General features: G+C 32.3%; 15 protein-coding genes and 1 long non-coding RNA gene across 33 annotated transcripts; 7 read left to right on the top strand and 9 right to left on the bottom strand.

The window, feature by feature from the left end:
- Positions 1–24,643: 24,643 nt before the first annotated feature.
- LOC112719702 (uncharacterized) lies at positions 24,644–30,273 on the top strand. Of its 2 annotated transcripts, XM_025770365.3 has the most exons (21): positions 24,644–25,041; positions 25,208–25,287; positions 25,523–25,609; positions 26,183–26,233; positions 26,323–26,440; positions 26,553–26,609; positions 26,842–26,906; positions 27,023–27,106; positions 27,447–27,497; positions 27,601–27,663; positions 27,756–27,802; positions 27,926–27,995; positions 28,079–28,141; positions 28,274–28,363; positions 28,464–28,502; positions 28,594–28,821; positions 28,908–28,993; positions 29,154–29,202; positions 29,287–29,367; positions 29,458–29,551; positions 29,701–30,273. In XM_025770365.3, exons 1-21 carry the CDS (start codon positions 24,924–24,926, stop codon positions 29,874–29,876), a joined length of 1,797 nt encoding a protein of 598 aa, XP_025626150.1. In that variant the 5' UTR covers positions 24,644–24,923; the 3' UTR covers positions 29,877–30,273. The 2 variants fall into 2 exon arrangements, 1 of the variants encoding a protein (XP_025626150.1); XR_011868010.1 differs by lacking the exon at positions 29,154–29,202 and having other exon boundaries at positions 24,670–25,041; positions 28,908–29,022; positions 29,260–29,367.
- A 1,547-nt stretch (positions 30,274–31,820) lies between these two features.
- Positions 31,821–41,895, bottom strand: LOC112719701 (phototropin-2). 2 transcript variants are annotated; one of them, XM_025770363.3, is made up of 23 exons: positions 41,678–41,895; positions 40,632–41,330; positions 40,228–40,410; positions 39,892–39,983; positions 39,525–39,810; positions 39,103–39,316; positions 38,646–38,716; positions 38,074–38,180; positions 37,829–37,878; positions 37,628–37,732; positions 37,229–37,288; positions 37,025–37,114; positions 36,663–36,739; positions 36,109–36,193; positions 35,801–35,881; positions 35,281–35,384; positions 34,817–34,866; positions 34,327–34,433; positions 34,023–34,145; positions 33,787–33,838; positions 33,446–33,558; positions 33,048–33,188; positions 31,821–32,382 (listed from the first exon to the last, which is right to left on the bottom strand). In XM_025770363.3, exons 2-23 carry the CDS (start codon positions 41,282–41,284, stop codon positions 32,263–32,265), a joined length of 2,964 nt encoding a protein of 987 aa, XP_025626148.1. In that variant the 5' UTR covers positions 41,285–41,330; positions 41,678–41,895; the 3' UTR covers positions 31,821–32,262. The 2 variants fall into 2 exon arrangements, with proteins under 2 accessions (XP_025626148.1, XP_025626149.1); XM_025770364.3 differs by having other exon boundaries at positions 41,498–41,719.
- Positions 41,896–46,252: 4,357 nt separating this feature from the next.
- On the top strand, positions 46,253–48,686 carry LOC112719700 (uncharacterized). Of its 4 annotated transcripts, none has more exons than XR_003161877.3 (4): positions 46,253–46,713; positions 46,782–46,882; positions 47,471–47,715; positions 48,082–48,686. It is a non-coding gene; the product is annotated as an uncharacterized lncRNA (long non-coding RNA). The 4 variants fall into 4 exon arrangements; XR_011868007.1 differs by having other exon boundaries at positions 46,256–46,672; XR_011868008.1 differs by having other exon boundaries at positions 46,256–46,713; positions 46,974–47,715.
- Positions 48,687–50,715: 2,029 nt separating this feature from the next.
- LOC112719699 (uncharacterized) lies at positions 50,716–52,161 on the top strand. Its single transcript, XM_025770361.3, has 4 exons — positions 50,716–51,028; positions 51,215–51,335; positions 51,427–51,499; positions 51,590–52,161. Exons 2-4 carry the CDS (start codon positions 51,313–51,315, stop codon positions 51,917–51,919), a joined length of 426 nt encoding a protein of 141 aa, XP_025626146.1. The 5' UTR covers positions 50,716–51,028; positions 51,215–51,312; the 3' UTR covers positions 51,920–52,161.
- A 989-nt stretch (positions 52,162–53,150) lies between these two features.
- LOC112719698 (protein FAR1-RELATED SEQUENCE 5-like) lies at positions 53,151–58,327 on the bottom strand. Of its 2 annotated transcripts, none has more exons than XM_025770359.3 (4): positions 57,916–58,327; positions 53,684–55,969; positions 53,515–53,590; positions 53,151–53,426 (listed from the first exon to the last, which is right to left on the bottom strand). In XM_025770359.3, the coding sequence occupies exons 1-4, from the start codon at positions 57,931–57,933 to the stop codon at positions 53,392–53,394; spliced, it is 2,415 nt and encodes an 804-aa protein (XP_025626144.1). In that variant the 5' UTR covers positions 57,934–58,327; the 3' UTR covers positions 53,151–53,391. The 2 variants fall into 2 exon arrangements, with proteins under 2 accessions (XP_025626144.1, XP_025626145.1); XM_025770360.2 differs by having other exon boundaries at positions 53,518–53,590; positions 57,916–58,262.
- A 363-nt stretch (positions 58,328–58,690) lies between these two features.
- LOC112719696 (uncharacterized) lies at positions 58,691–63,330 on the top strand. Its single transcript, XM_025770358.3, has 10 exons — positions 58,691–59,186; positions 59,564–59,633; positions 59,966–60,090; positions 60,402–60,510; positions 60,602–60,665; positions 60,754–60,809; positions 61,212–61,319; positions 62,142–62,291; positions 62,609–62,779; positions 62,863–63,330. The coding sequence occupies exons 1-10, from the start codon at positions 58,939–58,941 to the stop codon at positions 63,094–63,096; spliced, it is 1,335 nt and encodes a 444-aa protein (XP_025626143.1). The 5' UTR covers positions 58,691–58,938; the 3' UTR covers positions 63,097–63,330.
- Positions 63,331–63,866: 536 nt separating this feature from the next.
- On the bottom strand, positions 63,867–72,931 carry LOC112719695 (protein RRC1). 3 transcript variants are annotated; one of them, XM_072207859.1, is made up of 20 exons: positions 72,698–72,903; positions 72,406–72,515; positions 71,730–71,828; positions 71,496–71,631; positions 71,276–71,321; positions 68,931–69,110; positions 68,789–68,849; positions 68,544–68,696; positions 68,115–68,231; positions 67,864–68,029; positions 67,510–67,622; positions 67,194–67,268; positions 66,881–67,102; positions 66,674–66,732; positions 66,413–66,497; positions 66,179–66,316; positions 65,835–66,059; positions 64,948–65,747; positions 64,627–64,793; positions 63,867–64,405 (listed from the first exon to the last, which is right to left on the bottom strand). In XM_072207859.1, coding segments are annotated over exons 6-20 (2,673 nt in total). In that variant the 5' UTR covers positions 68,933–69,110; positions 71,276–71,321; positions 71,496–71,631; positions 71,730–71,828; positions 72,406–72,515; positions 72,698–72,903; the 3' UTR covers positions 63,867–64,115. The 3 variants fall into 3 exon arrangements, with proteins under 3 accessions (XP_072063960.1, XP_029145885.1, XP_072063961.1); XM_029290052.2 differs by lacking the exon at positions 68,931–69,110 and having other exon boundaries at positions 72,698–72,931; XM_072207860.1 differs by lacking the exons at positions 68,931–69,110; positions 71,276–71,321 and having other exon boundaries at positions 72,698–72,923.
- A 7,047-nt stretch (positions 72,932–79,978) lies between these two features.
- LOC112719694 (probable calcium-binding protein CML21) lies at positions 79,979–83,654 on the bottom strand. Its single transcript, XM_025770354.3, has 5 exons — positions 83,320–83,654; positions 82,527–82,774; positions 81,955–82,157; positions 81,414–81,582; positions 79,979–80,948 (listed from the first exon to the last, which is right to left on the bottom strand). Exons 2-5 carry the CDS (start codon positions 82,717–82,719, stop codon positions 80,845–80,847), a joined length of 669 nt encoding a protein of 222 aa, XP_025626139.1. The 5' UTR covers positions 82,720–82,774; positions 83,320–83,654; the 3' UTR covers positions 79,979–80,844.
- A 3,139-nt stretch (positions 83,655–86,793) lies between these two features.
- On the bottom strand, positions 86,794–90,002 carry LOC112719693 (probable calcium-binding protein CML21). 6 transcript variants are annotated; one of them, XM_025770348.3, is made up of 6 exons: positions 89,659–90,002; positions 89,308–89,420; positions 88,415–88,666; positions 88,065–88,267; positions 87,434–87,602; positions 86,794–87,200 (listed from the first exon to the last, which is right to left on the bottom strand). In XM_025770348.3, exons 3-6 carry the CDS (start codon positions 88,608–88,610, stop codon positions 87,097–87,099), a joined length of 672 nt encoding a protein of 223 aa, XP_025626133.1. In that variant the 5' UTR covers positions 88,611–88,666; positions 89,308–89,420; positions 89,659–90,002; the 3' UTR covers positions 86,794–87,096. The 6 variants fall into 6 exon arrangements, with proteins under 6 accessions (XP_025626133.1, XP_025626137.1, XP_025626135.1 ...); XM_025770352.3 differs by having other exon boundaries at positions 89,308–89,438; positions 89,659–89,987; XM_025770350.3 differs by having other exon boundaries at positions 88,415–88,669; positions 89,659–89,931.
- A 5,395-nt stretch (positions 90,003–95,397) lies between these two features.
- LOC112719692 (putative kinase-like protein TMKL1) lies at positions 95,398–98,835 on the top strand. Of its 2 annotated transcripts, XM_072206256.1 has the most exons (3): positions 95,398–96,372; positions 96,986–97,599; positions 97,812–98,835. In XM_072206256.1, exons 1-2 carry the CDS (start codon positions 95,865–95,867, stop codon positions 97,579–97,581), a joined length of 1,104 nt encoding a protein of 367 aa, XP_072062357.1. In that variant the 5' UTR covers positions 95,398–95,864; the 3' UTR covers positions 97,582–97,599; positions 97,812–98,835. The 2 variants fall into 2 exon arrangements, with proteins under 2 accessions (XP_072062357.1, XP_025626131.1); XM_025770346.3 differs by having other exon boundaries at positions 95,722–96,372; positions 96,986–97,897.
- A 2,067-nt stretch (positions 98,836–100,902) lies between these two features.
- On the bottom strand, positions 100,903–103,847 carry LOC112719691 (protein DYAD). Its single transcript, XM_025770344.3, has 6 exons — positions 103,722–103,847; positions 102,968–103,599; positions 102,391–102,783; positions 102,170–102,281; positions 101,785–101,868; positions 100,903–101,601 (listed from the first exon to the last, which is right to left on the bottom strand). The coding sequence occupies exons 1-6, from the start codon at positions 103,845–103,847 to the stop codon at positions 101,233–101,235; spliced, it is 1,716 nt and encodes a 571-aa protein (XP_025626129.1). The 3' UTR covers positions 100,903–101,232.
- A 1,006-nt stretch (positions 103,848–104,853) lies between these two features.
- LOC112719689 (peptidyl-prolyl cis-trans isomerase CYP71) lies at positions 104,854–109,382 on the top strand. The gene is made up of 13 exons (XM_025770338.3): positions 104,854–105,269; positions 105,371–105,456; positions 105,591–105,679; positions 105,750–105,989; positions 106,069–106,190; positions 106,421–106,496; positions 106,620–106,727; positions 106,808–106,984; positions 107,184–107,401; positions 107,630–107,762; positions 108,035–108,258; positions 108,412–108,565; positions 108,864–109,382. The coding sequence occupies exons 1-13, from the start codon at positions 105,127–105,129 to the stop codon at positions 108,945–108,947; spliced, it is 1,854 nt and encodes a 617-aa protein (XP_025626123.1). The 5' UTR covers positions 104,854–105,126; the 3' UTR covers positions 108,948–109,382.
- Positions 109,383–109,979: 597 nt separating this feature from the next.
- LOC112719690 (large ribosomal subunit protein P2B) lies at positions 109,980–111,781 on the bottom strand. Of its 2 annotated transcripts, none has more exons than XM_025770342.3 (4): positions 111,435–111,781; positions 111,220–111,309; positions 110,294–110,520; positions 109,980–110,206 (listed from the first exon to the last, which is right to left on the bottom strand). In XM_025770342.3, the coding sequence occupies exons 2-4, from the start codon at positions 111,305–111,307 to the stop codon at positions 110,180–110,182; spliced, it is 342 nt and encodes a 113-aa protein (XP_025626127.1). In that variant the 5' UTR covers positions 111,308–111,309; positions 111,435–111,781; the 3' UTR covers positions 109,980–110,179. The 2 variants fall into 2 exon arrangements, with proteins under 2 accessions (XP_025626127.1, XP_025626128.1); XM_025770343.3 differs by having other exon boundaries at positions 111,402–111,577.
- A 2,176-nt stretch (positions 111,782–113,957) lies between these two features.
- On the top strand, positions 113,958–119,430 carry LOC112719688 (TSL-kinase interacting protein 1). Of its 2 annotated transcripts, none has more exons than XM_025770336.3 (14): positions 113,958–114,617; positions 114,947–115,144; positions 115,266–115,351; positions 115,434–115,481; positions 115,631–115,740; positions 116,000–116,084; positions 116,173–116,452; positions 116,572–116,709; positions 116,808–116,956; positions 117,064–117,302; positions 117,448–117,805; positions 118,069–118,473; positions 118,555–118,683; positions 118,922–119,430. In XM_025770336.3, the coding sequence occupies exons 2-14, from the start codon at positions 115,015–115,017 to the stop codon at positions 119,147–119,149; spliced, it is 2,385 nt and encodes a 794-aa protein (XP_025626121.1). In that variant the 5' UTR covers positions 113,958–114,617; positions 114,947–115,014; the 3' UTR covers positions 119,150–119,430. The 2 variants fall into 2 exon arrangements, with proteins under 2 accessions (XP_025626121.1, XP_025626122.1); XM_025770337.3 differs by having other exon boundaries at positions 114,404–114,617; positions 114,915–115,144.
- Positions 119,431–121,702: 2,272 nt separating this feature from the next.
- LOC112719686 (DNA-(apurinic or apyrimidinic site) endonuclease 2) lies at positions 121,703–127,243 on the bottom strand. 2 transcript variants are annotated; one of them, XM_025770335.2, is made up of 9 exons: positions 125,591–127,243; positions 124,810–125,028; positions 124,617–124,702; positions 124,099–124,214; positions 123,923–124,003; positions 123,637–123,837; positions 123,178–123,338; positions 122,456–123,099; positions 121,703–122,335 (listed from the first exon to the last, which is right to left on the bottom strand). In XM_025770335.2, the coding sequence occupies exons 1-9, from the start codon at positions 125,808–125,810 to the stop codon at positions 122,252–122,254; spliced, it is 1,812 nt and encodes a 603-aa protein (XP_025626120.1). In that variant the 5' UTR covers positions 125,811–127,243; the 3' UTR covers positions 121,703–122,251. The 2 variants fall into 2 exon arrangements, with proteins under 2 accessions (XP_025626120.1, XP_072062356.1); XM_072206255.1 differs by having other exon boundaries at positions 123,637–123,677; positions 123,979–124,003.
- A 581-nt stretch (positions 127,244–127,824) lies between these two features.
- LOC112719685 (calcium-dependent protein kinase 28) lies at positions 127,825–132,692 on the bottom strand. Its single transcript, XM_025770334.2, has 12 exons — positions 132,022–132,692; positions 131,207–131,337; positions 131,005–131,046; positions 130,743–130,854; positions 130,579–130,657; positions 130,218–130,387; positions 129,887–130,013; positions 129,643–129,758; positions 129,427–129,534; positions 129,263–129,325; positions 128,930–129,103; positions 127,825–128,414 (listed from the first exon to the last, which is right to left on the bottom strand). Exons 1-12 carry the CDS (start codon positions 132,307–132,309, stop codon positions 128,247–128,249), a joined length of 1,578 nt encoding a protein of 525 aa, XP_025626119.1. The 5' UTR covers positions 132,310–132,692; the 3' UTR covers positions 127,825–128,246.
- Between the last annotated feature and the right edge of the window lie 7,156 nt (positions 132,693–139,848).

Below are 139,848 nucleotides of genomic sequence, written 5' to 3'. Positions count from 1 at the left end.
GACAATTACTACTAAGAGGGACTTAATTGAAAAAAAAAATTGGTACAATGACCCGATTAAAAAAAAAAAAAGTATAAAGACCTAATTAAAAATTTCACGAAATTATAGAAACCAACGGCGTAATTAAACCTAAAAGAATCAGTTATTTTTCTTTTTATTGCAAATGAACGATCTAAACCTAAAGGTTAGGGAAGATCTTGGTTCGTGTGACAAGATTTCGTTATTAGATTATTGTTATCATAGCTAGATTTGTCTAGAAATTCAATCTTTGACGTGACTATGAACATATATATATATATATATCTTGATATTAAGAATTAAAGTTTGTTATGGGCTATACAACTTAATTAATTAATTAGGATATTGTTAATTACTTCATTTTTGATTAAGACAATTGTCTTCTTTTATAGAGTTGCAAGTTATAATAAATGACCAAAACCATGAACAAATGGAAGAGACAAAAGACATACAATTAGTTAATAATAAGGTAAGTGTTGGTTAAAAAGTTTGGATAAATTTATAGAAAGGTACGTAATTCATAAATTTTAGTGTGATATGCTGAGGTGTGTATGTATATATACTGATGTACACTTGTATTGCACTACAAAAACGTATATTTGGATGTTCATAAATAAAATAGTTTTTCTAAAATTATGTTAAATTATTTAATTTTTCCTTATAACATATATATATGTATATATATAATATAATATTAAATATATTTTTTTATTCACGATAATTGATAGTATGCAGCTATATTTTATTAAAGGTTTAATTACTCTGTTGGTCCCTATAGTTTTGTAAAATTTTCAATTAGGTTCCTATACTTTTTTTTCTTTTAATTGAGTCCTTGCATCAAAATTTTTTTAATTGGTTCCTTACACTTTTTTTTCCTTTTATTTAGGTCCCTGTACCAATTCTTTTTTTTTAGTTGGATCCCTATAAAATTAAGCCAATTACTACTAAGAGGGATTTAATTGAAAAAAAAAAATTTGGTGCAAGAACCTAATTAAAAAAAAGGTATAGGGATCTAATTGAAAATTTCACGAAACTATAGGGACCAATAGAGTAATTAAACCTTTATTAAACTCAAGAAAAAATGATAGATAAATCACTAATTTTTAATTCAAAAACACATAAATTTCTAACTAATTAAAAATATAAAAATATTTATAATTTTTTAAAATATAAGACATTTAAGTTTTTCTATCTAAGATATATAAAGACAAATTGATTTCTCATAAAGATTTAGATGTTAGATGTCTCACATTTTAAAAAATAATTTTTTTTTTGTATTTTTAATTAGTTTAAAATGCATTTACACGGTTAATTAGGTTGTTTGGATATATGAGACAAAGTTTTTTTTTTTTTTTTTAAATGGTTTACGAACTGGATTAAAATAATATTTTATTAGTATCTTTTATAAAATCTTTTATTATTATTATTATTATTTTTAATTGTAAGTGTAATGGACGCGGATAATAATATTTGTTATTTTTTTTTTAAAATAAAAATGATTTAATGTTAAATAACGTTGTAGGCAGTTGGTTGGTCGTTAGGTGGTTTGCTTTCGGTTGAAGGATTCTTTCTTTGTTTTCGTCGGTTGCTTGACTGACTTATTCATATCTATCTTTGGTCCCTTTCCTCTCTCTCAGCTTTGACCAATAATTATATATTATCTCCTTCTTTTTTCTTTTAATTATATCCTATTTTCAAGAACTTTCTGAAAAGAAGCCAAATGAATCACACCCCTTTTTGTGAATACCATTTGCTTCAACATGGAATATCCTTTTCTTCCACACCACACTTTGAACAAATGCTGTGGGGAGACAAATCTAGTCATCCCCACTTCTATTCATGCTTCTTATATTATTATTACGATGAAAATTCAAGTACAGTCAAATTTTATGTGAAATTGATATTTAAAAATAATTAAATAATTTAATTAAATATTTATTTAATAATTTTTAATTATTAATTTTATATGAAATTGACTGTATTTAAATTTTCACTTATTATTATTATTATTATTATTATTATTAGGGTAAAGTATATTTTTATTCTTAAAATTTGGTAAAAATTTTAAAAATACCCATAAGTTTTATTTTGTTTTAATTTTGTCTTAAAAGTTTTCGATTTGTATCAAATATATCCTCGACGACTAAATTTTTAAAAAATTTAAGATTAGTCTAATAATAATTCATGAAAATAATGCTTGATTTGTTTGTGTTGAGGGGTTGTTCTTATGAAATTGTTGTTGAATCGGTTTTAAATTTTTTGAAAAATTAGCTGTTAGGGGTATATTTGATGCAAATCGAAAACTTTTGGGACAAAATTGAAACAAAATAAAATTTAGGAGTATTTTTGAAACTTTTATCAAATTTTAGGAACAAAAAATATACTTTACTCTTATTATTATTATTTGATGTGTATTGTTATTGTGAAAATTCTATAGATATGAAATTGTTTGAATAAATTTATTATTTTAAAAGTATTACAAAAGGCAAAAATTAAACGTAAAAATTTACATACAGTTATCTTTATGTGAAATTAATATTTGATAATTGTTAGATGATTTGACAAATTTAATTAAATTATTATCTAGCAATTTTTAATTATTAGTTTTACTTTTACATAAAAACAACTGTACGTGAGTTTTCGCAAAAATTAAATTATTATTAGATCAACTATATTATATATTATATAAATTGAAAAAATCAACAATCAATTAGTCACCGTATAAAAAAATATTAAATATTTATGAAAAAGTTTGATTATTATGAAATGATAGGTTTGATTATTGTTCTATATGACGGATTTCATTAAGAAAAAATGTGTAAAACATATATAAATATATATAAATATGGTAATTGATCGATTTATTGATAGATATTTTTTTTGTTCTTGGAGATTTTTGTTATTCGGTAACATATATATATATATATATATATATATAGGTTACATTTGTGTCCTTTGGTTTGTTTAAAGCATTTAAATTAACTTGTTTAGTTTGCTTAATTTAATTGGGTTGATTAGTAATATATTATTATATTACTACTATATACATTTACGATTTTTCACACAAAAACGAAATAATGATAATAAAAAAACATTAGTAACGGTGACATTTGCTGCATTCGAGTTTTAGTTAAAAGAATGTTGAAATAATAAAATATTAAAATGATATAATATTTGAAAGTATATGTGAGATTTGAAAGCTAAAGGTCACAAACCACATTGAAAAGTAGTCAACTTAAGGGGGAAAAAAAAAAAGAATACATGATTTTAATATTTATTTTATCTAAATTAATTATATCAAATATTTATTAGATTTTGTCTATTTGACGTTTTAAGTGAAGAGTAGCTAGCAATGGAAATAAAAGTCTCTTTCAACATATTTTTTAATTAGTAGCAAAAAATAAATTAAATGAATAATTAGATATTAGAAAAATAACTTCTTCCTCTTCATTCATTTATTTATTTATTGTCAAATAAGCTTAATAATATTTATTGGATATACAAATATTAATGGTGTATTTGGTTTGTATTTGTATTTTTTATTTTTATTTTCAATATTTTTTTGAAAAAAAATGAAAATAGATAACATGATTATATTTTTTTTTACTGTTTCTCTTTTTCTCAAGATTTTAAAAATCGAACCAGTGGTCGAACTAGTACAATTAGTGGTTCAAAAGTTTAAATTTCAATTGAAATTCAATAATTGAATCGAATATAATAAAATAATATATTTATGTATAAAATATATAATTTTTTAAAAAATTAATCTTTTAGTATTTTATTATTTTAAATCGGTTAATCGCTAAAAAATTAACTGATTACTTAGTCGATTTTTTTAGTTTTTGACTGATTTATTATTGATCAGTTTTTATCTTAAACCAAACTGATGATCCAATAATTAATTCTCAATCAAATTCTTAAATTAGTGTTTTTTTCACTATAAAATTTAAAAATATTAAAAATAAAAATACAAATTAATTAAATACATTCTAGCTCGTTCCGTTCAAATCAAATGGAGTGGAAAACATTTAAAAAACACAAATGAATTATTCAAAAAATAAAGATTTAATTATTCTACTGGTTCCTATAATTTCGCAAAATTTTTAATTGGGTCCCTATACTTTTTTTTTCTTTTAGTTGAGTCCTTCCACCAAAATATTTTTTTAATTGGGTTCCTATACTTTTTTTTCTTTTATTTAGATCCCTGTATCAATTCTTTTTTTTTAGTTGGGTCTCTATAAAATTAAGCCAATTACTGTTAAGAGGGACTTAATTGAAAAAAAAATTGGTGCATGGACCAATTAAAAAGAAAAAAAGTATAAGAACTTAATTGAAAATTTCATAAAACTATAGAGAGCAACAGAATAATTAAACCAAAAATAAAATAAAAAATGGTGGTTTGTCATATGTAGAGATGGAGCATATGAATATGTTGTGATGATGCATGTTGAAGTTGGGGAAGTGAGGGACCGCATGTGTATCAATGTTCATAAAATAAATAGAAAGTGGGGTCCCTTTCTTATTCACAAGTTGTTGGGTGGTTAATTTGGCTCAAAAGAGGTTGTTGGGTAGTTAGATCTCATAAAACAAACAAACAACAGATCACAACATCATCATATATAATGGATTATTATTATTTCTTCTGAAATCTTGAGGATGTGAGATAAGCTATATAGGAATCCATATTAGAGTATCTACTTAAAAAAAAAAAATTTAAGAAATTAAAAAGTTGTCCTATATATATTTCATAAAATAAAAATATTACGTATAACATAAAAAATATCCACAAAATTAATTATCATGTACTTATCTAATATATATTTTATATGTATAATTAATTTGGTGACTAATTTTTAATATAAATGTAATATAATTACTATAAAAAATTAACATATGCAATTACAATTTATATTTATTAGATAAGTCAAATTAGCAAACCTACTTTTGGTATCCAATTTCAGTTAAACTTTTTGTGGAATTTATTTATGATTTTTGTTCACAATCCCTCATTTCATTTTTTTTTCTATTAATGTCACTCTCGATATCACAACAACTTCATTTTTTGTTATCATCGCTAATTTTAAATCATAAATTTTAAATTCTAAATTTAAAGTTTTAATATTGTTCTGAGGTATTATCTAAAATCAGAGTAAATTTAGACTCAGACGTATAGTTCAAGTGTCTTTAGGTGAGCTTCGACTTGTTCATAGGGATGACAGAAAATTTCAACATCCTTACTTGAACGGTGGTGAAAGTACTTGCAAGAGATTTCGATATTTAAGTTAATAAGAGTTTAAACAAGTTTTAAGTAAGATTGGATTAGAAAAAAATAGTTGAATATTGGGTATTTAACTATTTATAAAATACCATCAATGTAGGATTAAGGTCTTTATAGAGTAGTAATATACAATTTAATTTTTTTTGAGATGGACATTCACTTACAAAGAGTGAGAGTTAATCCGTATTCAGGTTGGTTATCACTTGAGGATGATAATTACAGTAGTAAGAGAACGTCTGACTTACTTCTCAAATCAGTTCAATTACACTATTATAGTTTCAGAGACATGTATCTAAGCTGATCCGACCTATGCGGATAAGACCGTCTGGGTTGGATTTGATCCTATTAGGTCAATTTTGTGTAATTCACTTTTAAATGTAATTTATCTGTTGGTCGATCCATATAAATAAGAACATATGAGTTGAATTTGATCTTATTGGATCGATTTTGTGGACCCACTTTTAAATATAACTTGTCTGATAATTTAGATATAAATATATATTAAATTTTAAACCTTTCAAAAAGTGAGGGTTAAAAAATAATGATAACACAGACAAAAATTTGACTAGTGCCGATTAACATATAAATTAGTTTCCAATATATTTATTTATTTATTTTTTTCTGTTGGAACAAATTAAATCGAAAATTAAGAAGGGTGTTGTAACTGCTTGTTCGGCTGTGCTATGCCAAACTAAGAAAAGCTATCATTACGTAGGCTTAGTTTGGTAAAATTTTTAAAAAAGGTGCTTGTATTTTTTAAAAGTCATGTTTATATTCGTATAAAAAAATAGATTGCCTAAATTATACTAATCGATTGTAAGACCTATTTATAAATAAAAGATTGCAACATGAATTGATATAATAGTTTAGATGCTATATTTTGTTGGTTATTCTCTCATTAATTAGAAAATAATAATAATAAAAAGTATACATGAATGTAACAAGGTGATAAACTACTTTTTAATATAATAGTGTTATACATGAATGTAATATTTCTTATTATACCCCATAAAAAATAATTAATAAAAACTTGTGACGGTTTTATTTTATTTGCTACAACAAAAACTTAGTATGTACAATTATATCATCAATATATTAAATATAATTTTTATTCATATATAATAAAAAAATTGAAGAAAGAATTAAATTAATTAAAGTGATTTTTTATTATACCAAAAAGTTTCATAGCCAAGAAAAATATTATCTACACTCTAAAGCTTATTTATACAATATACTAAATAAATACGATTTATAATAGTTTATATTTTAACTAATTTGAGTTAGATAAATAATTAGTTCACTTATATATTTAAATAAGTGTCAATAGTGTTTTATATACATTAAATAAATCTGAACTTGAATTGTAGAACTTTAATTATAAAATATGTCCATAATCAAATATATCATAGTCAAAATTATTATAAGTCTTAATTTATCTTCTTATTTTAAATAAAAAAATCATTTTTTTTTAATTTTTTTGATGTTTTCAAAAACTAATTTATATATTTGATTTTTTATTCATTTAAATATTAAAAAAGAAATTAGGACTCATAAATTTTTTGGGTAGCGGTTGTATGGTTCGCATGTAGAATCATATATACTCTTTTGAAACTTGGTTGAAATTTGAAAATGAATTTTGCATGTGAGATAAATAAATACACATGAAGTAAAGTTTAGAGGATTTAATTACATTTCTCCCTTTTAATATTATAGTATTCTCGTATTTATATGGTATGGTATATTCATATTTCTACATCTATCTACACATACAATTATTTAAAAAAAAAAAATCTATCTACACATACATTCCTACTGTAAATATGCTTTTAAGCAAAGGAAAAATCATATATTGAAAGTTTGATAATTATATTTTAAGAATCATCATTATTGTCGGGAAAAAAAAGTATTAGCATTATTGATGATGACCCTCCCCTGGAAAATTTAAATAACTATTTGTTTCTTTCTAATTTCACTGTCTTGATTTACAAAAGAATTCTTTTTTTTATGAAGAAAATATTTAATTTTCACAAAACTCTATTAATAACAAATGACCAACAAAATAAATTCTACTCGATGTTATTTGTGTTTTTATATGAAATCTTAAATTTTATATATATATAAGGTACTAAAAACTGTTAAAAAAAGGAAGGTAGAAGAAAAGAGAGAGGGGGGAATTTTAGTGAGTGATTATAGTTTCACATTCAACAACTTAAAGATCTTTACGTGCAAAATATTTATATATAGCTTTTAGACTTGATGAGCTGGATGGTTAATTACAACAAATACAGCAAGTCTCTAACAATAACTTTTTACATTCTTCTAATTTTTAACTGTCTTTTAGCTTTTAGATGCTTTGTTGAGTTGACATCTTATACAATTCTTTCATACTTCTCTAACTGTACTTACATCAACCCTGCTGCTTCATAGGTTTGTTGCCTTGGTCTCTTTCAGTTACCCTAAGTTTGGCTTTGAGCTGCAAAAATTGCGGTGCTGAGAGTGGCTTAGTCAGTGTGTCAGCAGTTTGACCTTGAGCTGGGATATGTTGAATGGTGATCTTCTTTTGGGTGACATAATCTCTAACAAAATGGAGGTTCAACTCAAAGTGCTTGCTCTTATTGTGTAGGACAGGGTTAGCAGCTAGTAGTACTGCACTCTGGCTGTCATAATAAAGATTTGGTATGGCTGTACATACAACATGCATTTCAGCAAGAAGATTTTGGATCCATATAATTTATGTGAGCCCTGCAGCAAGGCCTCTATACTCTGCCTCTGTAGAGCTCTTGGAGACCGTTGTTTGCTTTCGACTGGACCAAGAGACAAGATTTGGTCCTAGGTACACACAAAATTCACTTGTTGATTTTCGTTATCCACATCATTTTTCCAGTTTGAGTCGCATAACCCGTAAAGTCTGCAATCTTTCGATTTCTGGAATCGAAGACCATGGTGAACTGTTCCAGCAAGATAGCCTAAAATTCGCTTTACTGTCTTCCAATGACTTTTAAGAGGACAATGCATGAACTGAGAGACCTTATTGATGGCATAAGAGATCTCAGGGCGTGTGATTGTAGCATACTGGAGCCCACCAACAAGGGATTGATATAGGGCTGGCTTGGAAAAGGGTTTTCCTCCATGGGCTGAGAGCTTCAGACCAGAGGTCATGGGAGTGGGCATAGATTTTGCATTGGACATTTCAGCTTTGTGGAGGAGGTCTATGATATATTTGGTTTGTGAGAGATGAATTTCTGCATCATGGTGTCTCACCATTTCAATGCCTAAAAAGTAGCTCATCTCACCGAGATCTTTAAAAGAGAAAGTGGAATGTAACTGCCTGACCAGGTCCTGAATTTCAGAGTCAGAGGAGCCAGTGACTAAGATATCGTCAACATAGACAAGAATGAATGTTGCTGAGGTGGCGGTGAATTTAGTGAAGAGGGTAGTGTCTGATTTGGTGTTCTGACAGCCAAATAGGAGCGTGCTTTAGTTTTGTGAACTAGGCTCTTGGAGCCTGCTTTAGGCCATAGAGGGAGCGCTGGAGTTGACAGACATGTTGAGGGTAAGCAGATGAGATGAATCCTTCAGGCTGAGTCATAAAGACCTCTTCCTCTAGGTCACCATTAAGAAATGCATTATTGAAGTCATACTGACGAACCCGCCAGCCTTTGGCAAGTGCAATACTCAATACTATCTGAACAGTGGCCGGTTTAGCCACGGGACTAAAGACCTGGTCAAAATTGACGCCCTCCTTTTCATGAAACCCCTTCGCAACAAGCCTCGCCTTGTACTTCTGTACCGTGCCGTCAGGATACTTCTTAATGCGAAACACCCACTTGCAGCCGATGACAGGGGCGGTGGGTGTGGGCCTATCGGTGAGACACCATGTATTGTTACTTATTAGGGCTTCAAATTCTTCCTCCATTGCCTCGCACCAATGGGAACTGCGTAACGCCTCATCAACCGAGCTAGGGATTTGAAGCAATGGGTGAGAGGCATCAACCATCACCGTTGCAGGGGCTAGGGCTCGCGCGAGCTTGCCGGAGACACCAGCCGCCACCGCCACAGGGGCTCGAGTACTAGAACCACCGCCACCTCCGACTGGGTCAGCGGCTGCAACCAACGCCGTCACTGCAGAGGTGCAACCGCACCACCCAGAACTGCCATCCATCGCCGCCACGGGAGCAGGAGGGGCCGAATCAACATCACCTAGCATCCCAGGAGCTGGTTCGCACAGAGGGGCACTCGCACGGACCTGGGTACCCTCACGGACCACCAATGTATATGTGCGGGGCTTGAAAATTTCCGATTTGCTACGAGTCTGCATTGAGTGGCTATTCGCAGGGGGAACTCCGGCAGGCAGTGGGTGCGGCACCTGCAAATCTCTCAAAGCAACACTTGTAGGGGCATTAGAGTTGGGAGAACTTTCAACCACATTATTAGAAGAATTAGGATAACAAACAGATGCAGGAAGTTGAGATACAGGCAGGGACGGACCCAGGTAGTGAAATAGGGGGCATTTGCCCCCACTCTTATTATTTTTTTTAAATATATACATATATAATATGCCCCCATTTTAAATTTTAAATGACCCCATTACAAATAAATTTAGCCTAATTATTTAAAGTCTCAACTCTCAAATTCACTTTATCTTTCTATCATTTTGACTATTAGTTAACTTAATCAAATTTAGTTTTCTCTCATTCTCAAATCTCAGCCGTCATCACTCTTTTATTCTCTTAAATCCTCTTCTTAGTTTTAACCTTCTTTTTCTATTCCTTTTCTAGTGGTCATCTTTTCTTCATCAAAAGGTAAATTTTAAGTTTTCTATTTTTTTAATATAACTCTTTATGACTCTATGTATCTTTCAATTTCATTGTTTCTCTTTTTGATATTTTCAATTACAAATTATAATTCAAGCAATTATAGTTTAGGTATTAATATAATTTTTTATTCTCTTTATAAATTTATATATTTTATTTTATTCTTAATTTAGTGATCCTTATTATTTATTTGTTTATCTTTTGTTCTATTTTATTATATGTAATTATGTTGCATATAAATTTCTAAAGTCAATTGATCAATTTACTAATTTAGAATATATATTTTTTATTTATAAAAATAATAATGGAAAAATATTTTTTATTTGAATAATTAATATACATTTTTATTTTTTTTAATTTAAATTAATATATCTTTTGATAGTAATGTATATTATTTTTGCCCCATAACATAAATTTTCTGGATTCGTCACTGGACACAGGTATGCAATTGCTATTAGTATTGGAAATTCTATATGATGCATGCATGGAATTGAGGGCTGGTATGATGAATGCAGAAAACGGTGGGTATGGAAACTGGGCAGGAAAGGGCAGGGGAGGGGTGAGAGGATTGAGGGGGGGAATGTTGTGGCTGATGAGAGGGTGCTAACGGCTGAGGGAGGGGAGGTATAGAACCGGAAGCTAGATGGTCAGGGGAGGGGCTAGAGGGTTGAGGGAGGGGATGTTGTGGCTGATGAGAGGGTGCTAGAGGCTGAGGGAGGGGAGGTGCAAGGCAGGGACGGGTAGGCAGAATAGGAAGTGAGTGTCGGAGGGGACGTGAGTCGGCGGGAACCGGTGGTGCAGGAGGAGAGTCAGATAAGGTCGGGAAGAGATGGGGAATGAAAAGTCAAACTCATTGAAGATTACATCTTTGGAGACGAACTCCTTTCTTGACGGGGATAAGCATCTATACCCTTTCTGGTTGTTTGTGTACCCAATGAAGATACACTGGTGAGACTTGTGATCAAATTTGTGAGGGTTGTGGTGCTTGAGCAGGGGGTAGCATGTACAGCCAAATGGTTTGATAAATGAGTAGTCAGGTTTTCGTCCAATGAGGAGTTCTAATAGATACTTGTGGGAGGGCGTAGGGCTGGATAATTTGTTGATGAGGTAAGTGACAGAGAGACGCATCCCCCCAGAAAGATAAGGGTAAGGATGCTTAGGCAAGTAGAGTGAGAGTGGTTTTAGTGATGTGGCGATGTTTTCTTTCAACAGTCCTGTTTTGTTGATGGGAGTAGGGGCATGTTAACCTGTGGTGGATTCCATTAGAGGCAAGATAAGTTTTGAACGCAATTGAGAGATATTCCTTTGCATTATCTGTTTGGAGGGATTTAATCTTTAGACCTGTTCTATTTTAAATGGGCGCTTTAAATTTCACAAACGCGTCAAAGGCTTGGCCCTTTGTTTTTAATAGATAGGTGTAGGTATACCTAGTGCTTGCATCAATGAAACATACATAATATCGATTTCCTAGTCTACTGTAAACAGGGGCTGGTCCCCAGATGTCTGAGAATAAAAGTTTTAGAGGTTCGTAGGTTGTGTGGGGCTCAGGGTAGGGTAATTGAGGTAATTTACTGATGTAGCATGCATGACACAAAGTAGGAACAGAATTCTCTTTGTTTATTGAATCATGAGGGATATTACATTCTTTCACAAGAAGACTTACTATTTTATCACTTGGGTGACCAAGCTTTCGATGCCATAACTGTATAGCTTGGTTGCTATTTTTACAAGTAATGTTTGCATATACATTTCCTATAGAGCTGTGATTGTCACTTTTGTTCACATTTGTGATTGTTGTAGAATCAGGACTCATGCGATTAGCATCAGGGTCGGTAATCACAATGGCATGAAGAAAGGGTTCTGAGGTTGAAGAGGTGTGTAAGTTTGTTTTTCTGGTTTTAATAGATGCTTGGGTTGTGTTGTGTGTTGTGTAGGTGTTCACATTTACTGGTGTATAAGGGGACTGTGGGATGTTGTGTGTTGTGCTGGGACTTGTATTTATTGAAATTTCTTTAAATCTGTAGAGGCCATCCTTAAGAAGTCCTTGTAGTAGAATCTATCTGGTTATCTGACATTTCACATTGCGTAGATAAGGCCAAAACTCAAAGAAAACGCAGTTGTCCATGACAAACTTAGCTACACTTATTAAATTTTTTGAAATGCTGGGAACATGAAGCAGGTTCTGCAGTTTAAAAGGTCTATTTGATAGAGATGCATGCATTATAGAATTTTTAATATGTGTAATTTTCATACCTTGACCATTACCTCCATACACCTATTGCGATCCATCATAATCTGATCTTGTGTTGAGGTTGCTCTGATCGAAGGTAATGTGATGCGATGCACCAGAGTTCGTGTACCAGCCGGCATAAGGTAATGCAGAAGGCAAGGCAAGGTAGGCCTGGGGACTTTGAGCAATAGACTGGTGAGGACCAAATTGTGATGTGTGGTGTTGCTCCTGGCTGCCATTGTGGAATGCCATGGAAGGAGGAGGTGCCGCATTTAGAGGTTGTAGTTGTGGATTAGTAAAGCTCTGGTCAAAGCGGTGGTAGCATTGTAGAGCAATGAGCCCTACCTTTCCATACACTTGGCATTGGGGCCGGTTTCCTTGCCACTATGAGGATCTGCCGCCTCCACCTCTGAATCCTCTGGTACATTCACCTCTAAAGCCTCCTCTGAAGTTGTAGAAACTATTGTTGTTAGGTGCATCATTCTTTTGCGTTAGATTTGCTTGAACATATTCGAGCTCTACTTTCCTAAACCTTTCAATTAATTCTTCTTGTGTTTGCAGCGAAAATTCGAATTCGTTCTCAGACAATTGATCTATTCTTGCATTAGTCACTGTAATGAAGGTACTGTACTCTTCACCTAGTCCTCCAAGCGCTGCCTCAATGTAGTCCTCAGTTGATAATGGTGCTCCAAGCGCGTTTAGAAAATCAGCAACTTGATTGATTTTTGCCATGTATTTTGACACTGATGAGCCTAACTTCTTGAAGGTCTTCAGTTGTGCCTTCAGTTGCTTGATTTTTTATTTCACGCGTGCAGCAAAATATTCTTCAAGAGCGTTCCAGATCTGGTAAGCAAATTCATATTCAACCACACGATTGACAAAGGTTGCTTCCATGGACGACATGAGCCACGACACCAGGCATTGATCTTGCGCTTCCCAGTCAATGTATGATTGCGTTTCTGTTATGTTAGATTCAGTTTTGGAATTGAATTTTGAAGGAATTTTTCATGGATCTAAATGATTTTACAGCTTGTTCATCTTGATGCATGCTAGGGCTTGCTTCCTCCATACTTTGAAGTTGTGCTCATTGAACTTGATTGAAGAGAACGGAGCAAAAGTGCTTTGGCTAAAAAAACTCGTTGGAGTTCTTGAAGCGGCACTTTCATGGCTTTTGATGGGATTGGATTCAGGTTCCATGGATCATGCAGCTCAGATACCATGTAAGGTACCAGAAACTGTTGGAAAAAGGGAGGTAGAAGAAGAGAGAGAGAACGAAAAATTTTAGCGAGTGATTATAGTTTCACATTCAACAACAACTTAGAGATCTTTATGTACAGAGTATTTATACATAGCTTCTAGACTTGATGAGCTGGATGGTTAGTTACAACAAGTGCAACAAGTCTCTAACAATAAGTTTCTATACTCTTCTAAACTCTAACTGCTTTTTAACTTCTAGATGCTTTGCTGAGTCAACATCTTATACAATTCTTTCATACTTCTCTAACTGTACTTACAATACCATGACCCAAAAGAATAAATCTGTGATTCAGAAGTAATAGATCTACTAATTATGAGCTATTTAAACTAAGATGATTGGTCCAAAAATATTACATAGTACTTATAGGAACTTAGATTAGATCATTCGATCTACTTGAGGCACGGATACCACAACCGGTGTTAGACCCGACTTGGAAAGTAAGTTATTTCTCTTCACCACTATCTTTGTTAGAATTTGGATCCTCTAAATTTTGAATTTTCACTTTAGAGGATAAGGTGTGATCTCTCATTCTTAAATGGCTTTTTTCTTATATTTTTTCTTGATCCCACCTATGAAATAAAGGGTGAGAAATCACACTTTACCTTCTAAAGTGAAATTTAAAATTTAGAGGATCCAAATCTCTTTGTTATTATCCATATAATGATATTTACATAACGTGAAATAACTTCTTATGTATTAAGAGAATAAACTACTCACTATTTATACAGAAAAAATCGGAAATAATACTCAAGTCATCACTCTTTTTTATAAATAATTTATCAAATTTAAATATTATTCGTTTTCGATTCTCATGAACCTGTTTAAACTATTGCTAATTTAAATATTCGAATCTCTTGCTAATCCCACCATCATTTGAAGCTGACGTGGAGGCACATTCAAGATCCTAAACGCTACTTTCGATCTCTTTCTTTCAAGCCTAAATTATTTTACAAATCCGTTTAGGTACAATAAATAATAAACTGAATTTTTAAAAATTTCATGAATTAAATTCATAATATAAATAGACTATTGCAGAATCAGTCTAAGATTTGATTATTTCATATATAATAATTGTGTATGCTCCTTATATGAAGTTGGTCTATTGGAAATGAAAAATTTTGGTTATCAGAGGGCATTATTAACTTTTTTTTTTCGTTAAATTAGTCAAATTCTAATTACTATCAAATAATAACCTTTGTGCTGATAGTGAAATAAACACAAATTCATTACAAAAATGAAAAATCAGTTAGTTGATGTTGATGCAATATGCGACATTAACATTAAATGAATTAGGAAAAGTATATAGAACCAAGAGGTGATCAGCCAAAAAATAAACAACTTAACTAATTTATAATTATATTTAATTAATTTTATTTATTTTTAATTTATAATATTTGATATTAATTACTTCTCACCCTAAATTAAAATTCTGAATAATACGTTAGAGAAATAGGGGCGGAGATCACGGAACTCTACTTCCAACAATCCCAATTCTTAGTATATAAAAAAATTTATAAAATATATAAAAGAACATCCATTTAGTATGAAAAAGAAACATTCTGATACTTAGTAGAAGAAACATTCTAATGTCTAGTATAAGCACCATCTACGTAAAAATTTTAGATTCACTCAGAGATATTTGACTGATTTTTGGCTGGTACCTCTTAATTCCCTAGCATTGTTGAATGAATTAACATATAAGTGGGTAGTGTATTATAATTAATCTTAATATTTTTTCACTTTTAGAATATAATTAAAAAATATTGTGTACATTACTGATATACGCTAGATGATGTATCTTGTACGATACAGCATGAAATTTAATAATGGTCTCTTCAATATAAAGAAAATCCTCAAATTAAAGTAGTTCTTCTCTAATTTTGTACTTTTAACTTTAGCCTTTTCGGTGTTTCCAAAAAAACCATATGACTTAAAATACTACTTAGAAGGATATATATAAGGAGAATGAAAGAAGTAATCATTGTAATATATATTTATTTAATTAATTACAATTTATCTCTTTTAAAATATTGAGTAAAACCATATAATTGTTGAGGGTCCTATAATTATGAATAAATATCTTTTTCATCTCTTGATTATTTGTTTACAAAATAAAATGTATCTTCACAATTCAAAAATTAACTTATTTCTAATTATCTAAATAATTATTCTAAGTAATTTTTGTTATTGGATTTAGTGACCTCTATTACTAGATTAAGTAGTTCTTGACAAATCAATAATTTAGCATTTAGACCAATTACTTAAATTATTGAAAATTAATTATAAATTTTTAAATTCTATAAAAATATTTTATCTTTTAAGTAAATAGTCAAAAATAAAAAAGAGTATTTACTCTTACTATTAGTACCGGTCAAATATATATATATATATAAAATATGAAAAAAGACATGTTTGGGAAAATATTTGGATAAAATGTGTGTATAACACATATTATTAGGGGTGTTTGCCGTGCGGTTTGATTCGGTTTTAACAGAAAAAGTCATCCGATCCGAACGCTTAATTTATGTGCGGTGCGGTTTGGATTGGATGAATTTTTTTTGGAAATTCGATCCGATCCAATCCGATTACAAACGGTTTGGATCGGTTTGGATTTCGGTTTTTTAAATAAAAAAATTAAATACATATAACAAGTCTCAACATCAAATTTTAAATAATCAACAATGACATAACAAGTCTTAACAATATCTTAAAAAGCTAACGATAACATAACAATAGAAATAAAATTATAGGTTAGTTAAAATAAATAAATAAATAATATTTTGAACATAAAATATTTATTAAATAATAATAATACATAAATAATAAAAAAATGTATAAAAATTGAACATGTTATAAGTATAATTGTAAATATAATAATAAAAGAATAATATTATAGCACATTGTGCGGTTTGAATTGGATTGGATCGATTATGAAAAATAAATTCGAAATCCAATCCAATCTGCGATTTGCAAAAAATAGAATCCAATAAAATCTGAATTAGTATGATTTTAATCGATTTTCAATTTGAATCAAATTACATAAGCAGTTTAATTTGGATCGGTTTGAATTTGAACACCCTACATATTATTGGGTGGGTGGAACATTGAGATTGCAATGAGCCCCAAAAATTTGACAAATTAGCAGAATGGCCCCACCAACATTGGAGTCCTTTTTTCCTGCCGCCCTCCACACCAACCAAGTTTTAGAAATTCTTATAAATGAGTGTTTTAAAACAAATTAAATATCTAGATAAATAAAAAATAAAATATGAGTAAACATGAATACTTTTAGACAATTGAGTTCATCATAATTTATTGATTAAGTTCTTCACATCTCTCATTTAAATTTATAATTATGTTTTTGATTCATCATTTTTTTTTCTTCATTACCTTTGATGATAAACATATATATATTTATATTTAGAACATGTATTAAATAAATTTAAATAACCTAAGCTACAAAAATTTATATGGCAGGTATGTCTTGTGGTCCTAAAAATTTCGTTTTCTCTTTCCTAATTTCCTACATGGAGCTGACACGATGATATGTTTGAGTTTCAAGGGCAAGATTTCATTTTCTATAATAATAAAATATTTAGATGAATTTGTCATCTATTATCAGTTCATTGGTCAGAGTTTTCTCTCAAATTTAACGAATGTTTATAGAAATATTTATCGATTGTCTAATATGGAATTAATTTTCTTATGAAATATGTTTCCAGTCTTTATCACTTTGTATCGTATTTGATATATATTTTTTTCAATCACAATTAATATATATTTGTGTTTTATATGGAATAATATACAAAAATATATAAAGTACTTTTTTAGAATTTTTTAAATAAAAAAATGCATAGTATTTCTTATTATAATTTTTTTTAAAGTTAATTAAATTTAAAATTTAGCTATTTTAATATTGAAAATAATGAAAACAATGAGTAATAATTATACTTGTTTTTAAGATATAACAATTATTTATTAACTATTAATCACTAATGTTATTTAAAAAAAATCTTCAAAACATAGATTTCTAATATAACTATTTTAAATAACATTAGTGATTAAATTTATAGATATTTTTTCATAATTCATGAGTAAAATTTTTAAACATTCGCAATTTTGTATTAAATTTGATTTGAACAAGTACAATTTAATATGAAATAAAATTTATCCTTAAATTACTTTTTTTAATATCATAGCAAAAAAAAATATAGGTTAAATTACGCAGTTGGTCCCTACACTTTCAGTGAAATTGCAAATTAGTCCCTACACTTTAAAAGTTTATAATTGGGTCCCTAGAGAGAATTAAAATTTGTAATTTAGTCCCCGCCGTTCAAAAAGTGTTTGATTTACAGAATATTCTCAGAATATTCTGTATTATGAACATGTGAGCTGCACATGTTTGCAATAGGGACCAATTTGCAATTTTAGTCAAAGTATGGGGATCAACCGTGTAATTTAACTATTTGAAAATGACAAAAAATTTCCTAGACTATCTAAATCCATCCTACGCCTCCCCAGCTCTCTCACTCTCACTTTCTCACTTTTCAAAATGGCACCCCAACCCCGACGCTCTCTGTCTCTCATGCAAGATTTAATTCATGGCAAACTATATGTGACTAAACCCTAATTCCTTAGACCTTTTTAGTCTCCTCTAAAATTCATTAACCGCCAATTTCTTGGTCACTTAATTCCAATTAGAGGGTGAAGTTCAATTCTAGTTATATGCCACAAAAACCCTAATTATCCAAATATAAGATGATTATATATCACGTAAAATATATATTTTCTAAAACTAAATAATATATTTTTCTATTTTTAAATAAAATAAAATTTAAATCAGAATTAATAGGAGATTGCGTGCTTGCTTCTTGGAGAGTTGGGGACCACTTGATTCCTTAATAGTCCACGCCTAACTTGAGAAATCTCAAGTTAGGCTCAGCCTTGGCAGAATTGATGGAGAAGAAGTATGGACTATTATACATCGTTGGAAAGCTTAGGAAGTTAGCTTTTCAACGCCACTAGAATCACGTCAATTGGACCTCTGTAACTCGAGTTATTCAGGTTTGAGTGCAGAGAGGTCAGGGTTGACACCATCATTCGCCTTCTTCTCTTTTTCTGTGGAAACTCCATCAAATCCATCCGAATACTACCTAAAATAAACATAATTGCACACGACTTAAAGTAGCATCCATAGTGGCTAAAAGATAATTAATTCTTGGTTAAACTCTACAAATTAAATGCAAATTCACTAGGAAAAGGTAGGAAAGATGCTCACGCATCATTCGCCTCCGTCATCGCGCCGGATTCACTAATAAATTGAGTTGCTATTTTTGTGTTGATTTGTTACTATTTTTTTCTTAGACATTAAATTGTTCGCTTTGAGCATGCTTGGGATTGGAATTGTTCTATTTCATTTATCGTCGGTGTTCAGTATTGGGATTGGAAGAGAAGAAAAAGTTGTCGGATGAAAGAGGCGAGATGGAGGAAGGAGGCGAGACCCGACTCGGGAGCACAAATGTGGTGGATCCGGCGTAGCGACGGTGAACCAAGGTGAGAGATAGAGAGCGGTGGGGTTCGGTGTCGTTTTAGAAAGTGAGAAAGTGAGAAAGTGAGAGTGAGAGAGTTGGGGAGGGACAGGGTAGGTTCAGATAGCCTAGGGAGTTTTTGGTCACTTCAAATGATTAAATTATACAGTTGATCCCCATACTTTTACTAAAATTGCAAATTGGTCCCTGTTGTCAAACATGTGCAGCTCACATGTTCAAAATACAGAATATTCTGAGAATATTCTGTTAAATAAAACACTTTTTGAACGGCGGGGACTAAATTGTAAATTTTAATTCTCTTTAGAGACCCAATTATAAACTTTTAAAGTATAAGGACTAATTTGCAATTTCACTGAAAATATAGGGACCAACTGTGTAATTTAACCAAAAATATATATTATAATTTTTTTTTATTAAAATTTACCTTAAACTATTTTATATTCTAATATTATATTTATTTTTAAAATTAAAATAATATGACCGATATTATTACCTAATGAAATTTATCAAAATAATATTTTGTTTATTTTGAGTTAAAGTAGTTGTATTTGTACCTAAAAATTATTTTATATTTGTTTGTTAGTTTAAACTCTTATTAAAACTACTAAAAATAAGATGAATGCACAATTCAATGCACAATATATTATCACAACTATAACAAATTTATTGGTTCAAAATAATTTATAATATTTTTTCTATTTCAAGATAGATAATAAAAATTTTACTAAGATAAAATATGATACAATTTATACTTATCATTTGTGTATATATTAGCACCATTGTATATAAATTGCTCATGATCCCTAAAACAAATAGGTAAGTCAAAAAGATAAAGAAGAGGAGGCACAACAACATTCATCGATGTTATTTTATCACTTAATTTCTCAATTAAAAATAAAATTAAGCACATAAAAAATATAATTTAAATATTGAAAATTCTCAACATGTAAAGAGTTATGATAAATTATCTTGTATGGATAAAAATGATAAAATTTATAATAAAAAATAAAAAAATTTAAATAAATAAAAACAAAATAAAAGAAATAGAAGAGATAGAGTGTAACAACGAATGATAATGATTTATTATTTACAAAAAAAAATATAGAATAGAAATAATGAATTATAGGAGGAAAAAAAATTACCGAATAAAAAAATATTTGATAAAAAAATGATAATCTTTTTTAGTATAAATAATTTTTTATATTGAATATAATAAGTTATGAAATATAGAAATAAGTAAAATAAAAAAGAACGAATGAAATTATATTTTTTTAATAAATTAAAGAAATATTTACGACTATATATTAATGGTGGGCATATAACGATTATACAATAAATTGTAAGAAAACATTAATAAAAATATTAGATTTGATATTAAAATAAAAAAATATAAACGATGAATAAAAATCTGAAAATATATAAAAAATATTTGAGATTAAAGACCACTCAAATATTAACGTGATAATCAATTGAATAAAATAATATATATTTAAATTAATTAAATTAAATAATTGATATAATAAATTGGTTATAATTATTTGTCTCAATGAAATAAATTAAATAAATAAAAAATATTTTATAAGTATGTCATGTAAAAATTATTATAGCAATTTTAATAATCATCAATCAAAATACATAAGATGAAAAAATTAATACAAATTAAAACAAAATAAATTTATTTATTCCACTCAAATCAAATAATTAATGTAATCAAATAAAATATTAAATAATCTGACATCTAACTCAATCAAATTAAATAAATAATACTCTTAAAAATTATTAATCAAATTACACAAAATAAAAAATTAATGTAATTAATTAATTATAATTAATATGGTAAAAAAATATTAAATAATTGATGTATTTTTTTCAATCACAATTGCATTTATCGGTGTGGACCATATATTCTTATTTAATAAAGCATTTTGAGATGGGGTTTTAGAGTATATTTTTTTTTTTTTTTTTTTTTTTAAAGGAAAGACAGTTTTACAACTATTCTAGTAAGATTATTTAATTTAAGTAGGATTCCTTTTAATAATAATAAAAAAGTAGACATGATTTGAAAAATAAATAAATAAAAAACTATTTTCTCCATACAGAAAGTGTGATGATCCAGATGTTTATAATAACTAATGAAATCTAAATTGAGTACATAAAACTAAAAGATATCTTCGTCATCAGTTTTTGTTGTTATTTCATTATAACTTATAAGATCATGCATGCATGTCGCTTGTTTATTAATTAAAAATGGAGAGTTGAGAATAGAATATAGTGATGTTGTTTAATTTATTTATTTTCTTCTTTATGGAGCATAAATTAAACTATTCTTATTTGGTAGCTGAATCCTGCATGGATCTGATGATGAGCTGAGTCAGTTCAATTCAGCCAAAATACTTTGGAACAACCAATTTTGGTCCTCACTCTCATTCAATTTTATACCAAATTAAAGATTAATTAAATTCGTCTGTGACCACAATTTTTACCTAATTAAACCAGCTTGATGTTGATTTTTTTTTTTACAAAAATATTTTATATATACTAAAAATTAATCATTAAATCAGTTATCATATAATTATATATTTTATATTTATTATGTATAAATATATATTTTTTAATTTATTTTTAATATATATTTTATTTTTAATATATTATATATTAATGACTAAATTTTAACGTACATTTAATATGATTGTTTTTTTAATTTTAAGATAAGACAACTTATTGAATTTGAATATACATTAATTAATTTGTGAGGCAGAAGCATTCTACATCTGATATGAAAATATTTAATAACTAAAAAAATATTAGAAAAAAATAATTAAAATTTATTTTATTTAATATTTATTAATCACTGTATCAATTAATGAATACTAAATAAGATATATTTTAGAAATTTTTTTTTGTTTCTCTAATATTATTGTTCTACATTATTATACATACATATTAATCTTAATAAGTAATGTTAGTAAGAATTAGAATAATATTATACATCTAAATTTTTTTATTAACGAAGTCTGATTAAATTAATATAATATAATAAAAATTAATTATGACTAGCATTATTTCAAGTCTTATTATTTAACTTAATTAGGTTTGATTTATAAATATATTTATATTTATAACACTACTTTTTTTTATAATGCTTTATAATTTCTAACACGTGAGATTTATTATTACCAGAATAGAATTCAGATATCATTAAATTAGGTAGTTGTACTCTTGTAAGATCTTATATAAATCTATCTAGATTAATCTATATATTATATGTTATTGAAATCTGGTTAATTGAGTTTCTTCAATTAATAATGTAGCTGATATATATCATATTTTAAATGTATTTTTAATTAATTTTATTTAATTCATTATTTAAATGTGTTAATTAATTAATTATTTATTTGATTTAACTAAGAAAAATATAAAATTATTTAATATTTTGTTTGACCACATTAACCGTAATTAATCAATGAACATTATTTAATTAATTTTTTTATTAATTGTTCTTTTATTTGGTAATATTTTTCTCCTATAATTCAGATATCATTAAATTAGGTAGTTGTACTGTTGTAAGATCTTAAATATTGTAGTTATAAAATCTAGATTAATTATCAAATTAAAATATACACTAATATCTACTCCTAATAATACAAATATATAATGTTGATTACAATATAGATATAAAGAAATGGATAATTGCAAATATACAAAATTGTGATAATATATGATAAGAATATTTGAATAATATTAATATTAAAAATATCATAAAATACTAAAATGTATGTAATGTTATATAAAAATAGATTTAAAAGTGTCATGTATAAAGCCAATGAATTATAGTTCAAATGACATAGTCTCTCCATACTCAATTAAGAGGTTGTGAGTTCGAGACTTCTATTTTTGATAAAAAAAAAAAAGTCTCATGTATAAAATACTATGATTTTACTTTAATAAATTTTAAAGTATGACCTTTATTTGTTTGTCATAGATAGTACAGTCAGCATAAGTCAGTTTATAAATTCAATGGTCAAATTCAAATTTAAGGACCTACATTAAAAATTGATAACTTTAATTTGTTCTATCCATTTTTGGATATGTGGCGTTTTCTAATAAAACTATGGAGGAAAAAAAAAACCTTGAATATATTGTAAAGAAAAATGTAACATAAATAATTGGTTTCAAGTATTCAACAATTATATAAAAATAAGAGACGTATATTACGTGATAATTAATAATTTTTTATCCATTGCTCATGGCTGTTTTTCCGAAGAGATATTTACTATCTATTATAACAATTAATTTAATTTTGTTAGTTTATAAACACATCAATAAACATACAGGACAATTATTTTAAAATATTAAAAATTTCCTATATCTAAAATAAAAATAAAAGATAGAATTTTTGACATTTAATTAAGGAAATATGAATTTCTTTAGCTCAATTCAATTATTATGAAACATAGCATTTATTTGGATATAAATGTTTTATGCCTATAAAATATGCATTTTCCTATTTTACTTTGGTAAATTTCAATATTTTCTTTTTAATTATTTTAATGTAAAAATATATCTATTTTAACCCTTTCTTTTTTTTTTTTTTGGTGACTATTTTAACCCTTTCTTTAATTTGTTTATTTTTTATCCACCTTTTTGTCTGTAATATGAAATTGTTGTTTAATTTTTATCTTTTTGAACTCATCTTTAAACATTTTTTTATTAAATAAAAAATAATATTAATACATAAATAATATAAAATATTTTATAAAATTATTCAATTACAGCTAAAGTTTTTTAGCTAATCATATAGATAAACAAAGTAAAAAATAATTAATTTTAGTAATATAGTTAAATAATTAAATGTTCGACTCAAATCCGCAACTTCTAAATGAGTCTAAAAAGACTTATACTATTTAAAAAAGAGCTCGTTATCGATTTTATACGAATATTTAATTACTTAGTTTATTTATTAGTGCATCAAAATTAAATTCAAAGAAAAAGTATATGGAACCAAGAGGTAATCAGCCAAAAAGTAAACAACTTAACTAATTTATAATTATATTTAATTAATTTTATTTATTTTTAATTTATAATATTTGATATTAATTATTTCTCATCCCAAATTAAAATTCTGAATGATACGTTGGAGAAATATAGGCGGAGATCTCGGAACTTCCAACAATTCCGATTCTTAGTATATAAAAAAATTTATAAAATATATAAAAAAAATCCATTTAGTATGAAAAAGAAACATTCTGATACTTAATAGAAGAAACATTCTAATACCTAGTATAAGTACCATTTACGTAAAGATTTTAGATTCACCCAGAGATATTTGGCTGGTATCTTCTTGGTTCCTAGCATTGTTGAAACTCAAATTAAATTTATAAAAAAAAAAAAGTAAAAATTTTGATGAAGTCGACTTCACGTGAAGTTAATACCTAAAATCTGTTAGATAAAAACTTCACGTAAAATCGGCTCCACCCGTAAAAAATTGTAGTGTTTATTTTGTCTCCTCCCTCTTTCTGTGTGTGAAGAGAAATTAGAAAATATATGTCTTTGTCAATGGAATCATGAGAATTGAGAAGGAGCAATGCTAAGTGTGTGTGTATATAAAGCAATCCATTGCTACCACTTTCCTTCCACCTTCCATCTTTTCCGTTTTCCGTTTCCCTTTCTCTTCCCTCTCTGTTTTCTCTTCTTACCTTCTTCACTCACTCACTCACACGAAACCTAACAGCACAACGAATTGAATCGAAAGCGAAGAAGAAACAAAGAAACAAAAATGAAATATGTTTTGGTAACCGGTGGAGTTGTGAGTGGACTTGGAAAGGGAGTAACTGCTAGTAGTATTGGCTTGCTTCTCAAAGCTTGTGGACTTCGAGTAACCGCTATCAAAATTGGCATGTTTTTCTTTTCCTTCAACTATATTTAACCATGCACGCGCGATAATTATTACTTTCTTTTCGGATTTAGATTTACAAAGTGTTCAACTCTTTCTTTCAATTTTGGAACGGAACGAGCTGCTACGTTAAATTGAAGTCTCACATTCTGAATTTTGATTTACAGATCCTTACTTGAACACAGATGCCGGAACAATGTCACCATTCGAGCATGGAGAAGTGTTTGTGTTGGATGACGGAGGCGAGGTACGCAATTTCTCGCTAATTATCCATCTTCAATTTTCGATTTGACGCTAAAAATGAAAAGGAAAAGCATGTCTGTTTGTTTGAAGAGAAAATGAAGGGAAAAGGAAAAGTTAGTTAGGTAGCAACTTTAGGCAAAATTTTCCTGAGTGAATAGATCAAAAGCACATGGTGTTTGTTAATTTCTTACTTTTTTTTTAAGTAGAATTATAAAAAGAGAAATGATGAATCTTGATAGGTGGACCTGGATCTTGGAAACTATGAGCGCTTTATGGATATCAAGTTGACTCGTGATAATAACATAACCACTGGGAAGATTTACCAGGCAAGTTTCTTTTTTTCTTTCTTTCTTCACACTACAACATGTTTTCAATAATATATGATGTTGTTTACTTGTTTCAGTTCAGTGTTTTCTCCTCTTTTAGATTCTGAACCAAAAAAAAAAAAAAAAGAAATTGCAAATTTACAAAAGAACCCCTTGTTTATGTTTATCTCCTTCAGTTTTGGATTTTTTAAACCAGTCAAGAGTTAACAATATTCAACTCATACAATGAAAATTTGTGGTTGTGGTTGCTGATGCAGCACACATTAAGATTAAGACTCTGTTTGGATATTGTCACTGGAGATAACAAAATTCTTCTGTATTTCTGAAACAAAAATGCTATCCAAACACTAAAAATCAGCTATCAAATATGTTTAACTCATTTTTAATGTATATTTTGTATTACGACTTATATTCTATATGAACGACTGATGTTCTGTCTACGCGTGAAAATAGAAATAGAAAATATCTGTTTCTATGGTTTCTCCTTTTTTTAAAAAAAACCTCAGCTGAGCTGAATGTTATATTTTATTTTATTTTTATTTTAATTTTTATTTGTTTATTTATTTTTTGCAGTCTGTAATTGAAAAGGAGAGAAGAGGAGACTATTTGGGAAAGACTGTTCAGGTTCCACAGCTTAATTTTGTGATTTTCTTTTTAATTCTTTTTTCAATGTTTGTGGTGTCTAATGATGTTTTTGTATTTCATCTTTTTAGGTTGTCCCTCATATCACGGATGCAATTCAAGAGTGGATAGAAAGGGTGGCCCACATACCAGTAGATGGAAAACCAGGTTCAGCTGATGTCTGTGTCATTGAATTGGGTGGAACCATAGGTAACACACTTGCACTCTTCTAAACAATCTTTTCTTTTTCTTCTTCTTTTTAATACATTTTTTAATGTCTAAGATAACATTATTACTAAATCCTTGGTTTTATTATATGCAGGTGATATTGAGTCCATGCCATTTATTCAGGCATTAGGACAATTCTCATATAAAGTAGGTAAGAATGATACTAAATTTTATGGCAAAGATTGTTTCTCTGATGAATACTTGATGTACAAATTGAAGTATGTGTATCTGTATCCGTATGGAGTACTTAAATACTACTAATTTTATGGCAAAGATTGTTTCTCTGATAATACTTGATGTACAAATTGAAGTATGTGCATCGTATTTGTATCTGTATCCCTATCCATATCGAGTACTTAATGTGTGTGTATGTACGTATGCAGGTGCTGGCAACTTCTGTTTAGTTCATGTCAGCCTTGTTCCTGTTTTGAACTGTGTTGGTGAACAGGTAGGGATAATAACACGTCTTTTGAACAATTCTTCAAGGACTGTGTATGATTCATGTAGAAGAGTTGTTTGGTTTCATCTGAACGTGGCAAATTTTGATTTTGATTTTGGTTTCAGAAAACAAAACCAACCCAGCATAGTGTTAGAGGACTAAGAGGTCAAGGACTGGCTCCACATATCTTAGCATGCCGCAGCACAATGGTTCCTTTCTCCTTCCCTCTCTCACACATGCGCACGCATGCACACACATACAGAAATCAATCTTGTCCGTGACAAAAAAAAACATACTGGTGACAAATTAGTCGTTCAGGATTTTGAAAGGCGACGAATTTGTCTCTCACTAGTTCTTTAGTGGACAAGTTTGTCCTTACTCATCTCGATACATGTACAAATTTTGTATGAAATGACTAACCTGTCGCTTTCTATTTTTAAATCCCGAGAGTTGGGTTTATACCTCTTATTAGTGAACAAATGTGCACAAAACACACAAGAATTTCAATGTATATTTTCATTTTAGGGGTCTAACACAATTGCTTCTCAGGTTCTGGATGAAGCTGCTAAAGGAAAACTCTCTCAGTTTTGCCTGATTCCGGTATGTGGTTTTAAGGATTAAAGATATTTAGATGATCTTAAGTTTTGAAATGATTATCAGTTTTCTGAATTGAAATTATGTATGTATTTATGTATGTTTCCAGGGAGAAAACATAATTACTCTGTATGATGTTCCCAACATCTGGCATATTCCTTTGCTTCTAAGAGTAAGTTTCTTCCTAAAACTGCTGAACTTCACAAATCATATCTTAGTTTTAGGTACCAATTTCTTACAAAATTTTCTTATTCTGGTCTATAGGATCAGAAGGCTCATGAAGCAATATTTAAAGTGCTGAACCTTAATTGGTTAGTTTCACAAACTCCCTCAAGAATTGTTCTATTTCTTGTCCTTGAATTAATGGAAATTGAGGATTTTTTTTGTCCTTTTGATCTTTCTTGACGGCTTAATTTGTGGTTTTGTATATACAGTGTAATTAAGGAGCCTAGATTAGATGAATGGACTAATAGAGCTGAGGCTTGCGATTTGCTGCATGAACCAGTGAGTTTCTGCTCGAAATCCAACCTTGTTCGTTGTTCGTGATTATTAGCGATAGTTTCAATGTTATGTCTTGCAAATTTCAGGTTCGTATAGCCTTGGTGGGAAAATATACAGAGCTTTCGGATGCCTACCTCTCTGTTCTTAAGGTCGAGTTAGTTATATAAACTCTTGCTGCATCATTATTATGATTTTCCTAAGATTCATTCTGCTATGAACATGTAAAGCTTATTTAGATTTTCTTAGAATTAACATTGTTACTTACAATATCGACTTTTCAGGCCTTAGTGCATGCTTCTGTTGATTGCCGAAAGAAACTTTTTGTCGACTGGATTCCAGCAAGCAACCTTGAAGATGCAACTGCAAAGGAGGTAACATCAATTTGATTCATTTACATTGCATGAGCATGTTATTTTTTTTTTTTTTTATAATCTCAGCTTCTTCTCATTGTTCCTTTTTTTAATGTTGCAGAATCCAGATGCTTATAAGGCTGCATGGAAGTTGTTGAAGGTTTGAATTACAGTCTTTTAATATCAATTACCTTCTCTTTAATTCCAAGAAATTTCAATGTTCATTATCTAACTGGAGTCTTTATATTCAGGGTGCTGAAGGTATTCTTGTTCCTGGAGGATTCGGGGATAGAGGAGTGCAAGGAAAAATTCTTGCAGTTAAATATGCCCGCGAAAACAGAATTCCATTCCTTGGCATTTGTCTTGGAATGCAGATTGCTGTCGTAGAGTTTGCACGATCTGTTCTGGGTGTAAAAGATGCTACAAGCACTGAATTCGATCCGAATACCAAGAGTCCATATGTTATATTCATGCCTGAGGTGTCTATTCTTGTGTCAACTATGTTCAGTGCTAAGAAAAGTGTCTGTTATTCCTATGTGTGATTTTCTTAAACCAATTTTTTTAGGGATCGAAAACACATATGGGGGGTACCATGCGTCTCGGATCGAGGAGGACATATTTCCAAACCAAAGAATGCAAATCTGCAAAACTGTAAGTATTAATACTCTACAGAATTATTTGTTGAAGACCATTTTTGTGATCATGCAGGAGAATATGATCATTTTTAATTTTGCATTCAATAAGTAGATAAACATATACATATACATATATACTGTTATTAGGATTTTAACCTTTAGACCCTCCCTCTTAGATATGGCTGCAGAAGCTTCATTGATGAGAGACATCGGCATAGATATGAGGTATTGCATTGCCATGCATGAGAAATTATTATTCTGTAAAATTTGTGTATCGGACAGAAAATGATCGTCGCCATATATATGCAGGTGAATCCTGATTTTGTATCTCGCCTCGAAAATGCTGGTCTTTCGTTTACTGGGAAGGACGAAACCGGCCAGCGCATGGAGGTTAATACATTCTGATGGAACTTACACTTAGTATAAGTCTATAAGCATATGCTTTAAATCTAAATTCTTGTTTGTTTATTCATGCTGCAGATTGCTGAACTACCTAATCATCCATACTTTGTTGGTGTTCAATTCCATCCTGAATTTAAATCAAGACCAGGAAAACCTTCTCCTTTATTCTTAGGTAATTCTTTGATTCTTGTCATCCAAGTTAAATTTCAAGTTTATCATCTATTGCATTCTGGTACTAAGACTAGATTGAGACCTGCACGATGCATAGACAGAAAAAATGGATAGTAAAAATTTCTGTTTACATGATCTTGTCGTGCACAGGGTTTATCGCGGCAGCATGCGGCCAACTGGATGTGGTCTTACAGCGCTGTTCAAACGTTGACAGCAACAGTCTTCTAAAAGTCCCAGCAATCAAAACATACCAAAAAAAAAGTTCACTAAAGCCAAGTTATAGGCGAGAATATGTTTTGGAAAGTGTCAAGGGTTTGAATTTCTAAGTTGGCTATGCTGGTCTTTTGTTTCTTGTGAATTGGTGAAATTACTGTGGAGGGCTTTTCAGTTATTGTTGTTGTCTCTGAGAACCAAGTCTTGTACAGTCAATTGAACCTTGGTGGTAGGGTATATAGTGTTTTTCAGAGGATACAAAGAGAGAGAGAAAGAAAGAAAGAGCTTGGGATCCCTTTCTTTTTAATGGGGGCAAGCTTGTTTTATGTTTTTATTATAATTGTGTCAGCAGGGTGAGGAACTCTCTTTTAGCTTCCTTTTTATCTTATGTTTTAGTGCAATGGCAAAGCTTTGGTTTTTGCATAGATTTTCATGATGTCTATAGAGTGCAAAGAAATTTCTTGTGGACTTCAATGTTTTATTTCTATATTATTGACTGAATGACTGTAATGTTAAGCTTCTTTTTCCTTTAGGTTGTCATGTACTAATTATTTCAAAACCAGCATATATGTATCACAAATTTACAAAGATTAAGAAATGATTTAACCAAACCATATTGTCTTAGATTCTTAACCATCAAAGTAAAAAAATTGGTGCATCAACAGAACTTGTCATAAAGTTTGGTCCCCTCTCTTTTTGGTTCCCTAAGTGAAAGCTGAGGTGATATCCACATCAACTTTTTATTTTAACTTGTAAGGGGAAAGTGGAACCAATGCATGTGATGTTTTTCCAACTTGACAATGAATCCCTAAGTTGAGAAGGGTCCTCCTACTTACCCCCCAACAAAGATGAGGTAAACAACTAAACATACTACAACATCAGTCAACCAACAATTCAAGGTGGTTTGATATTTTTCGTTTGCCATTGCTCGAGTCTAACTGTCTAAGTTACTCTCATGCCTTTGGGAATATGGTGCTCACAGCACCTTAAAAAGAAGAAACATTTTAGTTTATTAACTAAAGATGTAAAGCTCACTTGAATTATTATATATTTTTTCTCACCTTATTCTAGTCTGACAAACCGAAAATTAATCCGCCGTAAATCTGAACTACATTTAAGGATTGTTACTGGCCAATAGGTTACTGCATATACAAAACATGATTCAAACATCCCGACACATGTTTTTAAACAGACGAGTGAACTCGACCAACTCAAATTTGTTAGCTCACTTGAATTATAAAATTTAGTCCCACATTTTAGTATGAAGCATTTTTTTTTCTTTTTTGGATGAAACAACTAACATTTGGGTTTTATTACTTGGAAGTAAAATCCTAACTAGTTCTGCCTGACCCAACGGAGGTCTCACAAAGGGATAGAAAATTTTCAGCCATTTTTTAAAAAATTATTATTTATTTCTAAGGATCAAAGCAAAGACCATTAGTTAGGGTGTTAAGATGATAGTATAATCTTTTTAAGAATTATTTCATTAAAAAAGTAGAATTGTCAAAATAATATTTTAATATAAAATTAACTACTAGTCTATATTATATTTGATATCTTTGATACTTAGCCAAAAAAGAATATATATTGTTTTTTCCTTATAAACAAAATTGTAAGAGATATTGCTATTCAATTCCAGAAGGTGGCCAAAGATATTGGTACTTAGTTAGAAGAAGAAAATATTTCTAATAATTTGATGTTCCTTATGATTAATAATAACTGTCAAACTATAGTAGTGTAATATAGACACAAAAAAAAAAAAAAAAAAAGAAGAATAGTGTAATATAAAATTATAGAGCACCCTATATTATATTTTAAATATAATTCATTTGGTATTCATGGAGCATTTTTCTTAAATGTATGAAGTTTTTGATTTGTGATATACCACTCTTTTTACAAACACTTATTACTTGTTAAACCAAGAAGCAATAACTTGCACAAGGAAAAACCATCCCTTATTAGTGGTCCAAACCAATCTAATTTTGAGTTTGAATTGGATTTTCTTTTTCTTTTTTTTTTTTTTCCATTCTTTGTCAGAAATTTAAGACACATTCATGGGTACTAATTTTAACAACTGTATTCACTAAATTTAAATTATAACAGAAACTCATCATTTTTTTTACAATGGTGGCACTGATACAAATTAGATTACAAACAAGTTATACAAAGTGACTAGCAACATATATGATATTTTTTAACTCTACAAAACATATTATTGATTTATTGTTGATAATCATAGCTAGGAAGCATGATCCTAAGAAAAAACTGTGGCTTTATTCAATGTACATAATACTTTCATGCTGATCCTTCACAAATTTGTTTGGATAATTGGATTTGGTTATGCTCTTCTATTGTAAGATCAAAAGTTGCAACTGGATTCAACGCAGAACCATAGACAAACTTTTTGTGCTTGAAGTCTCCATTGATTGATTCTTGAAGGATGGATCAGGCATGGTTCTAGACAAAGCATCTTGATGAGTAACTTGTGTTTAACCCTTTTCAGAAAATATTATCCATATCAATTGAGGTAGAAAGAACACCATCATCTTCCCACTTTATATCCTTGGCCACTGGAACTTTTTCTATCAATTTTAGAGGAGCCTCTAACGGAGGTGGATTCTGCATGAAAATAAGCAACTCAAAGGTTGTCAGTATAATAAACCTGCTACAAGTGTTAGATTCGAAATATTGATTTTGAGTTGAGGGGTTAGTAATTTATTTTTCACTTCGTTTTATCTAATAATTTTAGAGGAGCCTTGAAGCAATAATTGAGTTGTTTCCGTGTGAACTCAAGGTTATGGGGTTTAAGCTGTGTAATCAGTCACTGATGTAATATTAGGTTAGGATGTCAACATTACACCCTTTGGGCGTGACCCTTCCCCGGATCTTGCGTTAACGCAGGATGCTTATGCACCAGGCTTTCCTTCGTCTTATCTAATAATTAACCACTCTAATTCTGTTGAAGATTGAGGCTATATTTTTCGGACTATGTTATAGCATGACTTTATTAACAAAAGAAGGAAAGAGAAGGGAGGTTTCCCATTTTAAGGTAATAACATCCACTCGAATAATACTGATAAATTCATATTTTATGATGATTTTTAGATTGACAGGAGTGGAATTTATCAACTTAACTTGCACATATTCCTTGTAAATGCATGCTTTTGTGAATTTTCTCCTAATTATGCTTAATTGATTGAAACATACTTTTTAGGCTTTAGAATTGTCAAATTCGATGCCTTGATATGTTCGTTTAAGTTGTTTAAGGTTTAGGAGGCAACTACCATGTTGCGGATTAAAGGCCAATTGATTCCACGGAAGAATGGATGTTGTTTGATCTCATTGGCACCGGTGGTTGAGCCTAGACGACTGGCCGGATCTCTTTGCAGTAGTGCATTGATCAACTGCCTTGCTGCAAGGCTTGCCTGGAAATTTGCAGAAAGCTATCAATTGATGCATGATCATAGTATCCAGTGTGTGAACCGTTTATACATTTAGGTGTATAATTTAAATTTAGATATATAAAGTGATGAATACTGATCTTTCAATGCAAAATAATAATTTTGGTACCAAATAGAAATTTGAGAGCAAATGTCATGCATATGCTTAATTATATGCATTGTGTACTTCACTTTACTCAGAATTGAGAATTGCATGATGCAATAACTTATTAGTATTTTACCGGGATGCTGCTTGGAAAGGTAAGATCCTTGTGTAAGATGTTGGAAAATGTCCTCTGTCTATTCTTTCCTCGAAATGGTGTACGGCCGTAGAGCATCTCATACAACAAGATACCTATATTTAGAAAATCAAAAACATAATTTGTAGATATTAGAAAAACGGGTACATATTTGTTATTAAGAATTTGATTTGATGCATTGTTAGTATAAATATATACTTGAAGTTGAACGGTTTTCAACTGGAAAGTACACTAACAATATAATTTAATTATGAAATTATGATAATATAGCAATGAATGCTCCTCCATAATTTGTGTGCAAGCACAAGGATGGAAGAACTTACCAAGGGTCCACCAATCAATAGCACTACTATGCCCAGCTCCAGTAATAATTTCCTGTTATATAAGCACTTTAGAAACCTTGTACATGACAATGATAATGATGATGATAATACATAAACAACAGAATAATGCATTGACACTAGTCTTCTCCCTGGTTCGATTTTTTAACATAACAAACCTAATCTTTGTAGTGTACTAAGGTACTACAAAGAAAATACTGAACAGAAATTCACCATACAGGAGCTATGTATTCTTCAGTTCCAACAAATGAATTTGATTGTGTAACTGGCTCTGCAACAAATGTCGGAGGTGGTTGACTTCGCGATCTTCTTCTATTGCTAGGTGGAGGATGCTTAACAACCTGTAGGGATAACTTCCAATTTGAGTGTTCTAAATATTTCAAAGTACAACTCTAACATGTTGATCCATTCAATTCCCCTATGAAATGGTAGTAAAGATAAATGGTTTTATCAAAATGAATTCAATATGGCACAAGGATTTAAATAAGAAGGGCTATGTTTACAGAGAATAAGGATGCATACCTGGGGTTTACAATTTGTCATAAATGATAGATCAAAGTCAGTCAATACAACATGGCCTTCCTTGTTAAGTAATATATTTTCGGGCTTTAAATCTCGATAAATTATACCTAGACAGATGAAGTAAAAGAAAGCATTATTCATATTATTTAAGAACTATAATTTTTTTTTTCTCTTCTCTTTCTTATCATCATTGAGCATAGTGAGAATGTCGATGATTATATGCGAGCCATGTAGAACACACAAGCACAAAAGATATTATATGGAAGAAACAACCAGAAACACTGCCGAAATTCGTGGAAAGCTTGGAACTTGGAAGAAAGAAAACATGCCTATCTCAGTTGATGTGTCAGAAATCTTGGACTTAAGATTCTAAAATATGTCCAAAGGTACCATAGCAAATAGCAACACACAGATTGAGGATGTATTGAACACGAAACTGCCTAAGCAGGTGATACGAACCGATGAAAGGAGGAGATAATGATCAGCATACCTAAACAGTGCAGATATTCCAAACCAATCACAACCTCTGCTGCATAAAATCTGGAGATATGATAGAAGTTAACATCATATATAGGGTCTACAATATGAATTTATAATAAATATAGACATATATCTTTAATAATGTTTAGAAAGATTAGATAATTAGGTGAAGTGAGTATAATGATTTAGTAGCTGTAATTAGGCCTCCCAAGCTATAGCTTGATTTATTATATGATTAGTATATATCAGATCCATGTAACCGATTGAGGCACACAGTTAATATAGGAGTAATTAGGAACTACTCGTAATTAGATCATAATAACCAGTAGTTAACTAATTATAACGTGGCTATGTATTCTAACACAAATGCTAATTACTATTTTAACTTATAATAAAACTATAAGTTGTTAAGGGCATGAGATGATAGATTCCAATACTAGCAACCAAATAATGAAAAATGGAAACAAAAAGTACCTTGCTGAATCCTCTTTGAAAATCTTCATAGGTTGCTTGTCGAGCAAGGCAAACAACTCTCCACCGGCACAGAAGTCAGTAATCAAACATACATGGGTGGAAGTCTGTAAAGACAAAGGAAACATTAGAACCATTAGTCAACAGCCAAATGTGTGTATCATGCCGGTCGTTTGATCCTCCACTATAGACCACCTTTTTACTCTACTATCAAGTGAATGAAATAGATGGTTCTGATCGTAGACCTTGCGAGATGGATAGAACGATGAAGACAGGGAAAGTGTTGAATAGAAGCTTATAAACTAACTACTCCCTACCACTTTGGAAGGATCCTATGTCAATCATACTCATTAACATATTTTTTATGTAATTTTGTATGTAATACTTAATGGACTTTGTCATAAGTTTTGTCATGTTTTTTTAATAGATTCATCCTAAGTTCAAGTGACATGTTATAGCACTGAAGGGTTTCTGGATTTTAAAAAAGAGCCATGACATTTATACACAAAAAAAGAAAAGTTACCTCAAATGAAGTGTACAATGTTGGAAGAAAAGGATGATCTAGTAATGATATAATCTCTCTCTCGATACATGCTCGGTGAACCTGTAATAGCAATTACAGAAATTTATTATAACTAAACAAAAGATAGGCAAGAAAGATAACAATAACAGGATAGAAATTGGTAATTTGATATGGTGTGTTGAAAACAAAAATGTGAAATTATAACTACACTTGAGTCAGGTACTAGTTAATTAGTACAAAACAAAGCCATAGATTCATATAAATGGTATATATCAATCAAAATTTTCCCCACTTGTATTTCCAGAGACCTTGTTACGGTTTAACATTATAGACTTTTCCATTGCCTTCATTGCATATAGTTCGTCGGTACCTTGGAGTTCCACCAGATGAACACTGTCGCATAAATGAAAACACCAAGGTTTCAGTGAATTTAAGTCCTTGTAAATTTTAGTTTGTTGCTTATGTAGATTGTCAAGCACCAACTTTCTATAAAGCTTGAGCTACTAGATAAAGATACAAGAAGGCCTTTAGGCTTGAAGCACTAATAATGCATAATACTCTCTACTTAAATGTTGAAATTCAAATTAATTTGAAGTATGATGAAAACAAGGATTGAACTATTGACCACTTGATTAAAGAGGCCTTGATATTATGTCAATAATAAATAATCTTCTGTTAAAAGCTTTATCTACAAGAAATTACATTCAAATAGCAACATAGCCTTTTCAATGAAAAGGAAAATATTATCAATATCAATGTATTAAAGGAAGTAAAGATGGGAAAGAATCTGTTTAGAGAAGATATCCATAGTATGCATGCTACATATACAATTTATTCAGCCAAAGCATCTGAAAATTGTTACCTGCCAGTGTCTCCACAACCCAATGGCCTAATAGGCGAAAAATGATGCAGGCTGATTTTCTCACCCCTTGCAGCAATCTAAAATATTCAAACAAATAAATTCATAGAAAAAAATTGTAAATCTCACTAAACAATGTCTATAAATTTAAAAACATCACACATTTCAGATGTAAAAATTTGTGTTACTATAACAAGACTTATATTTCAAATAAGATAATTATATAGAATGGATCAAGTATTTGTCTGTCTTTACACCATCAAGGAACATTGCTGGTACAAGTTACATGAAACAAAGTTTATAAGAGAATACATATTATTTGTGTAACCTTGATGACAAAGGAAGTAAAATATATACATTGGTACCTTTTTTATTGCTACCCAGGAAGGATTATCCTTCTTGTGAGGTAGTGGAAAGACAGGTTGAGAATGAATTGCCCATAAATCTTCTGGTCTCTTCAATATAAACACCCATAAAATGTCAGTCTCAAAAATAAATAAATAAATAAATTCAAATGAAAAAACAATCTGCTAAGGAACCGTAGAATTCACAGGCAGAAAATCCTTTACCAAGTTGGCATCAGGAAGTTCTCGAACAGCTTCGTCAACATTTTCTGCAGTGGCTTTTACCTGGAGGAAAAAAAGAATTATTCAAGCAAAATCTAATGTTGAGCAAGGTTCTTTAGGAAAAGAAAATGCATACTAAACTAATAACTTCAGTAGCATCAGAGTCACCTATGAGTTCATGGTACTTGCTGCTATTACCTTCACACAAATAACATTTTCAAATATCTTTCATTTAACAATACAAGTTAATATTTTCACTAATTTTAAATATTTAATATAATTCTTAGATATATTGCATGCACAAAATATTTAGATTCTACAGAAGTAGAAATCAACAGGAAAATCTACAGAGTTTGAACAATTGAGCTAAAGGAGCATTTCTTAGAATTACACAACACTCACCAACTTAGCACTTTGTAGCTCAGCATTCTCAGACAGGCGATTTTTTAAGGGTTCGACATGATCACTTCCATCTAACTGAACGCCAATGAAGTATTGAAGTTCACCCTAAACACAAAATAGAGAAAATAATATTAATAAATGATAACAGATATTGACTTTTCAATATCAAAATTTATTTGTTTTCTAGGAGAATTGCAACACCTTTTGGTCACGCATAGGTTGCAAGTGAAATAAATTCCAGAACTTCTTTCCTACAGATTAAAAAAAAAAAACCAAGAACAGGAGGGGATTAGATTTAGAATACAAAAGCTGCAATGCACACATCAACCTGTTGATATATTATTCAAAGCTTTTAGGCATCCTTAAAAATGCAACTTTTTGTTTTCAGTTACTTATGCACACACACACAAAAGTGAAAATACTCAACAATTTGATCAAATGCTAACCACTCTTAGTATAATTGATCAACTGAACAGTAATTTCCCTCTGCTCTCTGATGGCATCTCTAATCTTTTGGACAGTTGCTTGATCTGTTTCTGGTCCTTGAAGAAACCTACACAATGGAACAAGGACATTACAGTTTCAAAATCCGAATTTAATGAAGTATATATCAATTTAAACTTTAAAGATCTAAGGAAAAGGACCTTGTATCCAAACCACATATGATTTATCAGTCACTCATTTATCTTTTTAATTTATAAATAGTAAAAATTGATTACCACAGAATTGAAAATGATAAAGTTTAAAGACTAGCTAACTCTAGTATAAAATAAACATCCAACAACCATAGAGGTTATTAAAAAAATCTCAACATTTGAAAGCATTCATATTTCTTTCTTTTATCACATGTTATTTCATATCTCGTGTTGTACATTTGTCTCTAATACTAGAACATTCGGTTCAAAGAAAAACTACTAGCAAGTGGTAGAGGACAACAAAATCAGGAAACACTGAAACTATATGCCTCGTAGTTAATAGAAAAAATTTAACTTTTATGTAGATAGAGTAAAATTTGTACCGACAATTTCTTCCCAAAATTTCTTCTCGAGTATATTCGGTAAGTTCAAGGAAGCTATCAGATGCAAATATCTGCACAGGGATCAATATTAATCACTTGAGGCAATGTTAGCAAACGCCAAAAATTAGTCACATTAAAGACGTCTGTTAAGTATATGCATGCATGTAGAACAATATAACAGTAACCAATTCAAGCTAAGATAATAAGATATTAGTATTACAAATACAATACCAGCTCCAATGTCATAAAGAAGAGAAGAAAAGACAATGTCATAGATCACAGTATGAAGAGTTTGATTAACATAACAATTGAACATGTATATCTGATATGTTTTCTGATCTCATAAAGGATGTAGAAGAATTAAGACTTCCATGATAATGTAGCTTAAACTTTATTTGTTAAGACAATCTTATTAGAGAAGAACAGAAGCAAGTGTCAATATAAAACTTCATCTTACAATTGGGCAATCTGGAAGTCTAGGATCAGAAATCACAAAATTCTTTTCTATCCGCTCCAATGTGGTTGCTAGATCTATTCCCTGCCTTATATCCCTCTCTCTTTCAGCGCGCTCCCAACTTTCGGTCCGGGTTATTTCCTGGGTCATCAATACCTCTGGCTCAATGATGGGTGTCTCCTCATCTCTCCCAGTAGAACTTGATCTCCCTTTAAAACTGGAAAAGGTTGGAAAACAAATTAAGCACATTTTCTGAACCCCACAAAGAACTCATACTCCCAAGCTAAACATTCATCCATAACATTGGATACAGTAAATACAACATGTAGTTACAAAGCACAAAAGTTCACTTTCTTTTTGTTTGTCAGTTAAATACTATTGAGAAAAGAGCTGAATTTTGAGAGAAATTTAAAGAAAATAAGTACCCCTTTAAAGAAACTCGTGCAGATTTTCTTGAAGCCTTGTTTCTCTCCTCATAAGAACTCAAGCGTGATGCATCAGTTTCAGAATTCTTGGGAGGAATTTGTTTGCTAAATTTACTTGTATTCCCAGCTTCAACAGACTTTGGCAAAACAAATTCAAAATCAAACTTCTCTTTCTCTTCATGCTTGGTAGCATTTTCTTCAATCATAGGCTTACTAGAGGATTTTGGATCCTTCACAGTTTGGACAACCTCAGTGATGGAACCTAAAGCTCTCTCCTTCTGACGAGCTGATAAATGAAATTAGATGATTAGATGATTATACATAAACTCAAAATCACACATAATGCTAAAAGGGTTCAATATTTTACCATCATAACGAATCAACGATGTAGGTAATCCATTCGGTCGTAACGCCTTTTCACTCAATCCTTCTGTGTACTTGCTCACCTCAACCTGCATTCTGTAGTAACAGTTGTATAAGACCAACCCTCTTGAAGCCTTAAGCTATTGAATAAATTTCCAAGGATGGTTATATTTCTCTAGCATCATGTTGCTTCAAACCTTTGGTTAGATAAATATAAAATCAGACCACATTTGCAATTAGTCAATGGAAGTTTCCATTAAGTTTTTACTAAAAATGCCAAGAGATCATTATAATTAAAGCTTCTAAAGTAAGAAAACCAGGTAGGTAAGCCTGGACTAACCCGATGAATTTGATAGTGTTGCCATTGTCATCTTTAATGGGGGTAATAGTGAGAAGATTCCAGAATGGAGTTCCATTTTTCTTGTAGTTTAAAAGCCTGCCACAATAACTTTTCCCATTTCTAGTTGCATCCCGAATTTTCTCCACTTCATTCATGTCTGTATCGGGCCCCTGAAGAAATCGACTGAAACCAGAAAATTGCTGGTTTGATTAAAAAGATAACAATATTTTCTAGCTCAATACCTACTAAGAACCACTCTCACAATTTAACCCCAACCCTCACTGAAAATCACTAGAAAAGTTTTCCATTCATTGTTTAGTAAACAGGTTTCGGTTGAGATCCGAAACTAAAGATGCAAGTAGACTCCAACAGCATATATATATAGAAGCAGCACACATGCTCACCAATTCCTTCCAATAACCTCCTTTGAAGAATAACCAGTCATATTGAAAAAGCCACTGCTGGCATACATGATAGGACAGTCTGGCTTGGTTGCATCCGAGACAACGAAAGTTTGTTGCAGCGTCGCCAACGCTTCTTTCAACTCTTGTGAGACTCTTGGGAACACCCCTGATGATGATTCAGATCCATAGTTCGAGTCCCCGGATGTCCTTGTTGATTCAACAAATCTATCTGATAAGTTTTTGGTTTTGTCACCATCAAAAGAGGAGCTTGTTTTCTCTGCTATTGCCTTTACACTACTTGAGTTCATTGGAAGACCCCATTCAGCAGTTCTCTCAGCTATGCTTGCTTCGGTTAAAGTTCGATGATTCGTGGAGTCATTGACTTTTGCTGCACTTTTAGCCCCTGAAAGATTGTTCATTGCAGAGTTACCATCATTGTTGAAACCAGAATCTCTGGAAAATGCCATCCACTTGTTCATAGTTTCTCTATTGCCGGAAGAATTAGAGGGTGCGATCGCCGGCACAGAACCCACGCCGTATTCCTCTCTTCTAAGATCTTCACTCACAGGAAGTTTAAATATTGGAAATGAGTCTGGATGATCACTGCCAGAAGAATCAGGATCACACTTAACAGGTAATTTGAGTTTCTCCATTTATGAATTTCCTCAGTCACTTGGTGTGCAAACTAAAGGGTACCACCTAAAATCATAATGAAAAAAAAAAAAAAATACATCAACATATAAACATATAAACATGTTCTTCAGTCTAATGGTCTTTGAATAACTGGAAACAACAACAATCATTGGAATTCACACAAAAAACTTGTGAGTTATATTAAATGTAAAATGATGAATGCAGATACATACTTTATCATAACTGCATGGTGCTAATGGAATGACAAAGACATTAATTTCATACAACATATCACACATTGCATAATCAGAAGCTATAAACTATAATAAGGAGTTTCTTAAAGGGAAAGTAAACTCTAAAAATGGCAAAGCCTTTTGAAACTAAGCTGAGGGATTAGTTGGAGGATGAGTAACCTGGACTGTGTCAGAGCTCAAGCTCCAAACAGAAAGGATAATGTTTCAGAGTTCACATAATAAATACAAGAACTTTGTCCTCAATAAAACATTATATGTATCTTCATAAATAATAATAATAATAATGTCTAAGAGTCTTAAGACACAGTTATGTCTAGTTAACCACTATTTTTTTTTTTTTTTTTTGGTTGTTGACTAGGACTTGGATGAATTACTATGATCCCTTTTGTGGTTAGGTGATATTAAACATAATAATATTTTAATTTTTACAATTGAATTTAATTTTGATGTATTGATAGTGTAAAATATTGGTTTAATTACTCTGCTGGTCCCTATAGTTTTGCAAAATTTTTAATTAGGTCCATATACTTTTTTTTCTTTTAATTGAGTCCTTGCACCAAAATTATTTTTTTAATTAGGTCCCTACACTTTTTTTCCTTTTATTTAGGTCCCTATACCAATTTTTTTTTAGTTGGGTCCTTATAAAATTAAGCCAATTACTACTAAGAAGGACTTAATTAAAAAAAAAATTTTGGTGCAGGAACCCAATTAAAAAGAAAAAAAGTATAGGGACCTAATTGAAAATTTTATGAAACTATAGGGACCAACAGAGTAATTAAACCTAAAATATTTTACACAATAATCTAATTACATTTGTTTTTTGGACGATTAATCACGTGGTTAATATAAAAAGTAGTTATTTTTTATGACGTGGTATTATATAATTGGATGCGCGTGTAAAACGGTTTTACAACGACAGCGCATTAATTTTTTTTTTTTTTAGAAAATAGAAAATTATATAATGTAATATCACCCAAACTTCAGGTGATATTAATGTCATATTTTACAAATATATGTAATATAATTGTTAATTATATTTATATATCACTGAAAATTTTACTAGAATCAAAATTAAATAATTTTCTTACAATTGGCCAAAAGTAGATTAATAAATTCAAGTATTATGGATAAAAACACAACTAACATGAAGAAATATCTTTTCCAGTATAATACAAAGTGTATATTGTATGTGTACCATTTACTACCATTTATTTATCCCATATTTCTTGGTTGGAGGAAAAAACACAAGAACAAAACATTAAAAATCATGGAAAAAATTGTGAATTTTTTTAATAAAAATAAAATAAAATTGAGGAGGTAAAGGGCTAAATATTTGTGAGGTCACAAAGGAATTGGCGTGGCATGTCGTTAAAGATAAATTTCACTATCATGTATTTAATATCTGGGTTCCCTTCTGAAAAATGACAAAGGAAAACGATATATACATGTATTTAATATTTAACATATAATATTAAATAAAATAATATTGCTATTTGCTATATGAGGTTAAGGAAGGTTGTGTTTAAATGGTGGTGGCAATTGGTGGTGTGGTGCTTAGAAGTTCCACGTCCATGGTTTCAACTTTCAATGGAAGAAGCTTCAATGGCTTGTCACCAATCACAAATGATCAAATATAATATGTATTGTATTATTTTTTTATTATTACTATTACTATTATAAGAGGGACATACATATAGATCTCACCATATTAATTTATTTATGGATTTAAGTTTTCTAAGGTAAGTATTATTGTGGAGTTAATTCCCATTTTGATATCTGAAATTGACGAATTATACTGATTTAATTTTTGAAATCCTAATTGTGATAATTTAGTTTTTAGATTTAAAAAAGTATATTACATTAATTCTTCGTGTATTTTTTGTTACCGAAATTCAACGCCATTAGTGATGTGACCTAATCCTTACTATGCTGGACATAATCAAATGATGTCATATGTGTTTTGGCGCTAAATAAAGATTGAAACGAAAGACTAAATTATCACAATTGGAATATCAAGAATTAAATCAGTAAAATTTATTTAATTTAGGATTAAAATAGGGCTTAACTCATTGTTGTGTGAAGTTTAATAAAAAATAAAAATAATGTGTTTGGTTTGTATTTTTGTTTTTTATTTTTATTATTTAAAAAATTTTATATAAAAAAGTAAAAAAAATTAAAATAATATTTTTTTTCTGTTTTTGTTTTATTACAAAATTTTGATGATAAATAATATTAAAAATGAAAATACAAACTAAATACATTTTAAAGGTTGACCAAATCCATTTTTCATTTGACTTTATTATATATGATTACTAAGTATTCATTTAAAAAGTGAGATTTAAACTAAATAAGTGATATAAGAGAATAAATCATATATATGATATTGTAATGAGATCACTGAAAATAGTTGCATCTCTCCTAAGAAAACCTTATATAATATACCTAAAATTAAAGTTTTAACAAATCATCAAAAGGACTTATATTTAACAATGGGTTAGTTTGTTGTACTTATTTTTCATAGTATATAAACTTCAATAACATTAATATCTCACAAATGTTATATATAAATAATTAAGTCATGTATAATTTAATATAGTTTGATATGATTTTAGAAATACATTAAATACACAATTTCAATCATTTGTGATAACATCTTATCACATGTACATGTACCAAAGTATGTTTGTTGCATTATTAATTTTATTACTATTATTATCATCCAAGACAAAGACCATGTGAGAAGTCCCTTTTACATGTTGTGCTTTAATGTATTGACTATGGAGGCATGACCCAAGAATTAGGGCAAGAAGGAAATCCATGAATTGATTATGGAATTGACAATTGCTTGATTCATAGAACAATGTCGGTGAAAGATTTGGTTTTGGTAAGGGTAAAAGACTAATTGTCCCCTTCTTTTTTTCTCTTCATTAATTAAATAAAAAATAATAGAAAAAAACTCAAAACAGTGCTAACAATTATCTCGAAAGACAACGAGGTCCTTGACAAAAAAAAATTTAACCCGATCCCTAACAATTACCTCAAAAGGACAACGAGGTCCCTGCGCAAAAAAAAAAAAGTAAATGTTATTTTTTTTTGCATAGGAGCTAATTAATTCAAAAAAAAATTAGAGACTGAATTGAGTGTGTTTTTTTTTTGAGGCCTCGTTGTCCTTTTCAGGTAATTGTCAGGGATCGGGTAAAGTATTCACTCTAAATAATATTACATAACTAATAAAGTTATTATTTTTAACCAACAATTAGTCAATATTATAAGTTCTAAGTATTAAATTATAAATTTTAAACCCTAAATTATAATTCTAATGGTATAAAAATAAAATATTGACTAAAAGTATTAGCTAATATTGATAAAATGTGTTGGTCTTTAATATTTTTCTAATTAAATAAAGTCTAGTACATATTTGTAACTACATTAAATGATTTTTTACAATTAACATTGATAAAAATTAAGTTTAAATTAAACCTATATTTTTAAGTAAATAAAATTTATACAATTTTTTAGTACTTTAGACGGCACCATGAATCTATGATATTGCATCACATTACAACGATCAAGTAAGTAGTGACTAATAGTCTCTCCATACTCAATTAAGAGGTTGCGGGTTCGAGTCTTCATATCTTTGATAAAAAAAAATGATTTTTTTTTTTTGGTTTGAGTGAATAACGAATATGAACTTGATATGTGATCTTGATAATGAAGCCCATTTCAAGCCCTTCTTTTCTCTCTGGGGTTTGGGCTTTTCTTCAACACGCATGGACTAACAAAAACGTTTTTAATGTTGTAAGAAAAAGTTGTTGGCAAAAATTTCTTCAACTAATGTATTATAACCAATTCCCATATTAGATAAGTCTTGGTCAAAGTCTTCAACCTTCAAAATCCCAATGGGTCGTGTGCTAAACGAAGGCCCAAGATCAACATAAAACACACTAAAGAGTTAATATTCCTTGAACCAAAAAAAAAAGAGAGTTAATATTCATTAACAAAAAAATAAGAGTTAATATTCATTCATACAAGACTATGGTCTAGTGATTATTAATGTCTTGCAATAAGTGTATCTGGGTTCAAAAATTAGCTGAGGGTATAAGAGGTTAAGTAGTAGATAAAACTCTTAACATTCATCACAAGGATGTTAGTCTTTAGTCTTTACTCGTTTGCTCTTACAACATGATTAAGGTAACAAGTACCAACCTAACCACATACCAAAACAAAAAGAAAAAACCAACCCAATCAAAATAAAGGTCAATGTGACTACTCACGGAAAAAAAAAAAAAAAAACTTCACTCTCTATTCTTGATTTGTATAAGACAACCTAATAATACTTTAGTTATTTTTATAGTCATCACAATTAGACTCTTATTAATACTTTTTTTTTTTTTACAATATCTTTTATCTCGATAAGTCAAAGTGGATTTGAACTTTATTTAAGGATTTATTATTGGCCAATAAATTACTATATACATAAGACAGAATTCGAATTTTCAACACTTATTTAAGTAAACAAATATGCTGACCACTTAACCAACCCAAATTAATTTCTCTTGTCCGATACTAACATTTGGGTCTGTCTAAAATCAGCCCACCTCTTATGAGCTTATCTGATGCACCATTAGATTCAAAGCGTTAGATTAAATTAATAAACGATCTAATGGTTTATATTTAAATCATTGTTAATTTATTAAAAATTACATTAAAAGATAACAACTCTTTTAATATTTTAATATTGCCCAATATAAAAATTCAGAACTAAACGCTCCTGCCTCTTCCCTCCACCCACTTCTTCTGTGTTCTTCGTCAAACGAAGAACCCCGTTTCTTCTTCTACCCCCTCTTTCCTCCGTTTCTTCCTCTACTCACTGTCCACCGAAGAATTGTCTATCCTTTCTAAGTCTTCTGGCGATGCGAATTCAGAGATTGTGAGCTACCAATTCACACTCGAGCACGAATTTCAGTTGGTACCTATGAACAACTCTCGTAGCAGTCTCAAATCCTGCAGCGATTCATGAAGAGGGGTGATGCTACCAGTTGTAGCAAGGGTCTGGGGAGAGAAGGCTGTCTTCCTCATCATAGGGTTGCTATGATGGACTCTAAACTCCTTGCTCCTCATTTTTACCGATGGGAGACCCATATATCAAAATTAGTAAGATTATTAGGTTAAGCCTTCTTCCACAACGAAAATTGGTAGGGTTTTGGTCAAACTCTGTTGCTCGTCTTTCGTTTATCTTCTCAAATTTTCGAATCTTTTGTAGGGTTTTGCTCAAAAGAAATTGATCTTTAATGGAGCCTCGAGTTGGAAATTAGTTCTGTATTGGTCGGAAAATTGGTAGCGGATCCTTAGAGATCTACCTCGGTGAGCTTTCTCTCCTCTCTCTTTTTAATCTTTTTTTGTGCATTATTGAACTTCTAATTTCCGAATTTTCCGATTAAATTTTTCCGATCAGGGAAGTATTCCATAGAATTGTGAGAAGCAGAACAGAAGGGCGTGATTCTCTTGGAAAGCAAAACCTTGCTAATTAACCTTTTTTATGCATACCCTTCAGTTTTCATTGTTGGATTTTGCTTCCTTAGAAGCCGAGAATGGAGATCAGAATTGAAAATTAAGCCAACAATAAAAAACTTAGAGGGAGGATTATTGTATCTAAGAACTGTGTAAAATGTATAGAGCTTAGATTATTTTATGCGGATCTTTTGTGATGTCTGGTGCTTTTTATTCTCTTGGTAGTTGTATCGCTATATGTTGAAATTTGAATTAATCTTGCATGCTACTGTTTCTTTTTTTTTACTTGGAATTCTCTCATGCTTGTGTAGTGATGCACACAAATTCTCTTGTTATGCTGAGTTTCGATGGCCTTAAGCAGGCTGTTGTTGTATTTCTATCCCATTGTTGTTGTCATGGAAAGACCTTTTCTGTGCAATTCATTATATGTGATTCTGACAGGGGATTAGGAGACCGTGGAAAGGTGTTCTCATGTTTGGGCCTCCCGGAACTGGGAAGACACTTCTTGCTAAAGCAATTGCTACTGAATGCGGTACCACTCTCTTTAATGTTTCTTCCGCAACTTTATCTTCCAAATGGCGTGGTGAGAGTGAACGCATGGTGCGGTATTTGTTTGATCTTGCAAGAGCATATGCACCAAGTACAATTTTCATTGATGAAATTGATTCTCTGTGCAATGCTAGGGGGTAAGTCTTTGCTGTTCTTTTCCCTACATAAAAATCTTGAGTTTTGCATCATGTATGCCATATTTTTATTTAATTGATTTACCTATGACACTGTCTTAAAGATATTATTATTATGTATTGCCTTTAATTGATTTCTTCGATGGATTCAAATGAAAGACATTGAGCATCTAACAAATACAAGATTATCAAGTCCTGGTGCAGAAGTTAAAATTCATTTCACTTCCTATAAAGTATTAGATGTACCTCTCTACTATTAAGGATGCCAAATTCTTCTATTTGCATCAGAAAATAAATGTGAATATGTTTTATTCAAAATCTAAACTAGTGATTTTGATGTCTTGTGTTTTTTTCTGGCTATGCTTGCAGGAAACTTCAATAAGAAATACATATGCAATGGGAAAGGTGAGGATGGTAGCTTCTGAGTTTGAAATTGTAACTAGAGTAGTGAAAAACCGGAATGCCTCTGGGTGCGCAGAGTCCAGTGGATTTGTGCTCTGGCAGATGAAACAAAAATGGGCATTCTGTGGTAACTCTTTTCAGGTTTGGGGAGATGGCTATGAGCCATACCAAAACAAAAATGGAAGAGGCATGGACAATTGAAGAGGTTGCATTCAATGTCCCAGGTCTCTCAGTAGATTGCTTCATTCCCCCGGTAGATTTGAGGACAGGTTCTGTCAGTTAAGCATTGGAGAAATTTCATAATTGCAGTGTTGATAATATGATCTGGAAGATGAAAATCTAATAATGCGGTTAGAAACATCATCAATTCAGACCAATTATTAATAGCAGTCACTAGTTTTTTTACTATTAAAGTCTAGAATTTGATGTACCCATCATATCTTTTCTAATATATATGTATTTCGTTTGTATTTTGATGCTGTTTATTATTACTTCTCAAAAAATGAAATGTACACACTCCATTGATTGTCTATTCAAGAAGTTTATGCATTGCATAAATGACTTGCTTACAAGCCCATATGGTATTAGCATATTGCCGGAATCTTTGTTTAGTTAATTTTATAGAAAGATGAAACTACAGAAAATTGAAAACTCTCAATTGGACATGCATGCATTTAATAATATAATTACGAAAAATGAAATTATGCACATTGTAACATGCATACGAATTAAGACTAAGATGAGGTACTCATACATCTTGTGATATAATAAGTTCTTAGTCTCTGGAATTTAAGAAGTGTACAGCACATACTTTATATTTATCTATTTGGTCATGACTACTGCATGTGTGGAAGCTTCTCTTTTTTTCCCATGGTCATGGTCAAAATAAGCAAAGCACTGGAAAACAGGGAACTAATGAAGGAATAATACTTTAATGGAGTGAATGGAAGCCAGAGGGAATTATAATGAAGAACATCATTTTCAATAATGAATCATCAAAACTTTCAGCTGTTATTTTCAATATCTTTATGACAGATTTGGTTGTAGACAATAATGAAGAATCAAATTTTGTGTAAAAGGGTGTTGTTTCTTTTTCGTGATTACTGAGGTAAAAGATGTCCTAAGGAAACTGAGAATTGATAATCCATTGAAGTGTTAAACCAATAAGGGGCTAAATAGGCATCTTGATTTTGAAAACCAACAATTTCAATATCTTGGTTATCTTTGCATCGGTGATATAACTAATACTATTTGCATAGTGTAGAACTACTGTGATCATGAATAAAAAGGCATTTCTTTTTTAATGAAGTGCATAGGAATAAAATAATACACTTGGGTGGAGTGATACTGGTAAGTTAAAAACATATAATAGTGGCTCTTTTTAAAAATGCTTCCCCAAGACAAGCATTCTTGTTTAAAAATTAGTTTCAATAGACTAAGTATACAGCAGAAATTGCCTCACCAACTGGTTGTTTCCAATCATTAAGTGGCAACACCATTTTATAATATTGTATTTGTTAGATTCAAATGAAAGACATTGAGCAGCTAACTAATATTTAAAAATTCTTATTTAGTCATAGGTTTTGATTACTTATTACAAGTAATGAGATCATTTAATTAAAGCACATAATATAAAGTTAAAATCAAATCCAATAATACACATAAGATATTATTAAAGCGCATGATACAATAAATGATATTTATTAAGATTATTTTTTGAATAAATGATATAATAAAATTAAATTAATTAGTTGGTTATCTAACTACTTAAAAATTAATTAGTGTCATCAATGAGATTCCTGCCTCTGCTGCCACCTTGACCCAATGTTTTGTGAGTCCATAAGGGTTGAATACTGCAGGATTTTCATGGCCTGTTTTTCATTCTCTATCTGTGAATATGTTGACTCTAAAGTGGAGGAACATTATGATCTCCCTTTGTACTATAAAAAATACTAGAAGTTTATCTAACTACTTAACAACAACCGGTTTATAACCTGTTGATTGTAATTTGTTGAGACTTGATTGTTCTTAAGATATTAGTGAATGTATGTTATTTTAAACAACTAGTAAGTCGTTAACAACTCGATTCGCTAAGCTCATGAGCTCGAGGCAACTTTTTAGCTTTTAGTCAAACTTGACCTTGGTTTGGTTTGGCTTAGCTAAAATTACTTAGCCTAATATAACTTTTATTATTAGTCTTTCATATCCAAACAATTGACTTATCTTGTGAGCTTTTAGTGAGTTAATGTTGAGTTTGGTCTATTTTAGCTTAGTTTGAATTATTTCTAACTTTAATTATCAAATTTTCAGAGCTGTTAGTTCGAACGTATCAATGTAATTCGCGCACCTCAACAGTGCACCATGAAAATGTATACGAGTTATCTACTAGGTCAGTAGTATAGATATTTTATTTTTCCGTTTTATTAAGAAGTTGTAAGTATAAGTACTGTTGAAATAAATACAAAAGTACTTGTATTTAGGAAAGAAAATTAAAAATAGAAAGTTATTAATAATTTTTTTTAAAGGTTTAATCTTTAAAATATTGATATAATTTTATTTATTATGAATCTATAATAATAACTGCAAATATGAAAAATCAAAGGATTAAATGATGTTCCATTTAGTGATAATAAATAAAATTACGTTATAGTTTATAGGTTAGTAATAACGCATATATTCGATTTTGAATTTTGAAAATTTAAAAACAGTTTGCTTTACTTGTTTTATTTTATTTTGGGGGTCAGGGTTTGCTTCTCACTCTCACGGAAGAAGCTTCGCAAAAGGGGAAGAAGATGCCCAACATAGATGATGTGAGAACAGAAGGGAAAATGGGAAGCACCACAACAATGGAGAAGGCCGGCGTGGGAGATGGCGACGAAGCAACTCATCATCGATGTGGTGTATGCCCTGTTAGGTAATTACATCTTCTCATCTCCTTTAATCACGCATTCATCTTCTTCTGTTATTGATTGATTACCTTAATTAGAGAAGATTTTGAACAATAAATAAGAAAGAGAATCTGCATTTAAGAAATCAAATCAATTTCAATTAATGGATTGATTGTGTCATATCTCTACTGATATTGAAAAAAAAATCGCAGAGATGATATCGATGGATTAAAGAAGTGTATGTGACGGGATCTTGCAAGAAAAGAGTCTGTTCAGAAGAAAAAACCTAGAGGGAGAATTGCTCTGATCAATGGCAACCAATAATAGCCATGGGTAAAGGCTACACTCAATTCATTACGTTTATTGTTATTTTTGCTACTACTATTGGTTGAATTATATCTTACTATTATCATTATTGGTTCAGTTTACCCAACTCATGTGCACCACCAAGTGTTCTGATGAACTCCTTTGAGAGAAGAGTTATGGCTGATTTAGAGGTATGTAAAACCAACAAATATTTGTGTCCTATTTTTAAGTTTCAATGCTGTTGTATTTTAAATTACCTATGATTTATCTGTTATCTGCAGGACATCAAAAGAGCTAACAATAGTATACGAGAGGAACAAATTCTATTGAAGTTCATGATTGAACGCATAAATTCCATTTATGTCAAGCCTGAGTTGAAGGAGAATGAAAGACTTCTGAAAAACAGCAAGACCAATCCTATCACCACCCCTCATAAGACATGCAAAATTACGGAAAATATCAAAAAGAGTGACAGCAAGTCAATATTTAATATGGATGTGGACTCAAATATATGTCTTGATATGTCAGATGATGAGGATGATGTCATGGAACTAGATCGAACAACCATAACCCGCCAAGATCCACGCAAAGTTGCTGTCCAAGTGATATAATTTAATTTAACTTTCCCATGAAAATGCCAAAAGGGTGATCTGATCATATGAAGGCAGTTAGATTGAACTCTGTCTTATTTGACAACATTATTAATATTATTATGGCTTTGATTTGCTATACTGTTTAATTTATATGGTGTCCTGCATGGATCCGATTATGTGGATATTATTTCAGCAATTACTTGGATTGTAATATTATTTTTGGATACATTACTCAAGTCAATATGTGTTAACGATATAGCTTATATCCTCTTTTTCCAATATTGTCCTAGCCTCTTCAAACAAATCCGCGGCTTCATTTATAGCATAACGCTGCACGCAAGCAAGCCCCATTTGTCCTAGCCTCAATCCCTGTAACAGTGCTTTGTTGTCCAGGTGCATTACCATATATCTTCAAAGCCTTCTTCAAAAGCTTCAACCCTTTGAATCACAAATCAATGGTGGCAACATCTACTTCATGGCCATTTTCTGACATAGCCATGCTTGCAAGAACATAGTGCTCAAGTGCAGCCTCATAGTCACCCTTTCAAGAGCTGTCTGACAAATTCTTAAAACATTTATTATTAATGTATTATGTAAATCAAAGATATGATATGGCAGGTACTTTAAAATTCTAGCATAAAAAACTGAATTGGATTAATGTTTATGAATACTTGGAAGTTTCAAAATTATGAAGTATTAGCCATTTAGCCTCTTAATCCATGACAGTAAGGGATGGGAACTGTGTTGAGCAGAATTTGAAAATTGATCCTTTTGAGCATATGTACCCAATTTTTGTTCAGTAGATCTTATACGAAAAGCTCTCCCAAACTATTCTTACAACATTGGCTTTCAATCTCTATTTCTAAGTAGCAAGTTTCTAGCAAAATGAGTTCTAAGAAGAGTATAAACTTGTATAGTCCCTGACAAATATATATATATACACACACACTAAGCTCTCATAGTAATTTACTAGTTTGGAGCTAGCAAATATGTTCATGAAAAGAATAAAAGAGGCCACCCAGAGATCAACATACTTGATTCCTGTTTTTGAAAATTTTGAGGCTAATCATTTGATGAAATATGAGGAAAGCTTTAATGAATGACAAATAGAAGTAAGAACTAAAATATAACTTCAAGTGCAAATTCTAAATAAGGAAGGGAGTCAGCACACAATCATTAAAGAAACCAAGGTAAAAAGGACAAATTAATTCTTCTACAAATCAAAATAAGAGCCAGTAGAAGAGAGAACTATTGTCAAATAAAGATAAACCAATATAGCTTATGCTCAAATAAGGATGCAATGAAGTCAGGTCACAAGCATGTTGCAGATTAATGAGGGAACAACAATCCCTTATCTGAAATGAATAACTCATTCTCCTGTTCTAAAGTATTTAAGATTCAGAGTGATGTAACCAAGTTCCAACAGTAAAACTAATAGAAACAGAAAAAAAGTGCTGTTAAACTCCTCTTTGATTGTTGCAACGGATGGTTCACAACTCTGCATCATCATCATCATCATTTGCCCCTAAAATTTAAGCAACATATTTTTAAGTTTAAAAAGAGTAAACTAAGTATAACAAAAAATAAAAAATAAAATTTAAAACATTTTATACCACCAGAATCGTAATCCATTGAGGACTCAGTCTCGCCACCACTCTGTTCATAATACCTTGAGGAATCTAAATATTCCTGGATCAAAACAGCAAATAGGAAGGCTTATGAGCTAGCCATACAATATTATATGTAACAAAATATACTTGAACTTAAATGTATTGAACTTACATCTTCCTCCTCAAACCATTCAGTGTGAACATACTCATCACTTTCAGCATCTACGAAGGAGTAGTCTTCACCCTCAATATTCTCCGCAGCGTCATCATCAAATTGGGGAGTCCTTTCATCCATTTTCTTCATAGAACACGTAGCAATGTTATGCCCACCCTTGCGACAGTAGCTGCAACGCTTAGGCTTCCTTGTGGTCTCTATCTCAGTACTTCCATTCTTTGCAAGGTCTTCATACATGTATTCCGCATGCTCCTCCATCATGTTATTGTCCCCGCTATGAGCCCTAATACATGAAAGTATATTTACCAATGCATCTCGTGATTCATTAAAAATATCCCCTTTTAGGCACCCTTCGTTCATAATTTGTTTACACCAATGTGCCAAACATGCACGCCGACTGATAGCCAAGGAATCCTCCATCAAGCCGCCCATGTCATCATACCCACTAATGCCTTCCTTCGCTTTTCTAGTCCATCTTCGCAGCACTAATGATTTTGGCAGCTCTGCAATGTCTAGAAAACCCAAAACAGCAAGTATATGACTACATGGAATACCTATGGAGTCCATTCTCATGCATGAGCATTTAAATTCATCTTGCTCTCCGTGAAAAGACACATGCCATATCATATTAGGCTTGTAAAATTTTGACACCTGATAAATCTTGCAAGAACTCTTTTCCTCTTCATATATTACCTTCAATGTGCTGGCCTTGTGGAGCATTGAACGGAACAAGACAAAAATTTGCCGGGTATAAATGGTAGCTGCTGACCTTTCTAATTGTTGAAAGTGTGTCTGCATCACAGGTTGTCCAGTTGATGATTTAAAGTCTGCCAAATCCTCTCTGTGCCGCATGTAGCTCAAACAACGCTGGAAGTGTTGAACAAATTCTGTCAAATTATAGCGTGATTTAACATATCTTTTGAGGACAGCATGTAGACTTTCACACCTCGAAGTCGTTCTAAACCCAGCAAAGAATTTTCCTCGGATATGAGCGGTAGCCCACATGTTTCTTTTCCCATACATATCTGCTATCCATTCCCGATCTTCCACTCCAAAGAATCCAACCATTTCCTCCCACTTTTGTTCGAACACACCAACTTCGTAATCACCTAGCATTAACTTTGTAAACATTTTCGTAAACTGAGGTTTGTGAATATTGCTTGTTGCATTACGCATCAAGTGCCATGCACATAACCTATGATGTGCATTCGGAAACACCTCCTGAATAGCGATAGCCATCGATTGATGACCATCCGTAATTACTGAAGTCGGTATCTTTCCCTTCATTGCTATGAGAAGCTGTTTTAGTAACCACACATAGGTGCTTTTCCTCTCATTCGAAACTATCGCAGCACCAAATACAACGGTTTGATTATGGTGGTTAACTCCCGAGAATATTACCACCGGCAATCTGTATCTATTCTTCTTATATGTGGCGTCAAATGCTAGCACATCTCCGAACAGATCGTAATCCAACTGACACCGGCCATCACACCAAAAAATTTGCCGAAACACTCCTTCTCTGCCCTTTTCAACACTATAGAACAAGTTTCGATCCCTTGCTGCTAGCATTTCCAGGTAAGCCATTGCAGAGGTTAAATCATCAGGTAATTGTCTTCTTTGCTTCGCAACTTGATTGTGCATATCCTTAATTGAAAAATTAACGTTCTCGTACCCACCACACTGGCTAGCTAATGACCCAAATATGTTTGGTATGCTGATCCCCACCTCTTTCATATGGTTCATTTGACTAATGTCAGGCTCAGTCATTTTCTTGTGAGATCTTAACATTCTTGCTAACTTTGGAACAACAAGATCATGATTGTGTTCATCACAAAAATCTCTCACTACCCAACTCTCAATTACCGCATCAAAGAAAACATGAAGTTTACTCATACAACCACATCTTGTCTCTGGTTTTGGCTCCCTAACTCGATTTTTCATATGGTTCCATTTTTCTAATCTATACCCTTCACAAGAACAAACATATGCTTTTTCTCTAACTTTTCCATCAACTATTCTACTCCTACTCTTTCGCACACTGAAGCCCCTCGTCTTGGCATATGAATTATAAAATTCGAATGCCAAGCCAAGATCAGCAAAGTGCAATTGACAAATATTTTTCATAGATAGACTTGAAAAATCAATCTTACCAATATCTTCCCAAGAGTTTATGCGATATTGATCCATATCCACCGCATCAGAAGTTACGTCTTCATCCACATGATCACTAACATTATGCACATTTTGATCACTTGTGTGTCTTTGACTATTTGATGCTTCCTGCAATTTATAGTGACTAACATTAATTACCCAAAAAAAATAGCATAAATTAGGTACAATTTATAATCTAATAAGCAAAATTAACCAAAAACCATTGAATTTTCAAAAAGAATCACAATACTAATTTCTGAATTTTCTTATGGCAGCTTAAACTCTATCTCGTCTCATATTTTGGTGATTAAGATCAATTATATAGATTCATATATGGGTGGGCATGGTTTGGATTTTTATAAATCCAAACTGGATCCACTTCAGAACCAGTTTTATGGTTCATGAAACCAAACCAATACTGTGAACAAGAGGGATTACGATACAGCATTTTTACATGATCATTTCAAGTTAAACAAGAAATCTGTTTAAAGCTTAGTCACAAACTGAACTAGGATATAGTTAAATATATCAATAATAATAGATAACATTCAACAAATTCAAATTTAAGCATAAATCAACATTGTGGGTCTTCTTAGGAGACAAATATTCCTGCAGAGTTGCAGTAATACACGAATTTGGAATTACTCAGCACAAAATAAAACAACAAAATAACATTTAAAATTTTAAAGCAAGTAAAAGAACAGCAGTTATATGTGAGTATAATATTTTTTTTTTCCAATCCACTATTAACCTTAAAGATCAAACCTTAGAGAGAACAAGAACAATTATACTTTAACTAAATACGAATACAGATAGTCAGATATCACAATAGCTAGTTCAAGTTCTCTAAAGTCTTAATGACCCCAAAATAATCATAAGAAAACAATTTATATAAACAGTATTAATTTATTACCACATAACAATGCAACCTAAACAAGAAAAACCAACCTTCTATTCAATTTCAATCCTTCAGTTCTCTCAGTCAATGCTATTTAAATTTACGTTTCATAGTTACTTTTGCACAGTAAATAAATATTAAAAAATTATTCAGAGTCATGTATATTAGACGAAGAACCAACTTTAGTGGGGACAAAGAGGTGAGGAGAAAAGAATGACATGTTTCACGTGGAGCACAACTAGAAAGCCAAAGTCAGAAGGGCAGTCTAGGATCTCAAAAACTTGAGAGCTTTCAATCTAGCTATGCTGGGGAAGCAATGTTGGCGGCTTCTAACTAAAGATCACTCCTTATTCTACAAAGTTTTTTGGCAAATATTTTGGTTCTATAATTGAAAAGTAACTAAATGGCAAGTTGGTAACTAGTATTGAATCAATATCCATTGAAAATTAATTAGAGCTAATAATTTTACATATGAAATGGGTCAGGCAATTCATCGAACACCTGTAATGCAAGGCAGTGATGTAATAATATGAAGCATGTATAAGAAAGGGAATTACTGTGTGCAAAGAGAGTGTTCAGGGAATTTTAAAAAAAGTGTAGGAAAATTAATTTGCAATAAGTAATTTGTTTAATTTTGCACTGCTGTGAAAGAAGCTGTTTTTTTAAAATCATGATCTAGATGAACTATTTTCTTTTACTCATTTCATTAAAAAAGAATCATCTATAAATAGTTTGGCATTCTTCTTTTAATGCAAATTGCATAACTAACTAAACATTGGTTACTCAAAGACAGAATATAAGAACAGGTTAACTAAAAACCAGAACATCAGAGTTTGTTACATCACTAAAAAGTAAGAACTGAGAAATTTACTTCTTACGCAACCACATCCATTCTCGTACCATTGTTTGTAAAATCCATGAAGCCTCATGCCTCACTATGTTAGATACCAATAGAACAATAATTGGCATGAATCTTAGCTACGCCAACATACTTGTAGCACAAAACAGAACAAATATAGCCTACAATCCGTGAATCAGAACAAATAAATAGAACAAAAAAATTGAATGAAATCAACGAAAGGAAGCAATACAACAGATTCATACAAGGGATTGGAGGAATGCAACAAGAAGATAAAAGGAACAAAAAGAAAATTAAATCAATGAAGTAATTTCATACCTGAGTCTGAGGCTCCATTGTTACTCTGGAAGTGGAGGATGCAGGGGGAATGGAGCACCAGAGCGCTGACAACCACTCGAAGAGAGAAGAGAGAAGAGAGAAGAGAGAAGAGAGAAGAGAGAAGAGGAGACGGGGAGGGAGAGCCTACGAACGACGCTGGAAGATGGATTGGACGGCAACGGCGACGGCTTGGCTGAACGGCGACGGTGAATGCTAAGACCAGTGGAGAGTAGAGTAGGTGGCGGCAACTGGTGAGGCAACTGGTGAGTAAACAGGGGGAAAGGAATTGGGAATTAGGGTGTGAGTTTGGGGGTGGGGCTGAATTTGGATTAAGGGTTTTGTTAGTTAAAACATAAAAAAATTATTATTATTATTAAACCCCCATGTGGGGTATATTTTTAATTTATATTTTGTGTCTATTAGAAAAGCTCAAAAGGCTTGAGCTTACTAAAGACAGACCCCTAACATTTTAGACTGGCACTTAAAATCTAATTAATGAAAATTCAACGATTTATGTTAGCAAATAATGATAAAATTATCAGAAAAACTGTATCGTTTCACAATTCACAAATATTAATATAGTGAACATGACATTCTTTTTGAGAAAAATTTAAAATAGCCCTTAACAATTACTTTGAAAGACAACGAAGTTCTTGACAAAAAAACTTCAATCCGGTCCCTAACAATTATCTCGAAAGGACAACGAGGCGTCTGTACAAACAAAATTAATGTTATTTTTTTGGCACATAAACTAATCAATCCCAAAGAAAATATCAGAGACCAAATTAGATATTTTTTTCTTAGCCTCGTTGTTCTTTCGAAATAATTCTCAAGGCCGCCGGTTGGGAATTCACTAAACCTTTTATGAAAACAGAGAGCCTTCAAATTGGCACTTCACTCCTTACAACATCTAAAATTTTCGGAATTTGGTGCTTTTTAATTTATTTAATTATTTTTTTTAGAACGTGTGTTTAAAAGCAAGTTGCAACTTGAAAGTAGAAAGGGATGATCTAACTGTCAGCTATGGCTTCTGCTACGTCTTTCTTTGCACTCTCTCCTACTTACTCTCTCAAACACCAAAACGCATACTCTAACCGTCGTTTATCCTCCTTCTCGCTTTCGCCTTCAACCACGCGTCGTTTTGTTCCCGCCACTATCTCTTGCAACCTCTCTAACAACCATAATTACGTCGACGACCGCAACCACAACAACAACAACAACACTGAACGACCCCAATCTAACGCAATTCAAGTTTACTCCCAAATTGAAAGGTAAAAGCTTCACTTTTTCGTTTTTTTTTTTTTAATTATAATTCTTAGTTGATTCTAGTTTGTAAGTCATGTTACTATAATCAAAGATTAACACATATAATTAAGGATGATTAAATTTGGTCTCTGAGATTTAAAATATAATCACCTTAGTCCTTGCAATCCGTTAATTGGATTAATTTAGCTTAGGAAATGAAAATATCGTGATTAATCTGATTGAAAGATTATGATAGTGTTCAAATATTGGGATTATTTTGATGGACTCTTGCAATGTTAGGATTTATGACTAACTTGACTATTTTCTTAGCATTTACCAGCATTTACAAATGGAAATAAAATAATTAGGGGAAAAAATGTGGCTTTTTTTTCTTGGATTCCAGGTTGGTTACGGATTCTGTTAGACAATCACAGGATGCCTGGTGGGGTTCCAGAGATTGGAGTGAATTGGAGGTATATGCTTACTATTATTTTGATTTAATGTTCTTTTATAATTTGAGTATGTTTCTTTCTAATTTTGGAAAATTTTGATTTTACAACTTGATTTTTGTATATGGTTGAAAACTGATTTTCCTTAGAAACTAATCTGCTTTTTGTTTTTTGAAGTAGTAATTATTTACCCTGTCCTGACTTAGTAGCTGTGAGTTCCTTAAACTTCAAATGCAACAACTTGACTTTTGCTTTCAAGAATTCATTTCTAGAGACAATTAAATCTTTCCATACCATTTCTGTTTTCAAAAGTATTCTTAATCAATTTAGCGCATCTTCATTGTACAATTTTTCAGGGAGCATGGATTATCAAACCCAAAAGTTCCAAACCAAAGTTTGTTGCACATTTTATTGGAGGTATATTTGTTGGAGCTGCGCCTCAACTTGCCTATCGGTGGTTTCTTGAGCGTCTCTCAGAAAAGTAAGTACCTGTGTTTTGTTCATGAAATATACGAATTCCAATCTGATCAGGCAATTCAGTTGAAAGATATTGTAATAACATGTTGATAGGGTGTCCCCAAAGCTTTTTTTCTTTTTCTTTCTAATTTCTTATTACAAATGCATATATTGTTATATTAGCATAGAACTGTTGCAATATCTCATATCCATTCCCTAACAAACTCTCCTCTCTTGTGTTAATTATCCTTATGTTTGGATCATGTGAGACTGACACTCATAGATCTAGGATCTGTCAATGAAAAAGGCTGATTGCAAAATCCTTTCTGTTACTAGGGGTGTAGTGATCATTGCAACACCATATGCTAGTGGGTTTGATCACTTCCTGATTGCAGATGAAGTACAGTTCAAATTTGATAGGTGCTGCCGTGCGTTGCAAGAAACGGTAAGTTTCTACTTATGATTCAAGGGCCAGTTTCTTTCTGGTTTAGTTTTTCCTATTTAAGTTAAAACGTTGAGTATATTCATTGATTCAGATCCAAGATCTTCCCATTTTCGGTGTTGGCCATTCTTTGGGATCAGTTGTCCACCTTCTGATAGGTATGTTTGAGATCTTCTGCCAAAGTTGATTGTGGAATATAAATGAATTTAAAGTTGTTTGTCTCAATAAATTGCTTTATTGTTTCAGGATCAAGGTATGCGGTGCAAAGAAGTGGAAATGTTCTGATGGCATTCAACAACAAGGTATTTAAATAGGGGAAAATTTTGAAAAACTTTACTGTTGACCTTTAATGTGTATCTAAATTCGTGGGTGGAAAAAACGAGAAAGTTGAAGATTATCCTATCCTTGTGCAATCTACCTAAATTTGTCACTATATGCAGTGACTTGGTATAAAGTCAAAGATCCAAGATGCAACATTTTTCCTAAAAATCTGTTTCAATAAGGTTTTGAGGTCTTCATTTGAAATATGGTCACTTTAGTTTTGTGGTGTACCAAAGTTGAATAGAACGTTTCTTCTTTTTTTTAATCATTGTTCATTTTATAAGTATTTCTACCATTTTAGGCAGTAAGCAAGATGCGAAGAATTCTTAGTATCTCCTATATAAGCTATTATTGATTGACTAGCTTTTGTTCCATTGTTATAGGAAGCAAGTTCAGCTGTCCCTTTGTTCTCTCCAGTTATTGTCCCAATGGCTCAAAGCATTGGTCCACTCCTATCAGATATTTTTGCTTCACCAACTCTACGTGCAGGGGTCAGTATTGCTACATAAACTACCTTGCTCGGATATTGAGAAGACATCTATTTATGTTTCATAGGAGAAAAATCAATAACCTCCCTTGAGGTATGTTAAATAGACTTTGGCTCCTTCACTGATTAATGTCGTATTACAACAACCTTCCCTTCAAGTTGACAAAAGAAGGGGAAGAGATGAAAGAACGGTCATATTAAGATGTAGACAAAAATTCTATAAATATCTTGCTCCTTTTGGTGTATAATCCTATAGGTCTATACTACAGGACCTTTTTTTCAGTCAAACTCTTAACATGATACTGTAACACATTGTTTTAGTCAAGTTCCTAGAAACTTAAGATGGTGTTACTTTATTTATGTGAAAGACAAATTTGCAATATTGCATTTTTTATATAAAAAAATAAAGGTTCCTTATGATGACAATTTGTTTCTCTTGCAAAAAGCTTTTGAAATTCAGGATAGGGAAATTGAATTGGAGAGTTTTACCATCGAATTAAAAGATGAACCAGCCTAGATTTTCTCAAGGGAGGTTGTTGCTATATGATGTTTATAAGTTAGGGAGTCAAGTGCTATATTGCAAATACGAGGGGAATTCCTCATCTTTTGACCATGTCTCAACACTCAACAAAGGGTACTATAATTTCCCTTGAGTGCAAAAAGTAATTTACTAATTGCATAAATTTCAGCAAAATCCTTGTTGTTTAATATTTTGAGTGTGGGGAAACTGTTAATTTCCATCCTGTTTGGAAGCACTGATAAATATGCCTTTTTCTATTGATGTTACTTCTTTAGATGGCTAATTTCACACACGAAACACTTGCAGGCAGAGATGACTCTGAAACAATTCGAAAATGTTAGTCCCCCCATTATGAAACAGGTTCTTCCTTTAGTTGAGCAGCTCCCCCCCTTGTACATGGATTTGGTCAAAGGAAGAGAAGAGTTTATACCAAGGCCTGAGGAAACACGTCGACTTGTATGTGACATCTCTGTTTGTTAATATGCTTCCCATTAAAGTAATTTTGAGAAGGATTTATTTTATCCCTTATGCCGCATAACCTCTCAGCAAGCATCTTGGTTTGTTGTAGTTAGTTCAGAATCCTTGTCTAAATTCTAAATTAGATTAGGTTCCTAACTGCATCAACTTCAACTGATAGTTATCTGAGGATTATTTTTTATACAAAAATAGAGTCCAAACACCAAAGTTTGTGAGGCTCTTATTGAAACTCTGGTTGTTAGGAATACATTAAATAAAATTGTATTTATGTGCTATTTTGTTTCTTGTTTCTTCAGATAAAATCATACTATGGCATATCCAGGAATCTTCTTATAAAATTCAAGGATGATTTAATAGATGAAACCCCAACTCTAGCACAGGTGCTTAGTTCAGAAGCAGCAATTAGCTCAGTGCTAGACATGTCAATTCGCAAGCTGCCTGGAGATCATGGTCTTCCATTGCAGCAGGTATTTCTAGTTCTTGCAATTATAAATTGATATCTATAGATGCTGCTACTACCATCCTTAAATTTTTATTACACTCCTTACAGGCCTTACCAGATGTTCCACCAGCAATGGCCGATGCCGTTAATCGCGGAAGTGAGATTTTGTCAAATCTTACGGTAGGAACACCATGGGAGACAGTTGCCAAAGAAGTAGGGAACACTTTTGGCATCGACTCACAAGTCCTCCGTGCAGAAGTGTCGAAGGACATGGATCAGCTTGTGGATGTGATATCTTCTTGGATGGCCTCCAACGCAGGCCCTAAAGTCTTGAGGCCGTAGGGTGCAAGTTAATTCGCTTATGCACCCTTTAAGTTTCAGCTTCTGTGTAGAAATGTATAGAAAAATCAAAGTTGGCATAAATATTGTGTAATACCAATCATGTGAATCAGTGAATCCTTACAGGTAAGTGATTAGAAGTTTAGAACTTTGTCTATCATTAGGTGATGTAAAAATGTGATATATGTTGTGACAGAAAAATTGATATGGAAAATAAAATTTGAGTATTGGAAGACATTCAAAGTTGCTTGTATGTTGTATGAATTTGAAGGCAATAGAGACCCTTTAAAGGCAAAATGTAATCTTTCATTATTTCTTATCATGGGTCTATTGTTAATAAATGTAACAGTTTTCTCATGTTTTTCACTAATAATGGATGTATAACATCACAAATTTCATTATGTTGATAGTATTATGTAAAATCTTTGTATTGTTCCAGGCTTATGCCTTTGATTATTAATTAAAAATGGAACTCTCGGTCCAAGAAGAAATTGTGAGCGAGTTCAGCATAATTGTTCTAAAAAAGCATGCAATAATTTCTTATTACGTGCTACTCGTCCATAAAACTGGATTACTAATTAGTTGACAAATGTTACCCAATTGGCCAACTCTTTGTTAAAACCAACAAAATCCACTAACATCTATGTTATCAGAAGTTCATCTTTTTAGCTGTGACCCGTTTATCCTTTAATAATTCAACAACCAGAAACAAAAATACACCATTGGAAAATTTCAGCCAAATTACTCTCTTTGATCTAAAGTACATGCAATGCTAGGGCAACATTAATTCATTGACAAAATTAAGATTTCAAATCTTGAAATTACATCTTAGCATAAATTATGAATGTTTCATGAGCCAGATTCTATTCAACATTTTCAAAGGTAGTAGTCTATATAGTAACACAATTTCCTTGCAGACACTTCATTCCTATTTCCCATATCACATTTGCCAAAATCTCCCTATGATGGCAAAAGCCAACTTCAGGCGACAGATCTCTGCTAATAGAGAACCTGAAATGTTCTTATTTGGTCCGTCTTCTCCGGTCCCGGTCCCTATCTCTGTCCCTGCTCCTTTCCCTGTCATGATCATCCCTCTCTCGGCTTCCACTCTTTTCGCGGTGCCGGTCCCTTCCTTTATCACTGTCGAAATCATGACTTCTATCTCTTTGCCTGTCTCTTTCCCTATCAAAATCATGTTCTCTATCTCTATCTCGACTTGATAATCTTTGATGTGGACTATGGCTTGGACTCGGGCTGCGGTGCCGTTTCCTTGAGACATCGTGCCTATCCCTCCTCTCCGAAGACGTTCGTCCTGTAATTATAAAATAACATTATTCGCCCTCTAAGAATTAATGGTGTGCTTGGCATTGGCGAAAATTGCGAGGCTTGTTTCCAGGTGTTGTTTACGAAGAATAAAGACAGGAACGGAGGATCAAATACAAAATTATGATTGGAAAATTTGAAAATTTTGTCATTAAAACTGAAAACAAGAAATTAAAAACTTAGGGTTTCCCTGAAATAGAAAGAACTTACTATTGCCTTGACCATCTTCGCCAGAATCTGATAAACCGTACTCTGATTGCAGCCGTTTCCGGTGTGCTTCAACTTTCTTCTCAATTTCCTCCAAATTTTTAATTCCCCTCTCTTCAAGAGACTCCCGATATTCAATTAGAGCAACCTCCAAGCGTCGTAACTTTTGTCTGTATAACAATGGAAAAGGTAAGCTCCATAAGCATCTAGAAAACAAAAAAAATAAAAAGATAACATTTTACTGAGATTCTGAATAGCTTTAGAGGGAAAGTGAATTCACAAAAATAATGACATGGAATAAGGGAAGAACAAAAAGGTCGCAACCTCTGCTCTTCATTCATTCCACTGTCAGTGTGAGCTGAAAAACTTGTATCTGCAGCAGACTCGTGTTCATCAGCTTTACTAAGACCGTCTCCAACATTCTCGCTACCAGAAGACGAGTAGCTTAGCCCAAGATTCTTTCCATCCCTCCTATGCTCATCATCACTCTCATCATCCTCTCGAGCCCATTTAGAGGCAGGCAAAACTGGATCATTCTTCTCCTTTTTTGTAAAGGCTTTAAGTTCAGGCTGTGGAATAGAAAGGGTTGATGCTAAAGGTGAAGACCCTTTGCCTTGTGAAGGCAAATCTTCATCCGAATAGTGGTTCCATCCAGATAATCCTGCTGGTTCAGGCTCAGCACTCGTATCCCGCCGAGTACTTGTATACTTCCCTGCATTTGCTTGGTTTTGAGCATATTTCAATTCGTCATCCAGTTCATAACCCCTTTGCTTTTCTGCCTCTTCAAGACTTAGCAACCGTGCAACCATCATTTCTCTGCCACCAACAAGTGACAATCCATTGTGTCGGCACCGTCTTTCCAGCTCGGCAAGAGGCAAACTCATTAGCTCCCTTGTTGCAGCTCCTCGGCCCATTGCCAATGCAGCATCTTGGTTGGCCTTGCCGCCAACCATATCTTCGGAAGTGGCCTTCTGTTCGATCTCAGGAGCATCACCACATATGGAATGGAAGGGTATAACACCGGAGTTCCCAGGTCGAAGAAAAGTGGCTCTTAAGCCATTCACATAAGCATCTGAAAAGAGGAACCAATCGGCCCACACTTGCAAAACTTTCAGTACTCGTTCCTGGAAATATTTCAGGCAAAGGTCAGAAACAAAACAAGAAAGAATAGTAAGAAATTATATAAAGGCAGTCATGATTGATCAGCTTACTTTAAGTGCTTCAGCAGTAATGCGCCCCATTATGCTACGATACAAGTCATTAAAACTCTCCATTACGTCAGGTAATGTTGCTTCAAACTTGGTGCGATATGCTGATGCGTTTCTTACAGGAGCACTACTATTGTGAAGAATATCAGATACAAGCATGAGCCTTGCAATTTTAGTTGGAATGGGGGTTTCTTTAAGCGTCAATGATTCTGTTAAAACTTCAACAATCTGCATGTTAAGAAAAGATTAGATTGCTACCACTATAAAATACAGATAATATGCAAAATTTAAATATTAAATGATAGCACGCGAACTCATCAAGGAAAGAAAACTCCAGTCATTTTTACCTCGCCAGCTGCATCGGCATTATCCAAAGAAAACCCCATGGCCTCTTTTATCTGGCTCCTCTCTAATGTTAAAGCCCGCAGCATATCCTCAAACTCGTCCCTCTGTGCATCAGTCAGTGTTCTTTCAGGCTCTACACGCTGCAAAATATAAACAAATGGAAATGAAATGAGTAAATCAGGAGAATGTTGAGAAACTGTATTCATCCTGATTGAAAATACAATTATAAAGAGTACCCTGCTTCTTCCTCCTGCATGTGTTGGACCAGACTCCTTCTCATGTTCTGGACTTTTTGCTGTTGGTAATGAGGGGGGTATCCATCTGGCAAAAAAAAGGATATATTTGTCAATCTGATGCGCATTATGTGTGATCAATCAGAGACAAATAGAGAAATCAAAGAACCAACCAACACACTTTTCCATTCGTTCCGTTTTCATTTTTGGTAATAAATAACAATAAACCTCGTACTCAAAAAAAGATTAGAATATTTACGGTACCTTCCACTACCCGTTATCATGATAAAAGGTTCAGTCCGCCATCGTTGAAGAGTATCACCCTGTATTGCAGGAAAAATAAACACATTTTCAGTCAACAATTCAAATACATCATACATGAACTCTTCTCTTGGATTCGTTAATCCAAGTTCTAATCAACACATTCATGAAAAGCAAATAGATCCTCACACAAAATCAAAATTGATGTACCTGGGCAAATGAGTAGAGTCTCCAAACATAGTAGGTGTGTTCCTTTGAGCCAAGAACAAACAAGAAGTTGAAAAGAGGATTTCCACGACCCCTCTCCATGATAGCTTGTTCAAAAGCACACCCACCATCCAGAACATATAAAGCCATTGTATCAATTACATGCCTCAGATGTTCATCCTCAGGAGGTGTAACCATTATATCAGGAATATTAGGAGTAAGGACCTATCATCATCAGGAACAACACATGTAATAACTGTTGTATAAGGGGAATTATGGACTAAAAAAAATTATGACTCCGAAACTGATAACTTACCAGTTCAGAGTTCTGATTAGGCACAGAAGTCACAGGTGGACCGCCTGATGGACCAGATAGGATAACAGTACTACCCTGCAAACCAAAGATTATTCTTTATAATTATTACATTGAAAAGATTATACAAAATAAAGATGGTCACTGTTCTAGTGTTTTTTTTTTATCATCACATTAGATACACATAGCAGGCTTTAAGATGAATAGATCAATAAACAATAACCACTTTAATTATTTACTCTATTAGAATTGAATAAGCTACTGAAGGGTTAATGTTCCCTGATTGAATCACGATACAAAAGGAAAACGATAATAATACCTCCTTACTCCTGATGGCCATATGCCCTGGTGGGGGTGCAGGTAGGGCTTGCGATGGGAGCGCAACAGACTTTCCCCACCCAATTTTCAATTCATACTCATAAACCACAACTCCTGCATAAACATTTGTCCAGTTTCGTATTAGATCTTTTTCCAAGCATAAACTCAATAATTATCCATGCAAATAGAAAGTCAGCTCAATAATGTTTTTCTTTAATCTCAAAACTCAAGTAAGATGCAATTGAGGAACAGATTACATAGCATCATGGATGTCGATCTGTTAATAATATTATGAAAAAAAATACAGAGGAAACAAGGGAGCCCTATCATATCTTCCAAATTAAGAGAATCAGACCTTGCATTTCATCCTTTGCAGCCTGTCCATCAGCTCTGTTCATGAAAGCCACAAAGCCACAGTTTCTTTGTCGTCTTCGCTCCTCTTCTGTCCTAGGCCACATTATCTTCACACTGGCAATAGGTCCAAATCTTCCAAAAGTACGGAGCAGAAAATTTTCATCAACCTAGAATTATAGAACAGCCAAGTTGAGATTCGTGTCCTTAATTCTCAAATAACAAGAAGCCCATATACTGAGGAGACAATCAAACCTTGGGTGAGAGGTTTCCAACATACAGATTCGTAGTTTGGGGATCGCCATCATCAAATGATCCAGGAAGTCTTCCACTTGGATCAAAGTCATCAGGTAGTTCGTCAAAGCGACTTGACTGTTGGAAAGGGGAAAACTATCAATAGGAATGTTTCATAAATTCATCAAACAAGCAAATCTAATTACAAGGGATAAACATATACTGACAATTACTTTCACGGAGTAAATTATATAAAGCACAATAGGGCATATTTGTAATGGACAAAAATATGAAAATACAAATACCCAATTACTTTAATATGTTTATGTAGATTTACCCAACATAAATTCACAAATCTACAAGCCATAAGCAAGTCATTTAAATATGGGACAAAATCCAATAACACACAACTCTATTCAGCATGCTGAGCATGATAAAAGTAACACTTACAGTGGAATGTTCTCCGTGGCGCCCATCACGCCAATTTTCACGTTCTTGGTTCCGCCTCTCCCTCATCTCTTGCTCGTGCTTTAGCTCCTCCATGAAATGATCAATGTTCCTCGACTTTCCTTTCTCTTTGTCCTTAGGTTTTTCCTCCTCTTTCTGCAAAGTACAACACAAAAGCATTAGATCTGTATACATGAAAACTCCTTAACAACAAAATCAGAGATCAAAGGTTGAACTGTGATACAGACTTTCCTTTCCGATTCTTTCCCCTTGGTTGCCATTGGAGGTGGTATAAAAGATGGAACATACCTGCAAAGAAAAAGGAATGATGAAATTACATGCTAGTTTACTAGCAATGTTATGACTAAATAGAAGTGTCAGACATATTACATTCATCATTTTCAAATAGTCCTTCGAACTTGGTTCTTTAAACATACAGCTAATTTGAAGCCTCAGGAATTGCGACTGGGGTAATCCAGCAAAATCCTCCAGAAGGCCACTAAGTTCCATCTCAACTACTAATCACAGTCAAAAAGCACAACTCCTCCACCTACCAAACTGGGCAAAGCACTACCCCGACAACACACACAAACACACAATAAACAAGAAATGGAAACATTTGCCCAGTATCAAATAATGAAGCAAGAACTTATTATTCTTTACTTAACTGGTTGCTTGTATTGTAAAATTTATCCAATATGACAATAGGTAATTAAATACATCGAGCATCATTGACTTTGGATCAAATAAATTGTATCCTAAGCATCATGCCATGTAGAACACTCTCTACTGGACTACCACTCAAATGCTAATATGAAAAGTCTCATGAAGCACTGAACCAAGAAAGTTGACAGCCAAATACAAAACAACTCCATACAGAAATCTAACGAATTATTTTAACAAAAGAATAACTTCATTAAGACAGATAGATTGAAAAGAGATGGGATGGTAAGGAATCCTCCTCAACACAGAACAAGAGAAAACAATAAAAGAGAAAATCGAAGATTACTATTGGCCAATCTCTCAGCATATATGCCAAGGAACCAAATTAAAGGGTTTGTGCTCCAAATCAACCAATGTCCACCTAAAGTTCTTTTAGGTCCTCATAGAAGTTCTTGGATTAACCCACTAACTTTTCTATCCCATTGTAAATTCTATATTTCAACACGAGCTACATTTATATTCACAACCTCACAACACATTTTCCTATGAAGGTTCACATATGGATTAATCAAGCTTCTGAGGATAGGATATAAACTTCGTCCTCTTCCAATATAATTATGTAAACCCACCTTCCCTTTCGCTCTCTATTCTCCAGAACTCTGGCATTTTTCTTCCCACTATAGGTGTTGATATTCTAACCTCCATAAACATTCCCACTCAAAATATGCACATGACACACACAAAATGACACAATGTAAGGTTGAAAAAATCCATCTATAACCAAATTCACAATTTGGTATTCTAAGTATAACAGATCTGGATCATCAAGTGCGAATGAAATTTAAAAATGCACACCATAGGTATCGGTCAAACCTACTCCATTTGTTAGTCTTATTTAAACCGCAATCATAGAAATATAAACATAGTTAAGGAAGAATTTATACTTGTCCATCTCTGCAAATAAATATAATTGCCTATTTTTCTCACTAGGAGAGTAACTTGACATAGGAGTTTACAGAAAAGGATTAATGGCGTCTCAAATGTCCCAACAAACAGCATTCCTAACAATGATACACATTTACAGTAGAAGAAAACAAATAAATAGTATAAATATGATATAAATATGCACTAGAAGATTAGATTATCTAAAACCTATGATACAACCATAATGAAACAACACGACTAATGCTTATGATGAGGTATATCAACCTGTAAACTTAGACAGGAAAGATACATTAGAGGTTTCCATTGCTCATATGCCACTTTTTTACTCTTCATTCTGTTACATGCAAAGGATACCTCAATGTGGAAGGTCAGAAACGTTGTTTACATTTTCTTTTGTTTCTAATTCATAGTATCAAGGAAGCTAGAAGCCAAAAAAGATCAACCATTTCATAAACCCGATTTCTATAACAAGCATGAAAATGACTTGGCTAAATTTCAAAGGCAATCATTTACCTATCATGCCAAAAATCAAATGTCCATAAAGCGATGCAATACAAGAATATTGATTTGTTATGCACTGAGAATGATACATATTTAATAAGTTGACTTTCAACAATTGCAAATGCACCAACTCACATTGTATAACAAATTTCCATCAGCAATTTAAAATTTCTTCATAATTAAAAGAATATATAATTCTCAGTCCTTGCAAACAACTATAATATCTACAGTAGCAACAATTAACAATCATCCACAACAAGCTTTAGCTTATGATTTATACAATGCATGATCTTCAAAAGCAATGTTAAGGGATATCAGTCACCAAGTTTTTATCTATGTAAACTGAACATACCACAAATTAAAGATGGAAAAAAACTACATCTTTTTCATATACATGAGCAGATGAGTGATACCACAATTACACAAATTTTGTTCCCATTATTTAAATTATATCATTAGATGTACTGCTATTCATAAAACTAAATTACAGTATTCATTCTATTATTCAACAGCTACAACCCTAACAAAAGTATGCTATACCTGAAGACAATGACATGTGATTTTTCTAATTATGATGCCTGATTAAAAGAGCACATAAACATTGTTAATCAAAAGCATTTATTTACCTACTTCCCTTCTTTGGACCAGAAACCCCATCTTTGGACTTTTCACCTGCCATCCGCGAATGAATAAGAAAGGTCCGTATTTTTATTAAATTTATTATACAAAATAATAGCAAAAACTATGTATTTATCCACAACAGGAATAACATTATATAATCAAGACTTCCAAGAGATAAAGCAGAAGAATATATTGAATGCTAGGAAGTATAGAATTCATACTAACCCTCAGTATCATCCTTCAATTTATCATTGGGATTAATTGTTCCTCCTCGTACAAAAGCCTTTGACCCAGGAGTGGTATCACCTTGAAATGACTCTACAAATTCGGCATACAAACGAGCAGTCTCATCTTCAGCTCTCTGCAGGAGACAATACCCATTATGATCATTAGCAAATGTCCTTACTTAAAATTATAACAAGAAGTAACTACTAACTACAATGGATAGATCAACCCTACCTTCTTCTTTGCCTCCTCCTCTTCTCTGTGCTTCTGGAATGGTGTCTTTTTCCGTGTGATGGAGAAGGAACTCATCCTCACATTAGCAAGAGAAGAAGCCTGCCCAAAAATTTAACATGTTACAATGACCTTAAGTCAGAAATAGCTCCCAACCTTTTTCAACCCATCATTTTCCCTTCTCAAGTCGAATTTCTTATCATTTACAAACTCAATTTGGTCCTCAAAAACAAATACTACAACAAATCCAATTGCAATTTCTAAACCCCATTCAGGCAATGCAGGACAAAAAAAAGTGATAAAAATGCAGTTGCCACTTTCTCAACTCAGCCACCAAATACAAGTGACATCTTTAAAACCCCACCTCATGAATAATAATTTTAACAAATTAAAGCACCAAATCTTAACAAAAGGACATTCTTCTGAACTTAGCTATGCACCACTACCTAATGCTATTAAGAAAGAAACACAACAACATTGACAGAACATAAATATATTTAAGCAAACATAAATTGGCTACTCAATTAAGGGCACGTTTGGGGTCACATATAATCGCTTTCAATTCAGAAAAAGAAAAAAAAAATCGATTATAAGCTATTTTAAACAGAATTAAAAGCTAATCCGAAAATAAGCAAATCCAAAACACAAACTTTAATGTGCACATGAGAAAAATCCGGACCTCAGCGAAATCAGCTACACACTTGAATGAGTGAGTGATTGAGCACTGAAATCAGCAACAACTTGAATCCGAACAGAGGCTGAAGAAGAACGAATGTGATGAGCACTTCACTGAACGCACGAAAACAAAATCAATCTCATTATCGCATTCTTATTGTAATAATTGTTAAAATCATATTAATCGCAATTATTTATTGAGAAAGCATTAATAAAAGGGTTTTTTTTATATATAATCGATTCAGAAATCGGTTGTTTGAAAGAGGGAAAGAGAAAATTTAAAAAAAAAAGCTCACCTTTTCTTCTGGGTTTGGTTTGGGTTGGGTTTTGATGTTTGTTGAAAGTGGTGAACGGAGAGAGAGAGAGAGAGAGAGAGAGAGAGAGAGAGAGATGCGCAGTAAAGTAGCTTAGAAGAAGAGGAAGAAGAAGTAAGGCAAAGGGCACACAGCATAGGGTAATGTTTTTTTTTTTTCTTTTTTTTTTTTGGGTTTTTGGTGATGATAGCATAGGGCAATGTTAAATGTGATTATAGGAATATTCATTTTTTTTTGTTTTTTTTGTTTTTTTTTTACCAAAGATACGAGACTTGAACCCGCAACTTCTTAATTGAGTATGAAGAGACTATGTCATTTGAGCTATTACTCATTGGCTTGTTTTCCTTTTTCTCTCCTTATTAAAGAATTGGGTTGGATATAAATAATACAATTATGCTAAGTATATATCAAAAGAGAAATTATTGGGCAGGAATTTTTTATATTTTTTTTTATTATTTGGTTAGTAATTTAGTATAAGTGTTTATTTGGACGCTATTAAATTAATGAAAAAAAAAATTAATAAAAAGTTTTTTTTAGCGTATATAGTAAATTTTTAATAATAAAAGTAAAAATACTAGAAAAATATAAAAAAAACATCTTTTTTTTAAAATTACAATTTATATATTTTTTTAAAAAGATATTTTTTACATAATAAATCAACAAAAAAGTACTTTTATTTTATTTTATCTAAATATAATTGATAGATAAAAATATATTTTTACATGAGATATCTAAACATAAAATCATTTTTACTTTTGTAAAAGATCTTTCAAAAAAAGATCATTAAAAAAATATCTTTTTTAAAAATAGCGTCCAAACAAGTCTTAAATATTAAATTATTTTTAACAAATAAATTTTATTAATTTATATGTGTAAATTCTAAAAAAAATGTGAGTACAAATTGTATTGATTCATATATACAAAATTCTGATAAATATAATTATAAACTATATATTTTTTGTGTACAAAACATTTATAAAATTGGTACAAATTATTGGTGGCTAAATACTGATTAAAAATAATAATATTTACTGTTCATGTAGTATTTGTTCATATAAAAAATTAACTAGTGTATAGAAAATTAGCAATACATATTTAGTATTTTATAAAAAATTTGAATTATTTTACTATGATAATTTGATTATTCTATTATAACAAATTTGATCATTCTAATGACTTATTATTTAGTTAAAAAAGTATGTGAACCAATATATATACACACACAAAAATATAGTTATTAATTTTTTGTATATACATAATATTAAAATATTTTATATGCACATAAATTAGTGATTAAATTAGTTATTATATATTTATGTATAAATATTATTTAATTTATTTTTAATACATATTGTATAATTTATATTTTCTAAGAATAATTGATTTAATGATTATATTCTGTTTACACCCACTTTAGTTGTTTTGTAAATCATATTAGTGTTACTTGATTGATTATCAATTTATCATCAAGTAAATTTTTGTCATACCAACTAGGTTTTAATAATTAAGTACATAGGTTTTGATATGGTTATTCGTCAAGAAATGGTTTGAAATAAGTTATATTGAGAGTTTATTTTGAAAAATTAATAGTATATAATAACTAAAAAAATGCATATTTTGATGCGTATACACTCTTAAAACTTATTTTTATGCGCCAGAATATTTTTTTTTGGTGACTAAACAAGGAAAGAAACAAAGCAAAAACTATTCTAAATCCGAGCGGATGATTCGTTGGAGATCAACACTAGGCTCAGACCAAATAACATGATTAGAGTTACTCTTGGCACCATATTTAGCCATCCAATCCGCAGCTCTATTTGCTTCTCGGGACACCCATTCAACGTGAACAAGCCAAGGACGAGATAAAAGCTCCTGAATCTTGTGAACCAAATCTGTTACTTCAGATGGATACCCACTTGTAAGCTCATGCATGATGGGCAGAATGTCAAGGCAATCTGTTTCACATATAATATCCCTCAAACCGCAATCCCAAGCTAAAACCAGCCCCCTCCAAGCAGCAAATAATTCACATCTGATTATAGACCAAGGGGGAATGCTTCCAGAGCAGCCCGAGATCCAATCTCCCTTAGAATCTCTAATAATACACCCAAATCCCGCTAAATTTGAATCCATATACAAGCTTGCATCACAATTAACTTTAAAACTATTGCCTACCGGTGGTTCCCAACACAGGCAATTTCGGAGAGACCTAAAGGCATTGCTTCGATTCCTGTAAACCTGTAAGTCCTTGGCGGTAATTCTGGCCAAGGCAACAACCTTATGGTCTGTCCAAGGGTTGTCAGTGTTGAATATGTCATTGCACCTATGTCTCCATACCCACCAAAGCCCTGCACCAAAGGACGCCTCATTGTTAGCCAAGGCCTTCCGAAACCACTCTTCAAGAGCAGTACCAGCCGTCGAGTCCAGGATACTAGGATCCAACATATACCAGATTGCCTTTGATCGTTCACAGTCTCTAAGGCAATGCTCCATAGTCTCCTGCGCCTTGTTACATCTCTTACACATATCTGAAGAAGCTAAATGCCGCTTGAATCGAAAGGTCTCAGTTGGTAGAGCATCATGTAAGCTAAGCCACATAGTAAATTTGAACTTCTCTGGAATGTTTGTGTTCCACAACCAGTTCCAATTACTGTTAGCATTCCAATTTAATGTTTTCTTTAATAACCATCTGTAACCCTCCCTTGCACTATACTTTTTTGTTGCTGCAGGCCACCACTCCCACTGTGGCTCCAACTCAGTCAAACTAGGATATCTCAGACCACAAATAAACTGCTTAATCTCATGCGGAATAGGCGTGGTAAGACTATCAACCTCCCAAGACACCCCTTTCCACAAGTCAGCCACCATGAAATCTGATTCAGAAATATGTACATAAGGAACAAGGTTGCAAAGCTTACCAAAAGGAGTCCACTCATCATACCAAACTGATTTGTGGACATCTCAAATATTCCAATGAAGCCCTTCCTTGAGATGCTCATAGGCACTAACAATGTTCTTCCAGGTAGCCGATGAAGAATTTCTACTGTTTCCGTTCATACCAGATTGATTCCTGAGATATTTATGCTTCAGAACCTGCACCCATAACTTCTCACTATTATTTAGACAATCCCATACTAACTTTCCCAGAAGCGCCATGTTAGCACAGGAAGTATCCCTAATACCCAATCCTCCTGCCTTTTTAGGAGTTATGGCGACCTCCCACCTGACCAGAGGCAGCCCTTTTCCAGTCGCTTGACCTTTCCACAAGAATTGTCTCATCAAGGAATCAATTTTATTACATGCATACTTCGGGAGAAGAGAAATTTGCATTTCATAAACTGGGATAGAGGCCATAACCGATTTAACAAGACAAAGCCTCCCTGCCTTATTCAGTAGGCGTCCTTTCCAACTGGAGAGCTTTCTCGAAATTTTTTCAATAATCTCCTGAGCCGTCTTCCTGGAAGCTCTGGCATGACCGATGTTAATTCCCAGGTATTTACCCAAATCATTGCAGAACCGGATGTTAGAGACCCCTGAGAGAACCTCTTTTCTCCTCTCCGACACCCTCTTGGAACACTGGGCCTTTGACTTATGAAGATTTACCTTTAAACCTGACGCTCTAGAAAACAAGTCCAAACAATGCATGACCTCTATTACTTGAGCTTTTGATGCCTTACAGAAAAGCAAAAGATCATCTGCAAACATCAAATGAGAGAGTCGTGGTCCATTCCTAGAAACCGCAACTGGGTTCCACAAACCTTGGGAAACTCTATGAGAGATAAAGCAGGCAAGCATTTCCATACAGAGTACAAATAGATAAGGAGACATAGGATCTCCTTGCCTCAACCCTCTCTTCGGATTGAAATTTTGGAGCCTGTTCCCATTCCACAAAACTGCCAACGAAGAGGAAGTCACACAATTCAATATAAGATTAATGGTAGCCTTTGGAAACCCAAACCGGACCAAAGTAGCTTCCAGAAAACGCCAGTCTACCCTGTCATAAGCTTTTTCCAAATCAATCTTGAATGCCATGGTCCCTTTTCGAGACTTGGTGTTCCTCATGAAGTGCATAATCTCTTGAGCAATGATAATATTCTCTGTGGTTCCTCTTCCTGGAATGAACCCTCCTTGCAAAGGACCAATGATCTCCGACAGGAAAGGTCTGAACCTGTTAACTAGAACCTTTGTGACAATTTTATAAATTACATTACATAAGCTAATAGGCCGAAACTCCCGTAAGGAAGAGGGAACTTCCACTTTAGGAATTAGAACAATGAGAGTATCGAAAATAGCCGCATTCAATGGCTCACCCTCAAAGGCTCGCTTGACCAGTCTACACACATCGTTGCTAAGAGAGTCCCAGAACTCTTTGTAGAAAATTGCTTGAAATCCATCTGGCCCTGGGGCTTTAAATGAACTCATGGTCATCACAGCTCTTTTAACCTCTTCAGACGTCACTGGTTCCACTAACTTTCGACAAGCCTCAGTACTAAGAGACGGGCAAGGAAAAGGCCCCATAGCGTCCAGGTCAATATCCTCCCTTGTAGAAAAGAGCTTTTGAAAGAAAGAATTTGCCACCAGTTCTAGAGTCGTAGTCTCCGTGGTCCAAGACCCATCCTCCAAAAATAACCCATGAATTTTGTTCCTCTTTCTCCTGATAACTGTCTGCAGATGAAAAAATTTTGTATTTCTGTCTCCACATCTCACCCATTGTTCTCTAGATTTTTGATACCACAACAACTCTTCTTGAAGAAGGACAGCATTCAGTTCCTGATGCAAAACTTGCTCTTTGATCCTAAGCTGTTGATCCTCCTGACTTTCCAGAGTAATCTGAACGTCATTCAAAAGCCTCTCCAACTCCCTTTTCTTAACAAAAATATTGCCAAAAACCTTTTTATTGAAGCTAGTTGCATCTTTTTGAACATCCAACAAACATTTAACTACATCCGGAGCTCCTCTATTCCAAGCTGTATCAACAACATTCCTAAAAAGAGGATGAGTCATCCACGCAGCCTGGAATCTGAACGGACGATGGCCCTTGGTAGCCCTCTTTGCCATCTTGCACCTAGTGAATAATGGGCAATGATCAGAGTGAAGGCGCGCCAGCACCTCAGTATAAGCCTCTGGAAACATTAGTCGCCAGTCCTGGTTGATGACTGCTCTATCAAGCTTCTTGGCCACCTGCACCCCACCTTTCACCTTCCTGTACCAAGTGAATCTTCTCCCAATAGCCCCCATATCAAACAGCCCACAATCCTCTAATGTTTCCGCAAATTGTTCTGCTCTGGCAAGTCTAAATTGCCCCCCTCTAACTTCACTCTGCAACAAAACATCATTAAAGTCCCCTAACACAATCCAAGGTCCGTAGATCATATTAGCAATCCTTGTCAAGTCACCCCACAGTTCTTTACGCCGATGTATATGCGGATTAGCATACACCGCACTGCAGTAACTAGATGTATTGCCCATAGTGATTTCAAAACTGATACATTGATCAACTACATCCAATACTCTCACAGAAATATTTGAATTAGAACATAGAACCCAGATACCCCCACTATGACCATTAGCCTCAACAATACCAACACCCTGGTAACCTAGATTATTCCAAAAAGATTTCATCCTCTCGAAAGCAATATGGGTTTCAAACAGAATGAAAAAAGTAGGATGAAATTTATTCGCTAACTCCTTACTATGAACCCGGGCCAATTTATTAGAGGCACCTCTAATATTCCAAAATAGAAAGCTTAAATCTAAATAATCCATAAAACAATTTGTATTGTAAAAAGGACCAACCTCAGCTGAAGTCTAATTATGCGCCAGAATATGATACTATTATAGTATTCTTCATGTTTTAAATATTTGTGAAATAGAGTTTTGTAACATTTTATTTAGAATTTCGTTCTTTAATTTTGAAAGTCTAATTAAATTGTTGATTGGATCCAATTTCTTACCATGGATGACCGAAATATTTTGTAGAACATTAAACCTATGTACGATTATTAGTATATAAATCAAACAGTTCGACTAAATCCGTTGTAATTTAGAGGGAAAAAAAATACTAGCTGGACTGTAGACAAGTTATTTTTGTAATTAAATTTAATCAATTTTTTGTCTTCTTATGTCTCTTTTTCTTTTTTATCTAAAATTTTTTAATTATCAATCCTTAAATTATTGAACTAATTTGATTAAATTTAATTATCAAAATAAAAGGGGTATTTATGAAATTATAAACAAAAATTTAATATTTAGTCATCTTTATCGAACGAAACTTATCTTGTATGGGTATAATTTTAGTTTTAATTTTTTATAGTCAATTTTGTCAACGTCCAAATCTTTTATGGTAAAAAATGTCTATTTACTCTTAAATTTAAATTAATTAAATGTTATATAATAAATAAACTAGCATATTTTTAGAATTTAAATTTAAAATTCAATTTTTGGCTTTTTAAATTACAGGTTCTAAATTTTGTTACTTTATTTTTTAAGCTCAAATTCCAGTTGGACCCTCTTCAATATTGCTACGAGGGATGGCAATGCTGGGAGCAGTAGTTTATTCCACTTCTTTTTTTTTTTTAGGTTTAATTATTCTGTTGATCCCTATAGTTTTGCGAAATTTTCAATTAGGTCCCTATATTTTTTTCCTTTTAATTGGGTCCCTGTACCAAAATTTTTTTTTCAATTAGGTCTCTATTGACAGTAATTGGCTTAATTTTATAAAGACCCAATTAAAAATAAAAAAATTGGTACAAAGACCCAAATAAAAAAAAAGTGTAGGGAGTCAATTAAAAAAAGTTTTTGGTGCAAGAACTTAAATAAAAAAAAAAGGTACAAAAACCTAATTAAAAATTTCACAAAACTATAAGACCAACAGAATAATTAAACATTTTTTTTATCATCTAACAAGATGCTTCACTAGATTGGACCAAATAAGTTCTAAGTTTTGGTATCATAGAATGGACCTAGTTTACTCTAAAATTTAGTTCAAGATGCGAAGAATATCTTAAATTTATAAACTTTCTAAAAACATTATTCGTAAAACGTAATGTTAGAGAGACAAAAAAAAAATCAGAATTTGTCTTATTTAACATTCATTAATTATTACAACAATTAATAAATATTAAATTAGACAAGTTCAGACTATTTTTGACAAATTTCTTTTGGTTACCAAACATTTCAATTCTTAAAAAAATGTCGGATTTGTAATATTCGGCTAATCACTCTCCCAACTCAAACTTTTTCCATACTCAAACTCAAAAGCACTTGGAAGGGAATGAACTTGCCTACCAATATTGGTACAGCCTCTTCAAATTCAGAATGCAATTCATCAAAGCAAGTAATGACCAATAATAAGAATCATAAAGGAAAAGAAAAAAAACTAACGAAGCAACCAATATAATTAGGTAACAACTCATGTGTAGTTGTTTTTATTTGAATTTGATAGTTGAAAATCGTTAAGATATAATAATTTAATCAAATATGTCAAATTATTTAACGGTTTTTAACTATCAATTCTACATAAACACAACTGTATCTGAGTTTCTACCATATAATTAACATGTCTTCAATATGGCACTCATAGTTCTGCATTTTGTGACTATTTACACAATGAACTTCATCTATGAAAGGTTCATTATGTGTAGCAACTAGCCCTTTATTGCAAGCTAAAACAAGAAAAACCTCCATTCTTTGGAGCTTGAAACACTTTTTCTTTTTACCAACTATTAGTAACAGAAGCAGTGTAAGGCTGCGTTTGTTTGCAAAAACAGGACACTGAGACACAAAATCATGTTTGACAGATAGACATAGATAGAGACAGTGTGTCCAAAGATACTGAATTAGTGTATTTTGTGTCCATCCTGACAGAAAGGACACGAGGACACTAACAAAGGACACAACTTATTTTTCATTATTTTTGTTAATTTTTTATAATTATATTTTTTTATTATTATATTTTTCATCTCAAATTTTTTTAGTGAAAAAAAATATTAGAATAAATTAAATTTTCATAATTTGTTCTAGTTTATCATCAAACAGAATACAAGAACACAAAATTTTGTGTCTTTGTCCATCAGTGTCTTGTCCTGTCCTGTTCTAAAAAACAAACGCAGCCTTAGAGATGACAAGCTTCAGGCCTCTTCATCTTCCTCGTCCTCAATTCCGACCCACCTTGTAAACGCGAAAAGGAACTCCTTGAAGTTCACCATTCCATTTTGATCCCAATCCATTTCTTCTGCAGTATTTTTGTAGATAATATAAATGTTAATTAAAAAAAAAATACAAAGTTAACTTTTTTTAGTTAATAGTGCATAGAAGTTACTGATATGAAGTTATGAGTTTGATCATTGAAATGAAATATTTATATCCAAATATGTATTTCACTGGCCCTCTAAAGGGAAGTTCTTAGATTTTATATGAATGTCCAAAGAGTTTAATTTTGATGCACTGACAGTGTAAAGCGTTTTACACAGTCGTGCAATCACATCCGTTCTTTTGGATGACTATTCAAGCGGTCAATGTAAAAGATGCGGTATTATGTAATTGGATGCACGTGTAAAACTACTTTACAGTGACAGTGCATCAAAATTAGATTCATGTCGAAATATGTATAAACCCTTATGCTAGATGCAGTTATAAAGAAAAATATAAGGAAATAAAGTTGAACTCTTGCTAACAAGAATGGGGACAGATAACTGACCAAATCTTTTCATTGCTATTCTTCCAGAAGAACGCTCCCCGCCTTCATTTATCGCTTCAATCATCTCGTTTTTGCTGACATAACCATCCTTGTTCTTGTCCAAAAACACGAACGCATCCACCAAAGTCTCGAATGTGGACTCCAGATTCGGCAACCCAATTCGTGATTTCTAAGGAAGTCATGGAAATTTCTCTTTTGAAAAGATAGCAAGGGAAATTTATAAGAATGGCATACACAAAATCTGTTCATATTATTTTCATCATATGACAAAATTTCTCAAAGCTACCATCACATGTTAATGTCAATGCATGAATGGTTCATTAAGTCCAAACATCTGTAAACAACTTAAACATCAATAAGAGGTTAGAGCACATAAGATTCAAGGAGTAAACATTACTAGTCTACCTTCCACTTTTGAAAGTTTTATGCTGATAAAAGCAAAAACTACACTTAATCTTATTCCAAATTCAAAACTTATAAGAATGTCAAATAGCCTATGGTAAAGAAATTAAGATAGCGCGAGAATTGCGTGCAAGGATACAGTGTGAAGGGCTGCTGGATCGTCTGCGAGAAGGTAGACAAGGCAAAGAAGTACAATGAACTCATTGAACTCCATTCCCATATCCTCATTGATGTCACATGCTTCAAAGAGATCATTCAACTCCTCCTCAGTAAAAGAAATTTCCAGTTTACTGAAACTTTTTTTCAACTCTTCTCGGTCTATTACGCCATTCGAATCCTCATCTATGAGCAAAGCAAAAAACACACATCTATTAGCAGTTATAAGTTTATTTACAAATAAATATGAATATGTCAATTGTTGTTAGCATGCAGAAACCATACAAATTTTACTCCAATCAGAAAAATAAAAAACTAGCTAAGAGTTTCAGAATAGGTTAGATCCAATTGAAATTCGAATAAATATCGAAAATTCCTAATGTATGATTAGCTACATCAAGTAAACCAACATCGAGTCGGTCTAATACCCCGAGCTGGATTAGTTGATCCGAATGCCGGGTAGAAAACTTAACAAAAAAAATGTACAACAATAGAATTCTGAGAAGACAGTGACCATAAATTTAGCAAAAGCATAAATTTGAAATAGAAACCTACCAAACTGCTCAAATATGGCTTTGCATTTTCTAAAGCTTTGATCAATTTTTGGGAATTTCAAGATTATAGTGTTGAACGATTTCACCGAACATCCTTTAGATTCCCTCTTTTGCAATGCTTCAACCATTTTAGCCTCAATTTTGGTTTCCGGAATCCAACCAACGGATTCAGCCCTTCCAACTGCACCTCCCATTGAAAATTCAATAAACCCAAGTAGGATTCAGAATCCTCTGCTATCTTCCAAGCAACTGTTTCAAAAATTTAGAAAACAAAAAAAAATTCAAATATTCATTTTGCCATCACACAAAGATATGAAATTCACCCAAATCAAAATCATTAATTTTCACTTAATATGTCACTAATTGCATGTCTCTCTAAATACATTTCATCATTGTTTTGTTCATCTCATAATTATTTGCACACAACTTCAAATGCAAATCCCTTTGCCCTAAGCATTTCCATTTTCAGCAAAACTTGGTAGATTCTTCCAAGAATGGATCAAAAATGCACAATGCAAACTTAGCTAAAGATTATGATGGTGAAAAGATATAATTAACCTATACATGCAAGTAAAGATCAATTCAACTTCCAATCTCATAACCTAATTGTAAAGAAGAAGAACATGGAGGAGGGCATTGTACAGAAGAACCAATACAACTATTCAAAGGAACATAAATCTAATTAACTAATTAATTAAACAAGATTAAGAAAGTTAATTAACTTAACAAAATGGATATAAAAAAACAAAATCTTTGAAATTGAAGAGAATACAAACATTATGCAACATGCATACCTTATGATAAGGAGCAAGAGTTTTCTCCCAAGCTCCTTAAAGTCAAACCTGTGAACCTGAAAAATGTAATGATGATAAACAACAACAATAAATGGAATTGCAAAGAAGGTGGTGGTGTTGTTGAAACAAGATGTTGTTAATCCAAGGTTGGATTTGGATTTAGATATTAGTAAAAAGAAAAAAAAAACAGTGTGTTATGAGAGAGGGTTCCTTGTTTCAATGTTGTCAAGTGTGTGAAGCTATGTTTGTGCTGCTCCCACCACGTACTGTGGATCTAACCGCATCTATTGCTACATTTTTCAATTATTTTATTCATCAAATTAAGCCACTTACTCACATTTTCTTAGATCATGTACTATATTATATTTTTTTTTGTTATCCACGCCCGGATCTGAGCTCTTTTTAAGGGTTTGTCGTGGGCTAAGTGGTTGTTGTATGCACAAGGCGGGAATCAAGCTCCGACACTTGCTTAAGCGGACTAGTCAGCTAACCATTAGACCAACCCAACTTGGTTATATACTATATTATATAATAATATCCTATAGATTGATTGACTGATTAAGTAAGTAATGTTTAGGAAAAGTTTTGGTTTGTTTTATCTTTGAGTAATACCTCAAATAGGTCCCTAAAAAATTTACGGTCGGACAGATTTGTCCCCAACAAAATTTAACTAAAATTTTGACCCTGACGTTTTTAGTTATACACCAGATACGTCCCCATGACAGTTTGACCAGATCAGGACGTCCTACGTGGAGGATAACGGGCTGATGTGTCAGGTTAACTGCCACGTGTCACCTCCAGGACAATTTAGTCCCCATCCAAGCTGGACAAAACGACGTCGTATTGGATCATGAGGCGAACGACGTCGTTTTGTGGAGGACAAATTCGTCCCCACCATGGAAGGTAGAGTTGCGAAACGGCAACATTTTAAATGGGGGACCTATCTGCATGATGATTATGCTTCTATAGGGAGCTTTTTGTTTGATAACCTAATGTTTGGGGACCTATCTGACCTATAATTGGTGACATTACCGTCAAATATATTCATTGTCCTTTTTTGGTTTCATTGAAAACACAGGCTGATGTATCTGGACCTGGTAGCTTGCAAAATTCTAATCCTCCCTCTCATGATACTCAAATTAAAGATTATTCTTCACATGTCACAAAAAAATGTCTCAGACAATCTCAAAGTATGCTAATTTTGAATGACTTAATGTGTATGTTAAAATTTGTATGAAACATCCTCATAATAATTTTGTTAATTCCTGACTCAGCAACCTTTTAGACGTCCAAAGCAAACAGTAATCAAGGCCAAGGTTCAGAAGAGTGCCATGGCAGCTACAACCAGTGGCAAAGCATTTAGATTGTTGAAATTTATTCTAACACCGGAATTGAAGCAGTCTACGAAAAAATGATGCTTTTAAGGATTCCAACACCATATTTTATTATATTGGATGAAATAGAGCTTTTGTTGTTTGAGTTGGTTTGGTTTAGTCTATATTGAAGGAAATAAATATTCTTTTATGAGATTTGGTTTATGTTGCTACTGAACTTAGCTACTTGTGTGGTTATAATATTTTGATTATCAGTTATGTAATTATTTTGATAAATGGATGAAATTAACCAAAAGCAATGTGTTTCTTTTATACTATTTCACCACAATTGATTTCATGCATATCCATCTAAATATAATGAGACATTTCAATTTAACAATTTGATAATCAATACAGATTAAAATTTGCCTAAACAGTCACCACATACATATAAAACACAACTACAACTACTAATTCCCCCAATTATTATACCCTTAAACAAAGCAAAAATGGTATGCTTCTTCACAACTTGGCTTTGCTCATTCTTCTTCAATAACAGATTCTCCAACTGATTCACTCTCTCCTCCAAGCCATCGTTCAACATACGCATTAAGTCATTCAAAATTAGCATACCTTGGAATTGCCTGAGACATTTTTTGTGACATGTGAAAGAGAATCTTCAATTTGAGTGTCATGAGAGGAAGGATTAGAATTTTGCAAGCTATCAGGTCCAGATACATGAGTCTATGTTTTCAATGAAACTAAAAAAGGACAATGAATATATTTGACGGTAATGTCACCAATGATAGGTCAGATAGGTCCCCAAATATTAGGTTATCAGACAAATAGGTCCTTATAGAAGCATAATCATCAGGTAGATAGGTCCCCTCGAACAAACAGATAGGTCCCCCATTTAAAATATTGCCGTTTCGCAACTCTGCCTTCCATGGTGGGGACGAATTTGTCCTCCACAAAACGACGTCGTTCGCCTCATGATCCAATACGACGTCGTTTTGTCCAACTTGGATGGAGACTAAATTGTCCTGGAGGTGACACGTGGCAGTTAACCTAACACATCAGCCCGATAACCTCCACGTAGGACATCCTGACCAGGTCAAACTGTCATGGGAACTAAAAACATCAGGGTCAAAATTTAGTTAAATTTTGTTGGGGACAAATCTGTCCGACCGTGAATTTTTTGGAGACCTATTTGGGGTATTACTCTTTATCTTTTATCAATGATATTTAAACCCTTTTATTAAGAATTTGAATATTCAAAAAATTGTACTGTCTATTTTTTAAAACTATTTTTTCTTTATTCTTAAAGTTCAAATTCTAAAATTTAAACAAAATTTTTTATTTACAATCATTTTAGAAAAAAGTTTCATTTTCTGTTTTTGTTTTTGTAATAAATGAAGAGTGTGTGAGTTGAATGGAAGATTTCATGCTTATTAAAATATACAATAGTCTAGTCAGAGTATTTCATTTACAAACTATATGTTGTAATGTGATGTTACTTATCTCATGTATCTAGTTTGTAGTGAGAACAAGATAATTGTAAATGTTTTTCGGTTACTATATAAATGAGATCTGAACTGCCAAAAATTGATATTTATACAAGTAGATTTATCATCTCAAATGTCGCTTCCATTTAATCAACTTCTAAATGAAACTTCTAAATGAAACGTCTACCAGACAGGACCCAACTATTTTTTTTTTGTTTTCTCACAATATTTCAGCTGAACAAGTCAAAGATTAATTCATCGCAGATCAGAGTTCAGCTGAACAAGTCAAAGATTAATTCATCGCAGATCAGAGTTCTATTTAAGGGTTTGCAACTAACAATTAGCTGCTACATGCACAATTCGAAATTCAAACCCCCCATCATTTGCTCAAGCAGACTAGTAAGCTAACCACTAGACCAATCCAAATTGGTTAAGAGGTAAGGCCCAACTAAATTGGAATTGATAGACTTTGATATCATATTAGAAATTGAATGTGTTTAACTTACCTAAAAAGTTAGCTCAAGAAGTATATAATGTATCAAACTTATAAACCTTCTAATCTTAACCTTGGAACTCAAACTTTTTCCATACTTGGCACTTGGAAGGGAATGAACTTGCCTATCAATAATAGGAATAATAAAGCAAAAGAGAAAAACTACTGAAGAAGGCTGTCTAATAAACATGGTAGCAGTTACAAGGTAAAATATTTTAACACATCTTCAACATAGCACTCACAGTTATACACACTTTTCTGCCTATTTACAAATGAACTTCATCTATGAAAGGTTTATTGCAGATCAAAGTGTAGCAACCAGCCCTTTATTGCAAACTAAAACAAGAAAAGCCTCCATTTTTTTAATTTTCAGGTTTCTTTGGAGCCTGAAACATTTTGTTTTTTTATTACCAGCTACTAACAACAGAAGCAGTATAAGGCACTTATAGATGACAAGCTTCAGGCCTCAGGCCTCTTCATCTTCCTTGTCGTCGATTCCAACCCACCTAGTAAACGCGAAAAGGAACTCCTTGAAGCTCACCATTCCATTTTTATCCCAATCCATTTCTTCTGCAGCATTTTTGTGGAGAATATAAATGTTAATAAAAAGAGAATATCTTATGATCTAGCTTGATGACTAAATGTAACATAAGTTTTGTGTTAGTTTCTTATAACCATAATTGCCAATTATTGCATGGTGCCAATGCCAACATGATTATGTCTGTGTTTAAACTAGAAAATGCCTGCTTCAGTGTATATGATATGCTTATTCAAACATACAGGAATGGGGACAGATAACTGACCAAATCTTTTGATTGCTATTCTTTCGGAAGAACGCTCCCGGCTTTCATTTACCGCCTCAATCATCTCGCTTTTGCTGACATAACCATCCTTGTTCTTGTCCAAAAACACAAATGCATCGACCAAAGTCTCGAACGTGGCCTCTAGATCCGGCAACCCAATTTGTGATTTCTAAGGAAGTCATGGAAATTTCTCTTTCGAAAAGATAGCAAGAAAGGGAAATCCAGGGATTATAACTTATAAGTATGGCAAACGCAAAATCTGTTCATATTATTTTCGCCATATGACAAAATTTCTCAAAGCTACTATCACATATTAATGTCAATGCATGAATAGTTCATTAAGTCCAAACATCTCTGAAGAATCTACAATCATTTTCTTGGACTTGAATTTACAATAATAAATCTAAACAACTTAAATATCAATAAGAGGTTAGAGAACATACGATTCAAGGAGCAAGCATTACTACTCTACCTTCCAAATTCGGAACTTCTATGGTGATCAAAATAAAAAACCACCCTTAATCTTAGCCAAATGGCCGAAAAGGGTATTCCAAATTCAAAACTTTTACGAATGCGTATATAGCTTATCATAAAGAAATTAAGATAGTTCAAGAATCATGTGCAAGGATACAATGTGAAGGGCTGCTGGATCGTCTGTGAGAAGGTAGACAAGGCAAAGGAGTACAATGAACTCAGAGAACTTCACTCCCATATCTTCATTGACGTCACATGCTTTAAAGAGATCATTCAAGTCCTCCTCAGTAATAGAAATTTCCAGTTTACTGAAACTATTTTTCAACTCTTCTCGATCTATTACCCCATTCGAATCCTCATCTATTAGCAAAGCCAAAAACACACACATATTAGCAGAAAACCACAAAAAAAGCTGCAGCATGTACATGAAGTAGGCATAATAATAGGATTCTAAGAAAACACTGACCAAAAATTTAGCAAAAGCATAGATTTGAAGTACAAACCTACCAAACTGCTCAAATATGGCTTTGCATTTTCTAAAGCTTTCATCAATTTTTGGGAATTTCAAGATTATAGTGTTGAATGATTTCACCGAAGATCCTTTAGATTCCCTCTTTTGCATTGCTTCAACAATTTTATTCTCAATTTTGGTTCCGTAAATCCATCTTTTATGGCTATCATGCCTTCCGAATACACCTCCCATTGAAAGCTCAATAAACCCAAGTAGGATTCAGAATGCCTCTGCTATATTCCAAGCAACTGCTAACAAATTTAGAAAAAAAAAATCCCAAATATTTATTTAGCCATCACACAAAGATATGTTGAAATTGGAATTTCCCTTTAACATGATGTTAAGGGTAAATTACACAGAACTTTCTTGATTAAAGGTGATATTACTCTCGACACGCTTTAATGCATAGCAGAGGTTAGGCTTGTCTAGTGTCATGACAGAAAATGCAACTGATATAGAAACAATCAAAATGTCTCTATCCTCAGATGAAATTTGCCTAATACTTTGTCTACTCCAAATTGAAATCGATAAAGATAAGAACAGATACACAACTTTTCTATCTTATCTCTATCTTTGTGTCTTTTGTTCTAACCTTAAACACTTACCAAACGCAATCATAGTGCCATTCTTCATAAAATAGAATGATACCAAATGTCATATAACTTAAATCCCTGGAAAGGTTGGCCTAGAAACTTACAAATGAGGAGTGTCGTGCGTAATATCGCCCAACTTCAAGAACAGTCAATGAAATTCACCCAAATAGTAATGATTAGATGATTAATTAACACTTAATATGTCACTCATTGCATATCTCTCTAAATTTCATCAATCACACACAACTTCAAATGCTAATCTAAGTAATGAGGGGGTAAACTGGTAAAGCCCTTACCCTAAGGCATTTCCATGTTCAGTGAAACTTCTAGCAGATTCTTTCAAGAATGGATATAAATTGCAGTATGGAAACTTAGCTCAAGATTATGATGGTGAATAGATATAATTAACCTACATCACAGAGAATAGCTATACATGCAAGTAAAAATCAATTCAACTTCCAAATTCATAACCTAAATGTAAAGAAGAACCAATACAACTATGGAAAGGGAACACTAATTAATTCATTAATTAAACAAGATCAAGAAAGTTGATTAACTTAACAAAATGGATACAAAAAAAAAAAAAAGCAAACTTTTTGAAATTGAAGAGAGTACAAACATCATGCAATAATCAATGTACATACAACCTTATGATAAAGATTAAAGGGCAAGTTTTTTTTCCGAAGCTCCTTAAAGTCAAACCTGTGAACCTGAAAATTGAAATGATGAACAAAACAACAACAAATGATTGTGTGTGGGATTAAGAACAACAAGATGGTGGTGTTGTTGAACAACAAGATGCAAGAACACAAAGGAAAAAAAGGATTTTTAAGAAGCTATAAGCTAAAGTTGGAAACTTGGAATTGGATAATGGATTTAGATATTAGAAAAAAAGCTTGTTTTTGTGATGCTCCCACCACTTATTATTGTCTTCTCTCTGGGGATTTAAATAAAAAAAAAATCAAATTTTATTGATGAGTGAAAGAATATTAAAAAATAAATTTAATAGGACAACAAATATAAACTGTTAAAAAGAATAAAAATCTAAAAATACTATCTATACATACAAATGATTAGTAATTAGTTATTATATATTTGTGTATAAATATGTAAGTAATTTAATTTATTTTTAATATGTATTTTATATATTAATATATATTTTGTACTGATAATTAATTTTAATAGATAATTTTAGTATATATTTAGTTTAATTTTATGTAAACTAAAATTACATAATTTAAGAATAATTATATTATATGTATATAAAAATGATTATTAAATTAATTATTTATATAAAATATATATTAAATTATAAAATATATATTAAAAATAAGTTAAATAATATTTATATTTATATAAAAATATATAATAATTAATTTAGTGATTAATTTTTAGTGTATATATAGTATTTTTTATTTAAAAAATAAAATTTGATATGGTAAAATATATTGCATTATTCTATCAAAGGAATGTAAGTTGGGGAGGTGACTCACTCACATTTTCTCAGGTTATATAATATATTATATACAACAAGATCCTATACATTATAGATAGTCACCAAAAAAAAAAAAATAGCCTATACATTATAGATTGATTAAGTAATTTTTGGAAAAAAAGTTTTGTTTTGTTTTCTCTTGTCTTGTCTTTTATCAGTGATATTTAAACCCTTTCATTAAGAATTTGAATATTAAAAAAAAATGTACCATCTATTTTTTTTTTTAACTATAATTTTTTTTTGTTTAATCTTAAAGTTCAAGTTCTAAATGCAACAAATTTATTTAGTTAATTTTAGGAAATTTTAGTCCCTTTTCTTTAAACTTTTGGTCAAATAAAAGAAAATAAAACTTATTTGAATTTAAAAAATTTAAACAAACTAAAGTATTTTTTACGAAATCTACAAATTTAAAGAGTTTAAAAATTAACTCTTATTTATTGAACATATTTTTTTTTTCTTAATCCAAGAGTAATCTACAAGTATTTTCATATAATCATGTTATTTTTCTTAAAACCTTATCAAATGTCTTATCAACAATAATTACCGACAGCTATAAACTAGTATATCATAATTGTTATATATTTAATGTGTTATTTAAGTGGACCATAATCTTTCACAGATGAATTATCAACAATTTCTAAAACCCATTATCATTGGGTTCCCATTTTAGTACGACAACCACCTCCAAAATCTATAGTGCATGGGGGGAATATTCTCATCATGCCATCATCAAATTCTGATTTTGAGTAAAAAAGAAAATCCTAACATATATCTTTTCTTAGTGATATCATCACCCCTTCTTTATATGATTTTTTTAATAAATTAGTTTTTATTCTGTTAATCATAATAATAAAAAAATCTTAAATTATTTGGAAATAATATATAATAAATGAATAACATTATCGATTTGACAATGACAATATCTATTCTTTTTCAATTTTTTTGAGTCAATTTTTTTGAGTCGAGCTAACATTTATTTATTATGAAATAAAAATAATCTATTTTTTGGGGTTTGAGATTAAAATCATTTTTTTACTATATTCTCTAATTCGATAGGTCAAAAATTAATTTATTACGAATCTAAGTTTTATTTAAAAAAGCTAATAGAAGATTAAAACAAAAATCTATTACGCTAATAATATAAAATGAGTCACTCCAACTCCAATAAACCTAACTCATTAACATTAAGTCTTTTCGGAAAAAAATGAATTGAGAAAAATTCTTAATTAACATCTAAATTGTGTACGCATATATTGATAAATACAATTATACTAGTATTAATATATTGGATCTATCAAAATTCCACAATTAAACGTGCTTGAATACTTTTAACTAATATGATCAATTAGGTAGTGTAGTGTTTGTTATGAGATATTGAGATTGAGACTCAGTATCATGTTTGTTGGTTTAGAGATTAGTACTAAAATTTTTGTCTCTGTCTTTAAAATTTCAGTATTTCAGTACCTCTAAAAAGTGGGGACACAGGGACTAAAATTTTTAGAGATGGAAATTGAAACTTTAATAACAATTTATACCTAAAATACCCTCATTTCAATTAATTAATTCTAATTTTACCCTTTGTGCAAATTAAATTACAGTTTTATTCTTGTTTCAATTTCTGTCTCCCATTTTGCACCAAACAAAATACTGAGATTTATTTCAATTTCTATCTCTTAGTCTCTGTCTTTTAGTCTCAGTCTCAGTCTCAGTCGTCTCTGTTTCTCTACCAAACGTTACCTTATGCTGCGTTTGTTTGATGAGACATAGACACTAATACATAGACACGGTGGTACACATCTATCGTTTGTTTGCTGAGACACGAATTTTTGAAGGACACGGTGACACACAAACATACATAAAATACATGTATTTGGTGTCATTTAAAAAAGATGAAACACAGAGATACATTGATGAGACACAAATACTTACTCTTTTATCCTTAGTAATTCACTCTTGTCCTTATTTCATTGATAATGATATAAGGGTAAAATTGATATTTAGTTTATACTGTGTGTCTTGTTTAGTATCACCAAACACAATAAAAAATTTATGTATCTTTATGTATATGTCTCTTTGTGTATTTATGTTTGTGTCCATGTATTTAAAAGACAATAAACAAACGCAACCTTAGAGTGACATGCATTATCTCCTTTAACTAATGTTATTTTCTATTGGAAAATATTAAATAATATTCTCTAGGGAATCTCCAAAAATAAAATAATGTGAAGTAAAAGAATAAAAGAGAATAGCTATAATTCCAAAAGGAAAAAGAGTATTTTGTCGCCAACCTTTACAACCCTTTTTTGATAAAGATTGAAAATTTCCAAATGTAATGTAGTATCTTGCTACCTTTTGTATGTCACAATGCCTCTATTATGGAAGAGGACCATGCTATGCCTCCATAGATTGCGCCTTTTTCCATTCAAAGAACCTTCAAAGCTGTTGTCTTTTGAGCATTGTCATGTTTATATATCAATATCATCAAAGTTTGGTCCCCCTACATGATATCATATTTTCAATAAAAGAAAAAAAAAAAATTGTTGGCTTCATATATAGTTGTTTCTACTTTCCACTTTTCTACCTTGAAAATAGTTGCCATAGTGAAAGTGATTTATTTAAAAAAAAGAGTGAATATCACATCCGATCCCTGACAATTACCTCGAAAGGATGAGGTCTCTAAGAAAAAAAAATATTCAATTCGGCCCTTGATTTTTTTTGGGACTTTTTAGCTCCTGTATCAAAAAAAATAATATTGATTTTTTTTACATAGAGACCTCGTTGTCCTTTCGAGGTAATTGTCAGGGGCCAGGTTAAGTTTTTTTCTTGTCAAGGGCTTCGTTGTCTTTTGAGGTAATTGTCACAGTTATTTTAGGTTTTTCTCTAAAAAAATGTAATATACAAGGTTTTTCTCTAAAAAAATGTAATATGAAAGTATATTGAAATGTCAATAATATCCATAGTGATAATAGTACAATCATTTTAAAAAGAGTTTATTAGAATTTGAAATGCAAAAGTATTTGAATGGCAATAGGTAATAATTCAAGGTGGAAATTAAATTTTTTGTTGGGAAAATCTGTGTTTGGATTTACATTGAAAGGATTTATAAATTTCAAGAATTTTTATTGAAGAATTTTAATTAGTTAGAAATAGGAGTTTTTAATTTCCACAATTCCACCTATAGTGTGAGAATTTTAATTTTTCTTCTCTTTATCTCACTTAAAATTAACAAAAAAATAATAATAATTCAACTATATTAATAAACAAGAGAAAAACAAACTAATATATCTATTTCATTCAAAATAAAAAATTGTAATCGAAGAAAATTCAATTAAAGCATTTCAATTTCCAAGCAAAATCTTAGTAAAAATTTGTCTATATAACAAAAATTTTACAACTTTTTGTTAAATTGTCTTTGGTAGAGAATAAAAGTAAATTAAGTGAAACTAAAAAATCAACCTTTTTTAAAAAGTTTACAAGGAGAGAGAAGAAAAAGAAAGAGGAAGATAAAAGAATAAAATTAAGTAAATATTAGTAGAAAAAATTGAAAGATTAATGCACTTTTAAAGAATATATAATTGAGAATTTATGATTACAAGAATGGCAAAAATTATTTTTAATATAAAAGTAGAGATGGTATTTTGTTTAAATATTAATATTTAAAGTATATTATATTATTGTAAAAATATTCAATACATTTTTTGTGTATTGACTGGAGTGTTGCCACGTATTGCAACACATTCCTACGTGTTGTAACACGCTTACAAAATCCACCTATATGTAATTACACCCAATAATTTTATTTTTAACAAAAATACTAATATTTTTTTCATATAAAAAAAAGTTGTCACAAAAATGACTCAATGTATTCAAATGTCAATACTTAAAACATATTATTAGTGATTTCATATGATTAAGAAAAAAATTATTCACTTAAACACCATAGAATATTAGATGAGGATATTATCTTTGGTCAGAGACAATCAGCGGCGAAGTTGGAGGTCTTTGATTATTGATTATTATGTTTGGTGGCATATGAAGAAACCATTTTTTTTTAATTTAAAATAAAACAACCATATTATATATATCACTAACTATATAATAGTTGATTTTTAATATGCCCATTTCATTTTTTTTAATGCAAGTGGTAAAATATTTTCATACTTAGCAATAAAATAATAGTTTAGATAAAATTAGAAATCAATAGGAGGATTTTTAGTTTAAATATTACACTTTAATGAGTAAGAGTATAATTCACTTGTAAATCTCTTGTGAGTTTTGCTAAACATTATAGTTAAAGATTTTAAATGTTACTCTATTTTTGTTTTCTTTAAATTACTCAAAGCTTTAGATGAAAGATACAAGTTCTCATGGCTTATTTTCGGTAAATGATAAAACTTTTAAAATCAACTTCATTCATATTTATACCTAAGATATTATGTAAATCACTAGCAATTTTATATGAATATAGTAGTTACTAAAAAAATAAATGATAATCATACACAATCACCCACAAATAGTAAATAAATAGTTAAAAACTTTGGTGGCAAATGAGTACTTTCACAACAATAATCAGACACAACAGTCAAATTTTAGATACAATCATGGTATTGCATTATGTATAAATTAAAAATTAAATATTAAATATTAAATCAATTATTTATAAAAAATATATATACTAAAATAATTATATTAAATATATATTAAAATTAATTATTAATATAAAATATATTTAAAATATATATTATTTATAATTTGTATATATATACTAAGACTAATTTTAATGTATAAATAATATTTTTAATATATATATATATATATAATAACTAAATTAATGATTTTTTTTTTGTACATCTCAATCTCATATATTTTTGTTTTATTTCAGATAATAATATACATCACATGCCGTAGATCTGTCTTTCATTGATCCATTCCCACACACCAACAAACACAGTTCATAACAGCATTTCCAGCAGCTTGTTATGTTCTTTTGAGTTTTAACTCTCTCCTTTCACACTCATTCACTTCACTTCAATGCCAACAACAACAAAAATTTCTCTGCCATCTCTCTTCCATGTCCACTTCTTCATCTCATAAACCATTATTTCCATTGCCCCCTTCTCAGGTAACTTCCCATTCCCACACCACAAGAAAAAGTTCCCATTACACATGCTTCCTTTTGTCCTATACTCACATGGGAACACTATTACCCCATAAAAAATGAACTCTTTTCAGTCTCTTTCATGATACCCAGATCTTAATTCTCCATTTTATGCCACCCCATTATCTCAAAATCTTAACTTGCTTCTGGGTCACAAAAAAGATAAGATTTTTGTTTTTATTTATTTCCCTTTCAGATAAATGAAAACTACCCTTATGGTGATACTAGTACTAGTACTAGCTTCAGCTACATTTCTTGTAATTGTTGCACTTTATGTGTTCTTATACTTGAAAAGATTATCATCAAGAGATGGAAGTGAGAGGAAGGATATAGAGAGCTCAGAACAGCAGAAACAGGAAGAAGAAGAAGAGGAGGTGGCTATGAAGGAGGACTTGATCATCTTCCATGGTGGTGAGGATTTGACAATTTGTGATATTTTGGATGCTCCTGGTGAGGTTATTGGGAAGTCCAATTATGGAACTTTGTATAAGGCTTTGCTTCAGAGGAGCAACAAGGTGAGGCTTTTGAGGTTTCTGAGGCCAGTTTGCACCACAAGAGGTGAAGATTTGGATGAGATGATTCAGTTTCTTGGAAGGTTGAGGCACCCCAATTTGGTGCCTCTTCTTGGATTCTACACAGGTCCAAGGGGTGAGAAGCTACTTGTTCATCCTTTCTATAGGAATGGAAATCTGACTCAATTCATTAGAGGTAATGAATCTTTTGCTTGTTAAATTCTTCTTTTTTGTTTGAAATGTTCATTTGATGAAGTGTTCTGATTTTGTCAAGATAAGGATCTAGAAGGCATTCACAGTGCCTGATCTCCTGAAAATTTTTTAGATAATTCAATTATTCCATGTTTTGTTTGGTATCTCTAATTGAGATGAAGGATGTTGAATTATGGGAATTATGGAAGTTACAATGCTGAAGAAACAACCTATTTTGTCTTGTAACTCTTAATCTTAGTAGCTAAGTAATTCCCTATTTCTAAGTGCTTGATATTTGTTTCAACTTGAATCAAATAGTTCTGTTTTGCTTTGCTTTCTGTTTTTGCATTTTTAGTGAATATTTTGATCTGTTGGTAAACATTGCATTTTTCTTAATTGTACCCTTAGTTTGAACTAGTGATCAAATAGATAGATTTCAGAACTTGCTATTTGAATCATCAACCTACTCTTCCCCTATTTAAATAGGTCTCTTCCCCTATTTAGATAATTACTTTTTCTGTTATATATATATATATATATATATATATATATATATATATATATATATATTGAAAACTTTATGTTATAATTATTGATGAACAATGTTCACTTAACAGATGGAAATGGAGAGTGTTACAAATGGTCTAACATATGCAAAATATCCTACGGTATAGCCAAAGGATTAGAGCATCTTCACACTGGACTAGACAAACCAATCATCCATGGAAACCTCAAATCGAAAAACATCCTTTTGGATCGGTCTTACCAACCGTACATCTCAGATTCCAGCCTCCACCTTCTGCTGAATCCTACTGCCGGCCAAGAAATGCTCGAAAGCTCGGCTGCTCAAGGATACAAGCCACCAGAGCTCATCAAGATGAAGGATGCAAGTGAAGAGACTGATATATACAGCCTTGGTGTGATCTTCCTCGAATTGCTTTCGGGAAAGGAACCTATCAACGAGCATCCGACACCTGATGAGGATTTCTATCTTCCCAATTTCATGAGAAATGCTGTTCTTGCACATAGAACTGCTGATCTTTACCATCCAGCCATTCTCCTTAGAAACAGCAGAGATGACAAGAAGAATTCGGTCAGTGAAGAAAGCATTCTCAAGTTTTTCCAACTTGCAATGGCTTGTTGCTCCCCTTCACCTTCAGTTAGGCCTAACATAAAGCTAGTCCTTAGAAAGCTTGAAGAGATTATACACTAGGAAAAGAAATCTATAGTGGTAAACCATTATGGTGGATACTACCATGAAGATTTTACTATTGTCTTCATATGAAGATACTTCTTTTTTACCATTAGATGATAAAATGTATGGTTTGATTTTGATGTGTTGCAAAAGTGTTATTTTTTTTAAAGTGTGGCTAAACAAACAAAGTACACTTTTAACACAAGAATCTTCATAAAAAGATGTTTTTAGCATCTTCATTTGAGTAGTTGCCAACCATTATTGCCCTTTTGAAGCAGTTTACAACTACTATAGTTCTCTCCAAATTCATAATATACATTGATGTGGTTGAATATACTAACGTTTATGGATTCAGGCTCCTCTAAAGTGCAGATCCGAATGCACTTCGGAGAGTAAAGTGCAATGTCTGAACAATTGATGGGAAAAAAATTGACGACACAGATTGCATGATTAGTTACTCTGGCCGTTAATTTTCTCATCAATGGTCTAAAACATTGCACTTTACCTCCGCACTTTAGAGGATCCAAATTCAAGATTTATATATGAGAAATGAGAGAGAAAAAAAAATGTGCTGCTTACAAAAAATGTGGAATTGGCTACCAGACAAAGAGTTCAAGAACAGTTGATGCTGATGTTGATGTTAAAGGTTAAAAAGTCAAGTGTGAAGAAAAGTATAGCTACAAATTGAACACATTAAATTCTTGCTCACAAATTAAGTTACTGACTTCATTTTTGGGATGAGATCATTATGTTCTTTTGAACAATTGAGAATGTGACATGGACAGTGACACAAGGAACTATTCATGTGATGTTATCATGTCACCTATTCTTAGTAACTTTTGGTTATTGTAGAGTTTTGAGGGGAGAAAGAAGACACTTTCACTGTCAAGAATTTGTAGCTATTCTCTCAGATTTGTAGTTGTGGAGAGACAAGAGAATCTATCATGAAGAATGCAAATTTTTCAACAGTGACTAACTCCTGTTCAAGTTTTCATTGCTGGAAAGCTTAGACACTGAGAGTGCAAAAGTGCAAAGGAACCTGAAGAATTGAAGTGGTTTGATCTCACAGCATTTCCATTTGATTATGCCCTCTATAATTATCATTATTATTTTTTGTCAATATTATATGTCCTTTATTTACTTACATTAGACCATACTTCTCATTCTCAATTGGTAGGATTATAATCTTCATCAGACAAAATATAAATTGATTTTGATGTTGATGTCCAAATACTTTAAAAGGATTTTATATTATCATTCAATTGGACTAAAGTAACATTTTATTATCCAATATAATTGAGTTTGATATTGATATTGCAACTCATCAGAAAGGGAAATAGAATAATATCTAATACAGTTGCCATTTTTAATTTCTCATTGATAACTTCTAAGGTGTTGGAGAGTGGTAGTTGGCAGGTAGGTATGGTGAGTAGGGTCTGCAATATTCATTGCTGTTGGTAACATCACAATCTACTTAAGAAGCAATTAAAGTGATATCATTATCTACTTAAAAACTAATCAAAGTGGTTTTGAGATTTTTGTACCCTCCTCAAAGAATATTAAACATTTTTTTTTTATATATATAGTATCCTTTAATCTAATATACTAATGACTAATTTGTGCTAATTCAAGCTCTATTTAAAAATATATTGCTGATCAATTAATTACACAAGGTGAAATTTAAATTTTAAATATTTGATTAAACAATAAAATAAACTAACCACTCAACTAATTTAAGTTATCTATTTATTTATTTATTGACCACTAAACAATTTAGTATCATTGAAATTGCAACTACACACAAATCAGCATGTGCTTTTTGGAATTGTGAATGCCACCTGGAGTTCTAATGTTGTATGACTGACCACTCTATGTTAAGGACCAATAAACCATAATTTTGTCAACATAAAATAAATTGGAGGACATGTGGGGCATAAGGTCATTGTGGATAACATAAAGCAATCATATGATTCCAGTTTTTTCTCCTTCATTTATATTGGTAGATTTGTAGATAATTACTTTATGCATAATATAGTCCTGGGGATATGAAGATCAGATATGACTGACACACACAAAAGGGAAGAGATTCTTTCATATTTGACATGTTTGTAGAATCTAGTATAATAGGGCTCACAAGAATGTAAATAGCTATTTGCGGATTAATTATAAAATTATTTATCAATTAAGGAAATAATTTATTATGTTAATATTTCATTGTTTACTATAAAAGGTAAAACTGAACAAATATTTACTGTACGTCCTTTGATTAGTTCTTAAACGTCATTATGGTAAAGTGCTCCATAAGTTTTGTTTTTTTGCCTTTTTTCATGGGCTTTCTAAAAATTGAAACCAACGAAAAAGTTGTTAGAAAATATGTAGTTGAACAACTTTACATAATTAATAATTTAATATTAACATCATTGCAGTGTTTGATTCTACTTTTGTATGTTGTCCCAAAACTAAGGTGATTCCACATGGTTTTGAATATGTCCTTAACCAACACACATGTTACTATGTTAGTGTTATTATTGCAAACATACAAGGGTTCTGAGATTTATTGGGGTATTTCAAGCGTTTGAGTTTCTTTTATATACTATCAATGTAAAAATGTTTTAAAATAACATTTAGTCATATATTACCACAAATAAAAGTAGTTCTTCATGTTTTTCTAAAAGTTTAATTTTCATACGCATTGTCATAATGTCATTCAATAAAAATATATTACCATATATGATCATGACTAGTTGCACAAATCTATATCTATATGTATAAATGTAAAATTCACTTAACTTAGCAATTAATACTTTAAATAATTAATGTTCTTTGTTCTTATTATACATGTATTTCACTAGACAATTTTACTATGTCTACACTCTCTAAACCTTTTATATACTCATTTAATCATTGTTCTTATAATTAAGATATTACAATATTTGTTATTAACTTATTATCATATTTTAAAAATTAATTTCAAAACTCTAATTTAAAATTCACAACCCAATTGTTTATATACATATATGTTGGAATTTAAAATGATGTAATCATATATGAAATTTTTTTAGTAAAGACAAAAAAATGTAGAATTGTCATAGATAAATGAGAATATACAAAAATTAGAGAAAAATAGAGAAAAAAAATGACATGGTAGTTCGTTTATTGTAACTGAATGGATTATATTTCTTGAATCTAACAACTTTTTTTTGGTTATTCTTTGCCTTACGACAGTGGCGGAGAAATATGTGTTCAGACTTCTATTTCTGGTGCATATGCAAGATTCTCTGTTTTTATATATAGAAAAATTAACACGAGCTAAATAGAAAACATGATCCAGCAGCACAATTGGTGAGGGAAATTAATAAAGTAACCACCGGAAGAAAAGCCTGTTTGCTACACTGATTATCCCAAAATTGGCTTGTTTAATTTTAAAGTATGACTATAGTTGTGATCATTTTTACAAGCAAATAATAAACTCAATTATGTAAGACCAAGTACTTACCACCTGGTACTAATGTCCATGAAGTGTAGTTTCTTAACTCAATTTTGCTAAAGTAAAAAAAGGGTGAGCTTTCTTTCCTTCAAATATAAATTGTGTGGTGTATTAGGGACTTTGCCAATATTACTCTAGGGGTGAGATCATGGGTTTCTTTATAAGGTTAATAATTTTTGGGATCATGGGGTGTCTAATGGTGGAGAAAAGCAAGGGGAAAAGGCCCCAAAGACATGGGTCAAAGTAGCGTTGCTCAAAGGGCGTCTCTCTGCTAATGGCTTAACATGGGAATAAAGGTTAGGCATTGGCATTGACAAGTGTTCAGTGTTGGGTTTGGAAGCTGGATGGTTTTCATCAATGGGGACAATAGAATCAACCTTTGGAGAAAACACATCCCTATTTGGCCACACAAATACCCCTTTTGGCTTGCAAATTTGGAAGCCACTTACCAAGCTTTCCATATTTTCAGTGCTTTTTTCTTGCATCAGTGCATCATCCCCTGAATTTGCTGATTCTGACATTGTTGGTTCCTTCAGCATCCCTAGTTGCTCCTGCATCAAATGCCTTCCATTAGCAGCAGTGTCAAGCAAATAGGATTCATTACTTTCAACTAGAAGAGTTTTACTACTGTTCATTTTGTGCAACTCTTTGCAGGTAGTACTAATCAAAATTCATTCAACCCAAAACCCAATGCAAAATGAAGAGTACTGATAAACTAATGGCTATTATGTTACCGCCATGGTGCTCAAAGTGAGGGAAATTTCCTTCAGTTGTTCCTCAATTTTAACCTTCTTATTCACCAACTCTACATAGATCTCCTGAAATTTGACAAATAACCTAAGATGTTAAAAGCAACACACTTTCTATGTAACACTCACATGAGATTCCAAAATAGGCTATTATGAATTCACAAAATTAAGTGTACATTAAAAGTTAAAACTATATACTAACCAACCTTGGACAATTTAGGAAAAAACAAAAACAAGAAGTGTCTCTCTGGTGTATGCATGTCATCAAAGTTCAGCATCACATTTCATGTACAAATAATTAAGCTTAGAAATTAGCACTAATTAACTAAGCCTTATTGTATGCACACGGATGCATTCATGCAGAATTCACCTGCTTTGGACCCAAGGAAGCATTCTCCTCGGACTGTAAATTGGACAAGCATGAAGTAGGGGTGGTGGCCAAAGCTTCCTCTCCCTTCTTTGCTGCAAGCTCCCTCATTTCCCTGTTACATGCATAATCAATCAATCAATAAATGACTTACCATCTCACAATTTAGGAAACAATACTAATTATGGGCTTAAATCTGAATCAATGAATTAAGTAGTAATTACTGCTTCAACTGAAGAATTTCCTGCTTGATCTCATTGAGTTGAGCAACAGCAAGAACATGATCATGTGGAGAAATGATAATATCACCAATGCTCCAACCAGGAGGAGGAGTCCAGTAAGGGTCCTGAACCCCTGCTTGGCGCCGGACATCGACGAGATCAGCACTCTCCAGCCAATACTCCATGGCGCCCTCGGCATTGTGGCGCCGCCGGAACCTCTCAGTTCCGCCTGGTGCCACCTTGCCTGCCATGTGCTTGAGCAAATGGTCCAATAAACCAGTGTCCCCAATGTACTTCCTTGCTTCTGATCTCAGCTCTGCCCTCATTATTGGGTTCCCAAACACTGCCCCCTTCTCCTTCATGACCCTCAACATATTCTCCTCCGCAGTCTTATACCTACGAACATCAATTAAATCAATTGATTCCAATAATTAAATCAACAAACAAATAATAATTTCACTACTAAATTGAAGTGCACTTATGACTCTGACTAATTACAATGAGATATACTTAAATTTCAATAATCAAACGAAAAACGAATAATAACACTTAATGATATGATTCTGATTATGTTATATACCTTTGAACTGACCATCTATCAATGGCGATTTTCCGGCGCTTGTTTTTCGCTTTGGTGTTTCTGTTCGATGCATGATTCGAAACGACGTCGTTTGCGGTTACAACAATCGCATTGCATTGACGAGTTGTCAACTTCTTCTTCGTCTTCGTTTCTTCTTCTTCTCCTTCGTCTTCTTGATCTCTTCCGTTTCTCTTCTTGTTCTCCTCCGTGTCATCAACGGTAGCTAGTTGAAGTTGATTGGGCCGTAATTGGGCCTCATGGCGGCCCAAGAAGCGAACGTGGCGTCGTTGGCCCCACTGAAGCATTCCCGTGAACTTGAGGTGAGACCAGCACCGACCTTGCTTGCATGCTATTGTACTATTTGCTCCTCCACCGGCGGTGGCAATGGGCTTTTCTTCCGGCGAGGCCCAAAAGGCCCACGACTCTCTATTTTCGACGAATTCGAGGATCGGGACTATCCTGAAGAGTGCTTTCACGGCGGAATTGAAATCCATAACGCATTTCTCGTCGAGCGCTGGAATCTTCTTGGCTTCGGGTTTTCCGAAGTTGGGATTAGTGAAGTGAGTGCGAAGAGAGTGAAGGCTTGGGTACCTCAACGAAACCAGATTCTCCTCTCTGTCAATCTCACTCACCTGGTTAATTAATTAATCACATTCATTCATTCATTCATTGATTCGTAGTTCAATTAATTGACATCTTAATCATGAAGAAAAAAAAGCTAATAATTAAGTAATTATTACGATGATGATGATACCATTGCAATGCGAACGGATTTGAGCTGAACGGGGGAATCAGGTGGGAGCATGGAGTGAAGGATTTCATGGAATCCACCGACTTGTAATTCATCGGAACCTGCTGCAATGGTGGTAGTGTTCACCATTATCAGCCACACTTTGTTTCAGGTGAGAGCATGTTAGGAAGATGAAGAGATTATATATGAGAGTTGTGTGTGTGCGTGAGTGAAAAAAAAAAGATTTAAAAAAAAAGAATGTAATGATGATGGTGATATGGTGCAAATGTGTGCGTGCGTTGCAGCATGCAACGCTGGGTTCGTTTATTCGTTACACTCTCACAATGATTATTTAGCGGGGTCGTGGCGCGTTTGATATAGTGAGAGAGGTGAGGTTCACGTGCTATGGAAGCAGAGAGGGTGTGTGTAGAGAAAAGCGCGTAGGAGCGCGTGTTGGTTTCAGTGACTCATTTTGTCAACTGTGCCAAACGGGCAACTTAACAAACGAGAGAGAGAGAGGATCAGAATGATATCGTGTATTCGTGTTGAGTATAGTAGCAAGAGCAGCAATGGAGAATCACTGAAACGGACACACACTCGTCTCTGCAATTCAAAGAGCTAAAGCATTTGTGGCATATGTAGTAGTAAACTAGTAACTACTTTTATTGTAACCAAATTTCAGTATACTTTATATAATAGAGTATTACAATGCTATTTGTACCATCAAATTACTATATATTTATGTATAAATATATGTGTTTGTTAACTTATTTTTAATATGTATTGAATGCAACCAAGCAAGTACCTTTTGCTTTTTGGTGTTGCTTCTTTCTTAACTAGATTCATGTTTTGAGCTCTTCCACTCTCCCAGTGATGAGCAATTCTAACCTTAAAACTACCCCTCAGGTTCATATGGAAAATATTTGCAGTGCATCTCCTCTGTGGTTTGACGAGACCATGAACAGGAAGAACACCACAAGGAAAGGAGAGGCTAGCTAGCGTGGGCTGTCTCTGCCAGGCCTGTTTTGTGCTTATTTCTCTTTTTTTGTATCATCCCCTCTGTTATAATTGGGCCTAGGCCCAATACTTCTATTCTTCATCAATGAATATTGGGCTGAAAAGTTACATGGTTCCATATGTTAGTCGGTTTAGCTTTGCCTATGGAAAAACCACCAAAACGACGTGCCGTTTTAGGTGTAGTTCAGTTCCCTCCTTCCCAGTGGCAAGTACTCAAGTAGTGAATTATTCGAAGGTGGAAGTGGAAGAAGCATCTTTGTAGAATTGTAGTAGTTGGTCTCCATTGTAGCATAGCATCTCCATCATAATCACATAAACCTTTTGTTATTATTATTGATTCATTGTTCAGCTCAGCATCTTACTTTCCTTTCGTTATTCTCTGCTTCGAAGACGAAGAAGAAACAGAACAAAGATGGAGGAACATGAGAATGGCACTGCCGGTAATGTAACTGAGGAAGAGCCCGCCATCGGACCCGGCCCAGCCCCTCGAGCCCGCCCCAAGCGTCCCCTCCAGTTCGAGCAGGCTTACCTTGACGCTCTCCCCTCCGCCAACATGTCTCTCTCTCTCAACCGTACTTTTCTTTTTCCAATTAGGGTTTTAGAAACTCACTCACTCTCTGAGCTTTGATGCAATTGTTCTTTCCGTTCTTTTACAGGTACGAGAAAAGTTATATGCACCGCGATGTGGTTACGCATGTTGCTGTTTCAGCTGCCGAATTCTTCATAACTGGAAGTATTGATGGTACGACATGTTGCTAATTCTACTTTAAAGTTAGATTTTTGTGTAACTAGTTAGTAATTCATCATAATTATGTATAATGATTTAAGATTAGGTATATTTGGCTAATTTTAATATCACTTAAACATTGTTGTCAGGGCACTTGAAATTTTGGAAGAAAAGGCCCATTGGTATTGAGTTTGCCAAACACTTCAGATCTCATCTCGGTCCGATTGAAGGTCTAGCCGTAAGTTAATTGATTATCACTTCAATTATTGCTTGCTTGTTGTCAACCATGACTTATTTCAGCTATGCAGGTTAGTATTGATGGTCTGCTATGTTGTACCATATCACATGACCGTTCTGTCAAAGTATATGACGTAGTGAACTATGACATGATGGTAATGATTCGTTTGCCATATATCCCCGGTGCTGTGGAATGGGTTTACAAACAAGGGGATGTCAAAGCTAGGCTTGCCATTAGTGATAGGAACTCATCTTTTGTGCACATATATGATGCTCGATCGGGTTCAAATGACCCTATCATTTCCAAAGAGGTAGCTGACTTCGAAATGTGTTACTTTCATTTTCCACAGTTAGTTACATAATTGTGTCATTCCTTGCTTCTATGTGTAGATACATATGGCTCCTATTAAAGTTATGAGGTACAATCCTGTATATGATTCTGTAATTTCTGCTGATACAAAGGGGATCATTGAGTACTGGAGCCCCACCACGCTTCAATTCCCAGAAGATGAGTATGTGCTTACTGTTAACTTCTACTTCATCCATCTATTTATATTAATCAATTCACATACAATTATGCCAAAACATTTACAAATTTTTAGGTAATCCAAACCCTTTGTAGTGCTATGGCACTCCTTTATTGTTGTACTGTATGGATTACGTGATTTCAAACATTACAAAGTCTGTGTTTTATTTGTTCTCAAATTCTCATTCTATTTGTTCTCCTTTATGGTGCTTTTAGGGTCAATTTTAAGCTGAAGAGTGATACTAACCTCTTTGAAATAGTAAAATGCAAGACTTCTGTTTCAGCTATTGAGGTATTTTTCTTGTCCAAACATAACCCATAGTTTTGGTTACCATATATGCAATCAAGACACTACTTGTTCAGTTTACAGTTTACTGTTACTGGTATTCATTCAATGTATTTCACAATGTTTTAGGTCAGCCCGGATGGTAAACAATTTTCTATCACATCGCCTGACCGCAGGATACGTGTCTTTTGGTTCAGAACGGGTAAACTAAGAAGAGTTTATGATGAATCTTTGGAGGTAATAATTTAACAGAAATTTTCCCTGAATCTTGTGCTCTTTATGAACATGTGTTACAGAATGAATTGCTTTACTGATAGGTTGCTCAAGATCTTCAAAGAAGCGATGCTCCATTATACCGGCTGGAAGCCATTGATTTTGGCCGAAGGATGGCTGTCGAGAAGGAGATAGAGAAAACAGAAAGTGCTCCATTGCCCAACGCAGTTTTTGATGAAAGTTCTAATTTTATTATATATGCAACCTTGCTTGGGATTAAAGTAAGATTTTTTTTCCTGTTTACTTACCTTATAGATTAGAGCCAATTCTTGATCTGTGCAACTATTTCACCTTTTCAAGTTATCTGATCTCTCCACATACATAACTACATAAGTTTTCCTTGTTTGCTTATTGATACCGTGAGGTGAGTGGATGAAACTTCATTCGCTAATGTGTATTTCATCTTCTTTATGTTTATAGATTATTAACTTGCACACCAACAAAGTTGCTCGAATACTTGGAAAGGTGGAGAATAATGATAGGTTCTTAAGGATTGCATTATATCAAGGTGATCAAAGTAGTAAAAAAGTAAGAAGGATTCCTTCAGCTGCTGCTAATGCCAATGAAAGCAAAGAGCCTTTGACAGACCCCACTCTCCTGTGTTGTGCTTTCAAAAAGCACAGGATATATTTATTCAGGTATAGAAGATCCTGATAGTGATAAAACCCGAATTTTACCCCAGGTTTATCGTCCAAAGTTATGTAGTAGTGTTATAATTCCGTGTATTATCTCATGTGGAGTGGGTTTCATTGCATTTTTCTCAGTACATTGAGGCTGTACTTTTTTTACCTGCATATCATCAGTCATATAACATGCAAAATATAACTCTTTATTGTATCTAAGTTTTGGAGTTTGTCATGTATCAGTCGGAGAGAACCAGAAGAGCCTGAAGATGCAACTAAGGGAAGAGATGTGTTTAATGAAAAGCCTCCTGCTGATGAGCTTTTGGCAGTTTCAGATATTGGAAAGACTGCGACAACCTCACTTCCTGACAATGTGGTGAGTTATCTATGTTAGTATGTAAAAGAGGCACACACACACAATGTGTACAAATAACCAACCTTATGTGTATCAGAACCTGTCTCTTATTCTTCTCTATCTTTCTTTCTTTTTTATTTTTTTTTTTTTTTTTTTAAATTGCTACTTGATAGCAGAAAGGAGACTGGGTTTCGTTTGTGTGGTTTTTCTTTTTATAAGTTTTTTTTTTCAAATCCCATTGGTCACCTCTTTCCCTGATAAAGAGCTTTACAATTCCAATTATTCCTTTGCAGATTCTACACACCACCATGGGTGATATTCATATGAAATTATACCCAGAGGAATGTCCAAAAACTGTGGAGAACTTTACAACTCACTGCCGGAATGGTTATTACGACAATCTTATTTTTCATCGTGTCATCAAGGGCTTCATGATACAAACGGGAGATCCTTTAGGAGATGGCACTGGTGGGCAGTCCATTTGGGGGAGGGAATTTGAGGATGAATTTCACAAAAGGTCATTATTTTTGTTTATAATGTTATTATGTCAACGAGATGCTATATTGATTCTGTTCTCAATAGAATGATTACCTTTGTGCTGATGGCCTTTGGAATTTCCTGTTATGGTTTAGTTCATGGGACATAAAGCAAATATCTTTTTCTCTCGCAGTCTAAGGCATGATAGGCCTTTCACGGTGTCAATGGCAAATGCTGGTCCGAATACGAACGGTTCCCAGTTCTTTATCACCACAGTAGCCACTCCTTGGTTGGACAACAAGCATTCTGTATTTGGTAGAGTTGTGAAGGGAATGGATGTTGTTCAGGTACATCGACTTCAATTCTTGTATAATCATAATCATTTAATGCAATAAATTATTCAGCACTGTTTATTAAGGGATTTGCTTGCATGCTCCTATTCTGATTCACTTGCAAAATAATTTCCATGTTGTGATTTGAGCTTTTAAGTGTAATTTAATCATTTTCCTTAGATTTCTCAATAAATGTTCTCGCTTAAGTTATTGTCTACAATATATTAGGTTACCATTTATTTTTAGGTATTTGATTATTGAGAACCTGCAGTCCGAAAGAAACTAACCAATAAAAAACTTTGATCTTTGACAGTCTATAGAGAAAGTGAAGACAGACAAGACAGATAAGCCATACCAAGATGTTAAGATCCTAAATGTCACTGTACCGAAGTCCTAAGGTCCATGGTTTGTGCGGCTAATTCTGTCGGTCAGTCCTTGCTGGCACTACAAGCTGGGCAGACGAATAAGCTTCAACATGAGTAATTTTAAGTTTCTTTATAACAACCATTTTAACAGGCCTTGTACAAAGAGCGGCTCTTATCTTCATGTACCAGTCTCCAAGCCAAGCAGTTCAGACTCGGCGAGTCGCGATCACCTTGCCATTATTCCGATTGCTTTCCAAAAACTCTCAAACATTTTTGCACATCAAATCTTCATAAGCCATGTCAACGCCAAGGACTTGCCAGACTGTACTTAATATGTATGCATGTCCAAAACATGAAGCAAGACTTTTCTTATGAAGTGTTTTTCTGGAGTTTTGGACATATATTGACTGTATTCGGTGTTATTTATTCTTAAGGGACTACTAAAGTAGTGATTGTTACTTGTTAAATAACGTTTACCAACCACTCTAGTCTACCTCGTCAAATATTTAATAAAAAAAAAATTATCCATAGCCGAGAACATAACTTACTAAATTTTTCAAATGATTTCATTTTTATTTAATTCATTGCAAAATTTCTGTACTTAGATAAAAATATATAGATATATCCATTTTTAAATAAACCCAAAAAGACACTATTAACATGAAAAAAGTGTAGAACCTATATATTATCTGAGTCTCAGTCCTCCAGCACCTCTGATTTTCGTTTATTCTAAACTGTTAGTAGAAGTTGCAAAATTTTAAAATGAAGATGTTACTAAGAATCATCAAATAGAGATGTTGAATTGTTTATAAAGCTTTTTTGAATATATTAAAAAAATTCCATTTTATTACCTAAAAAAAAAACATTCCCTTTACTTTCCAAAGTTTTATGCGTTGAACTCAATACTCTAATCCATTGACATGTGCATAAATCGCATGCTAGCAGCACAAGCATTTAAATGAACTAGTTTTCTAGTCAGAGAGAACAAAGCAAAAGTGCAAAACTGATAAATACCGCAAGCCTTATTTTTCATAATAAGGAAGAGCATAAATGCAAACCCATAATAAGCATAAATTCAAAACACGACTAAATTATATAGGGCATTTTGGTGTCATTACATCGTCTCAAGTCAAATGAAAAATGGCAAAACCCATGAAACCTAAAAGTATGTGTAACTTAAGTAACAAAACCTTCTGATTTGGGTTGAAACTCTTAACTAAAACCGAAAATGTGTTGTTGTACACATGAAACACTTGAGATCTTTCTAGTCGAATAAGCTGAAACCCATATCCTGTAGAAAGAATAAGAAACATAAATCAGCAACAAATCATGAATTTACTAAATACCAATCAAATAGTGGTTTAATATTGAAACTTACATCATCTGACTCTTCCTTCTCTTCAACTTTCTTTTCCTCCTTTGCTTCGGCAGCAGGTGCAGCGCCACCCCCTCCAGCGGCGGGAGCAGCAGCAACAGCAACTGCACCGCCACCAGAAGGCACTGCAGCCAACTTCTCCCTTCCACATGCAATTAGCTCAGTGACATCTTTGCCCTCCACTTGACTCAAGAGCAAGTCAATCATGCCATCATCAGCCTCAGCTCCAACTATAAATCATAAACAAAAGTGGTCAACAATTCAACAGCATGGAAGAGCATCCTCGAATGATTTAAAATTCAATGTTACATGTACTCCAATTCAAAGATTTCAATACATTATACTTCATGTCTCAAAAGAAAAAAAAAACACACACTTAATTCTATATGGAGAAGAAAACTGTAATGTCTACTACAACTGAATACCAAAACAATATAAACAAATCAACAAATCAAATAATTAGGAATAAAACACCAACTAATGCATCTGAGTTAATTAACATATGAAAATGCAACCAAACTTGATTTAACTCCAGTAACATATCTTATATGAAAGTCAATGTTTTACCAATCAGATTCTCAACTCTAAATTAACAATAACAATAAATCTCCAACTATGCTACGTGTATACCAAAACCAGCCATCAGTATAAAATACATGTTGGAATACAAATATACATTAAAAATAAATTAAACCATACATGTATTTATACATAAATAAACTCGAGACTGATATTAGTAGCAGATTTTGGCGTACGAATAACATTTTTTATTACAATAACATAATAAATAAGAAAACCATACATCTAACTCATAAAACAATTGACCATGGTAAATCCAACTCATACATCTAACACTTGACCAGCTCAAATATTTAAAATATAAAAAAAAATAAAAATAAAAAGAATTTAAGATGTTGGAAAATAGGGACCTGAGGAAAGGATGTTCTTGATATCATCAGCTGAAGGGGCAGTGTTGCCTCCCAATACGGCCAACAAATACGCAGCAATGACCTTCATTTCTGAAAAATTGATTCCGAAAAGAACATAGCAAATTGCAAAAGTTAGTTACTAACAAAAAATTCATAGAACATAGTCAACGAAAGAAAGAGACTTTGAAATTCGTCGTGAGTGCACGAAATCGTACTTGCTGGATTTGAGTGCGGGATCCGACTGGGTTGCGATTTGGGCGCTAGCTAGGGTTTCTGCTGAAAGATAGGAACTTGGCTCTCTGAACTTATTTTATAGCTAGGGTTTTCAGCTTATTCAAGTTTTGGATTCCCGGAAATACCCTCCTATTGCGCCTATCAAACATTTTGAATTTGGGTGTAATTGTAAAAGTGGGAAAATGCGTGACTAATTAATACTTAAATCAATAATTTCTAAATAAAAGAATTATTTAAAACTCTAAAATGTTGGGAAGATGTTATTTTGACCAAATGTCTTTTGTTTTTTGAGGTTTTGTTAAAAATCTAATCTAAAAGAAAAAAAAAATAATACAATTAGCGTTTATCACTTAACAAAAAATGTTATTTGTATATTAAAATCAGTCATTAAAATTAGCCACTAATGTATTTATGTATAAATACATGTGTGGTTTAATTTATTTTTAATGTGTATTTATATTCCAGCATGTATTTTATATTGGTGGCTGACTTTAGTGGCTGATTTTGATATACACCGTAGTATAACCCTAAAAATAATTATCAACATTTGTAGAACAAATTTGTTTAACTTATATATATATATATGAATAAGGGAAATTCTATGGTGCTTACACTCAAAATCATCATGTGATGCTGATAATAGGTGGTGTATTATAAAACTGCCACGTGTATAAAAATATGTTGTCCCTAGTACGTTATTTATAGTAGCATTGTGATAAAGGCCAAGGGATTCTCTCTTCCGTTATTTTTATGGTAATTAATTAGATATAAGTAAATTGTTGTCTAATGGAAGTGGATTGGGTCGCACAGTAGGCTGTAGAAATTCAGGCTTTTTTGGTGGTAACATATTGGGTAGTGGTGTAGAATTGTAACTTAGGAAGTTTTTAATGTCTTCATCAAAGTAGAATAAGCTTTGTTGGCCATTTTTTTTCAATAAGAACATTCTACCTTAGTCCTCATATCTAATTGAAAGAACATTCAAAGCAACATTTATTTTTGTCATATTGATGAGAGTATGAGAGACAAATTTGACTTAGTAAAATTGCAAAAATATGTTTACCAAAAAAAAAAATTGCAAAAATATAAAATACCGACTATATTAATTTTGACTTCTAAATTATTAATTAAGTAAAAAATGCAAAACATAAAATATGAATTTTTAATTAGATTATACTAATTTTGACTTACAAAAATTGAATTTCAGTATAAAAAAATATTAATTTTGACATTTATTTTCAACGTATATTTATACCACAACATGTATTTTATATTAGTGACTAATTTTAATATACACTTGGCATAATCCTATAAATAAATATCCTCGATGCATAAAACTAAAAAAAAAAAATATGATGGACTGTACACAAAACAGGGATTTAAACTTATGAACATTAAGGTTAACATATGTTGTGATGTGTGACCTCAATCACATTGACTTCCTTTTCAACCGGTTGCAATAATAAAGTGCTCAACTATTTCATTCACTGCAAAAAAAAGTTTTTATAAGTATATCCATGCATTAAGAATGTTCCAATGTGAAAATGTTAAATTTTTGTGGTTGATTTTTGTCAACTCATAATAAAAATTTAGTAACCATGTCTTCTTAGTAACTATGTTACTTGATCTCTCTCCATAATAATAACAATTTCTATATTAATATTATTGTTATATAGTTTTCGATTGTATGCTCACATAATAAGAAATGGTTAAACATATATATTAAGAATTAAAGAAACAAATTTTTAGAGAATCTATTATATTAGTACTATGTTGGTTTTTTTTTCTTGGTCATCGTGGTAATTTAAAGGCCAAGTTATAATTTTATGCAAATTATCCAATGTACCTCCCATCAAAAGATAAAAGCCCCAATTTCCACGGTATTTTTCGCGGCCCAATCCACTTTCATTAGGCAACAACTAATTATACTTAATTAATTACCATCAAAATAACGGAAACAAAACCCCTTGACCTTCCATCACAATGCCAATATGAACGGCGTACTAAAAGTAGCACAATTTTCACACATGTGGCACTCTTATAATGCACCACGTATTATCAGCATCACATGATGATTTTGAGTGTAAGCACCATAGGATTTTCCTATGAATAATTGATTTGGTAGTTAGTTGTTTGTAAAAATAGTGAATATTTTATCTATCTTTATATATTAGTCTTGAATAAGAGTAATTTAGAGTGTAAGATGCATTTTAGATGATAAAGAAAAATGATGTTTATATGATTAATTTTTAATTATTTACTAAGTTGTATTTAAGTTGAACATGAGTTATACACAACTTAAGATACAAATAATACCATCCAATAATAAAATAAAACATGTGAATCTTTGATAAAAGAAAAAAAAAAGGGTTAATGATTTCATATTATATAACTAGTTGTGCATGCGTTTTATAACTTGATAAAGGAATGGATTGATTATCACCTTAACTTTTTAGATGCTTCACTTTAAGTACAGCTTGCATTTTGAAAAAGTCAAATTAATCTAACATGCAAAAGTTTAATTTTTCACATTTTAGATCTTATTAAGAGTTTATAATATAATAGAATTTTTTTATATATTTATCTAATTAATTAATGTTCAAATAATTTTAGATGTTTATTTTTTTATTTAATTTTAATATATTAGTAATATAAAATTTTTATATAATTATTTAACCACATCTAATTTTTTAATGATAATTCATATGTTTAAAAAAAATTTATTTTACTGATATAATATTATGTAATTAGATACCTATATAAAAAAAATTGTATAGTTACAGTATATTAAAATTAATTATTTTATTTTATTAAAATTATTTTAAAATATAGATATATAAAAGTAAAAAGTAAATCATTTAATAATGTTAAATTGATACCTAATTTATTATATCAGAAATAATAAGGCCCAAAAATAAAAAAAAATAAAAAAAAAATTCAAAGACTGGAAACGAAGCGTTTAGATTTAGAACATTGAAGAACACAGTGTGCAGGTTCGTCGATCTTCCTTCGTCTATCGTCATCTTCTTCTTCTTCTCCCTTCGCGTTAGGGTTTCCAGATATTCAATTTCCCCTCTTTTCTTAACCCTCCTTGCTCCAATCATATTGCAATTTCTCGCAAATTTCATCTCTGCAATTCATCAATTCGCGATATATTGGCCTTCAAGGTACCGTATTCCTCTTTGAGATGCAATTTTTATTGTTAGTTAGCTTAGTATCTTTTCTGGATTTACAATTCACTTCAATTTTAATTAAATTTATTTATTTTTAAATAATTTCAGTACACTCTAATGTTTGTGAATATTAATTATATGTGCATGATTAATTAAGTAGGTGTGGATTCTTTTTTTTTCTGTGCCTGTAAGCTACATTGTGAAGTTTGACTCTGTACCTGAATTAAAAAAAAATTATGATCCACGAGTTATTCGAGTGAGTTGCAGCTGAGGCATATTTTTTATTCACAGGGAAAAAAATTGATTTTTGTTGTTGATCACAGGGAACTAAATCTTGTATCTTTGGTGCATTTGAATACCATAGAATGAGCATATACTAGGGTGAAAAAAAATGCAGGCTGAGGCACAAATCTCGGTTAATCCGGATACTAACCTTAACCCGGAGAATGCTGTTTCAATCCGAAATGCGGATCCTGTTGTTTCCTCATCTCTTTCAAATGCAACCACAACTCAACAGCCAGGTTGCTTGTTTACTTTCGTCCCTAATTTGTTTCATTATGACTTACGAGTGATGTCAGGCTTTGATGATTAATATGTTTCATGGTTGAGAAGTAAAAGGTATCATTCCCTTGTCTTTTGTAGCTCCGAAGAAACCGACAAGGCAGTGGGCTGCTTGGACTCGTCAAGAAGAGGAAAGCTTCTTCACTGCGTTACGACAAGTTGGGAAGGTATATTTATATTTACTGATTTTGCTTTCCCTGTGGTTGTTTTGTTGTTAATAATTACTAATTGCATTACTCTTAAATGTAGAATTTCGAGAAAATCACTTGCCGTGTGCAGAGTAAAAACAAGGATCAGGTACCTGTTACGAGGCTTTATCATCCGCTTCAGCTTGCCTACATGATCTTTTACCCCTCATTTATAAGTTTTGGGTTTTATTGCCAAGCTAATAGCCTTCGTTGTTTCCCACTTTTCACTCTTTGTTTCTCCTGGATGATGATTTGCAGGTCAGGCATTATTACTATCGGCTTGTGAGACGGATGAACAAACTTCTTGGTCCAGGATTGTGTTTAGATGCCAAAAACTCAAAAGATACCAATGCTGCAATGCTTCGCTGGTACACAACTGTCTCAATGGGTTTTTGTCAAATGAAGTGCATATGTTATATATATATATATATATATATATATATATATATATATTCGGAATGGCTTAGAAGTAGAAGAGATCTAATTCGTCTTTTTAATTTTATCATTTCATAGTAAATTCCTGAATAAGATTTGAGGAATAGTATCATATCAATTGATAATTTTGCATTGAAAATTTCTTAGGAATGATTAAGATACTCTCCTCAAATTATCTGACCTTTGACACAGGTGGTCTTTATTAGAAAAGTACAGCTGCAAAGCCTCAAAGCTTCACTTAAAGCCCCGAAGGTTCAAAGTTTTTGTGGAAACCTTGGTTAGTCAAGACTATACATTTGTCTTTGCATTTTAATTTTGAATATCTTAGTATGTTTGGGAACTCACCTATACTTGTTGCCATGAAGGAGCACCAACTTTTGAAGGACAGGAAGAAGAACGTAAAAAAGAAACCTCTGCAGGCGGTAAACTGTCCTCCTCCTGCTCCTAACACAGTTTCAAATCAAAGTAGAGCATCGGTAAATGATCCTCGTGCAGTTAAACTGGTTATTGTTGATAGTCAAAATATTTTAAAGCTTGGGCCTTCAAAACCACCATTGAAGCGCAACATAAACATGGGTGTTAACCGTAGTAACACAAAGGGAGATTCAATTACCATGAAGCCCTCAAGGCAGCGAAAGAAATCTGGTGATTCTTTTTCATTTCCCCTTTGAGATATGATAATATAGATCTAAAATAAATTCGTGTATCTTATTTTACATTTAAAAATAAACGGAAATTTACTCTTTGATGTTTCTATCTATCAGGTGTGATCACAACTGCAGCATATAAAAAGTGGGAGAAGGCTGCAATTGCTGGTGTTTCTTTAGTTGCAGATGCTGCTGAGCATTTGGAGCGAGCTTCCTCTGGTAAGGAGGCTGAAAATGACCAGGAGAATAATCTAGGTAGTTGTTACCATGAGAGCTTTATCTAATCTTTGCTCCCAAAAGGGCTTACTATAGCTATTCTGCGATTTCACACTTATTCTTCCATCTTTGTCCAGGAGAAAAATGTTCTGATCCTGCTAATTATGTACTGCCCCCTTTGCCCACATTTCCACAAAATCATGTAGATAACAATGTACATAATAGTATGAAACTTAAGCTGCAATTATTCCCAATTGATGAACCTACTCGAAGAGCATTGGAAATGGTGAGCATGAAAGAAAACCAACTAACATCTTACGGTAGTACTGCAAAAGTGCTTTAGAAAGCGATTTACATATTCATTTTTCTTCTTTCTTTCTTTGTTACTCCTAGGATAAGCATAACCCATACCTGGAGCTTACACTTAGTGCAAGAAAGAAGATATCATCAATTTTGGAACATCTAAACCGTAAGTGGGGGAATTCAAGCATAGCAACGGGAGAATTAATGATTTTTCCCTATGGTACTCAAAGGGAGAACTTGGTAAACTATCATAGATGGACCCAGGAATCTACTCTTAGTGCTGCAGATATATATGCAATGATTGGAAGTCCACACATATTTCGTTTGAGGTACCTCATTTCATTTACATGTTGCTCTCTTGATTTTATTTTCATATAAGAAGTAACTAAACATCAATAGTAAGACATGCCACCTCAACCTTGTATGAAAAACTAACCATATCAACATTCTAATATTTATATATATTCTGTGAAGGTATGGCTGGATTTCCAACACTGAGCTTGAGTTATTAAATATGCAAGCCCCGGTAGTAACTGGCAGCATGCTTGGACTATCAAACAATAGTGTGAACAATACTATGGGTCAGATGCTGAATTCTGAAGCACTCCCTATTCCTTCAACTAACAATCATTCCTTGGAGCTCTCTGAAGAACGAGGAACGTCCATGATCAGAAACTGTGCTAGCACTACTTCCACTGCTTTGCCTAATACTAGAGACAACAGTGAATACCTGAATACAAGAACTGATGATTTCTGTGATCCTACAGCAAATGTACCATGGCGTGGAAAAAATGTTGGGGATAGAACTGTGACTAGACAGTTGGAAGATGCGGTATTTGTTGTTCTCTCATATTTTATTTCATTAGCTCTGAGATTATACTGTAGATTTTCACCCTATTGTACTTCTTTGGCTCTTCTGCATAAATTTTCATATTTCTCCTTGAGATCTTGAGCATAATCCACTCATCTTTTTAGATTGTGAAGATCTAAAAAGCTTTGCTTTTAAGTTTCTGGTTGGGTTTGTATGGTTTTGTTATGATGTCTGATGTATAATTACTAGCATCTATATCTATAATGCTACTTGTTTGTATTCAGGATGAGATGAAGTTAAGCAGTGGAACTGGTCTGTCAGCTGGTGAGTGGGCTGACAGCCTTACCAACATTAGTGTGGGGGACCTACTTTCAGGAGTTTCTCAAGATCTTGAAGATAACTATGTTGATAATCGTATTGCTGAAAATTGTCATGGTCTTCAGCAAATTCCTTTCAGTAGTGATTCTTTCGATGCTGCTATTGCTGCTCACATCTCTAGACACCAAGACAGGATGGGACAACCGACCATGGCATCCCACATGTCTTCCATATGGGATGGTGAAGAGACATGCGATGCTTTCTTATTTAAAAAGGATCCTATTCCTCATAAAGATGGTACTTGTCTATCACCAATTGCTACCTTAGATTCTGAAAATGTGGTCCTTGGAGGGTCCGAGAAATTTGAAAAGGTGACTCTTCTTCCTTTTGTTTTCTATCAAACATTCTTTGCAAATTTAAATAAGATTTAATTTTCTCCATTCTTACTGCAGCTGTCACCTGAAAGAGAGAGGCTTGTGGATGATTTTGCTCAAACTGACCATATGGATAGTGGTGAGTCGGATGCAGAGGCCCAGCATCAATTAGCAAAAGATTTCAATGGACTAGCGGATATCTATTGGGTATGTTCCTTGCTGCAAGAACCTAAATAACTACAAATAGGGTTATAACGAATATGTTCCGCACTCTGAACCATCTGTCAACACTAGCTCTATGAACTTAAATCTTTGAATCATTATTGCATTTTTGAAACTTTCTTTTTTTACACTTAGTGGCATCTGATTTTGAAGAACATATTACAGAATACATATATGTTAGTTTATTCCGACCTAATCTTTCTTTACTATCATCATGTTACAGCCTGATTCTCTGGGACCGTTGGATCTGGATATACCATCAACCAAGTATCACAGTGAAGATCTAATTCTGAGTGATAGCCTTAGTGGTCTGAACCGCTTAATAGCCAGCAGCTTGGATGCATTCCAGAACTGCTCCTTTTTCGGGTTTGACAAGAAGGAAGCATCATCAGCAGTTGAGGCTCGAGAAGTTTCTCCTCTTTCGGATTTTAAAATTGGAAGTGAAAAATGAGCCTCAGCAGTCAGCATGATCGGATCATCTTGGTAACATAATCGTTTTTCGGCATGAATTTTTCTGGTTGAATCAATGTTCTGATTAACATTTTACTTAAACTTACTTGACTTGAGGTGTGCAAGCTTAAAATGAGACGCTTCACACTTCCTGTATATGTTTCTCTAATCTGGGTCTTTCCCCTTCTGTACAAAAAAGAAGTTCATCAAAGGATTTCACTGTATCAACCCCTTGTTTGATTGTGTTAGCTTCTGTAGAAATACATCTGTTGTTTTAAGAAATCTTAACCCCTCTTTTATTCTTAGCTTCTATACGTTGTATTTTTTTAGTAGAGTTCATAATGTGGGGCAGGGTAAAATTAAGATTCTTTCAAAGAATGACACAAACTTTTGGTGGAAGTGTCTTCCCTTTTGTTAAACAACCAAACAAGCTATCATATGAATCTTTTCATTTGATTTCTTACCGCTTCATCTCTTTTTTCCCATATTATTTTAGATCTTACAAAAACTTTTCGTCCTTAAAATTGGGTTGGTTTTGATATTAAAGTATAAAAGTAAGAGAAAACCACCACCATATATAAGTTGGATTAGTTCGGAAGGAATCGTTATATTTGCATTTCTTTTGAAGGAAAATGTATAAGTTTGAATCCCTAATTTGTATCCCACTATCCCAAATATATTAAATACAAGAGTTTAATTTTGATGAACTGATCGTGCAAAATATTTTATACAATCATCTAATCCAACTTATGTTTTTAAATAACTTCTAAAGAATGAGATTGAAAATTAATTACCTTTGCTTATGTGATAGTACACGATTAATACTATTTGTGTAAAACCGACCATATATGAAAATTAAATTCTTAAAACAATACATTAACAAACTTCTAAACTAGTCATGTAATAGCCTTGCTTACATCATAAGCAATTATAATTGTTTAGACATCAAAACATTGCCGTTTTATTTATTTAGCCATGTAAAAGGTGTATTACTTGTACCAAATGTGATTATAAGATCTTATAAAGGATTAAGTCATCCTAATCCTCAGCTACATATAATCGTTTGGTTTAGTGTGATAAGCAATAAGCAACTGATTAATAAAAGGCGCATGTTCATAAATTTGAATTTATCGGCTAACTTTGTAAATGGAATTTTGCCATATTAGCTTTATATGGCGAGTAACTTTGTAAATGGAATTTTGCTATATTAGCTTTATGTGGGGGACAGGAGAGTAAACACTTAATTCGGTCTCTGTCCATTTTTTTAAAGTATAAGGCGATTTTTGTCCCAAAAAAAAAGAACATTTCAGCCTCTAACAAAATAATTTTGGGACAATACGACTCTTTTGTTTAAATAGTAACAGAAATTAGTATTGTGGGACTTTTATTTGTAATTTGTGGGGGTTTTAAACCTTTCAATTTTTTTTTTCTACAATAAGACCAACTACTATAATCACTATCACCGGCTTTTTTGGCGTCATCGTTATAATTTCTACCTATACTATTTCAATTATGCAATTATATCTTGTCATCATCATTATCTCTTCTACCATCATCAATACCAAAAGTAACACCATCATCTCCGTTCTCTTCTCTCATTTCTTGTGCGATACTATTTTTTTTTTTTTTTGAAAGATTTTAGTATTGTAATTACTTTTTTTTCTTGTGATGTCACTTCTTGTAATAATCTTTCTCCACCTAACTACCACTAGCAAAAAAAATTTTAAAAATAAATTTATTAATAGTTTGTGAAAATTTAAAATTTTTACAAATTATAAATAAAATTCTTACAAAACTGATTTCTGTTACTATTTAATGAATTTTTTAATTTTTAATAGAAGAAAAATTCATTTTTTAATAAAAGAATCGTATTGTGAGAGGCCGCAACCGAGCTGGATGTTTAGTCTTATATGACTGTTGTTTTCCTTATAATTTGATTGCAATAACATTTTCGTCCATCGGCTTATAATGGGCGGTCTTAAGTGCTTGATACACAATCCTTAGCATTCTATACATTAATATCTAAATGTATTAAAATAAAGGGGAGAAAAGAAAATGACGATAAAAATTGAAGGTAGTACTTATACAACTGGTGCGTGTTTGGATTTTGGTGGCACCCTAAGTCAATGGCACATGTTAGTGTGTTACAATCTTGACAGTTGACACAATCGGATGTTGAATCTTGTCTTCAACACCACATGGTAGGGTAAGGTTGCTAATTAGCTAAGGTTGCAAAATTGCTTCAAGATAACCAAGATAAGAAACCCATTAGTATTTCGGTTAAGGTTGCTATTATCCTTTGTATTTATTCTCACTTAAATGCATATTTTTTTCTCTTTCTTTTCTTTTCCTTTATTGGTCAATCACAATGCTTATATTTTTAATTAATATAAAATAAGATTTTAATCAAAGGATAATTCATCTTTTCATGATTCTTTTTTTTTTTTAAATAAAATCAAGACTGTTAAAGAGAAGTATATGAAAGATGACATAAGGCTTCCATGGGAACTTGAAACTCATAGGCTATCTCCCTGAACAAGGTAGTGCACCAAAGTAATGTTAATTGAACTGTATTCTTCATATGTGGAATCTACCACCAATGGATCATAGACCCTGATAATTAATTACCACAATTCGGCAACTTCAAGTGGCCACTAGCCTCTAGTTAAGCTTTCAGCCAAAAAGAAATGAACTGGAGATAAAAATCCATAAGTTACAGTCAAAGTAAAACCATTACTCATCTTGAATGGGCACATTTTAGACCAAGCATGGCATAGAAACAAGAACTACAGCAGAAACTCCAGAAAATAAATGTCGAAATAGCTACCGGTCGAGTCGGGTCTCAATGGAAGTACGGATCACATGCCAAGAAGGAGCATTCTTGCCGACTAACACTTCTATACAATTCCTAGTCTGGTCCTTGTTTTTCTCATTTATGGAGAAACGCCCACAATCTCTGATAGACGGATTCATGCACGCGGTTGATTATGACTAAGATTCATACCTGTAACGGCAATCTACAGGGAGGATTATCAGGAGAGGCAGCTCTTTCAAATAGGAAGCTGGTAACTCCATAAGCATTGTTAGTTCATTGGTTAAAATGTCAGTGGCTGCTTTTCTCGTTCCTAGACTTTGAAGCAGCCCATTTAAAGTAACCACAGTTTGCTTCCGGGTTAGACGAAGGCCCCTGTAAGAAGAAACACATGTTAATATTTAGTTACCATGAAACACAAGTCTGAATTGGAAGAAAAGATGCATGGTTTGCAGCAGAAGCATGATACTCAAAACCACTACGGAGGTGAATTACCTCAGCACGGGAGCAAACGTAAAACCGGCGTCCACAATTAGGTCCTTGTTTCTTCACTACCCGAGCAACACATGGTTCCTTATGGCCCTTGCAGAGTGGTATACTGTTCTGCATCAATTGATGTATTCTTTGCCATTCCAGTGAAGCCATATTACTCTTTTCTTTCTTTATAGAACTCTCAGTTAGTTTAGCTAAATTCTGATCACATGCATCAGTATCCAACCTACATTGCTTGGGACTGTCACTATTATCACACACCGACTGAGTTTCAAGTTCGCAAGGGTCAGGTTGTGAGGTTTCTGTCTTATTATCTGAATTATCAGTACAAGAGTCATCGGCACCATTTTCGATATTTGAACTTTTCTTGAAAAATGACATAAGGGAGAGCTGGGACCATTGATTTCTAGCCTTTTTCTTGGATACATTGCACTGCATGGTTATTGATTTTGTATATTCACTTCCTGATTTTGAAACAGCCTCCTGAGAAGAACTTCCACAAGTATCATTGAACTCCAAAATGCTACCTTCAGAACCCTGGCTTGGAGGATAATTACTATTATCACATGGAAACATGGCAGGCAAACCAGTTTTTTCGACTGGTTCTTCGATGCCCTCAGAAACTTGTCTTTTCATCAAAACTGACACTGGAAACAAAAAAAGGCTCAGAAACAACAAAACATTAAATTCTTATTTTTTTATTTAAATGTCATTCATGTTTATACCTATAGTTTGCTGTAAGCCATGAACCATGGGAACATATCTAGAAGATAAAGAGGGAGTACTATGTAAAGAGACATCAGGAATATCAACTAAAGTCATAAAAACTGGGGCATGATCAGATCCTTCCAGCTTAATGCTCCGTCCTCCTTTCCACCTGTGTGCACTGAGCATATCATAAAGTTAAAAACTTATATTCTAGTGTCAAGAAAGGCATACAGCACTAATCTTGATCATATGATACAGTACTGCTAAAGAACCACATAAGTGGGAAGAAGATGCACAAATATATGTCAACTAAACAAAAGAAACACAACTTGCAAAAGGAAGGAGATGATATTTGCAGCTCCCATGTACATAACAAAGGGCATGTTATGGTAGAACCAAATATTTAAAATTATTTTCCAAAATAACTCAGAATAAATAGCTTACAACTTACATCATATGCAATGCATGCATATTACCTTAGTATGCTTTCAGGTTTAGCCCGTTTATACTGTGTCAAAATGTCACACTCCTGAACATGGCATCTTACAAAGCTATGGCATTGCATGTCATCTGATTCATGTAAGCATGAACCAGCACAAAGAATATGGTCAATTCTACTGCCGAAGTTGAATACTTCAGCACCTGTACTTTGCGACCAGCATGTATATGCTTCCCTTCTGCATAAAATATCGAAACGTAAAAATTGACTAACAGTTTTGGCACCATTGACATCGAACAATAAATGTAGCTCAAGCACCATACTTATCAGGATGCTTTGTTCTGAAGACATCAGAAAATTGGCCTCCATTTTCAAGTAATATTGATCTGAACCATCTTCTAAACCTACACAAAATTCAGGTGAAGAAATGATTCGCAGCATATTACTGATATTTAGAAGTAGTGAAGTACTTCATATATAACTCTGGCATTCAGCTTACTCATTATTGTCAAACTCAGGTCCTGCATCACATCGATCAATTGCAGATGGCGCGATGTTGAGATCACCAACAACAATTATTCTCCTTCCCATATGCAGAAGAGACTCCCATCTTTTCTAATAGAGAAACTATAAATATCAATGAAACAGAACAAGATAAACACTAAAACATAGAAAATTCTCTGCTCTTCAAAACAAAGAAACAGAGGAAACAAAAGTGAGTACAAACGTTGATATTAACATATCCAAATTTTTGAAAACTAAATACAGTTTCCTAAGAATAATTTACAAGCCAGCATACACCAAAAAAAACAAAGAGAAACTACCAGATTTAATTTCAATCAGGTTTATGCTAAATATATGAGAGGCAAATGGTTTTATGATCACCTTTTTACAGTTGAATAAGCTAATTCAAATTTCACCAATTAGTTTGGATTGGAGAATCCCGAACGTTGTTCCCAAATTATACACTAGTCATATAATTCATTTGTTCCGAAACCATATTAACATTTTAAATACCTGTAATATCTGGTAAAATTTTTGTTTAAACTGAATCCTTTCTTCGTCATCACCTCCGGCTCTTGGTCCATACACATTGAAAAGAACTGGACAGAACAAATATAAATTCATGCTAAAATTGTAACCGGGTAAACAAGGGAGCGAGCTTTCTGTTCTAATTATTTCAATAAGCATATGTACACAAGACACTCACCAAAGTGATCGTGATCAGTGATAACGCATCGCCCTTCGCTATCAACACTAAGAAGCTCATCTTGTGAAAATTCCTCAATATCTTCCGCTAGGAAAGGTAATTCGACTTTGCAAGCTTCGGAGTTTCCCATAAGACCAGTGAAGCCTTCTTCTGCTGATACTGGCAAGGCTACTTCACCACTTGCAAATGCCAACTTCACACGACAAAATGTGATGACACCTACACAACACAATCAACAGAATTCTCACTGCTTTAAAGGAAGAATGCTATTCCAAAAACTCCTCATGATGAACAGTACTAAGGCATCTTTGTAAAAAATAGTATTCTTGAGAATAAAACTACTCTAAGCTTTTGCTTTTTTATTATAAGCCATTTCAAACTCAAAAAGATATGCTCATTCAAACACACAATGCAAGCAAATCAATTTTTCAACCAATCAGCAAAAGAGGTTAACTTTTACAACTATAACATTACAAAGGATTTTGAAGTTGTATACTTTGATTACGGTCGCATTTGTTTCTCACTTTCAAAAAATGTCATTTTTATTTCTCAACACAGTTGACAAAGCTGAAAAATAGTTTTTTCTTATTAGAAGCTACTCTAAAATTTGATTTTTCTTCCAACTCTCATTATTTTACAGAATTCATACAATTATTTAAAAGATAAACAAAAATTTCCACTCGCCCTAAGCAAGTATAGATTGGGGAATGCGATTTGAGAGTTTTGATTTGCATGGAAAGTGTGAAGGGCGAAGGAAGAGTGTTGCGAAGAGGTTGGTTACCGGAATAGCCGGTACGGCCTTTCTGGGAGGAGCGGGAGCAGGAGAAGAAGGATTCATAACCGTGGGCCATGACGAGATCGGCGGTGAGTTCTTGACGGCGGAGCTTCGTCTCCTGGAAGCAAATGATGTCGGCGTCGAAAGAGTTGAGAAGATTCCGAAGAGAACCGAACTGCGCTATGCGCTGCCGAAGGCCGTTCACGTTGTACGTCACTATCTTCATTCTCTCTCTCTCTCTTCGCGCCTTCCTTTCGCGGTTCTGCTCAGCTCGCAGCGTGGACGGTGTGTTCCTAACGGGGTTAATATTGTAATTAGCCCACGATAGATTTTTTTTTAGAAACTCAGGTGAAGTCGATTTCACGTGAAGTTGATACTTAAGAGCCGTTAGATGATTTGACTGATTTGACTAAATTTTTATCCAACGACTTTTAGGTATCAACTTCACGTGAAGTCGACTTTACCTGAATTTTCACTTTTTTTTTTTTTAGTTGTCGATAATATTTCTAATCCGATAGATCAAGCGCTAATCTATCGTGAATCTGAATTCTATTTAAGATTTTGTCATTATTCAATAAATTATTACCTACACAAAGCAATATTTAAATTCTGATACTTATTTAAATAAAAAAGTGAATAAAACTACTTGACCAATTTAAATAGGTTAATTTAACTCATGATAGATCACCATAACCCAATACTAAAATCCAAATTCAAGACTTTAATTTGATCCAAAAGTACGTCAAGGAGTTAAGTTGGTCTTTTTATTAGATACTTCTTGCTCAAATACATATTACAAGTGTATAAAGATAGAGAGTTAGAAAGAAATTATTGTATGGATTTCTCTTCATTTTTTTTTTCCATTTTCCTTCTTTCTTAACAATAAATGCTTCTATATATGTACAACGTTAATCCGTATGTGCGTTTCCCTTTCTATTAATTTTCTAGTTGAATTATTATCATTAAGTTTATTAACATAATATATTAAAAATATGATACGTAACAAATTTTATCTTATATATTAATAATTATCAAGTCCATAGCATAACTTAATAAAATAATTAATTTAATTCACGTGAGTATTTTTTTAGATTAATCTTTAAATATTTTAGAAATTTAAATTTTTAAAATTTTAAATTTTCATTTGAGAAAGTAAAGTGTGATATTTTACTTTTAAATAATTTTATATTTTTTTTGTTTCACCTATAAAATAAATAGTGAAAGATTATACTTTATCCTCTAGAATAAAATTTAAAATTTAAAAAATTCAAATTTTTTGTCAATTAAATAAATTTTAACTCTATTTTTATAGTTTGCATTAATAATTCAGATTTAAATTTTAAAATTTAAAATTTAGACCTCTACATTTAAAGAACACTATACTCCTTATTTTTTTTTTCGTAAGGTATTAGCATCAACCTTTTACCAACATCAAATTGAGGTATAAATCTTTAAAAAATACAGTTATACTTAATTTTTTTAAGGACCAATATCAACAATAATCCATTCTCAATCTAAAGTTTACCAATGAGTCAATTATATATTTTTTTTGAAAGAAAAAGTTCAACACATAAAGTGAAACAAACAACCTGCAGATACAAATCATAAAAATAACCAAACAACTCCTATATCATTTTCGGCATAACCATCAACAACATGAGTTAAAAAACCACACCAATCCTTAGCACAACAGAATGATCTAGCAACATGAGTCAATTACATATTTTTCTTTTATTTTTTCATAAAACCATCCTGCATAGAGTATTATTCAAGTTATTCAACAGACAAATTCCTCGTCTTTTCATATTATGTCAAATACTTACAGAAATACTTTTAAATAAATCGGTTAGCAAAGTGATCCTTACAAAATAATAGTATTTAATATTTAATAATCTTTCTAATACTTACTTAAATGTATTAGTACCTTGTAAAACTTCCTATATTTAGCTGTTAGGATTTAGGAAGAGTATTTGTGAAGAAGATTTATCATTATCCATTATTGTTACATGATTCTACTTCTACCTCAGTCTGGTTAGCAAAATCCTATCATCAATACTGGGAAGCTTACTAAGATGTTTTTGGGGTTTATGTACAAAAAAAAACTCAGTTCTAATTACACTTCATATTCAAATCAGTACACACCACATGTAATGTAATCATTAGCACAATACCAGGTCAAACTTGCTTTTTTGGGAGGAAATGAATAAACTAAGAAAAGTTTGAAAAATGGCAAGACAATAGAACTCTATCAACATATTTCTTGTTCATTTGCTGCTGCTTCCTTTTTCAATTTTTCCCCCAATTTCTGACTAGAAGATATATTTATTTATAGTTACACAATATTACATGAATGACAAACCAAGAACACCCCCCACAAATAAATCATGTACACTGATGAAACCTGAAAATATTTTATGCACAAAATCTACCAAAAACCTCTTGACGTAGTCCTTAAGGAATATAATCACTGTGTGGGGCGCACGCCACTGTAACTGGAGTTCGAGTTCCATAGATTGTCAGAGCAGACGAGCGAAAAGAAAAATGCAGAAATAGATAACAGTCTTAATGGCTTCAGCACAATCTGCACAGAAGATAATCTTAGAAGGAACTCTACTCCACTCACAATACTTACTTAACTGAGCCTCTGACTCCGAAACAACCTCTATTCTAAGATCGTAGTGCGCCGGTTGCCGCTGGGGCTTGGCAAATTCCGAGAACCAATGCTTGCAGTTCTTAGGAGTCTGCGAAATTCTGGAAGGCTGATTTTTCCATCTTTGTCAATGTCAGCTTCCTCAAGCAGAGGATCAATTGAACCTCTTAATCCTGTATGCTGAAAATGGCCAAAGGGTTACATTAGTTGCAGAAAATCATAGATGCAAATATTGGTGAGCATTCACCGGGAAACAAATCTTAAATAAGGTTAAATTACTTTGGAAACCTTTATAGTATCTTAATCAATTTTTAATTAGATCCTTCTAGTTTAAATATTTATAATAAAATCCCTATACTGTACAAACATTTTCAACTAGGTCCATTTAGTTTAAAACTTTTCTGATTAAACTCCCAAACTAGACAAAAACTCTTTAAAAAAAAACATGTTTTAGTAAAGGGATTTGGTTACAAGATTTATTAATTAGAGAGACCTAGTTGAAAAATATTTGTTAATATAAGGAATTGAGTAAAAATGTTTAAACTATAGGGATGTGATTGAAAATTGTTGTGAAATTAGAGGCTTAATTGCAAATATTTAAACTAGACTTCCAGAGTAATTAAACCTTTAAAGAATTGAGAGAAAAAACTTCTTTAAAAAATGTTTGGGTAGCTTTAAAAAAGACAAAGACCAACCATTCTTAGTTCCTCCGGAGTAATATATCCATCCTTGTCTATGTCGAATTTCTCAAAAGCAGCCTGTGATCGTCGCTGCCACTTTGCAGAGTCATGTTCCTCCAATTGGTGAACGTGTAATGTAGCAGCCACAAACTCAGTGAAATCCACTAGCCCATCTGTGTTGCTATCTATCTGCAAATATATAAGATTGAATTTTACTATTTTAACAAACCAAAGGCAATATTAAGATTCCTGAGATCACTATCATCAATCACCAAAGAAACTCCATGTCTTAAAAGTTGAATTATGGCTGATTATGTGTACTGTCTGCACAATATCACGCATACTCACCGCTTGCAATATCTCTAGAACGCGCGATTCTTTCAACTTCCAAGGTAGATCTTTAGCAAGAGCCTGAGCAAAAGTGGGGGAAACCGTAGTTAAGGGAATAATTACTCACTAATTGGTAATGTATTTAGATACTAGTTAAAAAGCAAGTAAATTTAACAGGCTACCTGTCTCATCTCTTCCAGACTAATTGAACCATTTTTGTCCACATCAATCGCGTCAAATTGATCTCTTAGATCAGCCAACTCTTCTTCATTAAGTGTACTCGCCAATGCCTGAAAGATTATCAGGTAAGAGAAAAGCAGGACGGCTGGACCTGTCACATTCTATGCCTACTGCCTCATATAACATGTAAAGGTTATAACTTAACTAATTTGTCTTACCCTCAATGCAAATTGTTTCAACCGGCTATACTTCACAAACTGGCGCATGTTGCTCAGAACTGATATATCAATAGGAATCTCCGATGCTTCTCCTCCTTCTCTAACCCATGGATGTGCTGGAAATATCAGGAATTTACAATAAGTCAAAGCAATTAAACATCAAGGGAAGCTTTTATTGTAAATTAACATATTAGAGTCTTCTTAATAAAAAAATGTAATAAAATACACACAATTGGATACATACACAAAGCCTGAGCAGCAGTTAATCTTGCCCGAGGATCCTTTACCAACAATTTCTTCACAAAATCCTTTGCTGCACTGCTTATAGTTGGCCATGGTTTCCTGCGGAAATCAGGCTTGTTACGTAAGACCTGCATGGACAGATTATATCAGATCATACATTTAATGTAGCAACAAACAAAAGTTGTAAAACAAATTATTTGATCACAATCACTAGGCAAGGAAAGTAAGGGGCCAAAGATTTATTATTTATGCCACTAAAGAAACAAGAATAGATCACAATACCCCAAAAATTGTAAAACTTAAAAGAATGGACTAATGTTAATGTATAGTACCTCCTTGAAAATACCATCCTCGGTCTTATCCCAAAATGGACGTTTCCCACAGAGTAATATGTAAGTAATAACACCTATGCTCCACACATCTGACTCAGGGCCTGACTTGCGTTTTAAAACTTCAGGCGCAACATAGTAAGCACTGCCAACTATATCATGAAATTTTTTTCCTGCATTTTTTCCCCGAAAAATAACAAATAATTGTCAAATAAAGATCACAAAGATGTCTGATAACTCAAACAAAAAAAGGAAAATGATGGTAATAATAATAAAAGTAATAAAGTATACCGTGTTTGATAGAAAAAAAAAAAAGGGGGGTGGGGCAGGAAAAACAATCATGCACATTAAAGTATTTCCTCACCAGGTTTTATGAAATCTGACAAACCAAAATCTGTAGCCTTTAAAGGTGAGTTTTCTTTGGTTGATTTGAAAAGGAAGTTCTGCATGCAAAGAAAAAACATATAATTTTGACAATGGCTCCATATGACTCAGATTTGCTAGGTATCCCAAGGAACTTAACCCTACCTCTGGTTTCATGTCACGGTGTACCAAACCATGTAGATGACACTCAGCAGCAACCTTGAGCATCTGCCTGACAACCACTGCGGCATCTTTTTCACTATACCGACTGTTCTTCCTGATTAAAGCAAATGAAGAAGTGAGTTTTGGTACGATAAATCGAGCTCAGACGAAAATTGGAGTCATTAATGGCCCCGTCACTGCAATATCAATATGAACTCAGAATAGACACCTAGCTCAGTAAAATACTGATACAAACAATACTTACTTGGCCAATATCCGATCTAGCAGTTCTCCACCCTCGCACAACCTAATAAAATAAAGGAGGTGAGGCTTAACTCAAGTACTCAACATTAACATGACAATAATACATGATTTTATAGGATAAATTCAGACTACATTGCAATAAATTACTAGTCAAAACCAAATGAACACAAAGGAAAAAAAGGCCAAAAATGAAACCAACTTACTCCATAACTATATACACATAGGAATCATCTTCAAAAGCATTGTAGAACTGAACCACATTCTCGTGGCCAGCAAGTGCTTTCAGTATCTTGACCTCTCGCTTGACGTCCTCCACAGCTATAGGAAGAACCATCTGCCAACAAATTCAAGAGATAATAAATTTAGAAATGCATGATTTTATCTAAGCTCACATCACTTCTGTGTGGCTAGACTGACACTAAACACACAACCAAATAGCTGCTTAGCCTTAGGAATGCAATACACAGGTAAAAGAGAGAACCACAGTAACTACGAGCCGAGCAGCTACAATTAGAATAACCAACCACAACCTGAGAACTTAATCTCGATGCAGTTTAACAAACCTTTTACACAGTCATCCAATTATTTACTCAAGTCACTGCGGTTTAGGAATAGTTGACTCTTTCAATAATAACTACCTCAAAACTCAGTCACCACTCACCTATACACCATACATTTTATATAATAAGTTGACAATGTAATATACCAACATTATTAGTGTACAAAAATCAAATTTCCAAAAAATAAAAAATAAAAAACCATATTCATACACCAGAAATTTCAGCAAATGAAAGTCAACATTCAACAAATCTGAGCACACCATCAGCATCATCATCATCATCATCCAACAACCAAATCAAGAATTGCAGAGCCTCAATCACCCAAACCGCAATAGCCATCAAATTTTCTATCGACTTCACCACTTACGCTTGAAATCTCAACAAATATTCCAGCTGTAATAACTGAAATCCTAACTAACTAACTAACTAACTAATCATAACTAAATAAACAAATCTACCTTTGCCTTATCGAGCCTCTTAACGGCGACGCGGTGGCCATCGGCCTTGTCAATTGCGACATAGGTGTAACCGAATTGACCGTGACCTAACAACTTGCCAAGGGAGTAACGGTCATCGAAGTCTTTGTCGTAACCGAAATCGGTTCGCTTGCCGCACGGCACGTGCTTGTGCGTAGGCCGTTGCTTCTGCTGCTGGTGATGCTGATGCCGTTGGTGTTTGTGTTTGTTGTGATGCGACGTCGTATTGGAGCCGCTAACGACTTTAGATGCGGAAAAGCACGCGCCCATGATTGAGTGTTAGTGAAAAGAGAATAGTTATTGTTTGAGATGGTGATGCGGTGTTGGGAATAATAATAATGAGGAGTGTTAGTCGTCGTAGTAATAATAATAATAGGGAGTAGGTAGTAGTTGTCATTCATTTGATGAGAGAATAGAAAAGATAATAAGATATATGAATTAAGAAAGTGTTGTGTGTGTGTGTGTGTGTGTATCTGTGAGAGAGAAGAGGAAAGGTTGGAGCAGGGAGGAGGAAGAAGGGAAGAAGGAGGGGAGTGGTCAAAACGGACTTTTGAATGGAGAGTTAGTCAGACAGACTCTACTACTCTTTTCTGTTGATTTTTGGTCTTAAATCATTTTTTTTTAAGTACTATATGTAATTATTGCTTAAGAGTGCGTAGATTAACCAATAACCATGTTAAATAATCCAATGGACTTCTGACTTGTGAGTTCTGAATTAATCCAGATCTAAGCGAAGGAAATTTTTTTAAAGTAATGTTACGTAAATAAAATTTATCATTTTTGAGTAATACTTATCAATATTTTAAATATTAAATATTAAATTTTAATTTTCAACCTAAAATTTTAATGTTATAAAAATAAAATATTCGTTTAATGTGGAATATTATTAATTATTTATTCCAAAGTCTAAAATAGACTTATCATGTGATAGATCTAATAAAATTCGTCTAAAATCTACGAAACACTGACACTTTGTTGAGTTGTCGTGTCCGATACATTTTGGACACGATATTTATCGATACTCGTTTGACACGCGTATTTGTTGTATTCAACCGTCCAACCGTGTCTTAATAAAAAAGAAAAAATTCTTTTCCGAATACGTCTGGACACACCTAAATACCATCACGTATCAGCGTGTCCAGTCTTATTTTTAACTTATATTCTTAAAATAAATTTAGATATAGTATATATTATTATTTATTAAAATAAAAAATATTTTAAATACTTTATATAATTAAAATAAAATATTAAAAATAATTAAAAACTTTAATTTATATTTTATATGTATATGTGTCCCCGTGTCATGTAAGATTTTAAAATTTGCATATTAACATATTTCGTGTCGTATCGTATCCCGTATCCATATCATGTCAGTGTCCGTGCATCATAGTCTAAAATTAAAGAAGATCACTCAAAAAACAATACGAATTAATTTATCCAGACTTACTTAGAATATGAGTATCATGACTCAAGTCTGACCCGACTTAAGGAGCAAGAAACGACTCCTCTCCCGCTAATACTGTTATTATCCACGTAAAAATAAATTTGTGACCTGGACTAATTTTCTATGTCAAAAAAAATTCATTTATTTTAGATAAGATCATAAATTTAAACAACTAAATCATTATATCTCTCTATAAATATTTTTGTTTGTACTTTTCATTCATCATTTTTTAATTAATGTGAAACTGTCTAAGATATCTTTAGTATTAACTTTGACCTCATTTCATAAGTCTAATTATTCACAATACATTTCAGATACACTTCAAAACATTAGTAAAAAATATTAAACCTAACATTCTCATTTTTTTCTTAAAAAAAATATAATATAGAATATTATACAAAAATATTATATACCTATTTAAAAATTAATTCTTAAATAATTATGTATATTTATATTTGTTTTGCATCTATATTTTTAATGAAATGGTTAACTATTAAAATAATTAATATCAAGTTACTTTTTTTATCTTATAGTATTACGTGAGTTTTTTTATTTAAATAAATAAAAAAAATATTAATTTCTAAAATACGTAGGGATAGAAAGACAGACGAAAATGCATAGGACCACTTTAGGAGAAGCACCCACAAAATGAGTTAAGCCTTCATTCACCATCAAATTGAATTTGATATGACAAAATCACTTTTGGCTCGGCGCCAGCGAAATGGGCACATCAAGTAGGGTAGACACGAAATGGTGTCCAACTCATTGGTACTACAAACAAAATAGTACAAATAAGGTGTACCGCATGTGAAATTGGTTCCGAAAAACGCTTGTGGCTACCAGTGTGTTATCATACACGGAAGGAACTATTCTCCTGCAGTCTCTTCCAACTCCAAAATCTCTCTTCTACCTCTTTACTTTCTTTCTCTCTTAAATATCGTGGTTGCTAGTTTTGTTATGTCTATGACTTCTGAAAACATCTATGTCATCATATTTTCAAATGAAAAAATTTCTCATACAGCAGAAGGTATTACATTTGTTTGTGATGATCCACTTTGGATAATGATTCCACCACAAACATCATTGCAAGAACTGAAAATTTTGATTCTCATAAATATTTGTATAGTTGGAAAAAATAAAACCACGAAGTTGACTTACAAGATGTCAGTTACACTAGCCAACTCATCTGCGTATCAGAAAATGCAAATTAAATCTGACTAGCATGTTTCGATGATGTTTTCTTATCATCGTAGCATTGGAAGTATCTATTTGTTGGAACTTTGTGTGAATCTTCAAGATATTGGTGGAAGCTCATCTAGTTCTAATAATGTGGAGCAGGTTAGAAATTTGGGATTGGCAGAATTTGTTTCGTTTCAAGATATTGGTAGGGGTCGTAGTCCCACCTTTAATGCCTTTGTGATGCCAGAACAAAATATAAAAAATCGTCATGCACGTCCCTCCCCTTCCAACCTTGTTGCATTCCCAAAAAGTCATGCGGATGGCTTGGTAGACACATCTCATGAAGATGAGATCGAAGATTTTAGCGGTGACGAAGCAGAAGTTGTTCCCAAAACCCAACCGCTTTATCGCGAGACAGTTCTTCCAATTTGTGCCGAATCGGGAGGTGGGGCGGGGGGTGGTGGTGTATCTAGCAGCACGTCAACACACTATCTGTCTTTAAATCTTGGAGCAATGAACTCGACATCCGCAAAAGACAGACCCGAGCAACTATGCTTTGTCGGGTGAGATGGAGCTCGAGATTGGGTTGAAGTTTCTCAATAGTGAAACAACGATGCTTGCTGTCAAGAATTACAACATCTGCAGAAGTGCGGAATACAAGGTGGTAGAGTCAGATCAAAGTTGGTATGTATGTCGATGCAAGCAGTTTAAGGACCAATGTCGTTAGATGGTACAGGTTGCAAAGATCAGGTCTTCCATATTTTGGAAAATTCGAAAATACCAAAGGCCTCATGGTTGTTTGGCAAGCTTGATGTCTCAAGATCATGCTCAACTTGATAACAATGTCATCTGCCAGCATATATTCCCCATGGTTCATGCTGATGCGACCATTTGCATAAAGGTGTCGCAAGGATCAATCGAGTCAGCATACGAGTACAAGATTTCTTATAAGAAGGTTTGACATGTGAAGCAGAAAGCAATTGCCAAAATCTATGGTGATTAGTAGGAGTCATACGACCAGCTGCGGAGATATTTCAACGCTCTACAAGCGTTCGTTCCAAGTATAACTAGCAAGTCATACTTATTGGACTTTGTTATTGATGGTGGTTTTAGTCGTTTCTCTGTTTTACTAATTAAGCATTGTGATACCCAGGACAATTGTTGATTTACAAACGCGACCGTACTATGTCGGCACCACGTTGGACCGTGACAGTGTCATGTTTTATCAAGTTTTCTGGTCGTTCCCGTCGTGTGTTGAAGCCTTCAAGCACTGTAAGCCACTGGTCTCAGTTGATGGAATGCACTTATATGGTAAGTACACAGGGACCCTGCTGATGGCCATAGCGCAGGACAGGAGTAACAACATTTTGTCCATCGCTTTTGAATTGTTGAACTGGAGAATATAGATTCATGGTACTTTTTCCTTACCAACCTAAAGAGGCATGTAGCGACTCAATCAGGAATTATGCTTATCTATGATAGGCATGCAGCAATAAAGGCAGTTTTAGAGCGAGATGGGTGTGAATGGAAACACAATGTTTACTGTGTGAGACATATTGCTTGTGTCCCAATCTTTTTATTAACCCACAACACATTTTTTTCCCACAATCCTTTTTATTAAACTTGATTTCCCTTCTACTGCATGTTCAACTTGGTCCCCTCCCCCTTCTCCCCTTTTATATCCGTCCCAAACCCCTTCACCTCTACTCATGGCCACCCAGTTCAACCAGTGCATGCTCGTATGGGGACTGATACTCACTGGAATTTGCAGCTTTGACTAACGGGTCGCCATTTCATGGTCGCCATACACGAGTTGTCCAATTCGTGTGCGCCACCAATGGGTTGTTCCATTTTGCTGCTGCAGCATCTGAAATGGGCCACTTCGTAAGCGTCGTCCACGACTTCTTCCAATTCGTAGTCGCCAGCAATGGATTGAGTGGTCAATCCTTCAGTCTGCCATCTCAGAAGCAATTCGCGAGCGCCCCCTCTGAAATGAAGACTTAACCCATTTTCGCGGGTGCCTCCTTTGAAGTGGCCTTGCGTATTTTCGTCCACCTTTCTATTCCTGCGTATTTAGGGAATTAATGTATTTTTTTGTTTATTTAAATAAAAAAATCAAGGCGTAAGTCTCTATTTATGATTTTATAATTTTGTGGAGATGAATATTTTTAGTAATCAGTTGTTCGGAATTGATCATTTTGTGAGAAAATATCCCTTCTCTCAAAGTTACAAAACAGTTTTGTTAGGTTTTTTTTATATACAGTATTTTCTGCAAAAATATTATGTGCGTACTAAAAAATAACTATTAAATCAACAACTATGTATTTGTGTGTAAATATATGTATTTTTTAAATTATTTTTATGATATATTTTATATTTTAACATGTATTTTATACTAGTAATTAATTTTGGTAGTTAATTTTTTATATAAATCTTCTAGCATAAAGTGATTTTTTTTTAAGTTATTTTAAGTTTTTTTTTTTTTTTTTGTGAGAGTAAGACATGAGTTGTTTTTAAAAGTGTCAAACGAGTTCAACTATGATTAAACATCAGTCGAACTTTTAAAGCTTTAAACCTCTAACTCTACCAATTTAATTAGTAATTTGGTTTTCAAAACCTGGTTATTATCCCAGTAAAATTCCCTCTCTCCAAACAGGCACAGCCTATGCTTTTGTCTAATTTTTTTGTTCACATTATGCTTTAAGACTTTATCTTTTAAAACACTTTTGGTTTTTAAATAAATTTTAATTATGTTAAATTAATTTTTATATCAAAGTTATTGATTCATTTATTTGGAAAACGGATAAGATAGTTTAAACCAATTTTATAAATTTTTATGTCATCTTTTAATAATAATAAAAAATGTTTTACTTAAATTTATTAGTTTTTAATAGAAAAATCTGATATAGGAATTAATTTTTCTAATTGAATAAAAAATTAGAGGTTCATCTAATTACTAAAACTTGTTACATAGTAAAGTGTCCAATTAATTTTTCTAGAGATTAATTTAAATAATTATTTTTAAAATTTAAATGTTTGTATATATTCTAGTGAAAAAAAAAAGATATATTTATAGAATAACTTATTAAGCTGAATTGACTTTTGAAAATAAATATTTTATATTTTTAAAATATATTTTGTAATTAGCAAAACCAATTTTATGTTTGAATAGAAAATATAAAAAAAAAACTTTTTAAATTAATTAAAATATAAGAAATTTTTTAATGAAATCGTTTTAAAAAGTATACCTAACGTTCATATAATTATCTAAAGATGTTTTTTAATTAAAAAATTACTCCTTTTTCCAAGAAATACCAATACTAAAGACGGGAGATAATAGAATAAGGTGTAAATTCAGGTGCAGTCGATTTCACGTGAAGTTGATAGTTGAGAGCTGTTAAATAAAAATTTAGTCAAATCAGTTAAATCATCTAACGACTCTCAACTATCAACTTCATGTAAAGTTCATGTAAAGTTGACTCTACCTGAGTTTCCACCGTAGAATAATTGAAAAGATTTTGAAGCTCAAGACAAATGAGTAGCACAATATTCTCTTTCATCTCTAACAATGGGAGAATACGTTTTTTTTTTTTTGTCTGAATTTGTAAACTCTCATCATGTTTTTTGTTTTAAAAAATTGGTTGTTGATTCAAATTAATATGATTTGATATTTTAGCATATGATTCTTCAGTAAAGCTGCAACTTCAATTAAAAAATAAGTGATCAAAGATTGAGCTGAAATAATAATAATAATAATAATAATAATAATTTTATATTTTCCGAGGATCAAACATTCAAAGTTTCAATATAATATTTTAATTCTAACTCGTTTACTTATATATAGAAATTAAAGTTAGAAAGTTGAGGCCAAAGGTATTAAAAAACTGTGTGTCATCCCTCATGTTTATTTTAGAATAAGTATATCCGCGTGTATTCAGAGTTTGCCACCAATAAAAAAATATTAAGTTATTAACACATATTGCAAATATATAAAATTATTATATTAATATTTAAAGATAAAGATTCAGATACAGTCAATTTTATTTAAAATTAATAATTGAGAGTCTATTAAATAAAAATTTAGTCAAATCAAACAAATTATTTAACGATTCTCAACTCTCAATTCCATATAAAATTTACTTAAGTTTTCACCATATTTAAAATTACTTATTTTCTTTTTGGTACAGCTAGAATATGACAGATTTTTTTTCAATGGTATATATATATGAAGTCACACCAAATTGAAGTGCTGGATCTCAATCTGAACATCCAACTTGGTATTGACTGAGTCTTCACTCGTCAGTGTGATAAATAATTAATAAATATTATTTAATAAAAAAGATAAATAATAGACACATGAGCAACAAAAGTCAATTTCATAGCGTGTTTATGGGCCCGCCCATTAGCAACCATAGTTGTATTATGCATTTTTTCCTCTTTTTATAGTATATATTCTCTGAGGATGTTCTTATAAAGACATTTAAAACATCTTTTTGTAAAGATATTTATATTTTGTATAATTATTAAAAATATTAATGAATTAATTATTTTAAATTTTTTAACAAATTAAAATAAAATTGATTTATTTTATAACAATAACAATAAATTTATTTTATTAGAGATTTAATTATATTTTTTAATTTTTAGGGATTTAAATGTTTATAAAACAAAAAATCAGGGATATATTTGTCGTTTTATAAAAAAGTTTAAAGATATTTAGTTTAAATTGTGTAATTCGATCAGATCAAATCGAATCTAATAATTATAATGCAAACAATTGAAATTATTATTATTGCTATAATAAACTGATTTTGTTCTGGTTTATTAAAACATAAATTATTAACCAGTTTAATAAAAATGTCTAATAATAATATGACACATGTAAACGTTTTTAAAAGAAGACATTTTAGGAGTCTTTATTAAAGTGATTACCTCCTACATTCTTTTAGGCTGTGTTTGTTTATAAATACAAATAGTAAGATAAAAATAGAAATATAAAATTATATTTTATAGATAATATATGAATAGAAATATCATATTTAAAAACACTAAAATTAATATATTTTATATCTATTTTGATAAAAAAAACAAAAATATTAATAAAAGATATAATTTATATTTTATTTTTTATTTTATTATCTTTGTTAATTTTTTTATAATTATATTTTTATTATCATATTTTTTTT

This window comes from Arachis hypogaea, chromosome 11 (assembly GCF_003086295.3).
Source record: "Arachis hypogaea cultivar Tifrunner chromosome 11, arahy.Tifrunner.gnm2.J5K5, whole genome shotgun sequence".
In the NCBI taxonomy this organism is placed as follows: Eukaryota; Viridiplantae; Streptophyta; class Magnoliopsida; order Fabales; family Fabaceae; genus Arachis; species Arachis hypogaea.
This window is presented reverse-complemented; position numbering and strand designations above follow the sequence as displayed.

What these genes read in the sequence shown, in the direction of transcription:
- LOC112719702 (XM_025770365.3), top strand. Translation starts at nt 24,924, where the DNA reads ATGAAATATGTTTTGGTAACCGGTGGAGTTGTGAGTGGACTTGGAAAG. An exon ending in CCACTGGGAAGATTTACCAG is followed by an intron (nt 25,610 to 26,182) that starts GCAAGTTTCTTT and finishes TATTTTTTGCAG; the next exon opens with TCTGTAATTGAAAAGGAGAG. An exon ending in ACCTTCTCCTTTATTCTTAG is followed by an intron (nt 29,552 to 29,700) that starts GTAATTCTTTGA and finishes TGTCGTGCACAG; the next exon opens with GGTTTATCGCGGCAGCATGC.
- LOC112719701 (XM_025770363.3), bottom strand. Translation starts at nt 41,284, where the DNA reads ATGGAGAAACTCAAATTACCTGTTAAGTGTGATCCTGATTCTTCTGGC. An exon ending in AACACTATCAAATTCATCGG is followed by an intron (nt 39,984 to 40,227) that starts GTTAGTCCAGGC and finishes CTGTTACTACAG; the next exon opens with AATGCAGGTTGAGGTGAGCA. An exon ending in TATTGATTGGTGGACCCTTG is followed by an intron (nt 33,559 to 33,786) that starts GTAAGTTCTTCC and finishes TTCTAAATATAG; the next exon opens with GTATCTTGTTGTATGAGATG.
- LOC112719699 (XM_025770361.3), top strand. Translation starts at nt 51,313, where the DNA reads ATGGCAACCAATAATAGCCATGG. An exon ending in GCAACCAATAATAGCCATGG is followed by an intron (nt 51,336 to 51,426) that starts GTAAAGGCTACA and finishes TTATTGGTTCAG; the next exon opens with TTTACCCAACTCATGTGCAC. An exon ending in GAGTTATGGCTGATTTAGAG is followed by an intron (nt 51,500 to 51,589) that starts GTATGTAAAACC and finishes TGTTATCTGCAG; the next exon opens with GACATCAAAAGAGCTAACAA.
- LOC112719698 (XM_025770359.3), bottom strand. An exon ending in AATGGTTTGAGGAGGAAGAT is followed by an intron (nt 53,591 to 53,683) that starts GTAAGTTCAATA and finishes GTTTTGATCCAG; the next exon opens with GAATATTTAGATTCCTCAAG. An exon ending in AATGGATTACGATTCTGGTG is followed by an intron (nt 53,427 to 53,514) that starts GTATAAAATGTT and finishes CTTAAATTTTAG; the next exon opens with GGGCAAATGATGATGATGAT.
- LOC112719696 (XM_025770358.3), top strand. Translation starts at nt 58,939, where the DNA reads ATGGCTTCTGCTACGTCTTTCTTTGCACTCTCTCCTACTTACTCTCTC. An exon ending in GTTTACTCCCAAATTGAAAG is followed by an intron (nt 59,187 to 59,563) that starts GTAAAAGCTTCA and finishes CTTGGATTCCAG; the next exon opens with GTTGGTTACGGATTCTGTTA. An exon ending in GCCGTGCGTTGCAAGAAACG is followed by an intron (nt 60,511 to 60,601) that starts GTAAGTTTCTAC and finishes TCATTGATTCAG; the next exon opens with ATCCAAGATCTTCCCATTTT.
- LOC112719695 (XM_029290052.2), bottom strand. Translation starts at nt 71,804, where the DNA reads ATGAGTTCCTTCTCCATCACACGGAAAAAGACACCATTCCAGAAGCAC. An exon ending in TTGGAAACCTCTCACCCAAG is followed by an intron (nt 68,030 to 68,114) that starts GTTTGATTGTCT and finishes CTATAATTCTAG; the next exon opens with GTTGATGAAAATTTTCTGCT. An exon ending in TGCAAAGGATGAAATGCAAG is followed by an intron (nt 67,623 to 67,863) that starts GTCTGATTCTCT and finishes ATGTTTATGCAG; the next exon opens with GAGTTGTGGTTTATGAGTAT.
- LOC112719694 (XM_025770354.3), bottom strand. Translation starts at nt 82,719, where the DNA reads ATGGGAGGTGCAGTTGGAAGGGCTGAATCCGTTGGTTGGATTCCGGAA. An exon ending in ATCCAGCAGCCCTTCACACT is followed by an intron (nt 81,583 to 81,954) that starts GTATCCTTGCAC and finishes TGACTTCCTTAG; the next exon opens with AAATCACGAATTGGGTTGCC. An exon ending in AATAGCAATGAAAAGATTTG is followed by an intron (nt 80,949 to 81,413) that starts GTCAGTTATCTG and finishes AAAATACTGCAG; the next exon opens with AAGAAATGGATTGGGATCAA.
- LOC112719693 (XM_025770348.3), bottom strand. Translation starts at nt 88,610, where the DNA reads ATGGGAGGTGTATTCGGAAGGCATGATAGCCATAAAAGATGGATTTAC. An exon ending in ATCCAGCAGCCCTTCACATT is followed by an intron (nt 87,603 to 88,064) that starts GTATCCTTGCAC and finishes TGACTTCCTTAG; the next exon opens with AAATCACAAATTGGGTTGCC. An exon ending in AATAGCAATCAAAAGATTTG is followed by an intron (nt 87,201 to 87,433) that starts GTCAGTTATCTG and finishes AAAATGCTGCAG; the next exon opens with AAGAAATGGATTGGGATAAA.
- LOC112719692 (XM_072206256.1), top strand. Translation starts at nt 95,865, where the DNA reads ATGAAAACTACCCTTATGGTGATACTAGTACTAGTACTAGCTTCAGCT. An exon ending in TCTGACTCAATTCATTAGAG is followed by an intron (nt 96,373 to 96,985) that starts GTAATGAATCTT and finishes TTCACTTAACAG; the next exon opens with ATGGAAATGGAGAGTGTTAC.
- LOC112719691 (XM_025770344.3), bottom strand. Translation starts at nt 103,847, where the DNA reads ATGGTGAACACTACCACCATTGCAGCAGGTTCCGATGAATTACAAGTC. An exon ending in GATAGATGGTCAGTTCAAAG is followed by an intron (nt 102,784 to 102,967) that starts GTATATAACATA and finishes TGATGTTCGTAG; the next exon opens with GTATAAGACTGCGGAGGAGA. An exon ending in GAAATTCTTCAGTTGAAGCA is followed by an intron (nt 102,282 to 102,390) that starts GTAATTACTACT and finishes TGCATGTAACAG; the next exon opens with GGAAATGAGGGAGCTTGCAG.
- LOC112719689 (XM_025770338.3), top strand. Translation starts at nt 105,127, where the DNA reads ATGGAGGAACATGAGAATGGCACTGCCGGTAATGTAACTGAGGAAGAG. An exon ending in CTTCTGTTTCAGCTATTGAG is followed by an intron (nt 106,497 to 106,619) that starts GTATTTTTCTTG and finishes ACAATGTTTTAG; the next exon opens with GTCAGCCCGGATGGTAAACA. An exon ending in CACAGGATATATTTATTCAG is followed by an intron (nt 107,402 to 107,629) that starts GTATAGAAGATC and finishes GTCATGTATCAG; the next exon opens with TCGGAGAGAACCAGAAGAGC.
- LOC112719690 (XM_025770342.3), bottom strand. Translation starts at nt 111,307, where the DNA reads ATGAAGGTCATTGCTGCGTATTTGTTGGCCGTATTGGGAGGCAACACT. An exon ending in CAAGAACATCCTTTCCTCAG is followed by an intron (nt 110,521 to 111,219) that starts GTCCCTATTTTC and finishes TATGATTTATAG; the next exon opens with TTGGAGCTGAGGCTGATGAT. An exon ending in AGAAGGAAGAGTCAGATGAT is followed by an intron (nt 110,207 to 110,293) that starts GTAAGTTTCAAT and finishes TTCTTTCTACAG; the next exon opens with GATATGGGTTTCAGCTTATT.
- LOC112719688 (XM_025770336.3), top strand. Translation starts at nt 115,015, where the DNA reads ATGCAGGCTGAGGCACAAATCTCGGTTAATCCGGATACTAACCTTAAC. An exon ending in AATGCTGCAATGCTTCGCTG is followed by an intron (nt 115,741 to 115,999) that starts GTACACAACTGT and finishes CCTTTGACACAG; the next exon opens with GTGGTCTTTATTAGAAAAGT. An exon ending in TGACCAGGAGAATAATCTAG is followed by an intron (nt 116,710 to 116,807) that starts GTAGTTGTTACC and finishes ATCTTTGTCCAG; the next exon opens with GAGAAAAATGTTCTGATCCT.
- LOC112719686 (XM_025770335.2), bottom strand. Translation starts at nt 125,810, where the DNA reads ATGAAGATAGTGACGTACAACGTGAACGGCCTTCGGCAGCGCATAGCG. An exon ending in AATTTTACCAGATATTACAG is followed by an intron (nt 124,215 to 124,616) that starts GTATTTAAAATG and finishes TTTCTCTATTAG; the next exon opens with AAAAGATGGGAGTCTCTTCT. An exon ending in ACGTTTGCTCCCGTGCTGAG is followed by an intron (nt 122,336 to 122,455) that starts GTAATTCACCTC and finishes TTCTTCTTACAG; the next exon opens with GGGCCTTCGTCTAACCCGGA.
- LOC112719685 (XM_025770334.2), bottom strand. Translation starts at nt 132,309, where the DNA reads ATGGGCGCGTGCTTTTCCGCATCTAAAGTCGTTAGCGGCTCCAATACG. An exon ending in AGGATGGTATTTTCAAGGAG is followed by an intron (nt 130,014 to 130,217) that starts GTACTATACATT and finishes CTGTCCATGCAG; the next exon opens with GTCTTACGTAACAAGCCTGA. An exon ending in GTCTGGAAGAGATGAGACAG is followed by an intron (nt 129,326 to 129,426) that starts GTAGCCTGTTAA and finishes ACTTTTGCTCAG; the next exon opens with GCTCTTGCTAAAGATCTACC.